Here is a 144,179-nt window from a genome sequence, read left to right on the forward strand (position 1 = left end):
TCTTCATCTTCTTCCTACACTTTTTTTCTTTCTTTACCATATGATTTACCAACATTTAAAATTCAAAATTTAAACTTTAAACTTATATACTATTCCACAGTATTATCATAATAATAAAAATATCAATTTTTGATGCAGTTTGAATATATGCAATATGTTTTTGAATTCATATTTCCCAATGTATTTTAAACGTTTGTACAAATGTATTTATGTCATTTTTAAAAGGAATATTTGTAAACTCATCGCAATTTGGCTATGCCGCGATGATGTTTTTCATTAATAAACCAGTTATCTATCTATCTATACTTAGAAAAACAACAAATTAAACAAATATGTTGCAACGAAATTATGAAGTTTTGGGGAAAAAATAAAAAATAAAAGAAAGGACAAAATGGAGGAAAATAGTAGAAAGCAAAAATAAAGAAAGATAGAAAAAGGAAAAGGAATGATTGCAAAATCTCTAGAAAAGGAGGCTCGATCAGCAGAATGAGGGGAAAAGGGATTGAGTCGATTTATTAATCAGCATGTCACGCATCCTATAGAATGTATCAATGGAAGTAATTTCGTCCAAGGCCTAAAGAACAATTACCCTTTTCGTCAAATCCAGCTCAACATTCTAATAAAATCAGTTAGAGGGAAGATTGAGTTCCGGTAAAAAAAAATTAAAAAAATCAATCAATTTTGTTTTGATAGTACATGATGCTATAGTACATGTTTGTTTCATAACACTTCACACTTTTATTAAATTTCAGTGAGGAGAAAATACAGCATTTCTATATACAATAACAATGTACTAACCCCTATTATAAGCGATTCTTCATCGTATAACATCTTGTGACTCGAGTTTGTAAATTACAATTATAAATTTGCATACATTTCATAATCGAAAACCCATACAAAGTTCAGAACATACAACACCCTCCAAATATATATATATATATTAAACTTGAAATACATTCAAGTTGACATACATACTATCCATCTCAACGAAAAATAGTAGTTTTCCATAACGTGACAGTTATTCTTTCATCATGTAATTAATCCTCTCCTTTTCTTTTTTTTTCTTTTTTTTTTTTTTTTTTTTTGGGGGGGGGGGGTTCTCGGATTTTTCGTTTTCGTTTTTTTTCGTTTTTCGTTTTTCGTGTTTTGTTGTTGTTGTGGGGGGGGGGGGGGTTAGTTGGTAATGAAATCGAGTAATCTTTGTCTGTATATAGACTACCACTTAACAGGCCTGTGCCCCTCTGGGTACCGAACGTGCATATCTTGAAATGTGTAAACGATATAACAATGCAAAGGTATTTAAATAATAGATCCTCTATTAATTATAATTATGTACGATTTTGAATAAGGCGAAATATATAATTGTATTGGCTTACATATAAGGTAAACAAAACGATTTATATGAGTGATTACAAAAAAAAAGTATTTAAAAAAAGATTGAATAAAAAAAAATAGGAAAGAAATATAATGTGAGGACAATAATTTATTTATTTATTTATTTATTTCTATTTAGACAGGGTGACTCATATCATCAATAATGGTGGTCGTCCATGATGCCCTGTTAAACATAATAAGAAACAAGAGTTTCAACAACAAAAAATAATAATAATAATAATGACAAAATATTGAACATAAACTCATAACAGCAACGAAGAATAAGTAAGTATATTATATATAAACATATATATAAAGTATTTGTTATCCTCGTAAAGAATGAAATATTTGGTATCCTCGTAAAGAATGAATGGTTTGTTTGTTTTGTTTTGCTTTGCTTTTTCGTTCAAGAAAATGTTGTTGCATATTTTATACTATCTCATTAACATTATAATATAGACGATAATTAGTTGCACTACTAATAAAGTAAAGTAATACATTATTCCATTTTGCACGTTGCAGAAAACAAGTTAACCTTGACTTGTAATTAATATGGAAAGTTTGTGGCGCAGATACTCTTAGAAGATTGAAGAGCGCCATCTAAAGCTCAACAATAACAACAACAAAAACGACATCAATTTTAGTACATAATGGTCTGTAGGGGTCTGTAAAAAACTCTGTATACTAATTCAATAATTTAGACTAACTCCCTTTCATTTATAAAACGTTTATGTTTAAACAAAATTAAAAAAAGGCCTTTAGGAAGAGTCGGGTTTATATTTTAGTAAAAGAAAGACCATTGTGTTTCTTTGCTCCGTTTAAATGTTCGTCTTAAAATATACCCGAAAATGTGACACCCCCGTCTTTTTCCTTTCAGTGACTTTTTAGATGCATTTTGACTAAAGAAATCCTGTATCATTCCTTACTGTATTGGTCAAATTCATATCACTTTTGTCAAAATTAAGCCATGCAAAAAAAAAACACTTTTAGCATGAATAATCCGTTTCCATCTTGGCAACATACTAAATTAAATTCCTTGAATGGGGCATTATAAATGAAAATAAAAATCGTTATCCGCCTCTTTCTCGCTGGTTTCCGACCGCCATCATATATCCGCTGTAACACGAACCGACAGAGAAAGAAGAAGGATTATTATTTCTGTTTACCGTTATATGCAAATGCGGATTAACCACTGATTCGCACGTTTCGAGGAAGTGTATAATATATTTATGGCTTCCGTGTACGCGATTGTTCTGTGGTTTTATTGGCCTTTAATCCGAACACCACATAAATCGCCTAATTTGATGTGGTTAGGAGGGGGGGGGGGGGGGGGGGTGATTGTGTAGAAACTAGCAAGCTTGTGTCACTTTAGTTCAAACGTGGATATACTATGTCGTAGATTATACACGTTTTTTGATAATTGTACAGATGGCGAAATGTTATGAAGGTTGAAGCTGTGTTGACAGCAGTGAAATACCCGATTAGATGCATTGTGATATTGTGGGTTTATGCAGCGCCCAATACGTATACGATCTCTTGAAGCGCTTTACAGAAATATTATTACCCTGGTCATCGGATTCATGCATGCTTTAGCTCACGCAATGCATGCACACTCACCACTCCCTGTGGAGCGTTCCAGCCAGGCGCCACTTATTACAGGCGCTCACAATGCTGAACAAACTGCAATGACTTTCGCATCCTTCAGGCACCTGGGTGGGGAGAAGCACTGTAAATTAAATACTTTGCTTAAGTGCCATGCCGGGTATCGAACCCCCGACCTTCGCATCTCCCGTCAAGTGTTTAATCAACTAGTCTACGACACATCTACGACCTTCGCCCTTTGACCTTAGTAGTGATGGAGTAGAACGATAATAGGCCTAACCTTGTGTCAGATATCAACCCAGAAATTCAGATAACCTAAATTTGAATACTAAACACTCGAGATGGAATATCATGGTTTCCAAATAAGTAGACCTTTCATGATAAAACGACAGGAGAATAACACTTTTTATAAAAAAATAAATGCCTTATAAATTATTCTTTTCCTGTGGCTATACCTCTACCCTTTGCCGTCAATGAATTCTGGATCCGCCACTAAATATTTAAGAATATGCCAACAATAATTGCCGTACCATTTTTCTCTCAGGTCTCGCGGGGCGGGGGGGGGGGGGGGGTGCCGGGGTCCTAAGTGTGGTAGACCTTACCTATCCCTGCCACCCCAACCCCGCCCGCTCCCACAGACCATCCAAGGTTCGCCAATGTAATATGGTACGCGATAAAGACATTTTGACATTTTGATTTGTTTTGCGCTGAGCAACCCCATAACATATTCGCTGGTTCTTAAATTCGCGTTGTACCAAATAGAAGTTCGATTTTATCATAAAGTTGATTATACAGACATTTTGAATCCTTGCCAGACTATGTTGACAAGTGTGGTAGACCTTACATATCCCACCACGCCCACCCTCCAGACCATCCAAGATATCTAATGTATACGGTATACGCGATATTTAATGTGGACAATTATTATTTATTTTTTCTTCTTCGAAAATAGGGTAATGATTCGAAACACACATCATTCGAGAAATGCGAGTTCCATTTTATCATAAAGTTGATTATATACATTTTGAATACTTGCCAGACTATGTTGAAAAGTTATGATACATTTATACTGAAAATACTACTATATCTGCTTAGCGCCATCTCCATGTTGTCAGTCTGTACTTAGCCATTGTATTAAACCTACATTTAAATCGCTAGGGCCTACAGGTGTATTCACGCTTCTCATCAGTGTAAAAAGTAGGCATATTTCAATTTTGGCAGGAGCTCTTTTATTTATGGTTACTTTATTATACTTATGGAAACCTCTCAACACAGGCTTAAAAAATAATTTGATTTTGATAGATTCAGAAGAAAAAAAAAGAGAAACAGAGCAAAACAAATGTTAGTAAAGTCGAATAACTAATAAGGATGAAAAACTATGGAGCTTGGAAAATCACTACACAAGTAGCCAATTTGGTTATCAGTTTGTGATTTCATTGCCTCACTATTTATCAATTGCTTTATAAATTTTTATCCCATTAATTTCCATTTTTCTGCATATTGTATATTCATATCCATTGATTTCTATATTATGTAGTTCTATCAGTTCCAAATTCTGTCGTCGTTTTAAGTTTGCCATCATGACGGGGTATAGGTCGGTGTCAACTTTCAATTCACTTCAAGTTTACGTTCACTTCTCCAGTATTTGTCCACAGGCTTGTCCCGACCGTTTTTAAAAGTGTAGACACTGGGTGTATTACTTAGATCTTCATATTAAATATTACAGGGGTTCCTCATTCTTATATAATTAGAAGAGCTTTAGGAAATAAGGGCCACAACTGTTTAGTATTTGTTGTCGTAACAGGGACGGATCCAGGGGGCACAGGCGGCCCCAAAAAAGTGTTAAAATCAGCCCTGAAATCGCCAAAAATGTACTGGCAAACAGGGACGTGCCCCCCGGCCTCCCCCAAAAAGTGTGCACTCCCCCTCCCCCCTCCCTGAGCGAATTTGCGGCCGGCGCGATTTTCATATATTCGGGACAAAAAAAACCCAAACAAAATGTGCCCCCCCCCTCCCCCCCCCCCCCCCCCCCCCCCCCCCCCCCCCCCCCCCGCTAATTCAGCGGCTGGCAGAGTCGTTGCGATTTTAGTGGGACAAAAAAAAAAAAAAAAGCAGAACTCAAGTTTATCTTTAATACACATGTTGATGGAAAGTGGATAATAATATTTATATTTATATTTTGATTCCAAAATTTTTTTTTGTTTGTAAGCAATATTTTTATAATGTTATCATTATACATCTATAGTTCCTTTCATTTGCATTTAATATTTATTTTTTAGAATATTGTGTATGATTCCTTTTAATTTTTATGATGTTTTTAATGTTTTGAATTTTGTAAATTCATTTGTAATTTAGCCTTTGGCTACAATGAGTGAATAAAATACCTTGAATTGAATTGAAATTGAATGTTCATTAATGGAGATTTTAAAAAAAAATTGAACTATCCGCGCACTTTGCATGCTTGTCTGTCGACTAGGCTAACCAACAACTAGCCGAGTCTGGAAACGAGGTTGACTGTGACGTCACAATGTTATTCGTCGCTGAAATGCGCCATTTTGAAATGAAACTACCCTATTTTTCATCTAAATAGTATCGGTTCAATATCAAATACATCTTTATCTTTGGAAACGCGCGTGGGTTGTAAATATTATCTTGGAAGGATACTGGATATCCTTTGGAGCTTTTTCGAACCCAGCGCCATGGCCGGTAAGTTAATTTTTGTGTCCCGATACTGGGTGCTCCGACATTTGAATTACCCACTCCCGCGGTGAAGTCACCGGTGTGTAGCGCTAGCTGAGCCGAGCGGACAGCTCTCGCTCTGCTAAGCCGCTGTAAGCCGTTGACATGACACCTTCCTATCCCATACTGTCAAAGAATATTAATGTTGATCCAACTCTAAATGACTATGAGTATGACAATAATCCGAAGAGCTAATCATGAAAAACCAACAAACTCTGGTCTCTGCTCTGCATTGTATTGATCTGTGTTTTTTGTTTATTTCTCTGTCTCAGAATCGGATAGCCTAGTCTAGACTAGACCTAGACCTAGATCTACAATTTTGAGTTGGAAAAAAGTGGAATTGGAATGGATTAGCCTAGAATTTGATTTCTAGATCCATCATCATCATCATCACCATCTAGATCTAGATTCTAATTCTTATGTAGTCAGAGACGTCAATTTCAAAGATCAGTTCTGTGCGTGATGCGTAAAGCGTAGGCTAGTCTAGGCATTTTTTTGAAATCGCGCGTGCGCGTCGTGCGTAAGACAGAGCATTTTCAGACCCTCAAAATGCATGACACTTGGAAGCTCTGTGTAGGCTAGAGTCTGATCTAGATCTAGATTTAAATTGAACATGTTGAAAGCAAGGTGTCTGTAGATCTAGTCGTAGACTAGAGTAGTGGCTCCGGTCTGCGGCCGATCGGCGGGAACTGCCGATTCTATTTTTATTGGAATACTCACAGAATACTTCAATACCCTCAATAAAGAGTCCATAGGTCTATACTTACTTATTAAATAGAAGTCACAAATAACTTAACTGACCCACAGCGTGGTCAGCATTGACCACGTTTCGAAATGCTTCGAGTTCCCCGGTTTGCGGGCACGCAGTACCGGTTTGCGGCACGCGTACGTCACAAAGCTTTATGCGCTACGTCACGATGAAAGCATGTACCAAATTACTACGGGTAACCCAAATTCTCATGTTTATCTGTTGCTACGGTAAATTTGTCAAGTTTAAAACAATTTCACCTTTTCCTCGAATGGATCATCCCATACGGGGGTACGTACTACTAGAAACTATCGGGTCATAGCGGGTACACACATCAGCACACATACCATCATACACGATCCCGCATGTTATGTGTGTATTAACACCCCCCGCCGCAAACCAGAAAAAACACGTAATTACGTGCCGGTTTGCGGCCACCCCATGCAACTGGCCATGCGGTGGCACAATCAAAATATCTGCGATAGGAGACAGACCACAGCCATCATACTTCCACAAAAACATCAAATTTCACCTCCAATCGGACAAATATCGGACAAATAGAGCTACTAGATCTAGTCATGCCTCGATCTCTTAACTTAAAAGTTAGCACCTGCTGGAATTTTCATCGGCGACTGGTGCCGTAGATTTCCGACATCGCTGACGGATACTCCGTACCGACAGGAGCACCTGCTACGGACGTTTTCGGCAAAGCAGAACTTACCGTGGAATCCACGGTAGGTTTCAACGATTATTATCGAGTCATATTCATTTTATTTTTAAAACAAATACCCCTGGCCGCAAACCGGGCGATGCCGCAAACCGGAGACTCTACTCTAGTCTAGACTAGTCGGACTCGATCAATTCAAAGTGAAGCTAGGGCGTCTGTTCGCGCACCCGATGTTGTGTGCTAAAATTTTTCCCATAGGCCTAGATCTAGAGATTGCACGCATCCCTATGCAGTCTACGTGCATTGCGCGACCATGCAAAAAAAGTCGAGGTTTTTTTTTTCAATTCAAGAGTTAGGGTCTAAACCTTTATCTGTTGTGATCCTGAAGCCAGGTTTTACTCAATAAATGAGGTGTCATAATATGAAAGAGCAAGTGAATTCCAATATTTCCAAAGGGGGGTCATATCGAAATTCTAAAAATATCTCGGACAAAACAGCAATTTAAACATCGTGTAGACCTACTGGCTAACTTTGAGGTTTGCCACTTTTGAGATATGACGCCCCGGTCCCAGTCCTAATTTAAGGAACAATTCTATGTGCTCATATTTTCGCTAGCTCCCAGGGATCACAAAGGATTACAGTTTAAAAATACCCTTCCCGCTATTTGGTGGATCAGCTAATTAGGGGGCGTGCGCTCCGCTCAGTCCAAACCATGGTTACATCGCGTAACATCTCCGCGTCGAACGAAACCCGAAATTCAATTACACATTATAGTGAATGAAAGTATGGCTACTCAATCGCGCAATTAACCCAAAAGTAAATACACGTTATAGTCAATGGCAATATCGCTGAGACAACGCGCACGTTGTCTCCGCGATATTGCCATTGACTATAACGTGTAGTTACTTCCTGGTTTTTTGGCGCGAACGGCTAGCCATACTAGTCAATGGCAGGCATCGCGGAGACAACGTGGCTCAAGCTGTAAGTTGCGCATTGGCTTAGCAACATGCGTACGATATGCATTCGCTTGCATATCGCGCGATACAGCTGTTTGGCTAAATTTAGCAAAACAACATCATTCTGCGTGGACGTCTTTTTCGTTGATTTTGACCAAAATGATATGAATATACCAGCGTTTTGGAGGGGCTGTATCTTTTGATAGAAACATCGGTGAAGCTTCAAATTTGAAATGTATTATTCTGATTACACTTTTCATTTAAATATCAAACAAAAATGGTGAAAAACGATCCCAAATTGAAAATTGAAAAATCGTTCAGACACCCTAGTGTAGCTTAACTTGTTTGATATTTGAAATAAAAACCGTGTGGAATCCTGACTAGAGTCTAGATCTAGACTGAGAATGTGAGATTGTGAAGCAAGGATGGTCAGTAGGGGCGCTAGTCCGAGAATAAGGATCGTCTTCATGAACTAGGATCATCTTCGTAAACGCGGAACGATGCGTCCTCAGAAATAAGTCCTGATCGTCCGCATTTTTACAGACATTTTTTTTCTTCGGTGCTCTGCCAGTGTAGGGTTCTCAATCCGCGTGATGGCAATGCTTAAAACGGATTCCTCGTAATAAATGCCCCCACTTCACTGTCATTAAGTGAAAGGTCTCTGCAAAGTGAATATGAAATGCATCAAGGAGCTAGAGTAAGGTGTCTTAATGATCGCCCACTTGATTTTATGTGCTAAAATCCTTCCCCATAGATGATAGAGATTGCACACATCCTCTATGCATGCATGCCCACATTATTATAATCCAAGATGGCGGCCCGCACGTTTTGCCTCTTCTCTTAGTCTTAGAGGCAAGTTGGCTCAGTCGGTAAAGCGTTCGCCTTTTGAACCAAAGATCCCAGGTTCGACTCCCACCCAGGCGGAAGACTGAAGCCTGCGTTGTGTGTTAATGTGCCCCTTCCCTTGTTCATAGACGCAGGTGATGTTAAGTGGAAAACACTATGTCCCTCGGATAGGACCTTAAATGGAGGCCCCGTGTAGAGAAGAGTCACTACCTTTGCACGTTAAGAACTGCACTATTCGTATAAGAGTAGGGGGAAACCCCGGTGTAGTGGTCCACCTGCACACACCCCCAGTATAGTATGATAATACTCTGTAAAGAGGTCTGTACTTCAAAAGGAAGAAGAATATTATTAATTTCAAAGTCATGAAAAGGCACTAAATATCAACACATATGGTCTACAACAACTCCAAATGACAAAATAATCCCAGCTATGCATTTTTTTTAAAGCAATTGATAGTAGGCTTGAGTCGGTACGGTCGATCTTCGTCCAAGTTACGTATCTGATTATGGTAATTACCTGTATGAGCAGTAGTTGTCTTTCCAATTGTGCTCTCGTAGTTTTTAATGATTTTTTTTTCATTACGATCACGTCTTTGTTTGGATTCGTTCTGGCACGCATTACAGCTAACGAGGAGCACTGCGCATTTTCCGAGACTAGTCTGAACTTGCTTTGCAACAGCTATCCGTATCAAAACTTCTTGTGATTACCTGATCGGCTCAAGATCGGCCCCCGATCCGATCATTGGTTACAGGCCTAGCTGTAAGGAATATATCCATGAACTTATTTTTTTTTGCTAGCCCCAGGAAATCACAAGCCATTACAGTTTGAAAATACCCTTCCCCCCATTTTTCGGGTCAGCTAAGTAGGGAGGCATGAGCTCTGCTCAGCCCAAGCCCATGGTGACGGCGCGTAGAATCTGCACATGCATGCATTCTGACCGTGTGTGTGTGTTTGTCAATTGGCGAAGGGACCTGCACACGGAAGACAACGGAGGTGAAGCTTGCGATCACTCTCTAGTGGCTCATGCAGCTAAGCAACACGCATACGCTTGCAAATCAAAATCGTTCAGAAACCCTACAAGGAGCATCATCGCAAAATCAAGAATTCTTTGGAACCAGCAACCTTAACAACTTGGCTAGCATACCCAGTAAGCATGTAACAACACTTACTGAAATAGTTTAGATTTGTATAAACCACCTACTTGATCATTCATTATAATGATGCTGCTTTTGGAGCGACATTTTCATGACAACGATGAAACTCATTGACTTTTCAAAATACGATTCCAGCTAAGATTTGGTGTTTTGTCTTATATTCAGTTTCAGGAAGCGGCGAGGTGCAATGGTGCTTTTCTCAAGTCAAAGGAACCGTAGATGATGATGTTACTGAAGGTAAGTTCTTCTAGAATTTGATTATTACCAAATAAGCCAGTTCACGGTTGCAGTCTGAGCATGAGCAGATAAAGGTCATTGCAGAACAGATTGTGAAATACACATTACACAGAGACGAAATACTGGATATGTGCTCATGAAAGTTACAGTATGTAATCATTATTCATGCACAAGCAGTGCACTCCCTGATACACAGGTGGAAGTATTCTTTGAAAGGGGAAAACAAAGGCTATTTATGAAGCACCTCTGTAGGAGTGATTATTTAAAAATGTACAAAGTGGGACCTCTTCATGTTTTGAAGATCTGTGGATATTTGGGGTCATTGCAGCCATGTGCTAACCGTGAACTGGTCTATTGTCATGCAGTCATGGTTGTAGGGTTCAACTCTCTGTGCTCTGTTTTAATCATATGAGAATGGCAATCCATTAGTGAAGAGGGGAATTTGGGGACAGTTTGCTAAGTAGAGCATCCGCCTCACAACCGGGAGCTCGTGGTTTCGAACCCCGTCCGCGTCATACCAAAAGACGTTAAAAGACGGGAGTTGCTGCTACCTTGTTTGGCGTTCAACAGTAAGGGATAGATCAACATCGATCTGGTGCTGCTCAGTGGCTGCCGGGCTCACAATCAATTGGGCAAAAAGAATTTCCATTTTCGGTTTAAATTAATAACATTTGGAGTGAACTTTAAAAGATTATTATTATTATTATTATTATTAGTAAAACTCTTTTCACAAAACTGCCATGTGCACCAAAATCATATGACGAGTACTGTAGACTGGCCATTCATTTGCACTTACTGTACCATGGTGTACTCTGAATCTCTGATACTGCAAATTTTTTCATGTGCGCGAAGCAGACCTGCCAACCAGTACGATTTTATCGTATTTCGTACCATTTTAAGAAGCAAATACAATAGTACGATTTTCCTCAATAAAATACAAATTTACAATTTTTAAATTCTTTTTAATTAATTTTATTTTTGGGTGTGTGCCATTTTCAATGGCAATTGCCTATTCTTTTAGGATTAAAGAATACAGTTTTTGAATTCCAAACACAAAGACAAAGATTTGCCATGCTTAGAAAGTTAAGAAGAAAAAGACGAAAGAGGAGAGGGAGGGGGAGGGGGACAAAGAAGAAATAAAAAGAAAAAGAGGAAGAAGAGAATAAATATAAGGACAAGGAGAAGGAGGGGGGAAGAATGAGGAGGAAGAGGTTTACGACATCATATGTGAACGAAGCTTCACTTGTGTGGGTGCATTCTCCCAATAAACCAAACCGGGATACTGTATACATGTATATGTACAAAACATTTGGATATCGCTCCAAGCCATTATAACTGAAATGTCAGTCCCTGCATTGTAAACTACATTACCTACGACTATGGGTAATCATTCAGGAACTAAGGGGGGTTTCCCGGAAGCTGTCCCTCAGATGATAACATTCACTAATTGCTGTTTTGAATCGATTAATTCAACACTTGAGGCATTGTCTTTTCTCTTACAATAAAACCTGAATTCTGATTTATTCAACTTGAATGTCGAATGAGGAAAATTATAGAAACATGATGTGGATGTATGTAAATGACTCTGTACTCCTTCCCTTACAGTCTAAATTTTGTCATAATTTTTTTTCTACTATTAAAAAAAAAAGAGAATCAGGTTTCAAAATATTTGTTTCCCTTTTATCCACAAGAGATCCTTTGTTGCTCCGAGTTCTAAGTATAACCCTAAATATACAATTTATGATAATTAGCATTTTGACTTGATCATGTAGAGAAATATTTAATCATTCACATCAACCTTTTTTAAAGTAAATTATATCTTAGATTTTCATGGTCGTACGTCCATGCATGATCAGTGAACTTACAAAGTCAAAGACTTTATTTTTATACAGGTTTTAAACTTGGACAAATCTTAGCATCCTCAAAAGTTGACCTTTAATGTCCTTTAAACAAAATAGTTTTCACATGGACTCATCATAATTCAGTACTTGATAAAATATGGGTAAGGTTTGAACTGAAGAAAAAAAACTTGAGATACTCATCCTGGAAATCAGGTGCTACAGGACACTGCATCATCCCCCACACATCTCTAAATGTCAAAGTAGCATAAATAGACTGGACCGACGACGACTTCTTGCACGGTGGCTTGTGTTGCGACCGGCGGCGGCGGCAGCGACCAACTGTCCTGCTTAACCAAGCAAATGCATGAATTGAAAATGGGTAGTTAAGAAGTAGGTCAAAGAGGCTAGATATTCTACTGCACAATATTTGCATTTGGCACTCTGTGCACTAAGGCATTAGCTCATACGTGTATGGGTACCAATTTGAAGAAATATGTCATTACACAGTTGATCGTTGGTGTCCGCGTACCTTCAATGTACAGTTGTTGTTTAATTGAATACTGTTTATTCTTAATGTTTGTTGTAAGAGCTCACATGTTTTCTAGTTGGAGAGCGATGTAATGAAGAAAGAAAAAAAAATCAATTTATTTATTTACAGAAACTAAAAATTGAATGAAACCAATGTAAATTCAAAGAGTTTATCCAAAAAAATGTGCATGTAGGTTTAGACATCAGAGCTTCATAAAAATATGTTGAGCCTTCAGAAAAAGGTGGTAAGAGAAATACCTGTGGTACAAGGTGTGTTTAAATGTAGACTAATGATTTATAAAGGATTCTAGGTTCTGCAATGAAGTACATGTGGACTAAAGGAATGGTGTCTTGGATTAAAGGACCTTCCCATCTCAAAAGGGATTGAATCATATTTTTTTTTTAAATGTGGGCCTTGCCTCACTCTGTGAACAGATTGCTGATTTGGTTTATACGGTACTCTAGTTGAATGAAAATCATAAGCAGTATGAAACTGCTCTTCATCATAACAAAATCGTAAATTAAATTGTTCTATTTATTTATTTATTTTTATTTATTCGGCAATTCACAAAAAATATAACAATGTAAATATGAGTAAACAAACATTAAGAGAATGTCAATTATAAATGCACAATCTTCCTGGAGGTAGATGGAGGTTCCCTTCAATTACACAATGCCTTTTGAGCAAGTGTCTTACATGTTACTTACATGTACTACTGCACACTACTCATTCATTACACACTTGGTGTCGTGCTGAGATATGATGACATTCCCTGCAGAAGACAGCAAATGTATGATTTCCCCAGGTCAGTGAGCTGCATGCCCACCCACCCACCCGCCCGTACACCCACGCAGGCAGGCAGCAAGCCTGCCAGCAGCAAACCACTTTCCTTCTCCATCAGAGTATATGATTATTATGCAGAGGATGGGAAAGAGAGAGACAGGGATGAGAAGGGTTCTTTTGAGAAGAGAAAAAAAAAATGTGTCTTTGCTCATTATGTGGTGGATTATTCGTCAATTCGAATTCAGAATGACTGTACACAAACAGCTGAATGAAACTTTAAACACAAGTGGAGGAGGTAGTTCTGGTAGAGTAGAGTACATTTGGGTTAATTAAGAAAATAAGAACTTGTTGCACAGAAATTCATCATTAACTACATTGCACATACATGAACATGTATTAAGATCATTAGACCTGTGACTGTGTATTCAGCAATATACTAAAGTGTGTAATGAAGTGAACGTACCTGTATGTAACATGTATGATTTGCAAATTGTTATTTTATTTGTAATGATCTATTGTATTTAATATTCAATTATTTTGGAAGAGAGAATTTATGACAGTGCCAGTAGAATTACATGTTGCCATCACTTGTATGAGCAAGTGAGCTTCATGTACATGTACATGAAGCTCACTTGCTCAAGGCAAAAAAAAAGCAGTGATACATGTAGCTAGGGGGAAAACAAAGCTTACATATTTGATGTTTGATGATTATTTTACCTGACCGCTATAAAGAAAGCATGTATTATGCTTATACGTAATCAACCCAAGTACCGGCAGTCTTAACTCCTCTCCGAGGGACATTGTAATCGAGAATCGACTGTGTTTTGACTTTCGAACCTTCCCAGTTATGAGACCACTGCTCTTCCACTGAGCCATCTGTTGTTACATGTACATGTACATGTACATGTACATGTACATGTAGATAGCCAAAGTACTTGTCATCTCGATGCCTTTCTGTTTGAAAACCAGGAAGATAAATTTAAAGATTGCTGTTATTCATTATATTGTAAAGATTTACAAGTGAGTCATGATTTCAAAGCACCTTGAATAATACATTGTGTAAAGGTCATTCAATTGATAAAATATAAGGAGTTGTATCCTGTGCACATCATATCCATGTACACAATGTACAGTATGAACATGTACATGTATAGAGCTAGCAAAGGAAGTGTTGCTGTAGTGGCCTTCCTCAGGAAGCGAGTTACTTGTGAACCCTTTTTTCACCTTGGTATTATTTTCTTAAATTGTCTACATGTACACAAGTTTATTATGATACATACATACATGTACTAAGGCTGTGCATAACCATGTAATGAGGTACTCAAGTACACTCCCAGGCTTACAGGCGAATACTTGGTGGCCATTTTTTAAATTAAAAAATACAACAAATATGTTGTCTGTTTGGAGCCACAAGGGCATTGTAACATGTAACTCAGAAAAGTGGTCTTTACTTATAGGCAGGTGTACATGTACATTACATGTACAGGTGCCTATAGTACATGTTTCAATGAGAAACCATTTTCGAGGGAAACAAAAAATATGGTCTTTGTAGACAGGTGGTCTTTCTATACAGGTGGTCACCAAAGCAGGTTTGACTGTACATGTACTAACTACTTTAATACAGAGTTACACGTGTAGTAAGTTAACACTCTTATGGCTCTCTAAATTGGTGATTTGTTTGTTTACTGGACAGTCAATGTCATTTCAACAAATCATAATTTCTCAATTTTGTTATTTTTACTCTGACAGCCGATATAATCTCAACATGTGAATTCAACCATGATGGCGAACTACTAGCAACAGGTGATAAAGGCGGGAGAGTAGTAATCTTTCAACGAGAAGACTCGGTAAGAATTGTTCAAACAACTGTGGAATACCCCATTATACAAGTACATGTAACCCTAACCCTAACACTAACCCTAACCCTTACCTTACCCTAACCCTTACCTTACCCTTAAGCCTAAACCCTAACCCTGACCAGAGCTGATCAACTGTTTGCAGGCATCTGGGACACGTGGCCGCCCAAAATCTAAATCTGGACCTCTAAATTTTAATATTTTGATATTGGGCTCATGCATGCAGACCTCAAAATTTCCAGTCTGGATGACCCTCGAAAAATGCCCCACCCAATTCTTGGTATATGATGATGTCATTAATTTTATATGTATTAATTTCCTGGTCATTTACATATACATGTATGTACATTTATAAATACATATATTTCATTCTGTAACACTTCCTGAAACTCTTACATTTGATCTATTGACCTAAATGTGCAGGTTGTTGGCAGATGTCTTTATGATAATCCCTGTATAATAATAATACGAAAAATTTATATAGCGCTTGTGACATAAAAGTTTCAAAGCGCTGTACAGAAATGAAAAATTACTTTAAGAAAAATCAATATTACTGATGGAATTAACACTACTCAAATTACCAAGAATACAATATATTACTAACATAACTTACAAATGTAACAAATTAACATTACTTATTGTCATGAAGAATTAAAGAAAAGAGCAAATCATCCCTAATGTGTTGAGTACAAATGAGTTTTACGTGGCTATCACTTGATACAAATTGAAAATGATGAGCTGTATTTTTCATAGACTATGCAAAATGCAAATGTGTTGTTAGGTAGGGCAAGCCATAATGTTTGCCCTACCCGGCAACAACTAATATGCAGTTCGCATTCTGACTACTGAAATACAAGTATTCGTAACAGATGAATGAAATAATATGTGATGTGACGGTATTGGTTACATTACGAAAATAGTCCACTGAATAAATGTGTCTTTGCTCTGTCCTTACGCATTATTATTAGAACATCTCAATCCCGTTCTGCACTGATGAGCAGTTTATCTATCTACATGTACATGTACATTACATGTACTTATACCTACTGTATACAGTGGTTTTAGTGTAAGATTTGGCTTGATTTGATTGTAATATCAAGCAGGGCTTGTGATTGTGTGTATGCAAGTACATGTACATGGACATATCGGTGTGTGTCTGAGGCCTGAGGCAAGGGATTTCCTTATTCGGATCCATCCTTTTTGCGCAAGGGGAAGAGAAGTGAAATGGATCAATGACATGCTAGATCTGTAAAGGAAATCACATACCACCGGCATGCAACTGTACATTATTGTACACAGTACTACATAATGTGTAGCCAATGGATGTACAGAAATGTACACTATATGAAGATTAATTATAATATTCACATTTTCTCTCTCTCTCTCTCTCTCTCTCTCTCTCTTTCTCGTTTTCTTCCTCCCCCTTTCTCTCTTTGTCTCTCTCTTGTCTAATTGCACTTCATTTTTAATAATTGTTAATTTGTGACTAAAGAATTATAAGTAACAATTTTTAAGAAGGCGATTTTTAAGCTTAACTGGATCTAATTATAAATAATAATATCTATCCCTTTAGTGTAATGTACTGATTTGTTCATGTTAAATTGTATCTCTTTTTTATGGTTGAAATTATTTGCTTGCAATAATTTTGTTAATGTATTTATTTATTAATCATTATTATTATTGTTATTGTTATTAATTCTAATTTGTTTGGTCTGTCTTCTACATTGCACCTCCTTATGTTTTTTTTTTGCCTTTGTGAAGTTGTAATTGGGCTTCTCCTTCCCATGTTAGGGATTGTCGGAGAGAGGAACAAGTGTAGAAATCCAACCAGGGCATCCACCATCAAATAATATAGTGTGTGTTTTGAGTCACAAGGGTATCATAAACTGTTTGAAAGTGTGTGAGTTAACATTGCTCCAACAGACCTGCCAACCAGTACGATTTAGTCATATTTCGTACAATTTTTAGAAGCAAATACAACAGTACAATTTTCCTCAATAAAATAGGATTTTTAAAAAAGTAAATAAATAAATGGCAAAATGCCCATTCTGTCCTGTAAAGTATCCTACAAGCATCTCACATCAGCAATTTGGGGATGTTCATTGATTCATCGAACTCACCAGTCGTGACGAAATCATGCATATTCAACCAATGATCCATAAAAAAAAAATCCTGTATGAGGAATTGTAAGAGGCATTGATCTGCGTAACAGTCCATGTTCATTTTTAAGAATACAACTTTTTGGACTAAAGAATACAGTTTTTAAACTCCAGAGGTTGGCAGGTCGGCTCCAATCCTAATCAAAACACATGATATTGCAGCATATTCTAGCATTTTTTTAAATCAAACTCCTCCTTTCATGACTTTATTACCACCTTTCTTTTTCTCATCCCTTTTATTTTTTGCAGTCAAGAAATTCAACACCACCGAGGGGTGAATACAATGTGTACAGCACCTTCCAAAGCCACGAGCCTGAATTTGACTATCTCAAAAGTTTAGAAATAGAAGAAAAAATTAACAAAATCAAATGGCTTCCCAGGCAAAATCACGCACATTTTCTTCTTTCAACAAATGGTGAGTATACTGATTGATCCTTGAACCTTGTACATTGAGATATTCTTTTGATGGCAAATGACACAGCAAGGTGAAATTATATTAAAAAATCATAACTACCGGTACACAACAGTAACAACAGTATGAATTCATAAGAAAAACAATAAAATACCTGTGCAGACGCTTGTAGGTTTTTGAAATAAAAAATATGCTTCCATCCTTTTTGCATGCCCATAAGGCCATAGTCAACATTTAAAAACATGAATATGTATAAGGTTCATTACACAAAACATTTAAAAGATTGATAAGTGACACCTATTAAAGGTATCGACCAGTTTTGGAAATGCCCCCCTCTCAAAAAATGAAATGGTAGCTCTTATTACCAATCATGTGAAAGAATATGTTTTGACTAATACGTGATGATACAAATTTTGCCGAGAAGCCGCCTACTTATTGATATATTTGGTAAATTAGTTTATCTATTTGGACGTGATAGATATTACGCACGTGTCGCGCACGTGTGCGTAGTCCTATATACATCTTTCTGTGTACAGTGCTTGTAACTTTATCAAGACTGGGCCAAATTTCTTATCATTTTGATGATTCCAGAACCTTGCAGTACACACCAATACTTATATGCTAGATGATCAACCTTTTCTGATCGATTTCACAACGTTTATTTCACAATGCAATCGCATGACCAGAACTCAACTTCATCTTTAATATTAGAGGAATGAAAATGTTGCCTTTGTTGCTGTGCTAACTAGCCTAATTCTATGCCTTGAACAGGATCCATTCTCATTGAGTGGTCAAGCTCCTAATTACATCACAGATTTACTTCAACTCAAAGTCCAGTCACACAGTCGTAGCCTGCGCAGTTCCACAGAGAAATTATTGTTTCAGATTTCCCATGGCAAAACTAAAGTAACTCTTGGGGACCGTGCTTTTGCTATTGCTGTCCCCAAACTATGGAATAGCTTGCCAATAGAAATACGAAGCACTCCATCTCTCAATGTTTTCAAATCCAATTTAAAAACTTATTTGTTCAACTGAGAGATCTTATTTTGTAGAATTTAGTAAAAAAGGAGCTCTTAACCAGCGCAGCTGAATATATTTTGTATAAAAGCTGCGCTATATAAAATTATTATTATTATTATTAATCTGTTTGTATACAGCTAATTTCGGACATCTCTCAATGTAATAGTTATTTTTACAGATGGCTCTTATCAAATTTCATTTTAAAACAAAATGCCCTAGATGAAGATAAAAAAAAGTACATTGGTCTTAAAAAAAGGGAAGAAAAAAAATCAGACATGTATAAGAAGCGCTGCAGGGGCTATTTCAATACATCAAAGCCTGATTCCCTCTCCTGTTTATTATGAGCACTGATTTTAAAAATCATTTAATTTAGGATCCCTGTCAAAGCAAAGTTACATTTAAAGGATACCAATGGCTTTCATCATTCTATCCATGCTGCACTCTCTCGTTTCCCTTTCCAGATAAAACTGTCAAATTATGGAAAGTCTCGGAGCGGGACAAGAAGTGGACCGGCTCCAACCTGCTGGGCGAGGACGGGGTTCTCCTGGACCCGACCAACGTCACCTCGGTCAGGTTACCCGTGGTGGAGCCCATGGAGCTGATGGTGGAGGCCAGCCCCAGGAGAGTGTTTGCCAACGCCCACACCTACCACATCAACTCAATATCCGTCAACAGCGATGGCGAGACATACATATCGGCCGACGACCTCCGGATCAACCTCTGGCATCTAGGCATCACTGATCAGAGCTTCAGTATCCTTTTCAGTCCTGAGGGGAAAAAAATTATTCATTATTATTATTAGGATAAAAAACTATTTTCTTATCATTATCACCATCACCATTATTATGATTGTGATGATAATATTATTCAGGCTTACAATGTAAAATGCATAGAGATTTAATTTGTAATTACTATGCCTTTTACAATTTTACACTATTCAGAGCTGCCAACCATTTCGTTTTTGCCGGAATTACTCTGTTTTTCCTCCAAATTATGGTATTACGTTTTTTCTTCATAAAATACGTTTTTTAAATAATTTTTAAAATTGTTTTTAATTGTTTTTTTTTTTTTTTTTTTTTTTTTTTTTTACATACCGCACGTCAAACAACTGCTCTAAAATGGTGATTTGATCACAAATTCAATAGAAAACTAATTTTAAAACATACTTGAAGAGAAAAATATTCTCATAAAAAATGAAATGCCGATAATACCAAAATAACCACCAAAAAAATGAAATTATTGTATGGAAAAAACAGCATGATTAATGAACATTTCTGTATTGGAAGTGTGTCGCACGTGGTTGTAAGTTTCGTTTTCATGAATTCCTTTTTTTTGCTTGAAATTCCTTTTTTTTGCCATCATGATTCCTTTTTTTGGTCGCACAAGGTTGGCAGCTCTGATTATTATTAGCATCATCATCATCGTCATTATTGTAAGTAGTAGTATGATTGTGTTTATCACCAACGTCATTGTGTATTTGGCCTCGCCTGTTACCTGTGCCTGGAAAGAGAACACAAGAGAACGTTATCACTGTGGCCGCTGGACTCTCTTCTCTGAGAGTTGGTTCTTAAAGGGAGTGTAGCCTGACGAGACTACATGTCTTTCTTTCCCGTGGCCTGATATTTTTCAGTTTTGAATGCTTTAATACATTTTTTCTTCTGAAAAACGATTAAGAAAAAAACCTTTTTTAAAAGCCGACCGTCAATTTCAAAATTTTGGGGTCAGTCGCAAAGGGCAATACAACAACCTTTTTTTTTAGGCCTAATGCAGTACTACTCGATATGTGGAAAACTGGAAATGATGTTGTTATGACCTTAACCCTAAGCCTCTCAGACATTGTAGATATCAAACCGGCCAACATGGAGGACCTAACAGAGGTCATCACGGCGGCCGAGTTCCATCCAAAGGATTGTAATTTATTTGTGTATAGCAGTAGCAAAGGAACTATTAGGTTATGTGACATGCGCCAGTCGGCACTCTGCGACCAGAGCGCAAAAAGTAAGTAGCACAACATCAAGACTGTCTCTAAATCATCATTTGATAATTGCTATGTAATCATAGTTTATTTTAAAACCACTTAGGATGATGTTTATTAACTCTAAAATGGAACTGTGTGTTTCTCAAGTTACATGGTACGTAAGTTCAGTGTTGGGAAGATAATGTGAAAGTAGATTGAAGCAAGGTTTGTAAGTTTTCAGCATTGCTCTATTGAAGATCGTGGCATCTCTTGAATATTTTATGGATTCTTTCCTTAGTGTTGCTATGGCAACAATATTTCATCTTCTTTTAACATCTTTGTTCCTTCACAGAGAAACAAAACAGCTCAGAATGATTCATTACATTTCTTTACAGACCTTCACCTTTCCAAATTTGTCAAATGTCTATCTGTAAGGTTCATTAAGTGTTTTCATAGAAAACTAAGAGCTGTGTAATTTGTCGATAAAGATGTTGGGTACATTTTGCCGCATTCATTCAAAAGGAACCATGAAAATACTTGCAATCAATTGTGTTCAACTTTATGAAGCTTTGAACCAAACATAACTACAAGTGCCTATGTGAACATTTGTTTGTTTGTTTGTTTGTTTGTTACTTCTGCGTTTTCAAAGTAGAACATATTAATCATTTACATAAAGTAACAATTTTTTCTTCATTTTACACAATTATAAATTTTTAAGTACACTAAATAAGATGCATACAAACACAAATATTTTTCAATGAAAAAAGATAAAAATACAGAAAATGCAGGAGACCGCCATCATGAGTGGTAAGCTTGAAATTGATGATGGCCTCGATTTAGCGAAAGCATGGTTGAATGATCCTCCTGTGGATCAATATGAAATATAACGCCAGTTTTGTTTTATCTAATTGTTCCTTTGTTTTGTTTTGCAGTCTTTGAAGAACCGGAGGATCCGAGCAATAGGTCATTCTTCTCAGAAATCATATCATCAATATCAGATGTCAGGTTTAGTCACAGCGGTAGATATCTTATATCAAGAGACTACCTTTCAGTTAAGGTAAGGCAATACTCTCTCATCTATTAGATATGTACATAGAGCGAGTTGCCAATTTGTCTTGTGATTTTCAAGTTTTTCATGCCATCAAAGATTCCTAACTTTCTTATTAGTTATAGATTTTGCTCGAACTTGTTTTGTCTGATTTTTCTGCTTCTATTGAAAGTATGTTTTAGTGGAGTGGACTTGCCCTTTAAAATAAAACTTCTTTCAAATCATCAAAGAATAAAAACTTCCCTTTTACTTGGAGAGCTCCTGTGCTCAGCATATATCAGTTTGCTCATCCCAGACTAAGTTAATTAGGCCATTTTTGTTATGTAATCACATTTGATGCATAGTTCCTCATGATGAATGATCTCATTCACTTGTTACGAATAATTGTATCTTAATAGTTAGAGTGGGAATTGCATCATTAGCCATTGCAGTGTAGGACAAGCATTATTACTTTCGCATCCTGACTGTAAACACAATTATTTGTAGCAGGTGAATGAAATCATTCGTAAAGAGGAACTCAATAAAGACGTATACATTAAATTTGATTACGGTACATTACACAAAATTCTTCCCTTCTTGGTTTGGTCGATTAGATTTGGAGTTCTTTAGATTAGATATAACATGTCAGATATTAAAGCAATGTAGTTAAACAATACCCTGGAATCCAAAACATCACTACATACTGAAAGTTCATGAGCTCATGAAGTGACACAAGTCAAATAAGTTTTTTTGACCAAACTACATGTATGCAAGAAATGTGTCATTTACTCTACCAAAATCAAATTTTACGTAAGTCAAATTATATTTTGTGGTCCCAACAGAGTTCACTGTATATTTGTCATGGTCTGTCATTGGGCCGTATGCATAAAAAGTAGCAATTGCTTGCAAGCAATTGCTTCAAGCACAAGCAATTGCTTGTCAAGCAAAAGATCAAGCTCAAGCAATTGCTTAAATCCGTATGCATAACATTTTGCTTGTGCTCAAACCTTTTGCTTGCCTCCAGCAAGCAATTGCTTACGATCTCAACAATAGCGACGTCACGCCGGTGCGAACATCATTCATGGGAGAACAAAGGCGGGTTTCGCATACTAGTAGTGTATTCAAATGTCATGCGTGTGGGGTAGCCTCCATGCTCTCCACCGTTGTCAGACATCCTCCCCGTTTTTCATCATGTTCAGGTATGAACCTGTGTGCTAACCACTCAACGTTCTCTTTGTCGAAACGGAATAGTTTCCGATAGGTCTCGGGAACAATTTTTTCTCGATTTATTCTACTCCTGTACAACTTTGGTTTTTCTCTAACGAGCATAAACATGATGCTTAACCGCGAACGTCCCGATTAAGCAAGAGCTCAAGCTGCTATGACGGAGCTTGAAAAAACGTAAGCAATTGCTTATAAGAACAAGCAAAAGGTTCGTTTTATGCATACGGTTTTAAGCAATTGCTTGATCTTTAAGCAATTGCTTGCGGACATCAAGCAATTGCTTGTGCTTGCTAGCAAAAGCATTTGCTTGCAAGCAATTGCTTATGTTTATGCATACGGATTCAAGTAAAAGGCTAGCACAAGCAATTGCTACTTTTTATGCATACGGCCCAGTGTATGTACGATTGAGGAGCCAACTAGTTACTGTTTCTGACTTTTTTCAATTTGGAATCATATCCTGAATAGCCAACTTGAAGCAATGCAGTAGGTTCTAAATCTAAAGCTTCTTTACAACAGGATTTCCTTTCCTGTACATTTTGCATATCTGTCAATTTCCTGCTTGCACCTCTAACTTGGGTCGATGAAATCAACCGTTGTTTTTAAGTGACCTTATTGCATGTACTGTATCACCAAACACCCACCCAGTGCATGTCATACAATATGCCCCCAGTTTATGGCTGTATTGTTCTAACCTTTCTGCCACCATGCTGTGTACATGGAGGTGTTGTGTGGTGGTAGCAATGGGAAGCCATCCATAACACTAGTGTTTCATACACGCATGCAGAGAAGACATTCAACTGTAACATGATGTGTTTCATACAGTCATAAGCCATCAAGTGTAGTCAACCATATGATACCATTCAACATTGTCTGCTGGAGGTGCAATTAATCTTCTATTTATGGATATTTTCTTCTTTCTTTTGATTGGGGGGGGGGGGGGAATAAAACCCTTTGTATACTGTTGTAATTTTTTTTGATTGACTACCCTGTATGTCTTTGTGTTTAATGTGATATAATTGTGTTTGTTTACATGTATGTATGATGTGAGGATTGGAGATGGGTAGAAGAGAAACTTTTTTGTTTGCAGGGTACATTTGAATGGTAATTTATTTACATTTTTTTATCAGACAAAAAATATAATGCACTGTAACTTGATTATGAAACATAAGAAATTGTCAATTTTTTTAATTTCATTTGTGGCACTTGTGGCACTTGTGGCAGTTTTATGTGAAATGAAATAATAATGATGTTTTCTTGCTTCTCCCTCTCCCTCTCCTCTCTCTATGTCTCTCCTCTTTCTCTCTCTATGTCTCTCCTCTTTCTCTCTCAATGTCTCTCCTCTTTCTCTCTCAATGTTTCTCCTCTTTCTCTGTTTCTCCTCTTTCTCTCTCTGTTTCTCTCGCTGTCTCTCTCTATGTCTCTCCTCTTTCTCTCTCTATGTCTCTCCTCTTTCTCTCTCAATGTCTCTCCTCTTTCTCTCTCTATGTCTCTCCTCTTTCTCTGTTTCTCCTCTTTCTCTCTCTGTTTCTCTCGCTGTTTCTCTCTCTATGTCTCTCCTCTTTCTCTCTCTCTGTTTCTCCTCTTTCTCAATGTCTCATGCTTTGTCTTTATCTTGCTTTTCATCTCTTTCCCTACGCTCCCTCTTTATTCCCATCTCTCTCTCTCTCTCTCTCTCTATCTTTCTCCCTCTCCCTTTCTTTCCCCCTCCCCCTTCCCTCTACCCCTCCCCTTTCCCTCTACCCCCTTCCCTCTACCTCCTTTCGCTCCCTCTCTCTCACCTTCTCTCTCTTTGTCTTTCTCTCCTACTCCCCCTCCTCCCTCCCTCTCTCTGTTTCTGCTATTCACGTCATAAGGTATGGGATCTTCTAATGGATACCAAGCCAGTAGAGACCTTTCCCGTCCATGAGTACCTACGAAGCAAGCTATGTTCTCTCTATGAGAATGACTGCATATTCGACAAGTTTGAGTGTGTATGGAATGGCTCAGACAGGTGAGTAGTTTATTCTGTTAAAAAACCTGAATGCCCATACTATAACTCATTCAGAGAACGTACATCAGTCTGTCCCCTGGTTGCTTATTTACAAGCATACACATGCTTTCTCACCAGTCTGGTGAAACAAACCATTGAACCAACCCCTGAGTTGAGAACATAGAGCATACACTTTGATATGGATAGGGAATGTGTTATTGTATTCCATAGTCCATATTCTTAGCCTGGGGAGCATTTTATTTCTCACCTCACCATCCTTTTTTTTAAAGAAGTAAATGAAATGAATTTTAATTTATTGTGATGTTACCCAATTAATTAAAAAAATTGGGATGACAGCGAAGAATAACCTCTTGAAGTGTGCACTTATAATACGGAAGGCCTCCAAGTATAATGGTGTATTGTCTGCTAAAGGAGCTACCCTCCTTAAATATGATGAAATATGATTTGATTATATTTTTATTCTAGTTCATTATCTTTTTTCAGTCAAGTATTTACGGATGCATTCCACTGACCATTAAATTATGATCATTCCTTTAGGCTACATTCTGAAAATATTCAGTGGTCATAGGCACTAAGGCACTATACCTGAAAGTTCGCCCAAAGCTTGCCTGACATGGCAACAAGTAATATATGCAGAATGGATTCTGAATATTGTAGTTCATTCATTAATAAAAGGTTAATGGAATAACTTGTCACTAGGTCCCCAGGAAAGACACATCCCAAAATTTGAATATGTTTGTAAACTGGTCCATTCATGATTATGAAAGAGGAATGTTTTTATTAGCGAAATTTCCTTGTCTAACTGCATATCTTTTCACCCTTCTCTGCCCTTCCTACAGTGCAATCATGACCGGCTCCTACAACAACTTCTTCAGGATATTCGACCGCAACACGAGCCGCGACGTCACGCTGGAGGCCTCCCGCGAGAACACGAAACCGCTGCAGGTCCTGAAGCCGCGGCGGGTCGGCACGGGGAGCAAGCGGAAAAAGGACGAGATCAGCGTGGACAGCCTCGACTTCAACCGCAAGATCCTCCACACGGCGTGGCACCCCCGGGAGAACATCCTGGCCGTAGCAGCTACTAATAACTTGTACCTCTTCCAAGAGAAGCCGCCCAGCTAAGCCAGGGCCTTATACTCTTGCACCACCTTTATGTAGTCTCTTTATATAGTATCGCTCTCTCTATATAGAGAAAGAGAGGGGCTAGTAGGTCATTGATTGGAGGAGGGAGTGGAGACAAAAAGATTTATGTTTCATGTGTTCTGGGGTCGGAAGGGCATTGAGTGACTCAAAGACAAACTACCAACTACATTGGAAGCCAAGTTTGTTGTCTGTTTATAAAGACTTAAGTATATTACCTGCCTCCTGGAGTTTCTTTCAGAGCCTCACAATTGCCTATTCAAACTTTTGGGTCAAGTGAAAGCAAATATTTCACTTACATTATTATGTGAACATAAATTATATTCTGTAGGGGAGATATGTAGAAGGAATACAGTGACAGTGTGTTTTATATGAAACGATTAAACTCAAATCCAATGCTATTTGAATTGCATTGATTGTGTTTGATTCAGTTGTCAGTCTGGATTCGTTTTCAACATGACCTGTTTGACACAATTTAGAATTGGTATTTACAAGGGCCATGTTATCATTCCCTGACCGAAAAGACATTGGTGTAGACATATCCTTTGAAAGACCAAAAGGTCATGTAACATTACTTTGACATAAGTTTTACCTATAGAAGGAATATGATTCTGATTTCAGCATAAAACTAGGTATGCAACTATATAATCTTAGAATTGTATGCCCATAAGAGATCCAACGTTTTTCTATCTGAGAAAAAATGAACGGACACCATGTCACATGCCTTAGCAAATTGATGGATTCATGAGTGTTAGAGTTCAAGAATAAGGTTACAATAAGGTAGTTTCTTTTTTTCACATTTTCCTCCACGATGGACAGAATTAGGTGGAACCTCGCTGTTTATCATGAGAGAACCTTTGCTGATCAACCCAAATGATAAGAAACACATCGAGGGTTCAGTGACTCAAAGACGTAACTCCATATTTTGCCAAAATGAGTATTTGATATGAAAATGTTCAGAAAAATGTGAGGTTTCACAAAGACTTAATTCCACCCAACACCCCATCGAAAGTCAATGGCTAGTAAAACATAGACTTGACTCCAAGTGCTCTTTGACACATTAACCACTTTTTCTCAAAATGGCCAAAATGGAGTTACGTCTCTGTGTCACTGACCCCTCGACACGTTACCTTTCAAAATGGCATAACCAAAGGGGGATAAAGCAAAACAAAACAACAAGACTCGCTCAAGGAAACTAGGTACGCATCCAAAGCACTGCACAATATTCGACTGAGAGCATTTCAGGACGGAAAAAAGAACTTGTTGCAGAGATGAAGTAATCTGTACAGCATCTTTTATGCTCGATAGCAAGTCTTTTAGAATGTCATCCTTGGGCGAGCCTTAGCGTTCAAGTGCGTAAATGCATACAATGCATCATTCATTCATGAAGTAGGCCAAGACTCTTCTCCAGTTATTTGTGAGCATGAATCACTTAGTTTCACCTTTTGGTTTTGCCATGTTCTTAAATATACACATTAAATGCATATAAAAAACTTGTTTTGAAAGTATGGGGATAGATAATGGATGTTAAAAAGTACCAGAAAAGTGAAATTACTCCACCATGACTCGCTCTTTAATCTTGATCTGATTAAAGTAGAATATCGTACACATACCTTTTGTGTGCAAATGAATTATGAGACATCTCTCGATTGTCTGTAATGATGAAGTGTTGTTGTCTATTTCCATGGGTGAGTAGACTTATTTTTCTTTTCTAGATATGACTGATGTAACTACTTATATGGAATGGTTACGATGATGAATGTTTTCCTTTTTTTTTTAGCCAAAGATAATTGTGGCTGATTTGTGGAACACATTTAAAGATATGTGATATTTATGTCTGTTTCAGTTATTGTAGTAAAAAATTATAAGATGAAAAAAAAAATGTGAGAGTTGACAGAAAATTACTGTAAAGCCTTGGTTAACACTTGGATATGTATATTTTTTAATTGAACCAAAGTGTACTGGCCTGTATATTGCAAGCAGAAGATTGTAAATTAATACTTGCGGAGAGAAAAAAAAAGAGAAAGTTACAAAAAAGATTATTATTAAGAGGCAGCTTCATAAATGTGTCTGAAGCTGAATGGAGAAAATTTATTTTGCAGGGATGGATTTGTTTCCTAGAAACAAATAGTTCTCTCTTTTTTGTGTATATAGCTGAAAAATGAATATAGTTTCATTATTCTGAATTGAGAACATGTGTTGAATTTCATCCCTATTTTCATCTGTTTTTGATCATGTTCATGTGTTGTTTCTTGCATGTGCCACAAGTTTATGACTATCTCTCTCCATGTGTTGCCTTTTTTGGTGAAAAGGTAAAATTTATGAGGAACAAAAATGGCTTTGGTTTCTGGTTTCTTGTATTAGTTGCAACATGGATGCATAAATGACCCCAAAATGTACTAAAATTTCAGGTCTAGTGAAGTATGTTATTGCATTATGCTCTATTTACCCTCCTTGTATGAATTAAGTCTCCTAGACATAATCTTGTAAAGAGTTGCTATTGCTATTGATCCCATTCAATTGCAAGGCCTTCAGTTACTCATATTTTTAACAAACGCCCTTCTCTATTGTGCAGAGATGTGAGTGATACAACCTCAAGTTAAATGGCGATTGATTTGAATGAAGTACAAGTCTTTTTTCAGACAGGACCCTGATGTACATGTACAAATCCGGTCTATTGTTGAGTTCAGAGCAGCATAACTGATCAATTTATCTGGGGTTTCCCCCTTTTATTACTCATACTAACTCCTCTTCAATGGATTAGTGACACACAACGCTGCATTTTCAAATAATGCTTCTGTTGATGATGTTCACCCAGCCGGCATGCTTGCCACTCTGGCATAAGGGGTTTTGTAATTCCTTTTTTTTTTCTGCCAAATTTATGGAAATTTAGTGTGTGACACTAATCATTTGTTTCATGCTGCTTCTAAAGCATCCATTCAAAACACTTGGAAATATGGGGGAAATATATCAAATATATTTTATTTCTTCAGTTTTAAAATGAGCTTCATGTACCTTCCCCCTCAAATTATTTGAATTCTTTTTGTCTGCAAAACTGTCTCTACTTAACCTATAAGGATTCTCCTCTTTGACGGACGATCGTTTACAAACGAATGTTATCCAGTTTTCAGGTAGAGTGTGATTAGAACTGTACTCTACACGTCACAATCTTGTGCTGTTGAAAAGATCTGCAATGAAATCAATTGTAATTTTTTTCTCGAATGAAGTAAAAATGAATTCCATTTATTCAAAGTAATTAATTAATCATAAAAATGCATGAAGAAGAGTATAAACTCAATGAAAGGATGGAGCTATGAAATAATGCTGCACAGTCTCTCTGTAAACTTTCTATTAGTTCTTTCTCTCATAAAACATTCTTCTTGGTTTAAGCTTGAGGTATATCCAAACAGTTAACAATTAAAGATAACCAATTAGTCATTGTAACTGATGTAACAAACATTTTTACTTGCTTTGTTTTCTCCTGTTTCTGTCGGCGCCAGGTGTCATTTGAGTTATCTTTGTTTTCTTCTAAAGGGTGCTTCATTTCTATTTTTTTTCTAAAAGATACGTTGATTGTATTTATATTTTTGTTTATCTATTTTGACATGTGATCAGATATATAATGAAATAAAAGACGATATTACATTTGTCTGAGGAGTATTGTCGAAACATATCATCTAAAAACGGGAAAATGTTGATATTCTCTACCATGAAGTTAAATCGTATATTGATGCGAGGTTCAGATTGATAGGTAATTTTTGTTCTTTCTTGAAGGTCATTTTCAACTGGTTTAGGTGTGTACATGTAAGTTGGAATCCAGGCTGTCAAATCCAGGTATTCATTTGCAAAAATACCATTCACATGTAAACAAAGGTAGATAGGTAGGCTGCAAAATAAATAGGCTTTATTGTCTTAGTACATGTAGGTGTATAATGAATGCATAATCTTCAGAAATGGTATCTCCCAAACCGAGTAGTTGTTGGTTGGAATCTGAAGGACTGGTCACACATTACCAGCATGATCTCTATTAAATCGGTCTATGTAAGAAAGGTAGGGGTGCTGTGTGATCTAGTAGGTATATCATCGGACTGTAGATCATACACTGCATACTTTGGCAAGTTATTAATCTGCATTTGCCACTCTCCACCCAGGCATAGTAAATGTGTACCTAGTTAGGAGCTTACTCCTTCGTTCTTTGAGTGCCGTAGGGCAGCTAGGCTAAAGCCAGTGTCATGATAGTACTTTGTTGGCGCTTTGAGCATCGCCTGGACATATACATGCGCAATATAGATTGAGCTATTAGTATTATTGGGATATTATTTAGATATCACACTCACCAGTTCATCCTAATGAGCCTTCGGCGACGATTTTTCTTGGATCCAGTTCCCTTTCTACCTAAGCTGATTAATCCCTTTAACTATCGTTATTGATATGTGGCCAGTCTTTCAGTTTCGAAGCTATTTGGCAGGAATAGCAAGTTCTGTTGATGTGCAAAACAGTACTGACACCCCTGTAGCCATATTATACGATGTAACATGTATGCAGGGCTGCCTTTACTTGTCTTTAAATTGTCATTATTTGTGCTTTCATGTGTTAAGAAGATGTATAGTCTTGAGGTGTAGAGGTGTTGTGGTATAGAGTGGTTCATTCACTTGACTCACAGTGCCAGGGTTGAGGGTTTGAATCCCAGCCCGGCTCCGGTATCCTTTGGATAGGCATTAATCCTCATTTGCCACTCTCCACCCAGGTGTGAATAGGTACCTGGCAATTGCTGGGGGTAATGCTAATCGCAGGACCCTCTTGAAGAACAGCATTTAATGTAGAACAGTGATGAGGCTAACCTGGATAAACAAAATTATCATTTGTAAACAAATGTTTACGCTGTGACAATGAGACAGAACTCAACGCCATGCGAAATGATCCTAGGTCAAATGACCACCCCCAAAAAATTGTTTTGAAACTGTTAAAGATGCTTGTGGCTTCACTCCAAATTTCTGATTTCCTTTAAGTGTTTCTTTGTTTTCCTTTGTAATGTATTTCATCATTTTGTTTATTTTTCCAAAGAGTTACTGGAATATTGTGATGTTACACAGAATAGTGGAAAGTTATTCATGTAGCAACCACAAGAATATACTGCATTTACAGACTTTGTTATCAAATACATTTTGAATTGAATACTTGTGAAATGTAAAGTTCTTGCATTACCGGTAATGTAAATGTTTCCACCAAAGTGTTTGATCTTTATTTGTATTTGTATTTGTATTTATAATTATTTTTTACTTTTACTTATACTGCCAATCAAGGGTGTTCATTATGCAGTTACCAGGATAGCTAGTTTTCCTCATCCATTTTAATTTGAGCAATGATCAAAATCAAATACTGTCAGCTACTCAGAAAATCACAAGTATGCACCATCACTTTGACACGGTTGAAATTCAGCTGCATCTGCAGGATATACACACTACGGGAAACATGAAGAATGAGTTTGTAAGATTGCTTATGGTAAGCTTTTCTCTGGTAGCGAAAGAACTGAAATGAAGTATTTTAACAATGATTGGGTTAAATAGAAGGTTGAGTTCTGGGAAGAGGTGAAAAATAATTAGTGAGCGTTATCATTGTTATTATGCAAGTGTGGAAGAACGTCGTATTAAAAATGTTCCCTGAAAAGCATGGCTCTTTTCAAATGCCTTGATGTTCTAAACATAGCATGTAACAGCATAAAAATCAGAACAGATTTTTTCGCCACATGTTTGTGTAGTCCCATATACATCTCTCTGTGTACAGTGCTTGTAACTTTACCAAGACTGGGCCAAATTTCCTATCATTTTGATGATTCCAGAACCTTGCAGTACACACCAATAATTATATGCTAGATGATCAACCTTTTCTGATTGATTCCACAATGTTTCTTTCAAAATGCAATTGCATGACCAGAACTCAACTTTATCTTTAACAAGCAAAAAACTATAGGATGCAAGGTAAATATATCTTCATGAATGAGGGTTACATCTGTCATATTGTTTGAGTGAAACGAGGGCAGAATTGAGAAGGAACCCTATGCATATGCTAACGCAATTTAAGGCTGTCTATTCAAATTAATTTTATACTGGTTCGTAAAGTGTGATTAACTCATTGTGTGTACATATATTATAAATGTATATGCATCGCTTCATGATTCTGGCATACTGGTAGAAGCAATCCCCCCAAAACATTGCTGTAGAATGATTTATGTCAAAAAAATGCACTTTTATGCAGGGGATGTGAAAAAAAATGACTGCAATTGTTGGATGTTATCTCAAATGTGCACACAAGTTTCAGTTTGTTGGAAAGAAAATCAATTTGAACTATCAGTACAAGAGTTATTTGGATATATCCATTGCCTTAGTGAATTGATATATATGGAGAGACATGAATTTATTATCTCAACTTTATACACCTTTTGATGTATATCATTATGACATTGAATCTCTCATACATGCAAATTATTAATCCGACTGTGGCATGTATGTGTTTTTTTTGTCTCGTTGCTTTTGAAAAAAAGAAGAAAAAAGTCATGTTGCAATGACGTTACATATGTTGTTGTCGGTGGAACTATGGCAACAAGTTAGTAAATATGTTTCATTTTGTGGTAAATATGTAAAATGGAAAGAACTTTCATACAGAAGTAAATGCAAAAATATCCATTCCAAGTGGAAGAATCTATATAAAAACATGTGTTTTGTTTTCTTGATTATCATTATTATTATGAGTTGTGTTGATGACGATGCCTGAGGAAGATTAGTTATGAACCTGTATCATAAAACTTGCTGTCAATAACATGGTAAAAAAGTGTTTTCAGCTAGTGAAATCCTCTTTTTTTTAAATTGGCTATGATGAGTAGACTCGTTATAGATCCATGGCAGTTGTTATTGACAACAAGTTTTATGAAAGAGGGCCCTGGCTTAAAGCCCCACTGTCCTACTTGTAGCTACTTGCTCCCTCTATATAGAAAACTTCCCCGATTGGTGCCTGTTGGTCCCCCGTGGTCCTCTTTTTCATATGTTAGTTGAGAGCTGAGTTAATGAGATGGCCACCTGTCAGTTACCTCGCTGTGTGGTCTAATCCCTTCTGGCCCAGTAGTATTGACGGTCTTTAAAATTTGGCTTTGGAGGAAAATGTCGATAGGGTTACAGAGGTGTAGTAGGGATGATGAAAGATGATGAAGGGGGGGGGGGAAGAGATGGCAAAGAGGCTTGGGTAAATGGTTGGGAGTAAGAAGAGTTGTGTGATTTGATGGCAGGGTTCGAGATGAGAAGGAAGTTTATATGAAAGCGGGTCCAGAAAGGGGATAAAAGAGATGAGACAAAGGTGTGTGTGTGAGTGAGAGAGAGGGGGGGGGGGGGGGGACAGGGGTAATACAAAATGGAGCAAAAAATGGTTGAGGTAGCTTGTGGGGCAATAGTGGTGTGTTGATCAAACAATGAAACTGGCCAAAAAACTTCAGTTTTTAGGCCCATATCCAGGCCCCCCCCCCCCCCACCCTACTCCGTGAACGGAGGGATACCATGCGTGTTCCCAAACTCTCTGGCTCGTAACAAAAGAAAAAGGTCTACCCAAATTGACTTAATTTACGCACCGGACTTTTGCTGAAAAAGGGGGGGGGGGGGGTGCTGGAAAAGGCTTGTATAACAAAAAAAAAAGGTTGACCCGTATTGACTTTACACACCGGACTTTTGCTGAAAAGGGGGGGGGGGGTCGCTGGGAAGACGCATATGCGTACCCTAAATAACACTGAGTTGGGGGGGGGGGGCCGGGGCCCATATTAAAGAAAGAAAGAAAAAAGAAGAAGCCAATGTCGGGCCCCACCAAGTTTTGGAGGGGATATGGTATGAGTAGAAAGCTTGATATGAATAATGAAAATGAATGTGAAGTGTTAGCAATAAGATAATATGTGATAAGAGAGGAAATCTTGGAATATAGGCCAGTAATTCCTGTTTTTACAGTAGATCTGCAATACATACTAAATCCCTGTGGTCCAAAACGAGCTGTGCGTTTGAATAACGAGCAATATTCTGGAGACGAGGTAGTTTTAAATGCCTACCCGGAAGCGTTATTTTTTTATGCGGCACAGATTGGGGCATGGCGCGTGTTAAACCTATGGGAAGTACGTTCTTTCCCTTCTGAATAGTGTCTGCACGTACGTGAGACTAGTCATGTTTAAGCTAGCGCATTAGCGCTGCGAAGAAGTTGTATATCCATCGCGAACTATGTGTTTAGATAACATTCCTCTTCGTTTAAATTAGTTAAGTTTTATTGACTAATTATTGTGATGTTCTCCTTATTGACGTGCTGCCTCCTCTTCAGATTTCCAATTTGATTTTAATTGTTGATGTAATGATTTTCCATGCGGTAGTGGATTAAATATAACACTATTAAAAACTGACCTCTACTACTTATACTGTCTAGTACGCACACGACCAGTATTAGTCTGTAAATCAAGACCCCTTTAAAAAAAAAGCCCCAATCTGTGCCGCATAAAAAAATAACGCTACCCGGAAGTAGATGTTCGCGCAATCGTCCTTTCATTTTAAATGTACAGCCAGCATGCTTTGCATTGCTCAATACGTGTTTTCCATGTGTACGCAACGTGTTGACATTCGTAGTCATATTCAACTCGCTTAGCCACACGTGGGTAACATCGAATCGAGCCGAACTGTCGCCTGTCACAATATCACCTGTTGAATTTCTTGCTCTAATTAGCCAAACAAGGTTTAATTGTAGTTAATTGAAACAGTTAACGAACGACAAATATATCTCACCATGGCTAAAGAATATTTCTGGGGTAAGTGTTATGAAGAAAATCCAAAGTTTTGAACAAAAGTTCAAACTAAAAAATGTCATTTTTATTTCATTCATTTTTCTATTTTTTATAGGTCTAGACCTAAGTTAGGCCCTAATTGTAGGCCTAGACTCTAAATTGAAATGATAGTCTGCATTGTCATTGAAACTAAACTATTCTGAACCTGTTCATGATAATGATGATGGTGATAATGATGTAGGTCTAGACCTATAATCAGTAATGAGAACGTTGATGATCGGATGATGAATGAGCATGATGAGTGACAACCTAACGATCCAGATCATGATTATGATTGTAACATAATTAATTACACGTAATGTGTACTAATATTATTAATAAAGGGTCTAGACCTAGTAATATAAATATTGCCTAGCTTTTCAGCAAATTATGGCATTGTCATTGTCGTTGTGAAATTGGGATATGGAAATGCTCAGTAGGCCTAGATCTAGTGCTTTGCCTTTATATAAACTTGTGAAACACATTGACATGATTGGTCACCAGTACTCAGTAGAGGGCGCTAGTCCGAGAGTGAAGATTGTCAGCATAAACAAGGATATCCTGGTAAACACGGACAAGTCGCTTTCTAAAAACTAATGATCGACTGCGAAATGCTTTTTTTTCTTCTTCGGTGCCCTGTAGGTGTAGGATTTCCGATCCGCACGCTGGCGATTAAAAAACAGATTCTGCATAATGAAATACCCTCCGTCTACTTTTGTGGGTTGTTCGTCTTCATAAGGATTTATCGTTTATAACGTGAAAGTCTCTGTACAAAGTCGATTTGAAATGCATCAAGGAGCATCATCGCGGAATCTGTTTTTCCCATTGCCAACGCGCGAATCAGAAATAAGATTCGTCCACATTTTCGCGGACGATCCTTAGTTTTTAGGACGCGTCTGTGTTTACGAAGACGATCCTCATTCATGTGGATGGTCCTTATTCTCGGACCAGCGCCCATACTGGTCACTTGGTCTTCTTTTCCCACTCTCAAGAATCGTTGGACTTTGTTGAAATTTGAGAGTTGAATATCAACTCTGAGCTGAGTCTAGACCTCTTCTTCGGGTAGGATCGGCTCTCACTTTAGAGACAAAAACTGATCATAGGGTCTGCTGTGAAAACTTTACTGGCACGATCATGCCAGTAAAGTTTGCACTAAAATTTAATTTTAGCGGATGCATATCTGATGCATTTATACTCTTAGAATTTCATAATCCCTTGTGCTCCTCTCTTGCTTTTCGAAACATGATCCAGAATAAAGTACCATTTATTTCCCACTCTTTTTATCTCTTCTCTTCCCTGAATTTAAGGTTAAAGGGTGAGTAAATTGCAAATTCAAATGTTGTCTTTTGTTAATCTGTAATATATACATCACATATCTTTTGACTTTTTGATGTACATTTATATCAAATTTTATATTACTTTTTCTATTACTTGTGTTCTACTTTCTAAGCTCCACCCCCCCCCCCAAAAAAAAAACCTTCAAAAGCAAATGGCCTTTGTGACATCATGCCAGTCATTCATCAGTCAGCTAGATGAACAAAAGACATTGGTATGTACCTTCCTATCAACTGACCACCTGTTCACAATAGCATTGCATGTTTTTATACAATGCCCACTCTCAAAATTCAATTACATTTTAAGCAGTTGCTATGTCAGAAATCCCCAAGCAACACCATGAAAAGAAGGGTTTCAAAGGGCTATTATATGAAAACATGCAATGCTGATACAATAAGGTCCTCAGTCGGTGCATATGAAGACATACCACTGTCTTTTGTTAACAGGTGGTCAGTTGATAGGAAGGGACTTACCTATGTCTTTTGTTCATCTAGTTGACTGATGAATGACTGGCATGATGATGTCACCAAATTTGTTTGCTTGTGGAGGTTTTGTTTTAGGGATGGAGCATAGCAGACGGAACAAAAGTAATAGAAAAAGTAATATAAAATATGACACAAATGTACATCAAAAATTCAAAAGATATGTGATGTATATATATACAACATTATTACAGATCAACAATAGTCAACATGAATTTGTAATTTAGTCTCATTTTAAGGTTATGGTTTGGTGCAGTTAAAGTTTGTAGAATTCAATCAGTTTCTAGTAGGAAACTAGGATCCATTGTCACCAGAGAATGTAATTCTCTCATAATCCTCTCGTGCCCCTCTCATGCTTTTCAAAACGTTATCCAGAATAACGTACCTTAAACAGCGTGTCCACACACAAAAAAAAGTAATATAAAATATGACACAAATGTACATCAAAAATTCAAAAGATATGTGATGTATATATATACAACATTATTACAGATCAACAATAGTCAACATGAATTTGTAATTTAGTCTCATTTTAAGGTTATGGTTTGGTGCAGTTAAAGTTTGTAGAATTCAATCAGTTTCTAGTAGGAAACTAGGATCCATTGTCACCAGAGAATGTAATTCTCTCATAATCCTCTCGTGCCCCTCTCATGCTTTTCAAAACGTTATCCAGAATAACGTACCTTAAACAGCGTGTCCACACACAAAATAATTTATCCCAAAACTCTATAGCGAAACGTCGTATAAAGAATCATCGTATAAATTTTAGAGTGTCCACACACAAGAAACGTCATATACCAATGTAAATAATCATCGTATAAATTCCAGGATGTCCACACACAGAAGAAAGTAATCCTGAAACTCTACAGCGAAATGTCGTATAGGTGCGCAGTTTGCTACTGCGGTCATGAAATGGAAGCAGAAATGAGAGGTCTGGTCTCCTTTCGCTCGAGGTCACATTAAGCCTGGCCCAGTTAGTTACACTAGTTACACTCCCCCTGTCCACACACAACATTTTCCGTGATTAGTTATTGAGTTTCAGTTCGAAACGATGCCCAAACCTGCGTTTAGTTAGACTAGTTTCATTATACGACGTATCGGTAGTGAGCGTCCACACACACAATTTTATCGTAAAACTATCGCGAAACAGTATAGCTAATCACTGAAAATGTTGTGTGTGGACAGGGGGTTATTCTCCACTCTTTCTTATCGTCTCTTCCCTGAATTAGGAGCAACTCTGTCCAAGGATAAGAAGATCTTCAAATGGGACCCAGAATCTGACTTCCTGGATGATGAAGACGATGATGAGGAAGATTCCATTTCCCATTTCCTCTTCCTGAAGCAGGTAAAGTATAGGGCTGTTAGGCCATTACAAAAAATATACATGTTTAGCGTCCCCGTCCGCTTCCTTTTTGGGGGCCGCCTCCTATTTTTTTTTTTTGAATTTTTTTGAATAATTTTTTTGAATAATTTTTTTTTAAAGAAAAAAAACATGAAAAACACTGCTAAAATGGATCTATTTCTGATTTAAAAAATAAAAAAAAAGTTGGCGGCCATCTTGAAAAATAGGCCGACTGTCAGGGAAAATGTACCGTGCGGCCATTTTGAAGAAAAAAGAAAAGGGCCTCCTCCTTCCTATTTTTCGAAAAAACAGGACGCTAAACATGTTTGTTTTTTATATTTGGCCTTATGGGCACCCATTTTTTCTGTCGACATTTTGGTATAAACTATTTCATTGAATATTCTTCTGTGTCAACACAACTCCAGCCACATAACCAGATTTTATTGATTGTCATAAAAGTTTGTGGTGTACATGGCAAAATCGCCCTTTAAAATGGCTCCATGCTCAGAATATGTGACTTATCTACTTTTTTTCAAAATTAAACATATCTTCAGAGTCAGAAGGAAACATGTATCACAAAAATGAAGGGGGGGGGGGAAGGAGGTTAATACATGTAGATTGATATAATGGTAGTAAGACATCATACTGTTTGAATTCTTAGAATTTGAGATCGGTGGATACCACTGTGAATGTGGTCTAGCGCCATCTTGTGTTTGATATTATGAAATTCCAATTGCACCTACAGTAAGTGTAGTCATGAAATACTTTATAGTTAATCTCTCTCTCTCCCTCCCTCCCTCCCCTCCCTCCATCTCTCGCTCTTTCTCCCTCCCCTCCTGTCTGTCTTCTCCCCTCTTTCCCTTCTTTCTCTTTCTCTCACTCGCTCCCTCTCACCCTCTCCCTCTCTCTATCTCTCTCTCATTCTCTCTCTTTCTCTCTTTTTCTCTCTCGTATCCCTTCTCTTTCTCTCTTTTTCTCTCTCGTATCCCTTCTCTTTCTCTCTCATATCCCTTGTCTTTCTCTCACGTATCCCTTCTTTTTCTTTCCTTTCCCACTCCTACCGTATTTTCTTTACAGGCTGTCCTTGGGGTAGAAGCTAAAGATGATGATAGGAATGTGATTGAAGTGGAGACGATCAACTTTGATGGAGATACAGTCATTCAGCCTCTTCTTTCTCTGAGACTCGGTCTTAATGAGAGCGTAAGTATCCCTTCTCCCAAAGAATTGCATTTAAAGGGCAAGTTCACCCTGATATTAAGTTGCAAAGTGAAAAGCAAACGGGAGGGCAGCTCGCAAGATGTGTCACATGGTTACCAATTTGTGATCAATTGCTGGCAACTTCAAACATTCATAACTTTCTTATTTTCAGTCTGTTATTAAACCAACTTAAAATCAGGGTGGACTTCCTTTTGAGATACTTGTGCTTGTTTACAAAGCTTTGTATCCAAGGTCAAGCTGAAAATTGTAATAAATTATTAAGATATGACGTTTGACACTTGGGATTTTTTGTTAATAGAAAATCAATCATTAAAATCCTAAAATTGGCAAGCGTTTGTACCAGTGAAGCACTATTGTTTGAATTGTTAAGTCCCATTCCATCTCGTATTGCATATTTTTCCACACATTAGATCTATATCTGCCAGAGAATCTGAACAGAGTTTGTATTCATTATTCAAGAAATGTTCACATTATGTTTCCGATGCCTTTCTAATGGTGTGAAAATAGGATCTCGTTTTGCAGCTTTCTGCAGAGGAATGTCTTGAATATCAATATTGAAATGGAATGGAAGGCTGTTAGCTGAAGGCACAATGAAACTAATACATTTGTGAAAACACAAATGAAACCATCATATTTTTCCTGTCGGCCCCATTCTCCAATCTCAGAATTATATGAGCTAGGGTTAGGGAGGATACTCTCGCACCCAATAGTCCCGTTCACACATGTCAGTTTAGTGCGAATTAGATCGCAATGCAAAGATTGATTATTGGGGGGCGACCATTTACACACAGAGAATCCTCGCTCGACGGCAAGCACGTCCGAACTGGGCATGCGATAATCTTGACGATTTATCCCTACAAGCAAGATACAATCGGGCATGCTCATGGAATGATTTGACATTGTAAGCTAGTCTTACTATCCTGTCCTTGAAACTACTCTCACACCACGTAGAAAGACCAAACGGAGCCGTATGTAGAGAGTTAATGCCCTTCTGGCTCTCGGCAGATGATATCTTAAGAACACAGCTCTCCTATATACAGAAACTCCTGGGGATTCACAAAGACTAAGATCGACTTTAAGTTGGATTTAACTAGGGCAGGCTGTTCATGCCACTGTTTGCTTTCACTATTATGATCTTTAGATAATATTTTTTCTTTCAATAATGAATTATCAAAAATGTAAGGTCTGTAGACATGTGACCGTGATTTGTACGTCCCTTGAGAGACCAATGCCATTAAATGGTGAGAGCAAACAGTGGCATGAACAGCCTGCCATAGTAAGTCCAACTTAAATTTGATCTTAGTCTTGGTGAAACACCCCCCTGATCTTTTTCTTCTAGTGGAAATGGGCTTGCGCAGAGATTAATGCGAACAAGCACTGTGTGTTGAAACCTGAAGCGGTTATTGTCCACACACATATTATGCAGCAGTGACTGCAAGAAAGGAAAAAAGGGGGAGGGGTGCGGAGAACCAAGGAAATGTCTTGGGGCTTTCCTTTACCCTCCTAATGAAGTTTTTATGCTCGGTGGAGTTCTTAAATAGTTGTCAGAATTAGGCATAATCCTCTTTGGGACGATGTTGAGATGTGAAGTCAACTCAAGTGGCCCCGGTGAGGACCAAATTCCGTCCATGAGCCAGGGCGCTCGTTGTGAATGTGGTCGGTGGCAGAGGGGGAAACTATGCCAGGAATTTAGCCTTGTGGTGGTGTATTAAGTAAGGGAGGTGTGCACTCGATAAAGAGCGGACAATGTTACAGACCTGTGCACTGTTCATGAATTATGGGTGCAGTTTGGAGCAAGCACATAGTGAGGTTCGAGAATAATTCTGTTTCCATCCTTGAAAGTGCCTTATCATTTTTATAAAGAAGTTGAATAATATGGTCACTTTCTCCATGATAATTATTTCTTGTAAAATTTGTCTATCAAAGTGGGTTTACTCTACAAAGATCAAACACATTTTTAGTTTGAAATAATGTTTCCTTTACTAGTTATGGAATTGAACTCTGCCCAACCCCTTGCGAATTTGAAGCAACAATTGTAGGTTTGGATCCCCCCCCCCTCCCAAGAGTGAGGTATGGGATTCCTTATATGAAGAAGAAAAAAGATCAACAACACTACCGTTAAAACTTATATGTAGTTACTTGTAGTATTAATTCTCACTGCTGTTTTTTTAATGATTAGTACCTCATGTACATTTGGGAAAATTGGGAATTTGTCATTCTTTCATTTTCACTGGCATTCCATCGTAAACCCGATACCTGGATGAATTTCAAAGCGACGCTGATATCTGTCCAGCCACCTGCCAATCAAGCTTTCACCATGAGCTCGATTTGGTGATGGATAGTGAATGAAAGCACTCAGTTTCGCAGGATCAGTGAATTTTAGGAAAAAAGGGAAATTCGGTTATCCCTAAATCAAACTTCCACCAAGAGCGCTCTGGTTACTAATGTCTCATAATGGGTCATTCAGTTCTAACCATGACCATAATCTTGTAAAGGATGAGTTCATTCTAGAAATATTCTGTTATCCCTAAAACATGCAGTAGCTTGCATGGAGAAGGATTCTGTTTGACTGTTTCCGACTGCTCGGTTGTTCAGTGCTACATTTATGAATGGGTCTTTGTGACTCTGGTCATGGAGGAAGTGAACAGATTTCCTCCCACAATGCCTTCCATTTTTTGATGGACACCTCTAATATCTTCGTACACAAACCCACAAGTCTTTAATTTCCACCGATCCATTGTTCACAAATCCATACTTTCTTCCCCCCTGATATGGGATCAATTATGCGAAAAGTAAAATGATATGCGATCCTTAAATCCAGAACAATCAAATAGGTAAGACCCAGCGTACCTGTATTTAGATTCAGTTGTTGTACCAAAACCACATTGGTCAGCCATGACTTTAAAAAGGTATGGTATGTGTCGATGTGCAAATGTAATAGCAAAGCTTCCCCTCTTTTTCTCTCTCATTTGTTAAAGATTTAAATGACTATTACTTTAGAAGGGGAGAGAGAGACATATTGCAGATGTATTATTTGTTGGTAATTTAATCAATTAGAGGGGTTTTATCGTGGCTTTTGGTTCTATTAAAAAAAAAAAAAAATTAAACTTGATTTTAGAGAACGTTGAGCTCTGGGGAGAGGTGAAAAAATAATTTCTGAGTGTTTTTGTTGTTATTAATAATAATATAATAATACATAAGATTTATAAGGCACCAAATCCACTTGACAGTCAAATGCTCAAGGGGCAAGTGTCGAAGAACATCAGTGAAAAAATGTTCCCTAAAAAAGCATGGCTCTTCAAATGCCTTCATATTCTAAATATTACCCCATTCACAGTGGTTTTGAAATTTGTAGCGGCGTTGTAGCGGAGCGGCGACACCGCCATAACACCGCTACAAATGCATTCACAGTAGAAAAGTTATCCCGCTGCAGCAGCGGGATAAATATCATGTACCTATTCACGCTGCAGCGGGTGATTTTTATTACCTCCGTAACAAACACGTGTATGCATGGCTCATGACCCGCGAGTGACCCCGATATGACCGGAAATACTTCAGCGCGGGGTTTTCGATTGCTTGAAATTGCGCGCGCTAGCTGTACTTTACACACTCTTCCTCATGTAGCTAGCTCGATTTAGCTATGGATCTATCTATACTTTTACGTATTGCTGTCGCTTTCATTCTAGCATTTTTATTGCTTCCAGTCAGAATATTTTAATTTTTTGAAGTGTGAAATATTTTTATTTGGATAATTATAATATCTACATAATAATAAAATCAATTTGAATCCACTGGTTACTTTATTTCTATTTCGCTTTATGTTCCCCATTGCTGGAGAAAAGAGGTCAGTGATAGGTAAGTAAACAAATCACACGTGTTTGTCGTGGTGTTATAGCGGAGAGCCTTCACACTGAGTAAACACCGCGACAGCAGCGGGACTGTCCCGCTGCTGTAGCTAGGCGAACCTAGCGATAGTTTGTCGCGGCGTTATCGCGAGGCGGTGTTATCCCGCGATAGTTTATAACGGGTCCGAGCCTTCACACTGAAGACAACACCGCGACAGCAGCGGGACAGTCCCGCTGCTGTCGCGGTGTTTGAGGCCACTGTGAATGGGGTATATGACAAGTAACAGCTTAAAAATGAGTCCTGATTTTTGTGCCACATGTTTGTGTAGTCCCTTATACATCTTTCTGTGTACAGTGCTTATTACTTTACCAAGACTGGGCCAAATTTCTTATCATTTAGATGACTCCGGGACCTTGCAGTACACACCAATTCTTATATGCTACATGATCAACATTTTCTGATCAATTCCTCACCGTTTCCTTCACAATGCAATTGAATGACCAGAACTCAACTTTATTTTCAAGTCCACAAGTAAAATAGGAACTGTAGTCCCACTTATACTTGGTGATGACTCTTTTTCTTGAATTTGCTTCTGTAACTTAATAAAACAATATTATTGCCCTTGGTCAATGTGTGACAAGCAGGAAATTGGTCATTGATCAAACTTTTCTTGTGGAATTAAACTAAATGGAGTAGGACTTCAAATTTCAACAATCTTTGGTTTTCGTGACATGTATCGGGCTACTTTTTTTATTGTCCATGCATGCATACAGTTTCCAGATTTTTGCTGTTGACCTTCTTACCTTAACATGAGTGAAATTTCGGTGACAGCTGTGGCAATCGACTCTGGTCCACTCCCTATCAAGAAATGTGTCTACTTTAACCCTTTAGCAACTAAACCACCTGAAACCGCCCCTCCTTTTACTCACTTGCCCACTTTCAACTCGCTATAGTGTCCGTTCTAGGGTCTACCTTGATAATGTTATACGTGCGTAATCCTTACAAAGTCTACAGTAGGATACTGCATAGAAAAAAAGTGCATGTTTCATATATTCATATATATTCCAGTGAGTAATAGGCCATTTTGACACAATATCTAGTTGCTAATGGTTTTAAAGTCTTTATGGCTCTGTCTTCATGGATCTCCAATATCTGTTTGTCTATCAATCTCTCTCTCTCTCTCCTTATCTGTGCTCATTGTCTATATTCTTTTCTTTTTCACTCCCCTTTTCTGCACATTTTTCATCACATTCCTACTTCTCTAACTTTTTCTTTGTCAATTTTTTTCTTTCTCTCTTCTTTTCTTTGCTAAGCAACTACCGGCAATCACGAAGAAAAAAAAATGAGAAAAAAAAATTAAAAGCCTGCAGCAATTTTACAGATTTTTTGCAGTGTAAATGCCTGCTCTCGAAACATCTGTGAATGATTCCGGTTTCTGGAAGAATGTAGAGCAGCGATAAGTGGCGCATGCGCGATACTCACCTCAACATATGAATGAGCAACATTTTTTTTTAATAGTGTAAATGGCGGTCAAAAAATTGATGATCTTTCAAAATGGTTTTGGGCTGTCTAAATAGGCCTTTTTGGGGGTGCCAACTCAGACAGTCATCCTCTTGTGAGTTTCAAGTACCCAAGAGCCATTACTGTCTACAAATCCTTTAATGACTAATGTTCCCTTAAAACCCACCCATGTTTAATACTAGTATACTAACGGCAACATTGTGAGCCGAGTCCCTAATACCTCTACTTTCACCATTACAGTCATACTTGTCAGTGAATAACCCTTTGTGTGCAAGAAGGAAAGCCTTAATCCGTAAATTGATATTTCGGGAGGAAGAAAGGGCGTTTCAAAGGGTGGCATTCTCAAGCCCATAATTGGGTGTCTTCTCGGGTTTGGGCTAATCTGACACGTCTTGACCACAGGCGAACTCACGCAGCTCAGCTCGCTCCTTTAGAGAGAGAAAGAGAGAGACAGAGACAGACAGAGAGAGTGAAAGAGATGGAGATAGAGAGAGAGAGAGAGTTAGTGAGAGAAAGATAAAGAGAAAGAGAGAGCGTGTTAGTGAGAGAATAATAGATAGAGAGACAGAGAAAGAGAGACAGAAGAGAGTGAAAGAGATGGAGATGGAGAGTTAGTGAGAGAAAGATAGAAAAAAAAGAGAGAGAGCGTGTTAGTGAGAGAGAGAGACAGAGAGACAGACAGAGAGAGAGAGAGACAGAGAGAGTGAAAGAGATGGAGATAGAGAGTTAGTGAGAGAAAGAAAGATAGAAGAAAAAGAGAGAGAGCGTGTTAGTGAGAGAATAATAGATAGAGAGAGAGAGAGCGTGCTAGTAAGAGAAAGATAGAGAGAGAAAAAGAAAATAAGAATGAGTTAGAGAGAGTGAGAGAGAGAGAGAGAGAAAGAGTGGTAATGGTTTTGAAAGTAGTATTAAGTACCCTAAGTCTTGAATTGAAAAGTGCCTAAAACTTGGTAGAGGAATGTCGACATGAGAGGTTTTAGGTACGGCATCATTATGTGTGAAAGAAAACTAAAAAATGCTGATGTACATTATGAGTTTATACTCACAGAGTAGGGGATTAACAGATTTAGGCAATCGAGTGTCATTGAGAAACATCAAATAAAACCAATATTGTGTGAGGATTAGGAGGCTGGTCAGTTTGACAGTCTGACGGCAAATCTCTTCAACAGTTGAGATCAAAGGTAAAGGCCAGTTTTGGAAATGCCCCCCTCTCAAAAAATGAAATGGAAGCTCTTATTACCAATCATGTGAAAGAATGTTATGACTAATACGTGATCATTCAAATTTTGCTGAAAAACCGCCTACTATTTGATATATTTGGTACAGTATTATATCTATCTGGACCTGATAGATATAACGCACGTGTCGCGTAGTCCCATATACATCTTTCCGTATACAGTGCTTGTAACTTTACCTAGACTGGGCCAAATTTCTTATCATTTTGATGATTCCAGAACCTTGTAGTACACACCAATACTTATATGCTAGATGATCAACCTTTTCTGATCGATTCCACAACGTTTCTTTCACAATGCAATTGCATGACCATAACTCAACTTTATCTTCAAGCTTGGTATTAATTTATTCAAATTAAATTAAATGGGTCTCGGTAGGGATGGTAAAATGTTATTCATCTACTTTCCTGAGATGACACTGCATAGAAGTGGGTTTCCCAAACCATTAGTGACTGTCGCAAAAATGTTATGAATTCTCCTGGTTCTTTTCTCTCTAATTATGCATAACATACATTACATATCAGAAATTAGATGAATTATAATATGAGTGCTATTCTGTATTATGTACATTATCCCTTTACATTTGTAGGTTGAAAGATTGGTTAAATATAGAATCCTCTTGGTTGAATGTGAATGTCTCTTTTAATTACCGGTAATGAAAATATCCCAATACATGTGTGTGTAGTGTGTGCATAGTAAAACTATACCGTACTATTCACATTCTTCCAAACAAAGTTTAATGTTTTTTTTCATTGAGAAGGGGGAAAATCACCTTCCATGGAACAAGGCAAAATTCTTGTTTACTTCACATTGAATCATAAAACTTAACTTATTTGTTATGTCTATTTTGCTGATCGTACAGATATATTGATAAGTTTTATTTCCATTTTCTGGATTTTACAGACAAATTTGGACATTGGTCTTCAGCCTCCCGTCACATTCAAACTAGCCCTCGGCTCGGGTCCCGTGTATCTCAGTGGACAGCATGCCTTAGGTAAGATCTTAGGGTTGCAGAACGTCTGGTAGGGCTCAATGCTATTAAAGCCCCACTGCACTACTTACAGCTACTTGCGCCCTCTATATAGCAAACAATGCCTAACAGGTGGCCATTGGTCCCCCATGGTCCCCTTTTTCTTATGTTAATTGAGATCTGATTTGATGAGATAACCACCTGTCAGTGACCACGCAGGGAGGTCTAATCCCTCCTGGCCAAACTAGTGCTGATAGGCTTTAAAGGGAAATCCAGCCTTGATAGTAAACTACTTTAGATGAAAGCGTTTATTGATGCATTGTTTGTCATTCTCACAAGAGATGATGACCATTTCCATCATTTCGCCATTCAGGTTTGTTGGTTCGGAAATGGCTATAGAGACCAATTTAAACCCAATGGAATTGATTAAAAAATTGTTGCATTTTATAATTTTTTGTTATTTTGTTATTTGTTTACATTTTTAATTTTAATTATTATTTTTTTTTATTATGGTTATATAAATAAATTAAAAAAAAAAAAAAATCTTTGGGGGGGGGGGGGGGGGGTCATTGCAGGTAAGACCACAATGCCAAGTCAATGTGTTTATTGTTGTCATACCACTTGTTTCAGCTTCAACAGTGCCCCCGAATGACTTATGTTTTATTCTTGTTTTCTTCCAGATTTACAAGAGGATGAAGAGTTTGGGAAAGACTTTGAAGGTGCAGAGGCATATGAGGTGGGAGATGAGGATCTAGAAGATGAAGACGAAGGAGAGGAGGACGAGGAAGAAGAGGAGACGCCGAAGAAGGGATCACCCAAAAGAATAGTCAAGAAGATAGCTGCAGTAAAGGTAACAAAATAATACATGTACAACACTTTGCTAAAGCATTTCCATGAATGTGGAGACGTTAAACAAATCAATTGCACTTGATGTTTGATGTAGACGAGCTAACAAATTATTCAAATTTTATGCAAGCCTCCGCGTTAATTGTTAGAGGTTGTTCACATATACATCGATGATAATGGAAGTGATAAAATCGGTCTTTGTAGAAAATGTTTGACGCTCATCAATTTCTGCTAATGCTATATGCTACTTGACCAAACACCATACATAACCCTAACCACAAAGGTAGAACATAAAACCCAGTTACTCCCTGATCCTGTATCTGTGATGAACCAAAGCCCCTAGCATATGTTGGGTCTTCTACATGTATGTTACTTGCAGGCCTGATAAAAACCCGATTTAAATTGGTTTCCCGATTTTTTGATTTTTTTTTTTTTTTTTTTTTTTACCAGATTTTTTTTACCAGATTTTTTTTCTTCCTGATTTCCCCCTTATTTTCTCTATTTTTCCCTATTTTGCCCTATTTTTTACCCAATTTTCCCAATATTTCCCAAATTTTCTTACACGAAAGGGGGGAATGTCGTTAGGTGCCATTTTTTCCCGGCAATCCTCTTCTTTTTTTTTCCTCAAGGGGAGCGTGGTTGAGGGGAAAACAAAAAACCTATTTTTGTTTAGTGCTCACTATCACCCCTGTACTTGAGGTGGCTTATTGCAATTGCATCTAACATCTGTTTCCTGTATCTGTTTCTTCTTGTTCCTTTTGTTTAAATGATGTAAAGGGTCGCATGAAAGGAAAAGGAGATGAACTAGATGAGGATGAAGATGAGGATGACGATGAGGAGGAGGAGGAAGAAGAAGAGATACAGACCGCAAAGGGAAAGAAAAGACCGGCTCCATCTGCTAAAGGTCCAGCAAAGAAGGTTAGTATAAGGGATGCAGAAAAGAACATGTAAAAGAACCGCCATTGAACAGTCAAAGAAGAATGTAAGATTGTATGCAATGATTAATTACTTTAAAGCCCCACTGCACTACTTATAGCTCCTTGCGCCCTCTATATAGCAAACAATGCCTAATCGGTGACCAATGATCTCCATGATCCCCTTTTTCTTATGTTAATTGAGAGCTTTTTTGAGGAGATAACCACCTGTCAGTGATCATGCAGGGAGGTCTAATTCCTCCTGGCCAAACTAGTGCAGTGGGGCTTCAAACGGTTTGTGTTCCTTGTGAAATTGCAGAATGTAAACAACAAAAATTTAATTTAAGGAACTGTGCCACCGTTGGTTTGAAGATTTTGCATGTGTTGTATATCAATCGGTGCATTGTTTCTGCTCGTGTGTAGTCGCAGTTTGAACTTTGATCATATTTCATCCGGTTTTATTCTGAATTCATTTATCGCATGTCCCATTTTGATTCACTAGCATGATGCAGGCTGTTTTTTGTCTTCATACGCTAATAATTTTTTTTTTTCCCTGCATAATTATATTGTTTGTGATCAAGCAACAATATATGAATTGAGTTAGACCGCTAAGTTTTGTTCAAATTTTGAAATGGTGTGGCATTTAATATGTTTTAATCATGTTGGTATTCAGTTGAGTTTTAATTTGCAAATGAATAGGTGTACACCAGTAGTTTAAGACACAGATAATGGTGATCGTTCATTGCTTTAGTGAAGATCTTTGCTTCCTAAATACAACTTAATTTGCTGGCTTGTATTCAGTGATGAGACCACATTTTTCTTCTCAGCTTCATTATCATGCCCGCAGCCACAGGAGAGACAATTCTTTTATACGCATTAACAACAATTTTTGCCTCGCACTCTTTTTTTTGTTTCAAGATGTCCAAAAAACCTGCTTTTGATGACGAGGACGATGATGATGAGGATGACGAAGACGACGAAGATGCTATAGATTGGAAGGTTTGTTTGAAGTAGTATAGACACCAACTTGCTTCCTCTTTAGTTCCCACTCCCATCCCACCCCACCCCACTCGGGCCCCATTCTTGCTCGCTGTGTTTGTCTATTGTTTGTTTGTCTATCGTTTTGTGTGGTGTTAGGAAGGTGGAGAAGACGAGATATGTGCTGATACGTGTAGCTCGGAAGGTAATGCGCAGTGCTTGTAAACATCAAGAAGTTTAATTATTGGTTGTCTTACATTATGTGTTTGAAGGTAGAGCATGAACCCTCAAATGTTTACTCACTCTGCATTTTTTTTACAGCACATTTTAAGAATCAAAATGCTGTAGATCCTATAGGACAATAAAGAAGTCGCCTTCTGTGGGGAAATAACAAGAAGGATCATGACACATCTTTCCAAGAGCTCTCTATGAAAGTATTTAATATGTATTCCTTGTCATAGCAGCATCTTCAGGAATGGTCCAACTTGGTAAAAATTTCTTATTATTGGTAGGCTCAAGAAGAAGTATTCTTTACTCTCACCAACTGCTGGTCTGAGGGTTTTGCCGAAGCAAGAATATTTTCATCTTTCCTCTTTTCAAAATAACCCTTCTTTCTTACCTCCAATTATCCTTACGGAACTTCAACAAATCAGGATAATCCAACATGTAAGACTATTATTGTGGTGGTGGTTATTTAACCTGACTGCTAAGAAAGCATAAATGCTTGTAAGTAAGCAACCAGACGGCCGACAGCTTTAAGTCCTCTCCGAGGGACCTGGTAATGAGGATTAATGCCTTACCAAAGGGCACTAGCGCATCGACTTGATTTCGAACCTGGGTCACCGGATCACAAGACCACTGCTTTACCGACTGAGCTATCGCGCCTCCATCCTTCCTGCTTTTTGTTGTTTTCCTTTCTTCTCCTAATCATTCTTTTCTATCCCCATCTTCTACTCTTCACTATCAACCTCTTCCTTCCACTAGTAATCTCCCCATGTTTTAATCCTATACTCATTTGGAGTATCAATTCTTATTCTTCAGGCTTGCTAAGGTTGACAATGCTAGGACAAGCTTGAGGAAAATCCCCAACAGTCCCATTGAGAACAATCACAGCAACCATGACGATGAAGTAGGTGACGATCACAATTAATTGCTGTACTTATTCTAATTTTTTTTTTTACTCATTTGGAGTATGAATTCATATTCTTTGAGCTTGCTAGGAACAGCAAGGACTGGACAAAAGGAAGTTTCCAAACGGTTCCATCAAGAACGACCACGAAGATGATTACAGAGCTGACGAAGGAGACGACGACATTACACTGCTATACTTGTTCTAACCTGGCAATTATTTTTAATGTGAATTCTTATCCTTTGAGCTTGCTAAGGTCGAGAGGGACGGAACAAGCAAGAAGAAAGTTCCGAACGGTTCCATCAAGAACGGTCATGCCATTGACGATGACGACGATGATGAAGGAGACGACGACATTACATTGCTATACTTGTTCGAACCTGGTAATTATTTATCCTTTGAGCTTGCTAAGGTCGAGAGGGACAGAACAAGCAAGAAGAAAGTTCTAAATGGTTTCATCGAGAATGGTCATGCCGACGATGACGACGATAATGAAGGAGATGACGACATTACATTGCTATACTTGTTCTAACCTGGTAATCATTTATCCTTTGAGCTTGCTAAGGTCGACAAGGATGGAACGAGCAAGAGGAAGGTTCCCAACGGTTCCGTCGAGAATGGTCATGCCATTGACGATGACGAGGATGATGAAGAAGATGAAGATTACAAGGTTGGAGATGAGGAGGAGGAGGAGGAAGCTACCAGTGGGGAAGAAGAAGAAGAAGAAGATGAAGAAGAGGAGGAAGAAGATGATGAAGAGGTTTATATTCCTCAGTTTTTATTTTGTGATGTGCTTGTATATTTAGTTGCAGTTGGTACTCGTCGACATACAAATTCACATTTGCATTATTGAATTTGTGATATTCTTTATTTTCATATCTGTGCTGTATCTGTCCATTTGGTTTTATTTGGTATCTTTTACTTTTTCACATTTTGTCCTTCCTAAATAATGTGATGAATAACTAACATGGTTCTCGTATTCTACCATACAGTACTATTTCTTGATGGTTTATATTTATTTTGTGAATTTGATGTCATTCAAGATAATCTTTCCTACTTTTTTTCTTCATCCATCCTTATAAGTTTTTACTAACTCATTAATGTGTTAAACTTCCTCAACCTCTCACTCTCTTTAGCCAAACAAAGAGTTATCCATCGGAGGCAGAAAGGAACATACAATGAGAAATCTTTATGAGCACGACATCCATTTCTTATTTCATCTTCATTGTGATCCTAAATTCCGACAGGCTCAAGCAGTTTAGGAGTGATTTGTGAATTTGTATTGTTTTAACCGTTAAATGAAGGCACATGAATTTTGTTCCTCCAATACCTCTCATCATGCTAAGTTGTGCCATCTGTGACATGCAGTCAAGTAAACAAAACAATTTTTGCCATGTTGTGCCTTAAAAGTAGTGTCTTAAAAGGACGTCGCACGTAGCAGTCCACTATGTCGACATGCAAATCTAAAAGTCCCTATTTATGATTGCAGCATGAACTAAATCAGGGATTTTTTTTCAGAATCTGAGGCAATGTTACAGAGTCACTTAATGTGTTGTACATGTATATGCACAATGGTAATAATCAAAGTATTAGGTGTTTGTTAAGGACGAAGTAATAACAGTGTCATGTGCAGTATTAATGAAAGTATCCTTCCCATCACTAAGTCAGTGTGCATAATTACTCATATCTGAAGATTTTTAGTCAAAAGTGTCTATTCCTGTTCACTTGTTTGTTGAAATTTTTAACCTTTCAATGCACCAATAACATCAAAAATAGCCATTACTAATTTTTGTTTGTTATGTTTTCATTTAGTCTCTGTCTCCGTCAAGATCTTTTGATCTTGTCAGTTGTCATAACCATTTGTATATTGCCACATTTGAGCAAAGCTCAGTAAAGTAGTCATATTACAGTATATTTTTATTCTACCATGTTTCCTTGTAGTGCGTTTATTGTTTTAGCAACATTTTGAATTTTATTTCTGAAAATATATGTTCATGAAAATTGATGCATATTTCCAATGATAAAGATATGTTCTCAAAATCAATGCATCTTCTGAAAACAAATCAAAATTCATGAGATTAAAGGTGAAGAAGCAACCTTCCCTACATTATCCTGATATGAATATGAACATGAACAGTTGGTAATTGTGTCCAGTGATGCTTCAGTATTGAATAAAATCAGTGTTTGTGGCGATTGTTCACACTTCTGAAAGCAAATAACTACCAGTGGTTAAACAGTGGTGCTTTTTAGAATATATTAAATATTATATGGAAGAATCTTTACATGGCTGTCTTTGATTAGCAGTTTATAGCATAATCCAGCCATATATTTATAGCTATTGTCTCATAATTGAATAAATAATGACCTTGTGCCAGATTAGCTGTCTTTTCAAAACAATTGTCTACAAATTTCTATCTGCAACCTGTTCATGTTTATATCTGATTACAAGTAAGTTATATGTCATTGGTTTTCTTGTTTTTCTTGTTTTCCAGATGGCTTTAGGAGATGATGATGACGAAGATGATGAGTAAGTATAGCTGTAGTAACTCATCAAATAATTGAAGGGGCGTCAGTAGAGGAAATCATAAACCTCCCCTTCCCCCTCCTTTCCGTTTTTTTTTTTTCTTCTTCAAAATCTCTGTCAGCCATTTGCAAATCTGGAGGCATATTAAATTAACATTGTCTGCTTGATTCAAAATTTTGAAGACCTTTTTTTTTTGGGGGGGGGGGGGTCGTTTGAAAGAAAAAGAAGACTTTCTGCACACTTGCCAGCTAACACATACAGCTGTACATGTAACATACCTGCCAACCCTCCCGAATAATCCGGAATATCCCGTTTTTCTGGATTTTTAGGACCCCCTAAAAAGTTTTTTTTTTTTTTTTTTTTTTTTTTTTTTTTTTTTTTTTTTTTTTTTTTTTTGTTGTTTGTGTTGCTTAAGCCAAATTAAGCTTGTTTTATCATATGCCTCGATGTGAGAGTTCACATATTGCATGCGTTGAAGGGCTGCATGATTGAGCAGTGAATTTGTATTCGCTTTTTTGCACAGATTAACTGCGTATTGCCAGTTACACTGCCGCTGCATGTGCGAACGCCTGTTAAGGGTACAGATTTCTTATTTTCGAAGACATACCGTGCTAAAAATTCTTAATTCTCATTTTCAAATGTTGGCAGGTATGCATGTAAGCTCCAGCATCCCCTACCCCGTTCAAAATATTCTGGTGATGCCCCTGCCCACAGTATGCCTGTAATTTGTACAGTAGTGGCAAGTGATATAAATAGACTCGCCCAAAATCTGGTTTGATTTTGGAACTGGTGCACATCATTTTGATGAAGATGTTATTTGGCAGTTGCTAGACGTAAATAATCTACAAATGTAAGATGATGGGTACATGTGTGGAGTACCTAACTAACAACATCCCCGGCTACTTCGCAACATACAGTGTACTTGGAAACAGACCTGTTTACAACTTCGCTGGTTAATGAAGGCTTCTGCACTGCCAATTTGGCGACTTTTAAAGCCCCACTACACTACTTATAGTTACTTGCGTCCTCTATATAGAAAACAATGCCTAATCGCTGACCATTGGTCCCCCATGATCCTCTTTTTCTTATGTTAATTGAGAACTGATTTGATGAGATAACCACCTGTTGGTCATAAATCTGAAGGCTAATCCTGGTGATTGTCAACACCTGTTATTGGGTAAACGCCCGAAAGGTGTCAAATTCCCGTGAGAGCCCACTCCCATGCATCTTTAATTTCATTCAGCCATTCATAACTATTGATCCTCCTGTTCTTAACCTTGATAAAATTTTTGGATGAAATAAAGTCCCTAAAGATTTATGAAATAGGGGATAGAATCACCCACGAACAAAAAAGGCACAAGCACAAAAAACCTACTTATTTTCTACACAATGTTTGCTTACATGTTATTTTGTTTTGATTAGGATTTATGATTTTGATATTGAAATTTTAAGAAGAAAAATCAACCCTTTTAAAATAATTTTTGTGAGTAGATGACACACTGGATAGAAATAAGTTATTGTTTTCCCATGCAGATTAAGAATATAGAATTTCAAAGAAACGTGTTGGCATAATTTCTGTCCAAATACCTTATGCCAGGTGTATTTTGGTATTTAAAAATCGTAGGACAGAGAAGAAAAAAAATCCCTGTTGCAACTTTGTATGAGAAAACTTATGTAAGATAGCCATCAGAAAGGAAATGAACCGATGTCGATGGATTATAGAAAAAGGGTTCATCCATCTTTCATCTCACACCAGAGCGTTGCCCTGTCCTGTAGATGCTGATGCCATGAATCATTGTTATCGGTTGAGAAGCCGATTTGACGCAGGAAATCATTCTTGTACGTCTGCCCCCTATCTCGTCTTTTATGAGACATTTCCTATCCTGCACTGATTGGGGTCTGTTTTCCATTCCGCACCAGATCCTGTCGATTAAAAGTGCACGGCCCCGGGCGCCTGGCACTGATTAAGGCCACCGTCTTATCTTCCTTGTTGTGCGAGGGGACATCAGGGGGGACCTGCCAGGAAAAGATGACACAAATTATGACATGGTCTTGATCCCCCGGTGTGCATCCTTGTCGCAACGGTTTTGAAACCGTTGGGGGAAGTTTGGCTTGCGAAGAGTGATGCTATCGTCCTGGAAGCGAGAGGGGAGATTCGTTTGGAAGCCGTCGAAATTGACGCCACATTCCTGGGGCTGTTGTGATACAAATCAAGGAGAATTGGTTTATGGTGGATGCTTGGCGGCGGGATGGGTCGGGGAGACGAGGACAGGGTCATCAAGAGTTTTGACCTTTTCATAGAAAGGGAAAGTGAGAATTGATTGTAATGAAGAGGATGGGATGATTTAGAGAGATATATTCACACGTTTTGAAGTTAAAGGTGTTTTGTCTGCTTCATGAATACGAGGATGGAGATTTCATAAATTGTCTATTGTTTGCCCTCCGAAGATAAAAAAGTTTAAAAAATCAACTCTTAAACATTTAGATTGTGAAGTAAAAATAAGATGAAGACTTTTTATGATGCAAAATTTCTTTTTCTAAAATAGGGGATGATTTTTCTTTCTGTTATCATCTTTGTTACATACTTCAAGCAATGTAGACCTTGCATTTTCACACTGATATTTTGAATTATAATGACATATTGACGATAATAATCTTTATGCATCCATTATGAAGTTTAGGGTCATGAGGTCAAAGGTCATGGGGCTCATTATGTATGCAAAAATAACTTGTGATCGTATTAACATTAGAACCGACGGATGGATTACTATCAAACTCAGAACATGTATGTATGTTGCAGAGCCAATGAACTGATTAGATGTTAGGGTCATGAGGTCAAATATCAAAGGGTCATACATGTATCTGAAAAATAGCTTGTAATCAACTTAATCAAGATATTCTGAGAACCTATTAATGGATTAAAATGAAACTTGAATTTTAAATAAAATCGCTCAATGGCAGAGGCATAATTTTCAAAGATCCATCTAGTTTGTTTTTGTTGTTGAGCCCAGCATTGTGGAATGTTTGAATAGTTGGCATCTATTTGATGTTGGGCATAAAACTCATGGTCTTTAATGGAAAAGGCCAGAGGATTTACTTCATTTCTTGTACCAGGATGGGGGAAGTGTGAATTTTCTTCCGCCCAAATTGTGTGTGAAAGATCATCATGCTCTTAATTCAATAAATGATCTTCAGACCACCCAACATCTTGTATCCATTTCAGAAATTGCATTCAAAGCATGTTTCTTTGTTTCTTCTCATCTTTATGTTGTATAATGATGATTATGAAGATGATGGCGATGAAGATGACAGTGATTTCTATTTTCTTCTAACAGCGAGGAGGATGATGAGGATGAGGAGGGCATGGATGACGAGGATGAGGAAGAAGAGGAGGAGGATTCATCGCCCGCGAAGCCAGCAAAGAAAGCAAAGGTAAGACGCTTTTTTTGTTATTTTTAGCAGATGTTACTACATTTATTGATAAATCAAATCCAAAACAATCAAATAACAATAAAAGTATAATAATATAATTGATTTACATAAAGAGTGACAACTGAAATACACACACATACAAATACATATACAGTCAAACCTGTCTATAGCGACTGCCCAAGGGAAACGCAAAAAGTGGTCTTTGTAGACTGGTTCCTTTAAAGCATGTTTCAATGAGAAACCATTTTCAAGGGAAACAAAAAGTCTGGTCCTTGTAGACAGGTGGTCACTAAAGCAGGTTTGACTGTATATATATATATATATAATTGAAAACTTGAAAGTATGGAGGCAAGTAGAAGAATCAAGATAAGTGCAGAGACCAACTATCGTAAGCATGAATGCTTGAGTCGATAGCAGCCGATGTTGATGATTACTAAATAAAACTTGAGTTTATATCTCTCTTGTCATGAGATAATTATCACTTTGTTTAGTATCATTAGATGGGATGTTTACTCCTCTTTCAGATGATACCATATTTGTTGTGATTTTGCAGCCATGGAATGAGCAGTTCATCAGAATAAGGGGCAGGGTCAAAAGTGAAGAGTTGCAAAATGCACCGGAAAGCACTGGTATTATTATTATGTAGTGCACTACACAGCAGCCCCTACACTCTTCAAAGAAAGAAGAATGCACAGCCGAAAAGAGCAGTGCATTTTGCAACTTTTAACTTTTGACCTTGCACCTTAATTTGATGAAATGCACATTCCGCGACTGTAACATCTTGAAAAGTATGATGTCATGAGGAATAAACACACTTTCTAATGATGCTAAACATAGCGATGATTGTGCCAGAACAAGAGAGAAGTTATTAATTAAACTTCTTTTTTGGGGTTTTAGTAATTAAACCTGTCTGTAAGGCCTCAAGGGGAAGAATGAAAGGTGCCCGCTATTAAGTTATAGGTCTGCATTTTACTAAACTTTAAACCTGATCCTGGTTAAAGCTTGGCCTAAAGTTAAGTTCAACAAAGGAAGAAAGACTCAAGGTCTACATATTTTCCCATTGCTAAACATGACTAATGGGGCTTTGCAAGAAAGTTGCAATCAATTGCAAATCCCCCAAACCAAGCGTAAGTCTTGCGATTAATTGCAAATTTGCAATTAATCGCAACTCAATTTTTTTGCATCATGCAATTAGTAAGAGGAGGGGGAGAATAAAAGCTAGATCTAGTTAACTTAATATAATTCTTAAAACTTTAATCTGAACAAACTCCTAGGAAATTTAGGAGACTAGTGGGGCGTTGCCAGAAAGTTGAGTTCCAATCGATTGCAAATATCATTTGCAAATTTTGCAACTTGCAATCGATTGCAACTTTCTTGCAACGCCCCATTAGTCCTGACATCAGGTTAAACTGAATTAGAATATGGTCACTTGCATTGCTAAAGGGCGTTCTAGATGGGTTCTTCAATATGCCGCTGAGAGACAAGAAATGGGATTGATGGAATCTAGACGAGTAATGACCAGTTCAAGTGTTTTTGTTATTTGTTTGTTTATTTTGGTTGAGATTAAAGGTACTCTGGTATTGGTAATGACAGAAAATGCAAAAGAATGAAGAATTCACACAGAATCAAAGGAAACTCACTGATTACCGTATTTGCCGGCGTATAGGCCGCAGTATTTTTGGAAGAGAAAATATCAAAAAGTCGGGGTGCGGCCTATGCGGCGAAAGAGTAAATTTTTTTTTTTTTTTTTTTTTTTTAAATTTTATTTATGGCGCTATGCCTGGCAATGTCTTCCAGCTCAGTAATCAGTGTGTTGACTCACCACTCGGAAACTACAACAACACTCAAATTTGTCTGTCATCTTTGTTTGAAAGTAATCTTTCTGACAGATCTCAATATGTAGTTTATAATAATAATTCCTCAATTTTTTTTCTATAACAAATGGTGTACCACAAGGTACACCATTGGTACCATAGGTACTCTATTGTGTTTAATTTACATTAATGATCTTACACATTCTTCTAAAAACGACATTGTTACTATTATTTGTGACAAGTTTACAAGCACAAATCAGCGCCTTTAACTGCACCTCGATGTTAAATGAAGGTCCTTCCCCGCGTGGGTTTTCGGCAACAAAACATCAACAACAACCAAAAAAAAAAAAAAAAAAAAAAAACTATTTTTTTTTTTTTTTTTTTTTTTAATTATTTTTTTTATTTTTTTATTTTTAATGTCAAAATCGGGGGTGCGGCCTATACGGCGGTGCGGCCTTTACGCCGGTAAATACGGTATTCAAGACCCCAAATGAATGACATCAGTTAAATAATTGCGGTAGAAAAGTTATAATATCCAAGTTATGAGCAAAAAACAAAAACAAAAACTAAGAAAATTGACCTGCAAATCCCTGCACTGTCTTAACTTTGTGGTCTTATAAAGTGCAAATGTGAGTTGCGATTCTAAGTGTATTTTCCTGCAACAATTCCAAATAACCAGTTTACTGCATGATATTCAATTTAGAATAAATGGTAACAATTTTTTCTTTGGAGTTGTAATTTAATTATTGGAAGCTCAAGAATAGCTTTAAGATGTAATCGAAACTGACATTGGTTATGTAGCCATTTTAAGAAACCATTATCTTTGTACTTTGAGTAAGCATCTACTGCAGACTTCAACATGCTTGAGGTTGATAACAGTTTGAAATGCTAAAATACTGTTTAAGTCATTTAAAGTGTATTTGTTTTAAAGGTATTTGGGTAATTTGGCAATATTATTATCATTATGATAACATGGATACTTGTTAATTTAAAAATAATAGTAACTTTGACAAAGACTGCATTTTATTACCCATTACGTTGTAATTTCTAACCATCTTTCTTCTAATCTGAATTCCAGTTTTAAGTTCAGTATTAGCTAGGAAAACGTGTGTATAATATATGGAGCCACATTTTTAGCATTGTCTTATTTCTGTGTATCACCAGTGGAATATTGATAATACTGCCATCTGTGGTGAACCTTATGTAGTGAAACAAAAACTGTGCACAGGTGAAATGCGTGTGTGCACTTATATTGTGCTGCACACTGAAGATGGTTTATTTCTTTTACAATTACAAGTCGAAGTCATTGGGGGATAAGTTTGCTACTTTTATTTTGTTCATGTAAGGGGGGGGGGGGTATAAAAGAGAAGGAAGAAGGGGGATGGGACTTTAATCTACAAAGGTATGCATTTGACTTTCACAATACCATGGGGACCCAAAATCAATTGATCTGTGACAAAGATAAAGTTGCAAAATCACCCCAAATAAGTACAATATTTGATTTGTTAAAAAGAGTTTTTGACAGGGTGCAATGTAAATAGGACCTGCATGCAACAATGCTAGGAAGTAAAAGAGAGAGAGGGAGAGGGATGGAGAGACGGAGACAGAGAGAGAAGGAGAGGGAGGAAGGGAGAGAAAGATAGAGAGAGAGAGAGAGATAAGGGGAAAGAGATGGGGAGAAAGAAGTGCACATGTAGGTTAATGTTGTAGGGTGATTGAGGAGCTGTGTGGGATAGGCTAACACTTTATTAGGCGTGGGCAGCACAAATGAAATAGATTTCTCTCTCGTACTGTGTATGTCAGTCTAAGAATCATCCATCATCGTCATAGACATCCTTTATGATTCTGTTTACCCCCTCTATTTAAAATTCCTTCACACTATGCTTTCATCGAGAGCAAAAGGAAGAGAGTTGTTCTATTGCAAGGGAGAAAGGAATATTTTTGATGATCTAAGAGATTGCAAGAACCAATATTCGCTTGCTGATGAAGTTCACCAACCAAATATTGATAGTGATATATTTTTCTGCGACGGGGTAAAAATATGAGTGACACCATATTGAACCTGACTTTTAAAAAAAAGTCCATCTTTAAAGGAATGTAAAAACAAACAGCCAAGATATTTTGATATCAGAATTTGATACAAAAAAATTGAAATATTTTTGAAGAAATTACCTTTTTTTTTAAAGCTGCTCATCAGTGTTCCTTCATATTTGAAAAAACTTTACAAAAAAATATTTGATCAATTTTTCTGGATTTTCTGTATAGCTTGTACAGTGAGTTCTATCTTGAATTTTTAGTTATAGCATATTAAAAAAACTTGAAGAGATATTTGGATTAAATGAGGTATCATTCTTTTCTGGTATTCAGGCCTTTAAGCTGGATTCGAGCATATAAGAATGGTATTTCCTCTCTTGCAGCTCTCTATTTTAAGAGACGGAGAGAAAAGAAGAGGGAGAGAGATAGAAAGAGAGAGAGTGAGAATACATCAGGAAGGCTGAGAAACGGGTCAATATGACAGCTTGTGTTTGAATAAACTGATTTTTGTTTTCTTCAAAAGTTTAAACCTTTATTTTTCTGGCTTGAGTTAGGTGAACGGAATTCATTTAAGGTCCGAAGTGGGAAATTATTTTGAATGCTATTTGAAATGTGATACACAACAACATCACATGCTTAACAAGAATATAAATAGCATGTTAAGTAGGCTTTTCTTCTTTTTTTTTCTCACTTTGTCAACATCAGTGAACATTCTTTGTATGCACCCCATCGTTGTTTAAGTTGATCATTGTTTATTACTTTGAGCTTTCGCTAACTTCAACTTTAAAACTTCAACTTTAAAACTTCAATGGTCTCATTTGAGCAGTGCATTAGTAAGTGTGATTTTAAAAAAGGTTGTTTTCTCAATGAAGGTTAAAATGGCTGACGAGCTCACTAGCAGACTCAATGCAAAAGAAATTAAGCATGCACAAACCTCAATTTTGAAGTCAACTTCCGTTTGAACCTTCAAATAAATTAATTTTCCCCTTTTAATGCTCTTTCATTGTTGATGTATCAAATACCTCTTCTAGTTTTTATGGATGGTTAAATGCCTTCTAAAGAATACATGTATATTTTTTCTATTTTCTATTTTCCCCTTTAAATACATTGCAGGGGCATTCACGTTTACTAAAAATTCTGTCTTAAATAGTACCCTTGAAAATCTACAGCAAAAGGATATTATAAATTGTAACAAAAGGATTTTTAAATATGGCCTTTACGTTAGCCATTCAAATTTTCAATGGATTATTGTGCTTTCTTGATTGAAATTGTCATTGGATTATGTTAATGTAATGTTCACGAAAGTTCAATAAGCAATGCAATCCTTTATACCTTATGGCTTGCCATTGGCAATTTTGGATTTGTATAAATTATGAAAAAGTGTAACATGTCTACAACTTATTCTCTCTTTGTATAAATGTATGAAAAAATGTAACATGTCTACAAATTATTCTCTCTTTATTAAGTATTTTAAATCTTTATTTCCAACACAAATTGGCAATGGCTTTTTCAAAGCATTATTTCATATTTTATGCAGCCAGTTTCATTTTAGAAGATGTGTTCTTGCCTTTGTAGTGGAAGTATTATTAGTCACAAAGTGATGTCTTTACCAATTTAAAGAAAGAAAACTGATCTCTTGTAAAAAAAAAACCTCTCTTGAAAATCCTGTAGCCTTTAAAAAGGTACAGCTTTTATTCTTCTAAGTTTTCATTCATCTAAGATTGTTTTAGTTATGATTGATTGAAAAATTCATCATCCAAAACAAGAATTATTGAATGCTCCATCGTAAGATATACTTTAAAATGAAAGCATGTTATCATTGCTATCGTTTCGATGGGGGTAAAGGGCATGAGTTTACAGCATCCATTCCAGTTTGACTAATTGCTTTTTAACAACATTAATCATTTAAGATTGATCAAGGGAATTTATCATTATCAGATAAAAGACATAATACATGCCACATGTTTGATGGTATTAATAATTCATTTAAATGAGTCATTTTATTTATGTTCGCAACAGAAAGCTATTTCACAGAATATATCTAACAAAATATCTTTGTCAGGAAAGACAAATATCCCACATTCTTTGGATGGTAAATAAATGAGTCAGGATCTTTCTTTTATATTTATGTATGAACTAGATTTCTATTTTAAGGAATATATATATACGAAATATCAAACTAAAGAATACCAGTATATACTTTTATAGTATGCCACATCTTCGGTGTGGAATTCAGGGACCCATTTCACAAAGCCTTTTTTCAATGACAAATGAAAAAAAAAATCAGTGACAAATCTGTTGATAACCAATCAGAAGCAAGGATTTCAGTAGCTTATAACAAAACTTGTCATTTGTCACTGATGACAAGTTTTGTGAAACACCCCCCTGATGAGTCATGAGCTGCATTTACAATGCAAGCAAAAAAATCTTCTATATTTCTCACATTCCGGCAAACACGACAAAAAAGTGAAATAAAAAAAATCTCAATCTTGAGTGTGGTTTTCTTAAATGCTAGCAGAAATCTTTACCCACTTGTGAGTCGAAGCTTTCACTCATTATTTTTAGAACCTGATATTATTACCATAATTACCTAGGATTTGTTAATTGGGACGTAGACTTTTAGTACCGTAATTCTCTGTGACACACTATTTTCCGCCGAAAAAAAATGGAAAGTCGGGGTGCGTCTTAAACACAGGAACAAGATTTTTTTTTTTTTTTTTTTTTTCTCGCCCCCCAAAAGTGGGGTGCGTCTCATACACGGAAATTTACGGTAATGATCAACTGTTCCTGTATTTCATCCTACATAACCAAAGATCCCGGTTATCATCCGTTCAAATTTGGTCCTATGAAACATGCATTTTCAGTACACCTGCTTCACGTTAGGTGTTCCTTTTACTTGGTGTATTTGTTCAGCATTCTTGAGGCAATATAGTAGAGTTGGAATATATACTAGCCTAATATATAAGTTTTGATAATGATTCAATCACAAAAGCCGCTCAAGTGTTTGTTTGAGATCACTATTTCTAGTGAAAAGGGGGTTTCTGCACCGTCTGTGATAATACAGTGTGTTTCAAATCTGTTTTTGTCCACTAGTTATTTGAAGAAGCATACATAAATTCATGTGTAAAAATCTTCCTTCTTATCCCATCCCATCCCACCCTACTTTATCATTGGAGCTGTATCTATCTGTCTTTCTGTCTGTCTCTCTGTCTCTCTCTCTCTGCCCCTCCCCCTCTCCCCCTCTCTCCACCTCTCTGCTCTTCATGCTTTGCTTAAATAAGTCATCTCTTGTCTTGTATTTTTCATGACTATTGTCTCTCAGTCTATCTTTCTCTCTATCCCTTCGCCCTGCCCTCCCCCGTTTCTCCCGCCCTGTCTTCTCTCTTTTCCCGCCCCCTCTCTCTTTTCACTCCCCTCTCTCTTTCACCTCCCCTCTCTCTCTTTCACCTCCCCTCTCTCTCTTTCACCTCCCCTCTCTCTCTTTCACCTCCCCTCTCTCTCTTTCACCTCCCCTCTCTCTCTTTCACCTCCCCTCTCTCTCTTTCACCTCCCCTCTCTCTTTCACCTCCCCTTCTTTCTTTTTCCTCCCCTTCTCTCTTTCCTCCGCCTCTCTCTTTCCTCCGCCTCTCTCTTTCCCTCCGCCTCTCTCTTTCCCTCCGCCTCTCTCTTTCCCTCCGCCTCTCTCTTTCACCTCCCCCTCATCTCCCTTTCCCTCCTTCTTGCTCCCTTCCTCTCTCCTATTCCCCCCCCCCCATCTCTCTTTCTATTTTTGTTGGCCATATTCTCTCTCTCTCTCTTCCTCCTCTCTTTCTCTCTCTTCCTCCTCTCTTTCTCTTTCATCTTCGCTATGTACCCATTCAAGCAAACTTAGTGACCCAGTGAACTCCAAAGCACACTAATCAAAAATTCTATGAAAAATCACCCTGAAAAGGGGGTGTTTGGTTTGGAGTGAGGCACGCGTAATGTTTTCAAGGACTTGAATTAGCATTGAAATCATGAAAGCGGATTCATTTTCAAAGATTGTTTGATTCAAAATTGAGAGAGGGAGAGAAGAAAAAAACTAATATTAGAAAAATCACCAGTATTGGAGTCATTGACCCTCTACATGATCTAAAGCTTGTTTTTCGATAACAAATCTTTTTTTAAATGTTAGATTTTTCAACCTCTTTTGTAGGAATATGCAAGTCTCGATTGCCTGGAAAATATGTTATTTTCATGTACATGTATGTTTGCTTGCTGTTCTTTTGTTTTCAAACTTTCTTTGTACATCTGTGAAGTGATAAATGTTGATATTAGGTACTTATTACTTCTTTATAAAGTTGCTTTAATTTGTGATTAATACCGCGTTTTCATCTCTGTTAGATATTATTCTATTGCAAATATTTAATTTATCTCGTTGTTTTTTGGAATGAATTTAATCTTTATGAACTTAACAATGTTTTTGCTTTTGTGGAAAATGATTTAAAATGTGATTGAATACTGGAAGATAAGCTACTAATCACTATTTCAATCTTTTGTTTTCTTTCCTAGGGCAAAGTGAACGGAACGGCTAAACCTAAGGGAACACCCAAGTCACAGGTAAGGATGTTCATTGTCTTTGCGGATCCAGAAAGGAGTTGACTCTTTGTTCTGGCTGTTAAAGTGGGTCTGCGCTACTTGTAGCTACATGTACTTGCGCCCTATATACAGCAAAGAATCCCTAAGCGGTACCCGTTGGTCCCCCATGATCCCCTTTTTCTTATGGTAACTGAGAGCTGATTTGATGAGATAACCACCTGCCATGCAGGGAGGTCTAATCCCTCCTGGTCAAACTAGTGCAGAAAGGCTTTAACAGACAAGTGAAATGATCTGAATCCTTATCCTTATGCATCGGTCTTGTGGTAATGACTTTCCACACACTGTCTGTTCAGAGCCGGAAGGGGGGTTAAAGAGAAGGTTGAGTTCTGGGAAGAGGTGAAAAATAATTTGTGAGCGTTATCATTGTTAATATGAAAGTGTGGAAGAACATCAGATAAAACATGTTCCCTGAAAAGCCTTTTCTGATCGATTCCACACCGTTTCCTTCACAATGCAATTGCATGACCAGAACTCAATTTCATCTTTAACCCTGTGTTAGACTATAATAGTTAACGCCATTCTGGCTCCATGATTGGTAAGCTAGATCTTTGTCATTATGTGGGTTGGCAGGCAGAGCATCCAACCTCATTCTGTTCCTCCTTCCCACCCATCTCAAACAGGAGGCAGTGTGATAGCTTAGTTGTACAGCAGTCGACTTAGAACCAGGAGGTCCTAGGTTCAAACCCACCCAAATTATTGCATCTTTAATTAATGTATTAATGGGGTAGGGGGTAAATCTTAAACCATGGCCCCTTTCCACCCTCCTTAAATAGGAAGAGGGGATTATGGCTCAGTGGTAGAGCAGTAATCTCATAACCAAAAGGTTCTGGGTTCAAAGCCCCCCAAGTTGTTGCACTAGTACTTGTAGCTTTTATGAGTGCATGAATGAAATTACAAGTTGTGCATCTAATGTCTTTGATGGTTTAGGGTCATAGAAATATTGAAGAGTTCAGATTATAAAAGGTGCTTTTCTATGAAGTGCTTCAATGCTTTGTGCTTGCTGTTAATGGAAGGCTTTGTTAACACCAATATTAGCTGATTTGTTATTGACAACCTTTTTTAATTAATGAAGAGTCACCCATATCTTGTGCTTGTGCCATTTCTCAATCCCCTTGTTGAGCAATTTTTTCAAAATTCAATATTTGTTATGCATGTTTAAAAGGCAGATGTGTGTATGTGATGCTTACAATATGTGTTGACTGATTGCTGGAATGTGGTAAATCAAATCAAATCAAAGTGTATGTTTCCCAAGTAATTTTTATGACTTTGTATTTTGCGTGTTTGAGGACATTTATAACATTAAATCCATTTCTTGCTTCTTACATTCCCTTTTGTTGCAAAAGCAACGTAGCAGTTATAAATTAATACGTGTAGGAGATCCTTCAGACATTTTAGTAAATAAACAGAGTGATTTAAGGTGAAACTTTTGACCCGAAAAGGGAACCGATTTGGAGGTAGATTAATGTTCCATATAACCCAGTGATGCTGAATATTCCATTTGGGTGAATTTACGAGGATGTTAAAAAAGTGTAAGTTTACTGTTTATTTGTGATATATGAAAGGACCCTCTGTATCCTTTTCTGGTCCATAAACATAAAACTTGATAAAAGATTTAGATCAGTAATCAGTGTCTGTAGCCACAAGTCAATTGAATCTGGGCTCCTTTTTATTCCCCAAACCAAGGTAATTCGTTCTAGTAAAATAGGGGAGGAAGGGAGAAATTTGTAAGAGAAGAACAGAGAAGTAATATCCATCAATTGAAGTTCAATCACTGTTTTGGTAGAAATGAGTGGTGATTTGGGGGATCTATAAAAGGTAACCCTTCCTGTACTTGAAGTTTGTGTGTGTACTTTCTTTGTGAGTAGATTTGTTTGTTAGATATCGCTTTATTGCGATTGCTACATAGGCTAACAATGGGAAGAGGAAGGGCTTAATCTCCGCCATATATCATCTCGATAGCGCCGCGTCACCCTCACAAAAAGCTGCCCATTTTAATCTTCGGTTTGATTGCTCTACGTTGGAACCACCTAGAGTTGAAAGGGGGGCCCGGCCATTTTTTTTCTCTCTCCCTTTTTAATGGGATGAGCCTCTCTTCTTGCACATCCTCTCCGATTGTAGCTGTCATATATCATCGCTAAATGAAGATGGGGGGCAAAAAATTGCTGCTTTGCCAAATATTTTCAGGTCCTTTGTGAGAGCGAAAAACCACAAGACTCAACTGCAAGTCACAATGGCCCGAAATGTATTTTTCTTTCTCCCCGTTTACTCGTAACCCTATTACAATTAAAGGTGATATTTGTGAAGCGACGTGCATCCGAGGGTTCCCGACTCGCATCAAGCTCATTTCTGATGGATTTACCGAGTATTGTGTGCGAGAGGTCAGAGTTCAAATGGCTCAATGCTCTGGGTTATTGTCTACTGTTAATGCTGCGGTTCCCTTTGAAGTGCAGCTCGGATGTTTGATTGTGGGTATTTCTGATTGTCGAAAGAGCTTTTTGATTTACTGCTCTCGCTCCTAGAAGTGACTCAGCTTTAGTAAATCTGAAACGCTCTCTCTCTCTCTCTTTTCCTTTCATCACCCGTACTGACCATTAGGTGTATATTGTACCACGATTCATCAACTGTTCAAGATTACTTTAGCCCTTTTATTAAGATCTTGTTCAATTAACGTCTTCCTAGGTCAAATTTTTGGAAAAGGCTGATCTTTCGAGGTGTTTGTAAAATACTTTCAACTTGCTTTATAGCAATTCATTTGAGATTTAGAGATTAAAACTGTGATTCTATTCACATGTTTAATCTTTATGCTTCTTGAATGGCAAAAGGAAACCTTGATCGTACACTGTGTTTTAAAAGTTTGGAACATAGAAAAAAGTACATTGTATATTTGGAATCTGATATTTTTTTACTTTTATCTTTGATTTATATATCTCTTAAAATCATTTAAAGTTAATAATTTGAAGACGGGTGAATTATTCAAAGGACATTCACTTTGATTTAAAATTTCCCTTGTTTAAATGAAATGATAAAGAATAGTCATATCTCTTGCAAGAGAGACACAGCAATTCCAGAATCAAAGTGGAGCTGAACTGCCCAACATTTTGCCAAGTATTTTTCCAAGATTATAGATACTAGGGATAAACATTAAAAAAATAAATATATAATGTATTATTTAAACATTATCATGACCGGCATTAAAGATCTATGCCAAGCAGACCCTTATTTTCTGATATGATCATTCGAGAGCCAGAAGGGCGCTAACTTTATATCGGTACATGACTCAATGGCCTTTCTGCTTTCAACAGACAATGTATCTGATCCATAACATGTAGTTGTGTTACAGTGTCTTGTCCAATTTGTTTGTGTTGTTCAAGAATAATTGCGACGAGACCGTCGAGAATCGCTTCAGATTTGGCTAACTTTTCAGAAGAGTTCCAAAGCCAAGACGATTTGGGGGAGCATCCTTGTTGCTAGGCAACCTGCCAGGGGTCCACTAGTCTCTGGTCAGACACCGTCGCGTTGTTGGGATGATAAGGCGTCGATGACCTTTGGACGAGACCCCCTTAAATTCCGCCGCTTTGCGTGATTGTCATCCATAAATAGCAACAGGATAGGGATGCTCTTTGGTGTAGCCTGTATGTTTACCTCTAGCCATTCGCAAGTGCTAATCTGGGCTTGGAGGATGCGAGCGAAAGCCACCTTGGAGTAGAGTATGAGGAAGAGAGGCACGGGGGGGGGGGGGTGGCGTTGTGAGGGACGGAGCATCGTGAGAAGCATGACATCACTCGCTCGGTCTCGTCGGTCGCGCACTTGGCAGTGTCGTCAAGGAAATCCACTCCATGACGTGTTAGTCTGCAGAGGGTTGCCAATGAGGGCATCGTCTGCCCCTCTCGAGTGCATCTTCATCGGCTCTTAGGCGAGGCTCGTCTGTCTCATGTCTTGCCAAATCATGGTCACTACATCTCTTACTTTTGCTCTCTGTCTCTCTCTCTCTCTCATTCTCTCCCCCTTTCTCTTCAAGCTTATCCTCTTGAATTTTCTTTTGCTTGCATCCTGCCCTTATCCTGTATCTGGAACAAAGCTTAGTACATCTTAATCTCTGCCTCTGTGTCTCTTTCTCCCCCTCTCTCTCTCTTTCTCTCTTTTCTCCCATCTCTTTCTACCTTCTTTTTGTCTCTTTCTGTCTCTCTTCCTTGTTCTCTCTCTCCTTTCCTTCCTTGTTCTCTCTCTCCTTTCCTCTCTAAGTTTTATCTTTCTTTATCCTCACAAATCCCATTGTGTCTCACTCCCCCCCCCCTCTCTCTCTCTCTCTCTCTCTCTCTCTCTCTCTCTCTCTCTCTCTTTCTCTCCCTTTACTTTTATATGCATATATTTGTTCCCCTCTCTTTCTCTCTCTCCCTCTTGTTATTCTCTGTCTGTCTTTCATATTTTCTATTATTCACTCTTGTTTTCTTGTGCCAACTCCACTCCAATCCATGCATTTTACCAGGGTAATTCCCCCATGACATAACAAGTGTACTTGCAGTCTTGCAGGGATCGTCATTCATTATAAATATATTTTGAAAAATATCTTGAAGCATACTTGACTAAAAATATTGGAAATTGACCATAGCGATAAGTGGCTTATTAAACTTTGTGTATGAAGTATACAGTATGTTCATATTATTTATAAAATAAAAGAAATTAGTCATCATCTCGCAGTGCTTAGTCATCACTTGTCAAACTTTTTGTTCTTCTTTTCTTTTTCTTTTTTTTGTATGTGTGTGCTGTTTCTGTTCAGACTATTCTCAATGGACAATTCCTTTCAATTAAGCATTATTCAACTAGCTTTACAATTTATCAGAGTTGTTTTCCCCTCTTTCTTTCCTAGAACAATTGCGTTCATTATCAACATCTTCAGTTTTTAGAAATTAACTAGCAAACAGTTTTTATGTTGATGTTGTGCTCATCAAAATTTTCAGCTTTCTGGCATACCTACATGTACATGTATAACAATACAAAATAAAATTTTTTTTTACATGAAAAGACTTTTATTTAAGCCAGTAATTACAATCTTAATCCCCAGACTGAATTGCTAATGCTATTCTGGGAATAGTCATCATACTAACCATGCATCTAGGGCGATGGTGTACCGGTATCTCCTATTTTGTTTTAGTTTCAAGTCGTTTCAAATCAATAACACTCTAGAAATGAAGATAAATTGCCTTTTGAGTACCTGGTAGAGCAATATTGCCAAAATAGTTTGATGAGTAAAAGAATGTTATTATTAAATAACAAAATTATGTTGTTTTGTCATATGGGGATTGACAAATAATCCGGAAATGGTCTGGGGCCAACCACAGACCTCTTTGTAGCCCTCTTTGGCAACTGGTTTCAGAGTAACCAAGTATTGTTGTAGCAAGAGAATCCTTGTGTCGTTCGTTCTGTGATTGATTTGTTTATTTCAACCATGATGCAAACTGAAAAACAACAAAGGATGGCCACCCGCTTCTGTGCAATATCGCTTCAGTAAACCAGACCCCTAAGCACTACAGGAACCTTTTTAAAGCGGGACTGCACTACTTGTAACTACTTTGGCCCTCTATAGAGCAAACAATGCATAATCAGTGACTGTTGGTCCCCCATGGTTCCCTTTTTCTTATGTTAATTGAGAGCTGATTTGATGAGATAACTACCTCTCAGTGACCATGCAGGGAGGTCAAATCCCTCCATGCCAAACTAGGGCAGACAGGCTTTAAAAGCTTGTTATCCTATCATAAATGCTCCTCTTACGGACACCCGAGGGGGGTATTTTATTCAAATGTCTTCACCTTCTGTTTTATTCGTCCACATGTCTTCAAGGTGATGTGGCCGTCTGTAATAACTTGCTTAATAATGCTTTTAAAGGCATCGTTTACTAATCTGAGAAGCATGACCCTACCTGTTATCAGTGTCTGTGATACGGTGTAATATTGAAGCCCTGGAAAAACTGCGCTTCACAATGCTCAGGAAGGGCTTCAAAAAATTAAAAAAACTTTGAGTGACAGGTTTTACCATACTCATTTTCCCCAATAGACTAAACTGTTCAAAACCGTTTGGCAAACAGTTTTTGATATTTCTAATTCCACTCACAAATATCTTGATGATCAGACAGGCGATCGGATGGGATTCCTGACTGACCTAAAGGTTTATAATTATGATTGCAGCATGAGCTAAATCCAGGATTTTATTTAGAATCTGAGGCAAAGATACCCAATCCCTTTATTACCATAATATGATATGCCCAGTATTCCCGTCCTGACAAATTAAAAATGATGGATTAATCCCTGGTTTAATAGAGGGTGTTCTAAGAACCTCAAGGGATTAGGATGAGACTTGTTGTTCCTTTTAATCTATTGAGGATGTAATTCATATCTTCCCCCATTCACACCATTACAGATTTATACCAAACTTGGAAAAAAAAGTCATTTAACTTTAAGGCAAAAGAGTTGTTTTAAAAAAAAAGCTAAGGTCAGTCTTGGTAAAGTTACAAGCACCTGTACACAAAAATATGTATATGGGGCTACGCGAACATTGTTGTTACATGCCATATTTAGAATATGAAAGCATTTGAAGAGCTATGCTTTTCAGGGAACATTTTGTATCTGATGTTCTTCCACACTTGCATAATAACAATGATAACGCTCACAAATTATTTTTCACCTCTTCCCAGAACTCGACCTCCTCTTAAGACCATCAACCTTGGATAATAATTACTAGCAATAACATGCTCTTTTCCTTGCATTCAATTTATAATGAAAGAAGATCTTGTTTTAATTGAATGCAGCCTTTCACAAAGCATGTTTATCTTCAACATTTGTGTGAAATTAGGAGATCTGTAAAAGATAACTACTATGATTGTGTATTTTTGGACTCTCTCTCTCTCTCTCTCATACACTCTTTTTGTGTCTCGCACTCGTTTATCATTATTTTTTCTCTTTTTTTCACCAACTTTTCTCTTTTGAATTTTAATTATGGTCATGCTTCTCTTGCAAAGGAAATCATATATAGTTAGGATTTTTAATATTTATTTTCTCAAAATGTCATACAAAAAGTACATGCAATCCGAGAATGTATATTTTTTTTGGGGGGGGGGGGGGGCTTTTTTGTCAGTGGTGTCCCCTCACTATGTTAGCGCAAAATTGCTTAGCATTTTCATTAGCATTTATCACGATTTTGCAAGTTTCTCTCTTTAGTCATCCCAAATATTACAATATGATGGAGTTTATTGCCCTGTTAACACTAGGGGGTACAGCTGATCAAATTTGACAAAGGAAAATTCTTCCATTTGTTAGGGTGCCCTTGGAGTTGTCAAGTCTTTGAGGGGGAGGTGGTATTTTTAAAAATTCTATTAATTGTATTTTAGAAGTCGAGACCCTTGTTTGCTTAGGTTATCGCAGTTGTAGAGCCCATCTAAAACATTCCTGATAACTGAAGATGACTAATTCAGTTAGTCATCCAAATGGGGTTGTTTGATTTGCGATTCTTGTCTTTCAAAAGATGGACAACTATTTCAGATCTTTATGTTTTATCCTTTCTTAGAGCCACGTGGGGGATAAAGTTCAGGGAAACTACTCTAGCTTTTTATAGTGCTTATTATTTTTCTCTTTGTTATTAGTATTCTTTCCTTTTTTCCTTTTTTTTTAAAGAGGGAATTCCTCGATGAGTCACCAAGTGTTAATAATAAGTTCAAACTGGGTCATACATGGTAATATATTAATTTCCAAAAAATGATCCCCAAGGAGGGTGAAGGGTAGGTCTACGCCAATTACAGTACTGGTTGCGATAGAACTGGATTGAAAAGGGGGAATGAAGCTTGGATTCATGAATTTTATGGAACATAATGGAATTATGGAATTTGTATCAAGAAGAGAGAAAAGAATAAAGAGTTGTAAAGAGAAAATGTTTAATTGACTGCAGGGAATGAGTGGGGAAAAATGAAAAGTGATCTAGAGAGATATAGACCCAAATAGAACGGGGATGCCAGTTTTCAGGCAATAGCCTGAATTCAAGCCCTGGCGAATTATTTTCAGACCATAGTTTGGGCTTTTTTGTGTACAAAATAGCTCATTCTAGGTGATTTTCAGGCCCTCTGATCAATTCTAACTGGCATCCCTGACAGAGAGAGAGAGAGAGAGAGAGAGAGAGAGAGAGAGAGAGAGAGAGAATGAAAATGAGAATGAGAATGAAGGGGCATTGGTGAAGGTGGGGGAGAGGAAGGGGGGAGGAGATGGGGAGAGGAGTAAGGGTGAAGGAGGAGATGGGGGGAGGAGATGGGGAGAGGAGTAAGGGTGAAGGAGGAGATGGGGGGAGGAGATGGGGAGAGGAGTAAGGGTGAAGGAGGAGATGGGGGAGGAGATGGGGAGAGGAGTAAGGGTGAAGGAGAGAGGAGGGGAAGTAGATAGATAGAGGGAGAGAGAGAGAGAGAGAGATAATTATTGTGTATAATGTGGCAGAACTAACATCAGTCATGAAGTACATGTACTGCAATTATACACCGATATCCAGTGTTCAGATGGAGGCGGGGCTTGTGAATAGATGCGCTGAGGTGTGGGTGTGGCCATTCATCATGAATATGCATGATTGTTGATTGGCACCTTGACAGAATGTCTCTTAGAGCACAATGCCCCCCCCCCCCCCTACAAACACACACAGACCTTTTATTATTATTTAGGGACATCCAAATAGCATGGAACTGTTAGAAAATACTTGATTAACTGTGCTACATAATCTCAGCCCATAAATGTGGGGGAAAATCAGCATTTACTTATTGTATCTGTGTGATAATCCAATATGTATCAATGACAGCATTTTGTTTCTTACCCAATATACCAGTACATGTGCGTACATCTGCTTTAACAAACTGGAAACAAATTGGTTTATCTTTATAACCACTATATTCAAGTTCATTTAAAACCCAATAAGCCTTCCCATACATTATTATATTGTTTCATGCCAATATATAACAAGTGTTCCTCTTCCAGTTTCTCCAGTGCAACTGTGTGATATAATAATGAAGTTTTCATCTTCATCTTTTCTTTTCCTTTCTCTCACACAGGCAAACAAAGGATCAAAGGAGAAGAAGACATATTCTTTGGAGGACATGAAGCAAGACTTGATCAAGGTAAGGGAATCTTAACCTGTTGACTCCTGAACTTTTTCATTCTCATAGACTTGATACAGCAACCATCTGCATCCCGAAGGCAATGGGTTAATTTTTAATGGGTATCTAAAGAGATTAAAGGTACTATGTCCCATTTGCAGGCCCAAAAAATGAAAAAGTTCAATTCCAACGGCATTTGAAGGATAATAAGTACTAATTTAGAACGTACCTTAAAAAAAGGGGGGCTTGAAAATGTCTTTAAGTGGGAAAATAATGACTATTAGTTGTCGAATTGACTTAAGAGCTATAGAGCCAATAAGTAATAGTCTTGATTTTCAGACCATTGTACCGAATGGTCGTACGTTTTATGCTGCGCAAATATTCAATCAGTTTAATTTTGGCCATTACAAGAAGTGGGTTATTGATGTAGACAAATGCTCATGTACCCTTTACAGCTCATTTTATGTATGTTATTACCAAAGAAGAAAAAAAAGCCAGTCAGTCACTCAATAGTGTCTGACAGTGAAGTCTAGCAGGTAAACGGGTTTCCTTGCATAATTTGAATATTAGGACACTGCTAACGTTTAACTTTCACAGATAGGACATACATGACATATTCATAATTTCTGCAAAGTTCTACAGAATTTGAGGTTGGCTGCAAAAGGGACATAGTATCTTTAAGGCCCTTCTGCTTAGCAATGTTTCCAGTTTTACAAATCTGAGATGCATGGCACTACGTGTTATCAGTGTCTGTGATATGGTGTAATATTGAAGCCCTAAAAAAAAGAATGGAGAGGGGGATTAATTAGTGATTGGTTAATAATTGATTCAAAGGTGATTCTTCAAGTACTCCCGATCAAATGCATTTTTTGAAATGCTGCCCAATTTGACGACCTTCAACCCTTGGTTGTGGTCTAACCAGAAGTCATTACCTACTGAAAGAAAGTCATATGAGGTCACCGATCGTTGCGACTCTTTTGATCTTTCCTGAAGACGTTTTGTTTGCAGAGCGGGAATAATAACGAAAGCATGAAGGAATGGGTAAAGAAAGACACTAGACATGGTACTAAAGGAGAGGAAATGTTTTTGCAATGATACATCATTTGCCCCCATTCCTCTGCCATTTTGAAAGTCACACCACACCAGGTCAATGACTCACTTTTCTCTCTTGGCCAGTGCACCACTTTTTGTTTAATTGTCTGTTAATGGCATGTAAGGGATGACTTTTGCTAGTGGAATTTGTAGAGCTTTTGCTACAATTGAAAAGAGTACTCCAGAATAATTCAAAGTTAAAATTTATTACTCATAGGAATTAGTTTGAAGAACTAGTTTTGGTCAAGATCATCGATTTGTAGAAATGTTTTCCTTTGAATGGTAGACAAAAGAATGATATGCTTTGCAAAATTACTGAAGGTGATTTAGAGAAGTTGGGGAGGGGGGGGGGGGTTCTACATGTATTTACATACAACACAAGGAAATAAGGCAAATCCATTTTCCTATTTTCTATTTTTCCCCATTTTTGTGCTTGAAATTCATTCTTTTCATGATAGTATCCATTACATGTATGTGTCTGTTATGTGCATAAGCAAATAAATTGCAGGTAGTGATATATCTATCAATTATATCAGGTGTTTTTATTGAGCATTTATGCTGAATGATTTGTAATAAAAGGGACTTGATACAAATTTATCTGTGGAAAAAAGGAAAATATGATTTGAAATACCCTACTTTTGCTTTGAAAGGTATGATTAAAAGCTGTTCATATGGGCAAGGTAATTCATTTGAAATATATATTTTTAGTACCTCATTGGTTTTCTTTAATAGATCCCCAAGGAATTTGATAATTGCTGTATGCATGCAACATATTGCTATTAAATCCCCTTAAAAAGACCATCAGGTAGTCATTATAATCTATCGATGAGTGGGCGAGGAATCGCTTGGGCGAGATGATGAGGAATAAATGACATTTTCAGGACTAATCAAGAAAAAGTAACGCTATTATCCAGGGGTTAACACGTTGTCATTACATGACCATCCTCCCCGCCCCCACACAATTTGTCATGAATGGGACTGTCATCATCGTCGACAATAAAACGCTGAGATTAGCTCCAGTCTAATAGACCTCTGTCACGAGTGGTCGACACCGTGGCGTAATTAGTTGTGCAGGGGAGGCCCGCAAATTTGTGATTGTTAAGACAAATGTCAGATGTTGCGACCCAAAATGTCAATTATTAACTGAGCAAAGAAACACGGAAATGGTAATTTATTGGGTCAATTCTCTGTAGCTTGTGTTTTCTAAGCTACCAGAATTGGTGGGTTGTATATCTTGTGTGCAGCATGAAATTTATTAATTTTTAAAAAGATATAGGCATCATTTTCTCTCTCTAACGAGGGGTTACTGACTTTCGCGCCACGATGACACTTCCTCCCTCCACTTCTTCTTGTTCTGAGCATCCTCATTAATAGACCAAACTCACTGTTTTTTTTTCTTCCTTCACCATATCTTTCTATGAATTACATGTAGTGTATTTAAGTTGGTTCCTGAAGTAAAGAAAAGTTAACAATCTTGTTGAGCAATGAAGAAGACAATTCTGAGTTCTCTATCTGTTAATCCCTACATAATCAGGATGCCCAACAGTAGTCCCCCATACTCTTCGATGATATTTGCTCTGTGCTTTGTTTCCTCACAGATTTACATTTAATAAGAACGAGGGTTAGCGTTAGGATTGCAACAGGGATTAAGATTAGATTTAGAGGTCGGGGTAGGGTTAGAAACATGAATTGTTTCGTTCAGAATAAATTGAAGTGAAGACTGATTTGTGCCTGAAAATTGACGAAGAAGCAGTCACCCGTGAAGCATGTGTTGTAGGGTATGGGTAGCTATCCTCTGCCCATTCAACTTGACTGGCCTGCACAAGTCTAATTAGGCCTGCAACACTGCTTGGGCTGGCAAAAAATTGGCGGAAAGGTTAATGCCCGTTTAATTGACTGACTGAACTAAGCCGATTTTATCAAGTACAAATTTGAGATGCCACTGTTACAAGGTGATCGCTCTGGAATTTCTTTGAATTCAATGGGCAGGAGAGAGAGAGAGAGATGGAGAGATAAAAAAAAAATAGGGGGGGGGGTGGTCAAACTTCATTATTCTCTGCCCCTTCTGCGGCTTCCTTTTTATTTTCACGATTCGAGTATGAAGTACCCATGTTATACAACATGTAACTATTGAAGGAATCGAGCATTCTGCCAATGAGCTATATTGACTCGTAGCACACTTCCACAAGAGCAAGACTTGAGAGAGATCGAGAGAGAGAGGGATGGTACGATTGTGCTTCATTAGTGCACTCGTGACCCTGTCCGCAATTTTCAGATTGGAATGAAAATTGGAGACAGAAATACCAGACACTAGTCCCAAAATACAGCCATAGATACAAAAAGTGATCATCGTTCCCTTTTAAGAATAGTTATTCTGCTTTAATAGCAGATATTGAAGGTAACCTCATTTCTTTCTCGTCCGTCCGAGAAGAGCCCGGTACTTCAAAGCATATCCTCGGGTTCTTTCCCATCGACATGACCTTGTGCCTTGATTTTTTTCTTCTTGCAAACTGCCCCAAGGTCCCGTTGGTTGTGCCGCATTCATATCGGTGACGACATCAAACCTCCACCAAAATGGGTTCTCCGTGTGAGCGACTGGCTACAAATTGGCAACGTTTGCTCACATTGTATTGTTATCTTCTAGTAATCAGTCATCATCGCCGTTACAGAGCGGGTGACTCGGGGACACTCGATTCAAAGTCAATTCTTGATCTGTCATTACCAGTGACCTCTTTAGCGCCAAAAAAAGCTTCTTTAGGAGCCCTTGACAATCGGCGTGACATTGCTGATGGCTATGTGTCTATAGGTTGTTGTGGTTTGTAGTAGCCAAGGGTAGGCTTTGTCCTATGAAAAAATTAATAAAATGTCAGAGGTATCGTAGGAAAATTTGTAAGCAGGCAGCCGATACTCGGCAAAAACAGCATGTTGGCATTCAGAATAAATATGTACATGTATCTTTCATCCAGTACAACCTTTAAAGAATGAAAATTCAGACCTTAACTTTTAGAGTTCAATTATAATTTAGTTTGAAAACTTGGTGGCATACTGTAGGAGTTAAAGCTGTAGTGGGGTATCTTTATTAAAACATCTTTATTTCTTCAGAGAATAACTGAAAAAGTCCCTTCAGACAGAGCATGTAATTTTTTTTAATGTTTTTTGTGGGGGGGGGGGGGTCCTTGTCAAGTTGGAATGTGCACACTTTGTTTGCAATTATTTCTCAGTTCTGCACTAATAGTTAGACATTGATATTCTACATTCAAGGACACCCTATTTTGAATCCGAATAAAATAATTGCCATTTCAAAGCGATGCACATTTACCTTTGAGTAGTTAAAATTGTTTTGATTTAATTGCGAAAAGTAAGGATCCGCGGCATTGTGCAACAACAATTTGTTTACATCTGGAGGTGCAATAACTCTACGATATGCATGCATCTGTCAGTTTGGGACAAAGACAAATATGTCACGTATCACTGTTATCTTCTCATCAGCGTATCGTCTAATCCAAGCGTGAAAATTACATTCATAATACGGCAGGTGTGCTGTCCATTTAGGCACATTTTCGCATGTCCACGATTGTAGTTTTTACTGGGGGTAATTTGTCGCCAGCTCAACATACCGCTCATTAATCCCTTTCCTGAAATGTTACTCTCTTTCCCTGCCGACTATGGAATGCGGCAGCCTCACAACACTTGTTTATCTGTAAAAAAAATACTACCGGTACTCTTTTTCTCAGCTGTTTTCCCCTTTTTTGTGCATTGGTGAAGTTTACAAGCTTTGTGGAATGTCAAACTTGGGAGGGACACATAATACAGGATTACTCTTACAATATTAGATATCCACCGTAGAATGCACAGGTGACAATTCGACGTCGCACTTGTGCGCTGTTATATTGAGCTTAGGAATTTCACAATTATGTCCAGGCACAGATGCACCAAATATGATACAATAGAGCACACAAACTGCTATAATTGATCATAGAATATTCACAAAGCTGAGAAAAAGATACAATAGCAACAGTAACGTGTTGGTACGTTTATTGTACTCTACAGTGTAAACTGCATGATCTTGTTGAATACTTTGGAAAATCTATGACTTTGCAAATTGGTACAGGAATGGAATCCTGTGATTTTGATCAGAAATTACCAAATTATTTGGCAATTTTTTAATCTCATATTTTGAAAAGAACAAACTTATGCTGCCTACCAACATCTTTAGGAGGCCAGAAGGTTTTAAACGGAACTTGGAACAAACTTATGCTGCCTACCAACATCTTTAGGAGGCCAGAAGGTTTTAAACGGAACTTGGTGCATTATACTCTTCTAGTCAGAATAAAAGCCACATCGTCTTTAAATTGTAGATAATCGCACTACTGGTATGACGTCACTACGATTCTGAGCTGATTTAGCTATTCCCCCTCCAAGGAAACGTGAAATCTGTTGAAATGTTATCAATTGTATGACTATTTAAAATCATCAATTATTAAGAATGTAGAAGTTTGAATGTCCATATCAAATGCGACTGCAAATTCTTCCAAAATCAGATCATGGTCAGATCGTATGGGTGCAGTGCACTACTTATAGCTACTTGTGCCCTCTATATAGCAAACAATGCCTAATTGGTGCGTGTTGGTCCCCCATGATCCTCTTTTTCTTATGTTAATTGAGAGCTGATTTGATGAGATAACCACCTGTCAGTGACCTAGCAGGGAGGTCGAATCCCCCTGGCCAAACTAGTGCAGACAGGCTTTAAGACCCTCAAAAAGATTATTTCACCAAATATCAAATTAAGGCTCTTCTGATTCTCAACCAATAATATGAGGTACAATGCCCTTCTGGCCCCAAACAAGGGATATGTTGTATTCACATGCTTAACTTTCAACAGTGACATCTAGGTATTGACATACACCTTTTGTATCGCCTAGTTTGTGATAAAGATCAGTAACGTCGAGATTTAATTTTTAATTAGGTCATCAAAGCTATACAAATCTGGAATTATTGTTGCAAGCATGGCATAGTATTATTAAAGACCATGAGTGTCATTTAAAAAAAAAAAAAAAAAATCAGTTGTAAGCATCTTTTAACTTGAAACTGAATCAGAGTGCCTGAGCTAGCTAAACTATTTACCCCGATCTTAATGTTAGGTGGAATTTTTGATTCTTTAAAATATGCAAGTTATAGAGTTAGGCAAATTGGGCTTTGAAAATGTGCCTAACCATACTAAGCAATGAGACCAGCTTTACCGTCATCAATTTTACATAGATATGAGTCTCTTCAAATTAAGGGCTGAGTAAAATTCAATAAAACATTCACCAGCTACATATTTAATGCATTTCAAATAACATACATTTGTTGGTGCTATGCCAGGAAATCTTTTAATTTTTTTTTCAGAGGGAGGGGGGTGTTAATGGCGGCATGTAAAAATTAGGAAAATTGGATAGATAAAATTTGCCTGAACTCTTGGAAGATCTAATTGGTTAGCCTGATGATTGGACATTGATGTGTTACAATATAATCAAGGAAAGATGTACAGCTTGACATATAATAGCGATAAGCAAGCTTATTTCTTCTTGAAAATTTGCTTTTGCGACCCTGTACCCGGCTAATTGACTTATCTTAGTGACACACGGAGGGTGCGTTTGCTACCTTAGTTTACAAAGGGAAAGCACCTCCCAAGTCCCGGGCCGGCAGCAGTCGCAAAGGTGCATATTCAGAGAAAGATAGGGGCAGGTGGAATTCCTGCCGATGGGTATCGGCCGGCGTTATCGATCCCAAGGAAGACAAAATGGAAATAATGAATGGGTCCACTTTTGATCATGTTTTATTCAACGTTTTGTTAGGAGGAGATGATCACACCCCTACAGTGATGATGTAGCAGTTTAGTTTACAAAAGGATATGGACCATGGTGGATAGGTAGGGATAGGGGCCACTGGGAGGGCATTGAAGTAATTTTTTTATTCAATAATGACTTGTATGTCATAAGCCCTTTTCAAAAGGTGAAATTGAATGTGCTTTAGAGGGGTAGGCCTACTCTTATCTTTGTGTTCACGACCTTTCCTTTCTCTCCTGTTGTGTTGATTAGAATATCAGATAGGTTCAAGAAACCTTTTGTTGTTGTTGTGTTTTTTTTTGGGGGGGGGGGTTAGAAATAATACAGATTTTAAAAATGTCCATCAAGGGCACAATGATCTTGTGGTGACATAACATTTTCTCCTTAGCTTTTGCTTCTGGCTTTTTTTTCCGTCAAAATGACATGGTTCAGGTTAGGCTAATTTTTGCAATAGGGTTAAGGTTTAGAATAGGTGTAGTACTGTATCTAGTCATGCCGCTTGGGGTCAAATAATTGGGTTAACGTACAAAATGTAGCTCGGCGACTTTTCGTCGTCGTCGTTAGGGCATGCGTTGTAAAACCTTCTTGCATTATTATTGTCTTTTGTTCTAATGCACTATAGTTGGAGTCAGATTTATTGCACAGTCATTTTCATGACAAAAGTTTGGTTTGGCAACTGTCTGCTTACTGAATCTTCATTCTTAATGGTCTTCATTTGAACTTGCTCTGTTTTTTTTTCTTTTGTTAATAATTTTTTGTTGGATTATATTTGATTCTTTTGGAATGCAGAAATGAATAATTTAATAATTGCATTTTGATTTTCATTAATATCACAATGCTTCATTCTAAAAGGTCTTCATTTAAACTTGCTCTGGGTTATTTTTGTAAATAATTTTTTGTTGAAGTCCCTTCATTGCCTTAAAATATTTGATTATTTTGGAATGCAGACATGAATAATTGCATCTTGGTTTTCATTAGGACCACAATGCTTCATTCTAAATGGTCTTCATTTGAACTTGCTCTGTTTTTTTTCTTTGGTAATAATTTTTATGGTGGAGACAAATTTTTTGCACAGTCATTTGAACAGTCATTTGAACAAAAAATATTTGGATTGCCAAGAATGCTTTCTGAACATGAATGTGATTTAATCATTGCCCCTTTCCTGACCATGTGTTTCATTTCCTGATGTTATCAGAGGCATTGCTTGGAGAGAGAGAGAAAGGCAGATAGAATGCTTATTTTTCTCATATTTTTGCACCCTTTTTTCACCCCATCTCTCCTTACCCAATCCCCTTCTCTCCCTTTTCCCTTGTTCCAACCCAACCCCAATACTCATTTACTTTCTCCCTCCCTATTCCCCCTGGTTGGCATTGCTGCAGTTCGACCCCTTCCCCCAAAAGGGTTAACTACATGCATGTATGCAAATTATGTTGAACAATTAACGTTTAGCATGGTTATGAAAAAATTACATTGTAGTGGGGAGGTAAATAGTAAAATCACTTATTGGTTTTGAAATTTTCAAAAACATAATGCTCATTTGATACCCATTATGCATTGCACATGCACATCGAGTGAAATAAATATTGATGCCGAAATGGTTCACCTATAGATGAGGTTGTTCAGATACACATAGAGTAGGTTGGCCTCGTCATAAAAGTAAATACGGTGACCATTAGGCCCGTCTTCACTATCTCGAGATTGCCAAATATCCAGCTATTTGAACTATCCCGATCGCAAACTATCCAGCTATTTGCGTCTTCATTAGAACGAAGTAGCAAATTAGCTGGATAGTTGGTCGGGATAATATCCCAAGATATCTCGGTCTAGTTTGCAAAATATCCCACTATTTCCGAACTAGCGGGATAGTTTGCGACCGTCTTCATTAGACCGAAGTCCGGAGTCAAATATCCCGATCCCATCATGCACAGCGATTTCCGGTTCGCACATGCGATCTATACCGCTCAGCGCGCTAGTACAACCTGACCTCGAGTAAGCACGGAAAACCGCAAACTAGACTGAGATATCTTGGGATATTATCCCGACCAACTATCCAGCTAATTTGCTACTTCGTTCTAATGAAGACGCAAATTAGCTGGATAGTTTGCGATTGGGATAGTTCAAATAGCTGGATATTTGGCAATCTCGAGATAGTGCAGACACGCCTATTTAAACTTCTGTTTGTCATTCCTCATCCAGTGAGCATACCCTGAGAAAGAGGGGAGGGGGGGGGGGGGTGTGAAAGTTTGAGTTTAATAGTAGATACAAAAATAAAGCGTTTTATATTTGTGGGAAAGAGAAACACAAAGAGAATGAGATTTGTAGATTATGTGGCCTGAGAGATAAAAAGAGATGAAAAAAAGAAAGAAAAAATAATGAATGAAAGAAAGAAAAATACAAAATGCACTGAGAAAGAGAAAGAGAAAGAGACGGAAGGGGGAGGGGGTGTAAGAGAGGAAAGGGAGAAGGATGATGTGAGGGAGAGAGAGGGGGGGGGGGGGGGAATATTTACAATATTTGTATAGAGAGAGAGAGAGGAGACCTACATGAAGGAATATGCCTACATCTAACGAGAGAGAGAGGGGGAGAGAGAGCGAGAGGAGAGAGAGAGGGAGAAAGATGGAGAGGAGAGGAGAGAGAGAGAGAGAAAGAGAAAGAGAGTTGAGTCCACAGTGCAGGATGTTATAAATAGAGCATGGCCTCAATCTCAGATCCTTCTCATCTCTCTCTCTCTTTGATTTAGCCAGTGGCATGGAGGAGCTCTTAATGTCATAGATACCAGACATTTCCTCCTTATTTCCTATCATCATTTTCTGACAAGTCCATTATGTTTTACAAGCCAATGAGGTACATGGATTAGACTGGCCTGAATTGTGGCACGGGGGCAGGGATGGGCTTTCGGACACGCATGCTTTAACCAATCTTTTGCAGATGAGCTGATCATAGAATATTGCAGGCCTGTCCAACTTTGTTCATGAATTGGAGCTTTTACTTGAAAGAAAATGATGGCTTTAAGAAGGCCAGAGCCCAGAGAACACTGTCATTCTTATCAGAAACATTAAAGCGTAAGAAATTTTCCCAGAGTGCAACTCTTGTATTATATGGGTTGAGTTTGCCTTAAGATTCCCTTGATAGAGCAATTTTTCCATGCTCACCCTCCTAAAATGCATCTTCCCTGCCCCCCAAAAAGCAATTAAAAATGTAGGGGAAAGTGTCCTATCTTTTACAGTTTTGTTGGGGGGGGGGTCAGGGTACATGGTCATATCTCAATGAGAATTTTAAAGCAAAGTATAAGCAGGGCCCCTTTATTTGATCGGGGTCCATATTGGAATTTTGAGGGTCTACATGCATGGACCCAGTCTATACTCCAAACTTTCGGGGAAGGGGGGGGGGGGTCCAGAATTAAAAAAATGAGGGGGGGGGGGTCCATGTTCACCAGATCCCTGATAATATCAAGCCGTTGGTAAGGGGTTCTCATACAGAGGAAGAGTTAAAGCTGTGTATTACAGAGAGACCTGTCTAACCTGACAGACTACCAGGTATTGGACTGATACCGTGCGTGCCAGCTCCGCATCGTCTCACCGTGAAAGGTAGTGGGAGCTCTGCGGCTGGAACCTTTCCTCTGTCGTCAGCCACAATTAACCAATTTCCCCCAGTGTCAAAAGCATTTTCCCATTGATTTATTATTAGTGGGTTTTCTTCCTCCAACCATTCAGTTGAGAGCAAGTTCTGTTGATCTCGAAGCAGTTGGTTGGTTAGTTGGAGACTGTTGGTTGGTTTGTTAGTCCATTTGCTGGTTGGTTAATTCCTTGCTCTTGTGCTTCAACTGCATCCACATAAATCTTCTATTACTAAATGGCTAGTCCAAATTGTGAAGATGTTGAACATATGTATCATAGATTACAATCAAACCTGTCTTACCGGCCACCTCTCTCTAAATGCCACCTTTCTGTAGTGGCCGTGTGTTTTACTTTCCTCAAGAAAGAAATATGCGTCGTAGAACCTGTGTAGAAAGTCACCTGTCTACAGTGGCCATGTTCTCTGTTTACCTAGGGTCGCATCAAAGACAGGTTTGACTGTATTTGGTCTATAGGATATCAAACCCCTGTTACTCTTGAAAGTCTGTCTGAGGCCCGCGTCAGGCCCAGTGCCAAAAGGTGGCCTTACAGGTTGTCTAATTTGAACCCTACTCGCAAACGTACGAGGATCAATGGGACTCTCCAGTTAGTCTATCCCTGTTTCCTGTTCTAAAAATGGTTGTGCTCGATCCAAAGATGGTTACATGGTTCTAGGCTCTAGTGTTAGTTTCTGACCCCATTAGCTTGCCAGTTTGCTCAAAGGCTAGCTAATTTGTCCACAGACAGAATCATTTGTCCACCTGCTTTTTAAACATGATCCATTGTTTGGATAGTTTGTCCAGGGTCCTGTTTCATGAAACTTGTTATCAATAACAAAATACGATAATTGTTAAAAGCTACTGAAATCCTTTCAGCTGATTGGCTGTGGGCAGATTTGTCATAGATCTGTGGCAGTTGTTATTGACAACAAGTTTTATGAATCAGGACCCAGGGGTTGGTTATTCATGTGTTTAGTCAATCCATCAGTTGGTTATCAAATTGATTAACAAGTCATTTAGTTAATCCATGGGTCATTTACCGACTTGGTTAGTTGATCCATGGGCTAGTTACTGTTCCATCGAATGGTTAATTAATCTGTGAGTTGTTTAATTGGTCCAGAGGTTGGTTGTTTATTCATTTTTTTATTTTTTTATTTTTTTTTGGGGGGGGGGTGCATTGGTTATTGTTGAGGGATTCTTAATTGTGTTTGATTTCAACTTTTGCTATCACTTGAATTGAATCTCTTGAATAATCCAGATTGTTATCATCTAAAAATATACAACTAAATAATATTTCCAGTTATCTACACCAAGTCCCCAGTTGAATCCTGTAGACCCGCATAAGGAAAAGATCAGAGTGACATCGGACAGACAAATAAAACTTGTTAGGAACTCTGATAGGAAGGATACATAATTAAGAAGATACAGGAAAGGTTCTCTTAATCACATCGGGACAACCATAACAAACTGACATTATCCAGACTTTATATCCAAGAGAATGAGCAGAAAATGGACTGACATTAGGATAGAAGGAGAGGCTAGGAGAGATCGACAAGAGGAAGAGTTTAAAAGAAAGAATGAGAGAGAGAGAGAGAGAGAGAGAGAGGGGAGAGAAAGGTGAAATCAGATTGAGGAAGCAAAAGTTTGTAAATGAAATTCATATTTGATGAATGATTACAATGGCTGCCTATCCCTTTTTATTTGTGTGTGTGTGTGTAAGAGAATGAGAGAGAGAGAGATAGAGAGAGAGAGAAAAGAGAGAGGGGAGGGAGAGAGAGAGAGGAGAAAAGAGAGGGGAGGGAGAGAGAGAGAGAGAGGAGAAAAGAGAGAGAGAAAGGAAGTAAAGGAAAAGGAAATTAAAAAAGAAAGAAAGGAAAATAAAAGAAAGAAAAAAAGATATAAACAACGGATAGAAAACAGCAATAGCAAGTCTTCATCCGGGAGTGATGGTGAGAGGAAATTGACAACTATATTTGATGAATTATTACTATACTTTTTTGTTTCTTTGTCATGAGCTAGAAAGATGGATAGATAGATGGAGACAGAGAGAGATAACAAAGTCCTCATGGCTTGTTTGTTTATTTATCACCAAGTACAAGTATCTCCCACTCGAACCAAACCCCATTACCATGTATCAACTCACACCCAAACCCCAATCCAATCATTTATCCACGACACCTTTCCCTTCCGACTCTTGTTTTTCTTTCAGCCCACTTTTCACCGCGTACTCGTCAGCTCCCTTTTCACGATGTCCTTCTCTGCATTGCTAATTTGTTTTGGACAGAGCGGAACATAAAAGTTGTTCGCTTTGTTTGTGCTTCTTTCAAAACTTTTGTCCTCTATTTCCTCTTCTTGTCTATATTGTGGCAATATGGGAAGTTTGTGTTTCTTTCAAACAGTTCAATTTTATGCGCTTTTTCAATTATCAATTGATGCTTCTGTCTTTTGTTGTAAAACAAATATGTTTTCAAATTGCTCCGTGTATCTTCAAACCCCCCCCCCCCCCTCTCTCTCTCTCTCTCATTCTCTCTCTTTTCCTCATTTCTTTTTGTATTCCCCAAATGATTTATGTTTGAGAGAAATTTGTGCCATAAGAGTTGGAAATTACCAAACTTTTCCTGCCACGATGGAGATGATGATAATCGATGTTATCGTTATATATGATTTGTTCATTGAAAAAAGACATGTTCGCCCTGTACTCTCCTTTTTTTTCTTCACAAATTAAATTTTAAATCGTATTTCTTGGTTGTAGCAGCATAAATTTTCACTTTGAAAAAAAAACCTGGTACAGATTAACAATACTTATTTCCTTGCACTGCTACAACTATTGAGGGAAATGTTATGATTGCTTTTTCATTTTCATTTTCTTTTGCTAATTTCTTTAATGAGATTTTTTAATTATTATCTTTCATGCAGTCACCCAGCAAGCCAAAGAAGGAAGAAAAGTTCAAGAACTTTGTGAAATCAAAGTTCCACCTCTCAGAAGGAAAGGTAAGTCTCTCTTTTTCTTTTCTTTGACGTATTTATTTTCCCCTTTTTTGTGTAAATTCTTCATTATTGGTTAGACAGGAGTGACCAAAAGTCTTGCGAATTCTCAATTCTCTTGAAAAGGTGACTTGCAGCATTTGTATATTCATGATGGAAGGCATGCATAGATAATGAATAATGTATTCTGTCTTGTGCCGAATGCTGTTTTTTCAGGAGTCTTGACTATAAAATGGCAAATATTTTTGTTTCATCTTTTTTTTGTTCAAAAATTTAATATGTTTACTATATACAGATGAAATGAACCAAGATCATTTATCAAGTGTGCACAAAATATTCTACTCTTCATTTTCTGCAAGCAATTTTCCAGTGCTTTATTATCAACATGAAGATATATTTTTTATACATCCATATACCTGTATACTTGTTGAAATTTGTTTCAAGTTTAGTTGTAAGGCCTCTTTCCATATGCGTAATCCTTACGATGTCTACAGTAGGATTCTGCATAGAAAACTAGCACATGTTTCATATTGTTCAGAACAATGTAAAAATGAGAGCAATATTGCAACATTTCCAGCGAGTAAAAGGCCATTTTTTAAACAAAATTTCTAGTTGCTAATGGGTTAACCTAATCACATGAAAAATCTGGAAAGATTAAAAAGAAAGAGAATGATGTGAATTCTGATGAAACTATTTTATTTTATCCCTTCTCTCCTTCTTCTCTTCTCTACCCTTTTCCAACACAGAAAATCCAAGAGCTTTGGGGATGGTATAAAAGTACTCAACTTACCCCTAAATGAAGAAAAGAAGAAGAAAAAAACAGAACTCTTTAAAAAAAAAAAGTCATCAAAAGGCAGTTTTTGAAACCGTCAACTCCATGTACCTCTGAATGAAAGATGACGAAGCTGCAACAAAACAATGTCCGTCATGATTTTTGTCAAGATTTTATAATGAACCATGGATTTCAGCAATTATTTGAAAGAAGCAGACGCACTGATTTGATTATAAAAGGGACCAATTGGAATTGGAATTGGTATTGGAATTTTTTATTTAATGTCATAATGTAATGGAATTTTTTTTCAATGATAGCACCATAATTGATTCTGATGTAGTAAGAAATCAAACTTAATTATATTATCAAATAATTTCACCATTGAAAGATGGCATTTTAATAGATTCAATAGCAGTTAAAAGACAATTAGAACTGTATGTGAACTTTCATAATTGGTCTTTTTTGACGACTGGCAAGATTTTCTATTGCCCTTCAAGTATCACTAAACTTTTGTTAAAATGGGAGTATCATGAAGTATTAATATTTGAAGTTACAAAGTCGGTGCTTTGTGATATTAGATGTTGTTTTTTTTGTCTTATGGCAAGAGCAGGGTGAAAAGATAGTTAAATGATGTAAGAGAGGCCAGTTTAAGAGGTGTTGAATGCACTTCGAACAAATTCATTGTAGTGTATTGTTTTTGTGCGAAGGTGAAGAATATGGAAAGGGCATTTTGAGGGGTGTAATTGCCCTCCACTTAATACTTTGTTTTGATAGAGACACACTTTTCTGTGAACTCCATGTATTAGGCCAATATCCTGCGAATATGTCTGGAGACACATAATTCTAAATTGTTTCCTGTTCTCTAACAGAGCATCATCGCCTCCACCTTGCTTTCAATTGTCACATTTCAAACACCAGATCGGGACGAATCCACCCCCCTTTATGTATCAGAGAGACGTTAAAAACCTTTAAAAAGATTGTTGTGTCTCTGTGGAGAGGGAGAAAGATTAAAAACCTTTCGTCTCCTAGCTGACATTCTTTTAATCTTTTCTGGGACTGATAGGTGATCTGTAAAGACTGTATCGATTACTTCAGCCCATACCACTGGAAGCTTCCTTTAAACACTCAAGGGTACATATATTTGTGTTGGGCATAATTAGAGAATAAGGCAATACCTAGGATTGCTTAGATGAAGAGTCGGTGGGAAATAATTGTTTCGAGAGTGACCTCAAAGATAAATTCCCACAGATGTACTTGTATTCTATTCATAAAGACCGCTCGAACATGTTGTCTGTTGAGGTGCAGCAATTAACTCTTTCTTGAAGCATACAAGCTAATGCCCTGTCGACTCTCAACAAATTGTTAAGTTTTATCAACCGACAAACCCATCATATATGTCGACGTACAGATTCGTCTGTTCATAATACTGACAAGAAAATGATATATGCATGCACTATGTGATTGTAATCATATACCTCAGTAACTAAAGCTCTTTCTCATACAGACATCCTGAGAGAGTTGAAAAGTTAAAAACTCTTGTACGATCAATGAAACGGTCACAATTTGATGCCTAACACCAACATTTACAATCTCTCCTTTGCTTATGTTTGTTTATAATACCCAATCATTTAGAAGAGTTGTTAGCAATGCCCTAATTCCAATGTGTGGTATAGATTGTCCCCCTTGTAATTTCTGTTACATACTTACTTCTGTTCATTGACCTTATTCAATCTTCTTACTTATTCTTTGCTCAAAAGTATATCTTTACATCTGTTTCCAATTCATTTTATTTGTTATATATTGTTTTCTTTGCCAAATGTTTGACATCATATCATTTTTTCTCCCATTTTATGTTCTTTAAGTTGTATTATGATTCTGAATGATGTTTTTTGATAGATTGATATCATCATGTAAACTTATGAAGTGCCACAGGAAGAAGCATCATTAAAACTTTCATTTTCTACAAAACTTCAGAAAATTGTCTGCATGATGTGATTGATTGGATCTACAGCGTTGTACAAATTTCTCCTTTTATTTATACAATTTCTGTACTGGTACTTTGAAATAACTGTGAACTGTGTTCTTATGTTCATGGTTTGTTTAGCTATTATTATTGCTTGAAACGGGAAACATTATCCATTAAATGGGGCTATGTGGGGAGAGAGTGAAGGGTTTTTGGGTGTCCTGTATGTGTTTGTGGGGGATGTGTATGATTAATAAAATGATCTGAGAAAAATGGATGCACGCCTCTGAAAATAAAAAAACTCACCAATTAACTAGATTAACAATTAATTTTCGAAATATCAACTCTGTGGAAATTTCAATACCCTATTTAGGAATCGTGTCGGATTTAAATAATACATGTAGGTCACGTACAAGGCTATTGCAATGGGGTTGGGTTGATTTTTTGACTAGGTCCATTCACACAACGTTATAATACCATGTTGCTTGGACTGTAATGTGAATGGGGCCAAAAAAAACTTTTCACAGATTCTCAGGTTGTGCGATCAGGGGGTGTTTCACAGAGATCCTTAGTCGAACTCAATTGGGGAGCCATTTGTAGCCTTAAAATAAAAATTATTCGAAAGCAAAAATTAAAGTATTTTGGACTTTTCATTAATTCCACATCGAGAACATGAAATCTCCTTGATAATAGAAAATATGAATGATTTGAATCAACATTTTATGCCTTTTTAAATAACTTTCAAAGATGCTGTATGGCTTTCCATAATTTTTAAGTCCAACTTAGGATCTTTGTAAAACACCCCCTGAAGTGTAACATTTTCTGTTACATTGCTGTGTTCTTGCAAGTTGACTTTAGTATTTACAAACATGTCTCTCCTGTGGCTTTTATTTAAAGGGGGGGGGGGTACGTCGTGACCTCAAAGATGCACTTACGTCGTCATCCCCTCTGTTTCTTACAAGGGATTTTAATAGCCTGAAAGATCCCACAAAAGGGCAAATGACTTGGAATGAGGGTCGTATAATGCCTCAACAGTTTGGCTTTTCGACTTGACAATGGCGGATATGTAGAAAACTGATTTCATATTCCAAAGGCCCACCTTTTCTCCTCCTTCCTTTTCTATTCCTCTTTTGTATTCAATTCTTCATGGGATACATTGTGCCAACAAGTTTCCATTAGTGGTTGGTCTAATAGTGTGTACTCGGGGCCATACAAAGTAGAAATAGACCGGTACTCAACAAACTTACAACACCACATTTCTTTGTTCGTGTGGGACTTCGCGACCTGTTAATGCACTTTGGGTCATACAGTCAATTTTTATTCTCTAATGCTCGAATAACGTCATTCTTTATTATGGTATTTTGCCTCATCCTCTTTTTATTATGAAAATCATCGTGATATGTGAATCACATCTAAGGTTATATTTAGTATTTCACACTTTTGTGACATGAATTATTTTGTTACATGATTCTATAGATTATTTTTGACAAACTGAGATCTGTTTACTTCATCTGACGATTTGGGATGTCCCCAAAATACTTGCTTTTGAGTTCTATGGAATACATTTCTGGTCAACCGGTATATTAATGAAAAGAGCTTTGATAGGAATAAATGTTATATTTTCTTTTCATAATTTTGATAAATAAGGGCGCTTTCTTTTATGGTTGACGTACAGTATGATACCGCACAAAGACCCCACCCCTCTCTTTCTCTTTCTCACCCCTCCTTCTCTCCCTTTCCACCCCATCCCCCCCCCCTCTCTCTCTCTCTCTCTCTCTCTCTCTCTCTCTCTCTCTCTCTCTCTTTCTCTCTCTCTCTCTCTCTTCCTCCTCTTTCCCTAATATAGTGTTCCAATTATAATCATTGCCCCTTTTCGTTACAATCATGATAAAACCCCATACCTTCACATCACGGTTGTTTTGTAAATAATTGCCTACAGTGGTCCGTGAAGAATGTCTTATTTGTAATGGTCTATTTCTAGCGACCCACATTTTTATATTTTGAATGGTTTTCTACCACCCCCCCCCCCCCCGTTGGCGTTGTTGTTGATAATAATGACGATATTAACGATGGTAGAGGTGGTGGTGGTGGTGGTCGTGGTGGCGGTGGTCGTGGTCGTGATGGCGGTGGAGGTGGTCGTGGTAGTTATGATCATTAAGTGTGTCTGATACTGTGATGGTGATGATTTCGGACTTAATTATATCTCTTTCCCACTTTTCTCCCCTCCCCATTTCTCTGTAGAATACTCTTTCTCTCCCCGTATATCTTCCCATATTTGCTACCCCCCCCCCCCCATTCTTTCTCACTACATCTCTCTCTCTCTCTCTCTCTCTCTCTCTCTCTCTCTCTCTCTCTCTCTCTCTCTCTCTCTCTCTTTCCCAGACATACCTATTTACACTGTACCCATCACAATATCAAAAATGTTAATAATCTTAGATATTTTGTCAACATTGGTCCACATTGGTCCACATTGGTCTGTGAGGTGGTCCTGTTTGGTCTAGACCTGGACCCCACACCTAGGATTCCGGCACGCATGCAGGGTCACTACCACCAAAAGTGCAATACTGTATAACACATGCAGTAGATCGTGTTTTTAAATTACTGGACTTCGCTTCCTCGAACCCCTATAACGAACTATTAATAATTACATCTGCAAACGTCTTCATGAAGTCTGTGTTGCTAGGTGGGACAATCCTTGTCCAAGTTTATATTATGTCTTCACGTTACAGAATGTTAAAGGAGTTCGAAAATACATGCATCATAGGAGTCTGATAAAGAATGTTTCAAAATGTTTTGTTTTGTACAGTTTTGGTCTATTGGCTTCAAAAGGACGTTATATTATAACCCTTGATTTTTGCTCTGGTAGTCATAGCAACGCAATAAATCAAACCCGGTTCCTAAAAACGACTCCTGTATGAAGAGTGGCAACATTCATTAATGTCTTGCTACAATGGCATCTGTGCCGCAATGGGACTCGAAACGGCAAGCTTCGCATATCCATGAATTAAGGTGTCTAAACCACACCTTTACATTTTGCATTCATTCCAACCATTCTAACGTCTCCCAATCAGGCTCAATTTATCTAAATACCAAATTATTACTGGTAACCTAAACCAATATTATCAAATTAATGTGTAATTGTGTATTCCCCCCCCCCCCCTCCATCCACCCCGCACCCCTATCATTTTCATACATCTCGTCTTCGCAGCCATCCTATGCGCTGCTCGTCAGTAAGTGGCATAGCGTGGACTCAACCATTGAGGGGGGCACTGGCGTCGGTTTTTTTTTTTTGGGGGGGGGGGGAGTGGCATGCTAGTGGAGTTTGCATAAATGTGTCCGTCGGTTAACAGAGAGATATTAACTCTCATCTTCTTTTCACTCCCCCTTCTCCTCCTACTATACCTACATTTCCTCTTTCTCTCCCTTTCCGCCTTTCGATAGGAGGGAGAGGGGGCACATACCCCCCCCCCCGCGCCCCTCTGTAGCAGCTATACCAATGCCAATAGTGATTTTTTTTTTCTTATTAAGTGTAAAGGCCTTTTGTTCGTAGCATTGTACTTTTACTCCTAGTTAACATCAATTTGTTTAGCAGCTAATGGTCCAGATTGCATCCAATTCCTCGCTCAAATTGAAAATTATGCCATCCAGCTGCGCGTTCAATTAGACGCAAATTTTCTCGTTCGTTACTTATCGTGCCCTGCCTTGCAGTGTCTCGAGGTTTACACCACAGCCATCGCGCATAAACTTGCATGTTTGCGAATCTCCTATCCAACTCTTGGAATAAATGGAAAGTGAGAAATTTAATAGAGTATACAATTCTGCTAAAATCAGGCCTCATGAAGTATTGATGATGTTATTGCAAATTTGCACAAGAAAAATTGTTGTATTGTGGAACATTAAAGGTAGTGGTGGTAGAAGTGGTAGGTTTTGTAGAAGTAGTAGTCCCGGTGGGGTCACTCAATGTGACTTCCGGACCGCATGACCGTTACCAAAATCGCGGAAAAAGGGGTCAATTTCAAGCAATGTCCGCGGACAAAATATTCCTCGAAATAAAGAAAATAGGGGGGCACAGGTGTCCCCGAAATTGATAAATAGGGGTCAGGAAAAGGAAAAAGAGAAAACCGGGAAGGGAAAAGAGAAAACCGGGAAGAAAAATTCTCGGAGCCGAGTCTTGTCCTTGAAATATGGTAAAATAGGGGTAAATTTGCGAAAGTGTCCTTACAATCTTATAAATAGGGGTATTCCAAAGTACGATTTTGTCCTTGTTTTGACGTAAAAAAGGGGTTAAATGTCACAAAATGTCCTTGAAATTGACCGCAAAAGGGGGTTACATGCATTGGTGGTAACGGTCATACGTGTCACTCTTTGCAGGGGAGTGACCCCACCGGGGTAGTAGTAGAAGTAGTAGTAGTAGTAGTAGTAGTAGTATTAGTAGTAGTAGTAGTAGTAGAGGTAGTAGTGTTAGTAATAGTAGGAGTAGTAGTAGTAGTAGTAGTAGTAGTAGTAGTAGTAGTAGTAGTAGTAGTAGTAGTAGTAGTAGGTCTGGTAGCGGTATTTATTATTTTATTAATTAATGTATTTGTTTTGTTCTTGTCGTTGTCATCATTGTAGTTGTTGTTGCTTTTGTTGTGTCTTGTTGTTGTTGTTGTCGTCCTCATCATCGTTATCGTCGTCATCGTCGTCGTCGAAATAACAGTAGTAATATTAGTAATGGTAGTAATAGACTATTATGCAAGTTGAATAGTCATATCGCCTACTCTTTTCATGAATTAAACGACAATCATCTGGATACATTAACCTAGATAATTATAATGATCACCTCGTTTATTCAACAGCAAATCTTAAATATATATATTATATATATATATATATATATATATATATATATATATATAGGCTGTCTACCTAAGCCCAGTTATACTCTAGCTTATTAAAGTAATGATGTAACTTTGTCCTTTTGACCCCGGGGCAATCATTTCCCCGCGTCACGGTCTTACCCCGAAGTTCATCGATCACGCCGGTGGGCTGCCGATAATCGGCATAAATTTGTAAGTGTTTAGTGGCGGGAAATATTGATGTCCAGCGGCGCGCTCCGACGAGGTCGCCTGACGAGAACAATCAAATTGCGGAGGACCAGTGGCGCGAAAATTAAGAAACAATTCGACGAATGTAAGAAATGTTTCGGCGTCGTTTGGCTCTCAGGCACAATCCTCACGCTCAAGATGTAAACGACTAGTGTTTTCTCATTTTAAGTCTGTTGACGTCGTCATCCATGTCAACATCGTTATATCGTTGTGAATGTACTTTGTAACATACTACACTATCTCGGTCACAAATACGTTTTAAAAAATCAGCCTAAGCCAATTTTAACGTAGCCTTAATAATTGTGCGTCACCTATTGATGTGTGTGAACATTACAGTGACAAAATAATGACATCTTCCGGGCATGATTTATGTAGGCAACACAATAGTGTATTGAAATTGCACTTGAGTTGATTTTTCAAAAGGCTTTGCGATCCTGTTAAAAGTTTAATTCTTTAGCTTATAATGTCAAAGGGATTAATACTGATCATGTTGATGGTTGGTATAAACGTTACAATGAAAATCACACTGGTTCACATGTATCCCATAATTTATTTAGGTGATTACGTCTCTGTCTCAATTAGACCTTTTTTCAACCTGTATGCTATGTATGATTTTTGTAATGATACCAATCAATAAAACCGTCAATAAAAAGGATGTCGTCGTTGAAAAGGGTCAAACATACTCTGATTTCAAACTCTATCGATCACGCGCCCCCTTGGCATCATTATTGCCCCCCCCCCCGCCCCTACCATCCACGCTTCCAAGCGTTATATTCTATCCCATCAATAAATGTACAGATACACATGCCAGCTTGGGATTGTTTGTTTCTAATATGACAAAGAATACAAAATTAAATAATAGACATGATCGAAACATGGTGACAAATTTAATGTTCTAGGTGATAGTCGTAATATCTTGTAAGGTGATGACGTTGACCCATTATACCGATTGGGATGGGGCATCGGTGCGGGGTACATACACAGCAAACAATATACCTATACTCTCTGGGTAATTGTTAGGATAATTACCCCCCCCCCCCCCCCCCCCCCATCCCCCTCACAACGACGTGACACCCCTAATAAGAAGCATCAATATGTCACTACTTTCCATCCCACTTTTCGCAGGTTATTTTCTTGGCGTTGACGCGGAGGGGCAACACACATTAATGCGAACTTTGGATTGCGGTTGCTCGATCACAGCCGCCTTGAATCACCCAACAGTCACAATCGAAACCTGTGCGTCGAGAAAACCGCGCGTCACACGAACGGAAATCAAGTTCTACATCCATAAAGAATGGCAAGCTTTGATCGAAATCCGGATTATGATATCAGACCGCTTGCGAATCAGGTGGAGCACTTTTTACGCTAATCCTCAATCATCTTTTGTAGACGACACTCCTGTTCTATTATGGCGTCAGGCAACAATTCGAAGGAATACTTCTGATCACGCAACGTAGAATAAGGAAAAAGACACAAAGGGAAATCCCCCTTAAATCCAAAATGACGCAGGATCGGATGGTCCATTCATCATAATAAAGAAAGCCTGTTGTACGCGATGCGTCATTACGGTTGCGTTAATACATGCGCTAATCGAACCACTGAAGGGAATTGGCCCATGCGCCAGTAACTAAACGAATCGTTGCACTATTCAATTACACTTACTTTTGTTTCATATAAATGAATATCGTATCCTCTTCGCAAGAACCTCTCCCCCTTGCTCCTGCCCCCTCTCCTTCTAGTTTCTGCTCTGCACCCTTCTCTATTTTATCTCCCTTCTCGTCCAAGCTCTCCCCCCCCCCCCGCCCATAACCTGCTTCTCTTTCCTCCTCCTATAAGTTCCACCCCCTCTACTCCCACCCTTCTCCTCCTCCTCATCTTCCTCTTCCCCATACTCCTTCTTCTTCTCCTCCTCCTCCTCCTCCTCCTCCTCCTCCTCTCCTCCTCCTCCTCCTCCTCCTCCTCCTCCTCCTCCTCCTCCTCCTCCTCCTCCTCCTCCTCCTCCTCCTCCTCCTTCTCCTCACCTTCACCCTTCTCTCTTCCATAACATAACGTGACGTTGATTCCCGGAAGTTATACTGAGTGGTTAGAAAAGAACACAATGTAACAAATCGTCACGACATCTGTTGTACAGTACACCTCTCTGTGGCGGGCATGAGAAAACTGCGGTCTAGACTTATTCAGGTTGTGTCAACTTGCTTTCACAAAAACCACATATGACAACTGATGGTTGACTCTATTACGCAAGTGCCCTACACTCTCAGCAGCGTATTGCAATCCATTTTGGGGGGTTGGGGGTTGGGAGGGGGTCTCAGGCCCCTCCAAAAATCTTCAAGCTCCCCCTCCCAAGAAAAAGAAAATCATCGACACATGTTTAAAAAAAATGCATGAACCTCCTATCACCCAGCGTAAAGACCGCTGCCCCCCCCCCCCCCCCCCCCCCTCCTAACAAAAAATGTCACTCGCGAAATAATCACGCTTGCATCACCTTCCTAGTTATCCATTCAAGGCGCTTGGAGGGGTGTAGTGGGGGCTTGGTGGTTGATTAGTGGAGGTGTGTCCCTTGTCGGCTAAGTATGCCCCCTCATTCCTCTCCTCCGCCTCGTCATTCGAAATGTGTTCTAGTGAAGCCCCTGCCTTACCCTGTCCAAATCCATTGTTGGAATATTGGGATATTTGTATGACTTAATTTTTATTTTTGTCGCAAATTCTATATGGTTTTGAAGTTTTTAACTGTCCTCAAATTTGCTGTTTAAGCAGACACACCCACCGACGACGTCCCCAATAGTGGCTGATTAATCATCTTGCATTTCCCTGTGTTACCCAATAGGATCAACATAAATACCCCCTCCCTCATTTCTGTGAATGTACACTAAGGCGAGCTAGGGGCATTGTTGAAAATCCATTAAGGTGACTCGGCTCTTGACATATTTTGAACATTTTGGTCCAATTTGTCGATCAATGAGTCATGTTCTTCCAAGATACCGTAGAGAAATCAAACATTCCCTTGTCCTGTTCAAAAATCTACCCCCAAAACACACTTCCGACTTAAAAATATTTTTAAAAATCGAGATCTATGAGGAAACACAAAAATTAGGTTGAGCCTACGCGTGCCCAATGACGGTCTTATGAGATTGGCATGACGACAATCGAATGGAAACCTGGGAAAACGTAGACGGGATAGGCCGGAGATGTTTTCTTAGCAGAAAATTATTCGAATTGATTGTTTTCTTCTAACTTTAGTTGAACGGTGACCCGCATCCCCGCTCATTAAAGTCAAGAGGGGATAAGGTGTATTGTTTTTATCTTGATGTGAGCAAGAGAGGGGGTTCAGTAAGGGGTCGTTGACACTTGGTGTTTTTACGAGTTGAGTAATAATTGCCATTCTTTTTGAGAAATGATGTCTGAGGAGTAATGAATGGCACAGACCACGACTTTCCTTTCTTTGACATTCAATATCCCTGGCAATCTGTTGTAGCAAGTCACAGTCATCTCCCAAGTGCATCCTCCCCCGACTGGTGAACCTCAACGCACCCAATCTCAACGGCATCAACAAGAAACGGGGTTGAGGATTGGGGTAAGGGAATACATTTTCCTGTTTACCCCCTCCACCCCCTCCTCTTCCATTAGATACCGAAATTAACTAAATACCCGCGGTTTCACCGCCAAGTAGAATAAGGAGGGGAGGGGAGGGGTGGGAATGGAAGATGTTATGCCTACTCATAATTATAAACTCGTCGACTACCAACTCCCCCCTCTTTTCACAAGATCCACTTAAGCCTGGTTAATGTAAATGCATCTGCATCAGTCTATGAGAAATATGCATGCGTAAGGAGGAGGGAGTAGAAGAGGAGGTGGAGAAGGAGAAGGAGGAGCAGGACTGGAGGGGGAACGAGGAGAACAATGGGGAGGGGGCTGGAGGAGGAGGAGGAGGAGGAGGAGGAGGAGGAGGAGGAGGAGGAGGAGGAGGAGGAGGATGAAGATGATGAGGAATAGGAGAAGAAAAAGGAGGTGGGAGGGAAGGTGGAGGAGGAGGAAGAAGAAAAAGAGGAAGAAGAGAGAGAGAGAGAGAGAGAGAGAGAGAGAGAGAGAGAGAGAGAGGGGGGTTCTTACCCTGGACAAACTTTTCGAATCCCCCTCCCCCTCCCTTCTTACCCCGGTAATCCTAAGCCCACTCAATTTCCCATCTGAAAAAGAAGAGGAGGGGTTACCCTACCTCCAACCAAGTACCCAACCCTCCTTTGTCAGAACACGCCAATGTCACGACTAACTTGACCGGTTAACCTAACCTCACCCAATCTAACCAGCTTCACCAAACGATCATGGTAAAAACGGGGGAAGGGCATCTATTACCCCTACAAACTCCCTGACTCCCTTCTCGTTCGAATAACACGTGATGATCATGACGTAATATTTATTTTGGTCACTTCTGATATTCTTTTTCATTGAGCTGATTTTTTTAATCATGTTTAATTTGTGAATGTAAGTGTTAATACTCAATGCTTTCCATTTACGTGTAGGTACTCATCATCTGTGTCGTCATCCTAGGTCATCTGAGTAAAAATCGATGGCAAATTCAGTTTGAGATAGATCAGATGCAAACAGTCGTCAAAGTATAGGAGACTTATTTGATAATGATAATATTTAGCTCAGGGCCGATCTGCCGTAAGACCCATTACATAATTATTCCAATTAGTCAAGGCAAATAAATATTGAAGACCTTCTTCTTACATCAAATTCCGTATGTTTAAAGCATTTTTTTAAAACTAAAAAAGTGGTTTAGTACATAATGTACAAAGTGTAACAAACAATGATTCAGAACTGATATTATGGTGAAAAGATTATATTCGTCTTTTCCGGCTTTCATAATAACATTATTTAATCATGTATAAGACTTTCATGTTACAAAATCTCGGCAAATAAAGCACTTTTTATCCCTTATCTCCGTTTCTCAATATATATATATTTTTTTTTTAAAGAATTCGACCCATTGTTGCTTATTAAAGCGCTCAGAAGGATTGTCAATGTTGACCTCATAAACACGAGTTGAAATCCATCACCATTACACTCTAAATACATGAATCACACGTCATCTGTTCCTCTCCAGTCTTCTGTTCTCCTTAAGTCTCGTGTTATTTTTCGTTCTACTATTTCCTGTTTTACCCTGACCCCCCCCCCCCCCCCCCCCCCCGCGAACAAAAGTGAAGTTGCGAGAAACCACCAGCGGCCAGCCAGCGCCTCGCGCGCGCCTTGCGACAGAACCATTCGAACCGCAAAGTTTGTGACGTGCCAAGTACGGTGTCCGCACGGCTACAGCGGTACCCTCAGACTGTCTGCAAACCTGGATGACTGTGTTAGCCACCTGGTGGTTTTATTTAGATCATTCGTCTACCCCCGGTATCAGTCGTCCAACATGTCTTCGCAAAATGACTTTGAAATCTGAAGGGGGATCATTCTCTTGTTTACTGGCTCGTCATTTTGTTGGCAGGCGCCACACTCTTGCTCAAGCGTGCTCAGAATTGTCTTTTAGATCATCTAGATTGACCTCTGTAAGGTCTCAACTTGTCATGTTTGCATAATATATTTGCGGACCGCCCCTCCCCCTCTCACACACACCCACTCTGGTCCAGTCACTGGTGCCAATTTAGTAGCGTCACGGCGGGGGGGGGGGGGGGGTCATCGAGGTGCTCTGTTCTTACTAGGTGAACACTGGTGGATGAAATGCGAATTCTAAAACATGACCACCGATTGGGGGTGCGAGGAGACCCTAGATCCTCTTTCTTTCACGATGACCTCCCTGTCCTGCCCTGCATGGTTCATCCCTCCTTCTCCTTCTTCTTCTCTAATCACATGTCGATTTTACTAATGACGAAACATATTAAAGATAAACTTGAGTTCTGGTAAAAAAAAGAAAATGAATTCTCACAGAATCTAACGAAACTTACACTGAATGTTCAAGATTACAAATAAATGTCATGTGCCAAACAATTTTGGAAGAAAATGTATACTGGCTGAGTAATGAGCATAGAAAGATAAGGAAATCAGGGTTGTACTAGCCCCGACACCATGTGTGTTGTCCCATATACATCTTTCTGTGTAAGTGATTCCTACTTTACCAAGACTCTGCCAAATTTATGATGACTTTGATGATTCCAGAACCTTGCATTACACACCATTACTTACATGCTATATGATCAACTTTTCTGATCCATTCCACAACTTTTCTTTCACAATGCAATCGCATTACCAGAACTCAAGTTTATCTTTAATCTTATACATAATCCTTTCCCATAATAATGTTGTGCGCACCTTTTGGAGTACGGTAGGTGGCCCTAGGCTTTTTGTCCCAGGGATGGTCGTCGATCCTTGCGATAGTTGTCCTTAAATTTGACATGTCTATTGGAAGCCTTTTCATGCGGTTTGAAGATTTTCCTCAACTGTATTTGAAATGTAAACTCCGAAAAAACGTCTCATGCTCGTTTCTCTGATCATCATTCTTTCGTTAAAAACGAACGACTGTTAATTTTTTAGTTATAGATAAAGTAACCTAGAAGATAATGCCACTCTGACACAGGAGTGTCTTATGAACAACATTCCCCCGCAATGAAATAATTGTATTTGACAGATATGATATGGAATATAAATTTCTGGTCTGGCAGAACGGGAAGACAACGCTTCCGCAGCTATGGACAGGTGGAAACCCAGTTTCAAACAATGGACAGCAAAGAATTGTTTCCCTTCGACGGGCCAGACCGCCGGCTAAGCTCTGGTGCTGCACCTGGTCTCGCGGTTATGACTATAGGATCTTGAAGTGGTATAGATGACGACATGTAAATCATTAATTATGTTCATGTATGATTGTGACTTTCATGTTTGATCTTAATCCCGATGAATGGAACAAGCGGAGATGACACAGGATAATGTTGGCACGGGTACTGCATGGGGAGGGTGAGTCGGGAGGGCGATGGGTCTTGACGAGTGCATTCCGTTATCTAACAGTAAACCGAATTCTGAACTCTTGGGTCTAGAGAAATTCAATTCAATTTTATTTCATTTAGTTAAAAATACAACATTTCATAAAACAATCAGCTATATAACACAAACTACGCATTAAGAACATATTTGACGAGGACATAAAATAAACTGCAACCTGAAAGGAAACATAATCCTATAAAGGTTGACCCTTTTTTGATAATAACAAATAAGAAATATATTCGTTACTAAACATACAACAATACACAAATCAAGACAACAAATATACATACAAACAAACATCATGAAACAATTGCAAGTGTATTAAAAAAATGACAACGAAGGAAACTCCTCTTCCCCTTCTCCGTGTTTTCCAAGGCCCAAACCTGTGCCACTCTACCACTCCCTTGAAGAAGAAAGTGTCCCTGTATCGAAGTGGAAAATGTCCCCGATAATTATCGTCTCCATCTCTACCCTTGCTTTTCCTTTCTCCTTTGTTTTTCTTTTCTTTCTTTTTTCCTTCTGTTTTTAATTCTTTTTCTTCTTTTGTCATATATTATTTCATTTTTTTAATCATAATCCTTTTTTCTCTCTGAAAGAATTTTGAAAAAATTATTGTGGAAAAGAAATAAATAATTGGAAATTTATATGCAAGCTGTGAAGATTATTTGTAATTTTGTATAAAATTGTATAAAATATGTAAAATTTTCTTTATGAGAGAAGAGAAAAAAACCTATGAAAAAACTAAAAACTTTATTTTGTTGTACCACAAACCGTTTTGCTTTGCCACTCCTTGCTTTTTTTTTCCCTCTTCACTCTCTCTATTTTTTGTTATTTCTTTCTCAGTTGCTTTCTCTTTCTCCCCTCTATCTTCATCTCCCTCTTTTTATTCCCCTGTATCCCGCCTCTGCTCTCTCTCTCTCTCTCTCTCTCTCTCTATCTTTCTCTCTCTCTCTCATTAATTGTTGTTCACTCATTCTACGTTTTCTCCCTCTTTATCTCTGATGACAATGATCGTTAGCCTTTTTGTGCTTCATAAAACATTGTGTACCGCGTATTCCATCATGAATAATAATTATGAAGGATTAGCCCTGCATTGTAATAAAAAAAAAACATGACCTGTGCTTTTTCTAACTTTTATATACTTTTTTTTAAACATCTATACAATCATAAATGATGTTACTTCATTAATAACCATGATTGTTAATATAGTTAAACATTTAAAAAAAATAATACCTAGATCCCGTCCTTCCAATTTAAAAAATAATTAAAAATTCAACCCAAATACTGACATTTCGGACATGACTTTATAGTAAGCAAGTATTGTTTACTTATTCTCTATTCTTGCTACTTTCCGTATCGAAATCAAGAAGTTGTTACAAAATATCCCATCTTTAAGTCATCCGGTCATCTGTCTTTTTGTTTCCAATCATACGACAAACGTTCATCGGTCATGTGACTTATCGCTGATGGGCATTTTTGTAAAGATTTCCTTTTATACAAAAGTTAAGTTAGTAAATATTTCGATCATAACGGAAACAACTCCCACCGACAACAGCTGATAGCCGTCGGCTGCCTAAGAATCATTCTCACACTATTTGACTGCCAAATCAATTCACACGCACCTACTTTTGCCGAAAATATGGATTTAGATATCTTAGACAAACTAATTGTTCCCAACTTTAAAATTCCTATAATTATTTGGAAACCAATATTATGAGAATATTTCTGCTATGGAAAGAGACCGTTACGAGACGAATGTACATTTTATCGTGTACATGTAAACCACTTCAATTAATGGATATTATGATGTTGAAAACTCATCTTAGCCTCTGTCTCCACAATCCATATAATTCTCTTGTTCGAATCTATACTTTCTCGTTTTGTATATGCATATGAATTCACTGAACAAAAATGCCTATGACATAATTCATGTTACGTCAGATATCATACAATAACAATTATTTATCCATTAACCCTATCAGACTTTCAGACGGACCTGATGTAGGCAGTGGTATAAAGGAAATTTATGTATTGATGACTGTAAGTTATTTTCCCCAAACAGAGTGCTATAAAAGATAAACTTGAGTTCTGGTTAAAAAAAAAAAAAAGAATTCTCACAGAATCAAACGAAACTTATACTGAATGCTTAAGATTACAAATAAATGTCATGTGCCAAACAATTTTGGTAGAAAATGTATACTGGCTGATAATGAGCAGAGAAAGATAAGGGAATCAAGGTAAGCTAGCCCCGACACCATTAATTTTGTGTAGTCCCATATACATCTTTCTGTGTACAGTGCTTTTTACTTTACCAAGACTGGGTCAATTTTATTATGATTTTTTTTTAGACTGAAAGCTTAAAGGTAATACAAAGTTTGGTATGGGGTCATGAATTCGGTTCAAATGAACACATTTGAAGCATTTGCTATCTTACACAACTCAATGATCGTTGTCGCGGTTGAAATCGAGTCTAAAGTAATGAAATTGTAAATAATACACTTTTTATGTTGTATAGCTCCCTCTCAAAGTCAGATATTAATTAAGCTATAAAACAATGTTTGTTAACTGAGATCGACCGATTAGCTTATCCCGTTTGGAAATTTTATATCACAACTACATATTCTGAGAGTTTCATGGCCGCAGCTACCATTGTACGGCCGTAGGCGCTATTTGAAATTTATCAAAATTTACCGGGAGTACCGGTAAATTTATATATTTAATTTTTCTCGAAAGCAGTGTTTTAGGGGCTAAATTTTCTACTGCTTGTAAAACATCCACAGGGGCATCCAAATATATCACAATTGTAAAGAATCATCCACCCAATTTTCAAAATTTCCCAAATTTTTGTATTACCTTTAAAGGACCGCGATTCGAATCAACTAAAGTCCCATGAACAGTTACACAATCTGAAAATCGTCCTGATGTTTAATAAAAGACAGTCCTTTAATAAAATTAATTCCTAGCATCTGAGTCTCGTCTGGAGTTTAGAAAGGAAACATTTTATGGGGCTGCTGCCACTAATGGACGGGTACATTAAATCCCTTCCCCTTCACTTTCAACTCATATTCCTCCTCATTTCCTTAACTTAATGTGGTAAATGTTAAGGCGACTTGTAGGAATAATGTTATCCGCTTTGGAAACATTAATCACTTTTCATCTTCGTCCATTCGATATGTGTGGTCATGCTGAGAATAAATAGGTTTTTTTTCTCCTCGGGAGTATCTGATTATAGGGAGTATTGGGGGCTGCTCTAAGACAAGTCGTGCGGATCGTGACAACTTCCTTTTAATTTACCCTTTTCAAAAAAACATTCCGAATGATTCCTTCTTCATGTGGCAGTCAATTGACTGTGAAATATCGATTCATTTCATTTTTAGTGTCTCCCATTAAAGCGAATAACTTCCGTAAAAGGAAATCTATTAATTACTTCCATCAGATGATCTTAATGATTCCAATTAGCGTCTTTTTTTTATACCAATTAAATATAGTCTCCAATGTCTTCGGGTTATGTTCGATATTACGAAGTTTCAGAACTCACAAATTAACTATAGCAATGAAGTTCATTAATCCGAATATAGGCCTATAGAGAAATAGTCTGTAGTCAAAAGTTTTTTCATCATATAAGTATGTTTTCATAAATCAAAATGATGATCGTCTTTGCTTTAAAACGCCAATTGTTATCAAATCAGTAATTTTTTGTGTGATATAGATTTATGCATAATTCTGGCATTTTTTTTAACACTTACTCCTAATATCAAACAAGCCCTTGTGCCTTGTATGCATTTTGTCTGTAAAAAAAAAATAGCCTGAAATCATAGACGCTAACAACGAAATACATTATGACAAATAGATATGATAGAAGTCGACTACAAATTTAGAGGAAAGATTAGACATGTCAGCGCTCGGTGCCAGTTAATAAATCTGAAGTTGTTAGCCCACAGCGCATCACAAAATTAATGTAAGAAATTGGACAGTTAATGATCGAATTGAGATTTGTCGAGTGTGCGACGAATACAAATAAACACTTAAACAAGACACTGTTCACAATATCAATAATTATAATTGTAACATTGACAGTTATCCAAATTGGAAACTTTCTCTATGTTATTTTTTTTCTTCTCCGAAATGTGTCTACCCTGTTTTCAGTGTGTCACACTCATACTGTACATTATAAACCATACAGAAAAAAAAGCGTGAGCGCATTATGTTCTCATTGTCAAGACAATGGAAATTATATTTATTTTCGATAATAATTTACCAAACATAATTCTCCTCATAACTTGATTCCACTAATAATGAATAATAATTTCACGACCGCGTACTTCGTTATATAAGTAGGGCTAGAGTCATGCTAGTTCGAGCGTCCTTTTATGATGTACTTCTATTTATACTTCGTATCCTTACTCCGTTCATTCCATTCTAGAGCTTAAATTGGATTCAATTTCACTCGAATGATGTCAATCGAAATGACTGTATGTAATTGCAAATATAATCCGTACGAGATTCACTCTTTCCGCGCAATTCAGGGAAAAGCATCATTTTTTACGAATATGATGTTGGTTAATTCATAACGATTTATAGCCTAGAGCCCTAACGAACGCATGCCGTACCAATTAGGAAATTCCAGCGGCGTATCCAGACTTTGGCCTTATTAGGAGGGGTATTTCCCCCCCCCCCAAAAAAAAAAAAAAAAAAAAAAAAAAAAAACGTTCGTCGTATTAGGTCCGACCGGCACCCCCATTACCCCCTTACAAATACACTGTTGCTCATAATGTTGGAATAATTCTTTATTAAGCCTACTTCTTTTCATAAACTGATTGTGACAATATTGTTTATTTTTTATGGTATAAGATTATAATCTTCACAGAACTTAGTTGATCAATTTATATTACTCGGTAGATTCATCAGTGAAATTGTGAAAACATAATTATTAATTTTATTTATCTAGAATAAATCATGTTGCCACAGCCAATTCATGAAAAGGGATAAGAAACAATTAGTGTAACCTTATGGGTAACAGTGGAGGTAAATGTCATTATTGCCAATACCGCCCGTCGTATACTTGGCATTTCTCTATTTTTACATTTTGTTTAGAATACTGTCCATATCATGCATTGGCAAGAGCAGTCTGACAATGTTTTTAGACCTACGCAATTATTTTCGAACTATATTTTTTTTAAATGGGCGTATCTTTCCAATTCCTTGTCAGGAGGGGCTCACTGCCCCCTCCCTCCTTCAAACAGGCGAGTGGGTACTTCCTTATACGAGCTCTTCGTTTCGTATCTTGTTATCTCGACGTTTCCTTGGCGCCCTCACACATTTCAACGTAACAATTTTTCAGACGACAGATTATCGTGATACACTGGACGTCGATCGACTGCATCGCACAAACTTTTGACGTTTCATTCTCTCAACAAAGAACCATAATATGCTCATCTCTGTCAATGGAAATATTATTCAGTTAAAAATGACCTTGATGATTATTGAGAATCATAATGGTGAAAAACTAGACGTTTTACTAGTTTGCAGGCACAAACCCTGGTCGGTCGTAAAAGAGAGTCTGCACTATAAGACTATCATAGGCCATGTACTATAGCTGCTCATATTATATTGACACAACCTTCTTCTTCTTCTTGATTTGATTTTGTTTGACAATCAGTCACAGTTAACTATTTTTGCCACCCACTATTTTATGAATTATTTATATAGACCTAGATCTATATACATATTAATGTACAGTTTCATGTCATAAATGACTATTTTTAGGATTCCTTCTCTTTCCATCCCCTTTCCTTCTGCTTATTTTCATTTTAGACCCTATATTTTTTTTCTTCTTTTTTTAGACAAAATTCAATAAATGAATAAATTAGGAAAGAGACGGCCTAGCCTAGCAAGTAGGTAGCTGGGTTAGGCTTCTCTCAAGGCACAATGATTTTTTGATAAAGTGTCAAATTAGGGTCTGTGCTTGCAGACTAACGTTTCACCGCACGAACAAATTTCAATATCATTTGATTATCGTTTTATTCTATTTTCCCTCTCTAATTTTTGGAGAAAATGATTGGAATCTGAGGAAAGGGAAAATGGTTGCTTTTCACGAAGAATATTGTAATTGATCCACTCATCATAATATTATAACCCAAAACTGAAGTTAATTTTGTTCACGCTGCACTGGCCGCTGGAGATCGAGGAGGGGGAAAATCTGATGAAAAGTGTGTTGATGTACATGTAACTAAAAAAAAAAAAAAAAGGGATATGTGAACTTTCTAAAATAATTGTTGGACAGTTCTTTTCAAAGTAAATCCAGTTCAATTCATCTTGACTTTGATAAAACCATGATTTGTCTTGTTCGCCAATCAAATTTACATGTATATAATTACATCACGTAGTGTGTGTCTATGCGTGCGATCGCACGTGTGTGTACTAACGTAACATGTATTGTATAGGCCAAAACCGTGCACGTTCCGTTCAAATCGATATAGTAGAGTTTTTCTGCCAGAGGAGCATGCGATGTCACTGTGGCGCAATGGATTAGCGCATTGGACTTCTAATTCAAAGGTTCCGGGTTCGAGTCCCGGCAGTGATTGAATTTTTCCTTCTTTTTATTTCGACGGATCTATATGTACTGTTAACATGCTAAAAACATACATATTTATTTTCAAAAACATTAATGTTGAATAATTTTGGTCTAATCCTGAAACATTCAATTTCAATGCTAGTTCTGTTCCAGCATGTAAATAGGCCTACACCATTATAGTAAATCTAAGATAGTGAAGTGTAAAGCCAAAGGGTAGAAGAAAAAAATCATCTAAAAAGGATCAGCATTGGAGATATTCCATTAATTACCGTCAAATTCAAGCATTCTACTTATTTGAAATGGGCTAAGTGGTCATTTTCTTACAACATACCTGAATTACTGTTTCGCATGTATTTTTTTTCTTTTTTTCTTTTTCTTTTTCCACCACAGTAGGGCGTTTTGTTAAATAATAATGCAGTTTACATTTGTCTTCATAACAACAGCTATTGAGTGCTAATAACATTGACTGGGTGCAACATTGGACATGTCATAATATGACACATACTGTGCACATGCCACTGACAGTAAAACTCACGTCATTAAAAAGAAATGAAAGAGCAGCTCAGGTGTTAGATGCCAATACTGTACATCAAAGTGCCATCCAGTATCCACCGACCACACTCCAAAGCCCAACAAGCCAGAACAATATAGATCCGGTCCAGTAACCCCGTTGTTCTGGCTCTCGGTAGCTCCACCGCTCTCGCCCGTCGAGCGCAGTGTAATAGGGACTTATAGATTTGCACGTCGACATAGTGGACTGCTACGTGCGACGTCCTTTTAAGGCATTCGCAGTGCCTTAAAAGGATGTAACAGTGCCGTTATAGGACGTCACACGTAGCAGTCCACTATGTCGACGTGCAAATCTAAAAGTACCTAATGATAACTTTAATCAACATCGTAAAGATTGATTAGGGAATGATACTTACATGTGTAATCCGAAACAACCAGCGAAAAAGAAGATTTGAGATTGTAGTATTTGCTCATTTCATCCTTCAATTTCAATTTATCAATTTCAATTTTATTTCTGCTTCCAAAAAAACATTACAAACCAATTATAATCATATATAACAAGTTAAGGAATACATATTGGAAACTGTTTGCTAGATACTGTTTCCTGCTTCAAATCTATTCCATTTCATTAAAATCATTCATTAAAAGCACAAGAAAATAAGGACAAAAGACAACAAAGCAAAAAGAAACATACAAACAAATCCCCACGGTACATTAATTGTACTGTCAAATATTTCTCTAATCTCATACTCAAACATTCGATTCATAATTCAAACTCAAGCAGAGGCTAGCATATTGCATTATTATAAGTCATCGAAACTCGATAATAACGATTTTAGAATAAAATATAGAAACTATAAATATATTTTAAAAAAGTGAGAAGTGATCAATTATTCAGTGTGGAATTTGTGACAGTCAGATATCTCTGCTTTTTAGTCGGTCCTCCTTCCCTTCCAATGTCATGCTTTTTTTTAATGTTATGTATTGTTCTAATTGATCTATATTTATATTGATAATGTGAATATGTAAAAATGTACCATCATGGTAAATATGAATAATTGAAAGAGGAAAAATAAATAAATTGAATTGAATTAAATTGCCGTAATCGCGGTTATCCCATCAAGGTCATACAACACTTGTCCCTGTGGCGCAATGGATTAGCGCGTTGGACTTCTAATTCAAAGGTTCCGGGTTCGAATCCCGGCAGGGATAGGTTAATTTTTTGTGATATAATGTAGAATAATACGAATAGTCATTGTCTGAAGTAATTTTATGTCCCGAACAGTGTATCTGAAGGTAAATAACCCTACTACCATGTAAAGCGTGCATTAGGATTTTTTTCACCCATTATAACTTATCAAAATATGGACTCGTCTATTCATTTGCCTGTACCCGAGTACGTCGCTTATACAAGTTTCACGACCAACGAATTATTTTGTTTGAAACATTAGCAACGAGGCCTTTGACGTAATACAAGCAGACAATTAACCACCAGATAGCTCTCTTCAATCACAACTTTAACAAATTCGAAGAGAATAATCATCTAATTTCGAAAAGACAACAATACAAGATTTTAAATAAGTTTTTAACTTCAAGCTGATTGATATTAAGGAAAATATAAATAAATATAATCGTAGAGATAGAAATGAATTAATATCTCTCCTTCATAAAGACGTATCACTATCAAAATAATTTTTAGCGGCATCGGTAATATTAACATGTCTCGTCTGCCAGTAATTCAATTTTAAGAAATTCTTCCTGGTAATTATCACGGAGAATTTCTGTTCATATGATGTTATCTATTTGTTAACGATTCGGCTGAGTGATGAAGTCGTGATGAATCTCAAATGTTCTTCGAACTATCTTATTTGGGAGGATAAAAATAAGTGAGTTTATTTCCCCGACGCCTCTTAAATTTTCAGCCCTGGCGTGTGCCCTTCCCCGCACTTGTCATCGGGACTGACACACTCAAATGTTACGCTTTATAATCTCATATATATTTTTGTTTTCCAAGGGCATTTTGAAGTCAAGAAACAGAATAATGTAGATCATTCGTGATGGTGTGTACATGGAAAGCAAAATACAAAATTAAATCAAAGGGAAGAAAAGAAAGGTTCTGTAGATGCCTTTTTATTTCAACTATATACGATACAGTTGGAAAAAACATGTTCCTATATACCTTTTTTATTATAAGGATAGTGACAATATATTGTTTTCGTATTGATAAATTATCTTCTCAGAAATTTACTGGTCAATCTCTACGGCGCTTTAGATTGCGCAATACAGTTCTGAGAAGATATTAATTTTATCCGTCAAGATAAACCATATTGTCACAGTCATTTCATGAAAAGAGGTGAGAAACAATTATTCCAAATCTATGGACAACATTATTGCTAAATAGCAAATACAATGCATATGTAGTTTGTAAGCATCAAGGGGACTTACGGCTCTGAGTCCTATTTGAGGGACTTGCTAAATGATGGTGAATGCTTTACGCCTGTCCCGCGCCCCCTGGAGCTACGCCACTGAATACCACATAATTCTGTCGCCGAAGTCTAATCCATACTCGCCACCGCCACGATAAGCATCAACGAGGGGAAATGTATGTTTGAAACTGATTTTAAATTTGGATTTTGGTGGAACTTTGTTTGAGATATCAGTGGGCTATCATAAATTCATCGACCGCCCCCCCCCCCCCCCCTCGACAGAGGATTAGCCAATGTCAGATGTAATTTATATCGAATATCATTGGGACGGACATGGGAGTGAGAGCGGAGTTTCTAGTGCTACACGACCTTTCAGACTCCACGACCCCCCCTCCCCCCAAACCCATTCATCCAGGGACGTCGCCATAATTTTTTAACCAAATTTTCTGGTGAATTTACCACAACATATACAACATCAAAACCCGTAGATAAAAACATAATGGACCTCACATTGCTTTGAAGACAAAAGATTATCAAAAATTAATTCTCATATTTTATTTTTTCCGACGGGGTTGACAAAATTAAAAAAATATGCATACATACGTACATTATTTTCTCATGATTTTGTTTTATTTAATCAGGCGACGTCAGATGACTTTCATCGTTAAACTAATGTGTTCGATTCATTAGCATTAACTAAACATTCTATTCATGTCAACATTTAAAAAGCACTAAAAGAATCTATCTGAATTAATTTGTTTCTTGTTTTATTTACCCTCCGCAAAGCTCTCTTGATATTGGCATTGCCAACAAAACTTCCAATCCAATGTATTATAACCACCTCGGGACTGCTAACACGATTCTGGTGTCATGTCCCGCAGCGCCAATCCAGTATTTAATACGGAATCTAACGAAATATGATTACATATATATTAGGAAATCCTGCTGGTTATCCAATTTTCACAATGTTCCAAGTATACAGTGAAACAGATTAGTTTGACGTGTTGATGTTGAAAGGGGAAAATCATATCTATGATCTCTTCCTTTTTTCCCTTCCTTCCTTTTCTTTCCGTTCTTAAATGTTGGAGGTTGCCGGAGGGGTTGTAACCCTTGGGGGGAACGGCCCATAATCTTCATGCACGCTTCGATTCTCAATGAACCGGGTCTGGGAGTGAAAATCAACGCGGTTCCTGTGAAGAGAGGGAGGCATCGCGAAAGATGGACTCATTCCAATTAAAGAGATAGTCCATGAATTGTAATAGGAAGAGTTTAATGATGTTTTTTTTATTTTTATAATTAGGTTGCTTTGGTTCGATATGAAATATATATTCTTTTTATCGTTCTCTTTCCCCTCCCTTATCTCCCCTCCCTTCTCTCATTAATTTTGACCCTCTCTCTCTCTCTCTCTCTCTCTCTCTCCCTCCCTCTCTCTCTCTCTCTCTCGCTCTCATTCTATCTCTCTTCTGTCCTTATATCCATCTCTTTCAAAGCGTATATATGGCTCCTTTTTATTTACTCCACTTGCAAAATAACTTACGTTTTGAGCATTACATTTGCTACCTGTTTGTAATACAACATCAGTTAAACATTTATCTGCAAACTCTTGTTCGTCGTCGATGTAATAAAATGGAAAAATGTAAGATTTTATCTCGACTTATCATGATTGACTGACAAAAGATGAGAGCCATTGCGTTGTATATGGCCAAGCGATGCCTCTCCAAACATTCCGAAGGACCTGTAGTTGTTCGTAAACAGTTGAATACATCATAACAGAATAACGAAATAAGTCTCCTCTTTCAAAACATTTCGTAAAACTAACTCAATTTCCTAACTTGCATCAGTTTTTATTGCATTAACCCATTTAGGCTATATCCCTTAACCAGTAAATTAATCATTTTATTAGCATTATCATAATATAAAAAAGTATCTGTATGCCAACTCCTCGAAAATGAGATAAACAGTTATGTTTTAGTGACTCTCGTTGGCTTTTAGAAAAACTTGGACACCAATATGGTTTGCTTACAATCAGGGGAGGAAAGTTTGACGGTGTATCATTATAATCGTACCACTAACTAAACGGTGAAGACTGGTATAACCATTTGAAAGCCGTTCAAATGATTTTCATCATTGCCACATGAGAGTTAAAAGGACGTTAACTCAATATACTTAAAGCTAATGCCTTTTTGGCTCTCAACCGATGTTATTCCAAAATGAGATAAACCCTTGAAAACGTTCATATGACCTTATGTATGGAACAATTTTAAAGGGTGACCCGTCATTTGCTCCTGTTTCAATGGCTCCAGGCTTTATTTATTCAAAGGTATAGGGTTATAAGTTAGGAAGAGGGTTGCAATTAGGTTTAAAGCCGGTTTAAAGATAACGTTGAGTTCTGGCCATGCGATTGCATTGTGAACGAAACGTTGTGGGACCGATCAGAAAAGTTTGATCATCTAGCATTTAAGACGAATAGTGTGTACTGCATGGTTCTGGAATCAGCAAAATGATAAGAAATTTGGCCCAGTCTTGGTAAAATTACAAGCACTGTACACAGAAAGATGTATATGGGACTACACGAACATGTGGCATAAAACTCAGTCCCGAATTTTATAATGTTACATGCCATATTTAGAATATTAAGGCATTTGAAGAGCCATGCTTTTCAGGGAACATTTTTTACCTGATGTTCTTCCATGCACACTTACATAATAACAATTATGAAGCTCACAAATTATTCCCAGAACTCAACCTTCTGGTTTGGTTCAGGGTAAGGATTATGGTTACGTATAATTTGGGGACTAGGGTTTGAGTTAAGAATTGGTTTAGTGTAGGTATTGACGTGGAGAAGTTGTCGCAAGGGCAAGTGTCGTGCAACCCTTTAAAGCTGATTTCCATCTTCAACTCCGCAAGAGTTTGCAGACTGTATTACGTGGAAAGTGAAGGACAGTCCATCGCGACCCGACGATGGCTTTCAAAATAAAATTATTATGATGAAATAGACTAATTTTCCACTTTGTGGACAGTGATTATCGAGAAAGACAAATAGCCCTAAGCATATTGGTTTGCTACAGACGACCTATAAATCATCGATGAACACTAAAATGACAATGTTTTCCCTCCAAGAGAGCCGCCAGACCACGAAACAACGACAACAATTTCAACCGGGTATATATCAAGCAAACAGTAATGTTTTTCTATATGCCATGCGATCCAGACAAAAATTAATTCACCATCATCATAAAAATTACGAATTCTTCCTCTTCATAACTCCATTCTCTATCTTACTCGAGTACCCCCCCCCCCCCTTGCCCGTCCAGACAAATATTAACTCAAATATCGTCATAAAAATGACAACAAATTGTTCTCTTTATTTGCTCCTTTCTCTGTCTGACTTTCGTATTGGTTCCTCCTCTTCTTCTTCTTCGCTTATATTGTGAGGAAGTTCAGTTTTGGACGCAGATAAATCTTGGGGAGATTAATTATAGGAAACATTTCAATCTTAAGTTTCCAGTCTGTACGGGAGTTTGATTTTAGATTGTTAATGACAGAAGGTAATGGAGTATGTAACCGACAATGCGCTTGATTTTCTTCTGTTTTTTGGAGGAGAGGTTTTGGAACGAAACATGAGGTAAACAGATTTAAAGTGAAGGTTGAGTTCTGGAAAAGGTGAAGTTTCTGCTTCGTTTCATGTTCGTGTGGAAGAAGATAATCGGAAAATGTCCTCTGAAAAGGATGGCTCTTCAAATGCTCTAATATTCGAAAACATGACAAGTAACAGCCAAAGGTTGCGGACCACAACTTTCATGTCAAATGTTAGTGTAGTCCCGTATACTTTTTCCTGTGTACAGCGCATGTGACTTTTAGCAAGACTGGGCCAATTTCTTATCAATTTCTTAACATTTGATGATTCCATTACCTCCCATGCAGTATACATCAATACTTACATGCTACGGGATCTGCCTTTTCCAATCGCTTCTACACAGTTTCTTTCACGATGCAATCGCATGACCAGAACTCAACTTTATCTTTAAGAAAATATGATAAAATAGTGGCGTAACATGGATCCAGACACTGAGAGGAAGGGGGTAAGGGAAGGGGCGGGGCTAAATTTCTCCTTGAATTAAATGCTGTTTTGTTTTATCATTGATGCAATGCAGTTTAGAAAATCGTTGCTTTCGCGATTAAAAAAAAAATCCTAATGCATTACAAAAATAAAAGTCATGGGTACTTTTCGCACCAGTCGAGCATTTTTTTTAAATTTATTTAGTTGTCTAACATGCGCAATAGATTAAAAGGTTTTTTTAAACATGCGATCAATTGTCTGATAATTTTGACCACTAAACAAACCTCCATTGGCTAACTGGGCCGGGCGCCATCGCATCCGGGTCTCGAAATTAGAGAAATTATGTAAATTGGCGATGTTATGAATATTACCTGGCGAAAGACTTGTCATAAGTTCAATTTCCTTCTACTAAATTATGAAATTTTCCCCTCTTCATCACTCACGATGGGCTTTTAATTCATCTATAAGATGTGCATATTATGTAGAAGATATGTTTTTCGACACAGTTGTGTGCTCCCATCGCAATAACAGTTTTGTCTCGTATCTCACTAACCACTATAAATACATGAACAGCAGCAGAACCAATGGGGAAGATAAAGACAAAAAAAATACAAAAGGCTTTTTAGGGAAAACTGTTGCCCCTCCTTAATCCCCGATGGAAAATACCAGGGCCAATGTAGAGCAGCGAGGGATTACGTCAGACATTTTAACGTTAGAAAAAAAAGAAAAAAAAAACACAGCAGAGGTGTCGTAGTCGAGTGGTATAAAGCCCGTCTGCACTAGTTTGATCAGGAGGATTATACCTCCCTGCAAGGTCACTGACAGGTGGTTATCTCATCAAATCAGCTCTCAATTAATATAAGAAAAGGGGATCATGGGGGACCAACAGGCACCGATTAGGCATTCGTTGCTATATAAAGGGCACAAGAAGCTATAAGTAGTGCAGTGGGGCTCTAAATTAACTGGAAAGGCAAAGGTCGGGTGTTCGAGCCTCGGTATGGCACTTGTGTCCTTGAGTAAGGCATTTAATTTACATGACTCCCCTTCACCCAGGATGCGAACGTCATTGTGGTTGAATTAGCCTTTGCGCTCCCGTAAAAAAGGCGACTGGAGAATGTGCACCATTATAATGTGCAGATTAATAATTGAATTCAATGACCGGGGTAATAATAGTATTTAGTGATAAAGCGCTTTATAAGAAACTGGTTTTATTATAGGTAGTATAATCATTGGGGGGAGGGCTCAAGCAGGAAGGGGCGGACCCTGGCTTAGCTGGATACGCCACTCAAAGCAGTGTTGGATGTTTTTAGATCAAATAATAGTTAAACACCATAGTTCATGACCCGAAAAGGGTATTGGCTATTGAATGAAGGAGCGTAGCTTGAACCCGTCCACTCATGGGGGTGGGGCCGTGGGGGCACTGGCGCGATTTGGGAGGGGCTCCCAATATTTATTCGGAAAATGAAATCGAGTTTACAAGGCTATTGATTAGGAGAGGGGGTGTGATGTGGTCCAAGTATATTCTATTCTCGTACTTTTTCTCTTCTCAATTTCCTTTTCTTCCTTCACGTTCGCTTCTTCCTTCCTTTTATTTTTTGTTAATAATAATAATAATAATAAAGACATTTTTATAGCGCGACATATCCACCCAGAGGGTGCTCAAGGCGCTTACCATTCAATTGAGCGCACGTGCCCTATATATGCCCCTGTGGTTTAGTACGCCAATGATTGAATACTTGCATGAAATAGAGAATTTGAACTATGAAAACGATTACGAGAATTAGCAATGACTATCTTCTCAAAGTGTTACGTGAAGTAATTCTGTTTCTGTGAATTTTTAGGGGTTTCCCCTCCCCGGGTACTCGTTAAAATAACCGCGGCTAGGTTTCGAAAGTGAATTCTAAGGCAATTTCCCTCTTTCCCGTCCGTCCTTAACCTTACAATCAATCTCTCTCTCTCTCTCTCTCTCTCTCTCTCTCTCTCTCTCTCTCTCTCTCTCTCTCCGTCCGTCCCTCCCACATCTTATTCGCAATCCGTCTCTCTTATTCTTTGTGTTTCTCTTTTCATAATATTTTCCTTTCATTTTTATGAGATCTACCGACTGGAGCATTGAGATAATAGGCTTTTCTTCCTTTTCAATTATCTTCAATTTATATAACATCTTTCAGTGAATTTCTCATCGTATCTCATTAGCTACTTAAAAAAAACACCTAAACGTCCCGTGTGTTACCTGTAAAGAGGAAATACTTCACACCATGTCAAATTTTGACATAATTTGTGACGGGTAAATTTGTCATGCACCTTGCCCCCAAGAAATCAAAATTGTTTTCTACAGTTTATACGATTTTTTTCTATCATCCTTATTATCATCATCCTTGTAAATGTTATATTCAAGCGTATTCAAGCACTTTAAATTTGATATATTAACAATTTTCTGCCTCTCGAACCTCAATTATTGTCGGTACTTCAACTGTTATCGTGGTTATTGCTTGCGAGTGTCAATGATTTTTCAGCATACTGAATGTTTTTGATGTTACCATTACATGCGAATTTGAGTAAGCTAGTATCATTCGGAAAAAAGGGATCTACAAATAATTTGTAGATCCAAATTATTGTAATTATAATCAGTGACAGTGGTGGATTTATATAAGGAGGGGTAAAAAAAAATGCCCCATTTTTATTTAAACCCATATATCTTGGGTACACATATTCGGACTCGTCCTCCCCCTTCCCACTCCATCCCCACTTTGTTTGTTGAATCTAGAAGCAATTGTACAAAGATAATGAACAATTAATGTGAGTTGCTAAACAGGATTAAAACTATTAGACTGCTTGTATTTTTAAACGAAATATAAAATAATAGCGCAAGTTTAATGTGGAAATTCTAATCGGTGATTTTAAAAAAATTGCTCAAAGTGAAAGGACCTCTCTCGTGGGTACTCATGACCACTTGTTGTTCCTTCGAGACAGGGCTATGTCGTTCAAGATGGGGGCTGAATAATTAGATGATAGTCTTGGGGGAAGGGCAGGAAGACTTGGGCTGTCATCATTAGCTCAGCTCTCCGTTGAATGATGGCTTCCGATTGGCTCGTTTTGTCCAGTATTTGCTTAATTATTAATCGCTGCGATGACAGGTGGCGATACGAAGGTCAATTTCAGGTAAGAAACAAGCCCCAAACTCGGTCAAATACGCACCAGTTAGTCTGTGTTTCAGACCGCACCATTACAGGTATTGTTGTAAGCTCACTTAGTTTCAATCGGGGATCTGCTTAAATTAACCCTGCATCACATTTAATCTGACTACTTTTAACTAAAAAGAAAACTGAATGAATTGCGCTTAAGGTAATATTGAAAAGCTTTTAAAAACGCTACATTAGAAATTCGATAAAAATGAAGGTGTCGAATGCTACTTTTCCCTTTTCCGCCCTCGTTTGGGGTTCCGCCCCCTCCCACCCCTTTTTTCTTTTACTTTTTGATTTCTATCAACAAATCGATATTGCATAATTATAGCCAAAATGTGGTATGTGGACATTTTCATGGTGTTAACAAAGTTCGGGTTTTATTAACATTCATTTATATCATCTGAAGTTAAACATAGTAGGGCTGTGAGCACAACTAACTTAAGCAGAATAAAACTCCTCTTCAAGTCAATCTTAATTATTTCATTTTGGCGAGAAAGTTTTAAAAGGCCGCTGTCTGGGGCATTGTTATTATCCATCCCCGTTCACAGGTAAACTAATTCTCTTCGCGTGCATGGAGTGTTTGCATGGATGTAAGCTGAAAATCAAAAGCTTCTCATACATTTGGACTTTTGCGCAAGTTACCTATGACCAATATACCCTTCGATATTATGTTGAATCAGTAATTTATGGAAGATATATACTTGCACACAAGATCCACGAACAGGAAGACGCTGAATAATATTTTGTAAAAACGAATTGTGATTTCAAATGTTAAAATATTTCATGAACTCTTATACCGTTCAGTCTATAGCTATGCTGTGATTATCTCTCTTTCTCCTTTTAATTTAAAGACCGTCAATACTACTGGGTTAGAAGGGATTAGACCACACAGCGAGGTCACTGACAGATGGCTATCTTATTAACTCAGCTCTCAACTAACATAAGAAAAAGAGGATCATGGGGGACCAACAGGTACCGATTGGGGAAGTTTTCTATATAGAGGGAGCAAGTAGCTACAATTAGGACAGTGGGGCTTTAAAACGTCTGGGATATCCAAATATATAAATACACGTATCCACACTTACTGGTATGGACAGATATGAATGTTAAAAATTGAATAGAACATCAATCATTGGGGAGGGGGCAACCTCCTCCTCTGTCCTGCTCTCTCTTCCCCTGTTTGATACTCCAATTGTGTTTGTAAATGAAGTTGACATTATGTCTAATTAGATAGCCGGTTTATCTGCTTGAGACAGAAGTATAAAAATAACAAAATGATTCTTTTAAAAGATAAGCGCTAATTTTGTTGATCTTGGCAAGCATACAGTTCGTGTGGAATCATTAAATGCACATAGATGGGGGAGGCTGTAGGTGGTGCCGGTTACGGGGGGGGGGGGTATCAAAAGTAAAAATAACGCTGTTTCAGGGGCGGATCCAGGATTTTGTTAAGGCGGGGGCACAATTATTATTACAAAATAAAAGGTATTCGGTGATATTTCTTTCTCTGTGTACTCAAGGTATGGGAGTTGGGTTTCGAGTTCAAAGGGGATGGGGAGGGGGGGGGGGCGTACTGGCTGGTTACGCCCTCAACCTGACTAATGTTCCCCCTTTTTTCACATCAGTCGTGGGGTTTTGGGTGATGGGGAAAGGATGAAAGCAAAGGATCCGATTGCATCATTGTATTCATTCTTTCATACACTTAACATATCAGAGAGGAGCAAAAGTGTGATAGATAAAAGCGGGCCAACTTGAGTTTTTAATCTGTGCATTTCGGGTGTTATCAACATACTGTATAGTTTTGAGAATTTTAATAAATTGCCCTTGTAATATGTTGCCTTTTCATTTTCCTTGATGTCAATTTTAAGAAAGGCATGTCATAGAGGTTTGGCGGAACATCGTTAAGGGGCTTGAATTTCCAATAAAACAATGTGCGTAAAATGGAATGAAAAGGGGTGGGAACTGGCGAATAAATTAACCACAGTATATTAATCTTGTCTATTTTCTTTTCTTTTCTAGAAAATATTAAGATAGTAAAAATATGGTAGATTTCTAACTAATCAACCTTGCAATTTCGGGTAAGAATTGAAAAGGAAAGACGGAAGGGGTGCGTTGAACCACAAACTGGTCATTTCTTAATAATAAAAACATAGATGAGATTAATTAAAGAGGACACATGGGTAAAAGGGGGTGAGGGACAGTACGGCAGAGGGGGGAAGAACGGAACATCCTTTAGCCCTTTGACTTGGCTCCAGCTCTGGCCATTTCTTGATAATAATGAGATGGGATGGGGAGGACAGAGGGGTGCACAGGGGAAATATGGGCAATTCATTTGGGGGGCGCACGTGCCGCGATGCCCCCCCCCCCCCGCCCACATACACACACGCAGTCGCTCTTGTCATTTTTTTAATAATAGGGGATGAGACTGAGAGGACAGGAGAGGTGGAAGGGGGAAGGAGGGGAGGGCAACGTTGGCCTGAAGACAACCACATCACCTTCCAAACTTGACACCCCAGTTAATTTTCCTCATCTCCTGTAAAGTGAACCGTCTGAGGCGGAATCACACAAATTTGTATCGGAAGGGAACCGCCGAGTGATTAATACACGGATCGTCCAGCCAAAATCGCATACGACTAGCCACTTGCAAGCTTTCTCTCTCTCTCTCTCTCTCTCTCTCTCTCTCTCTCTCTCTCTCTCTCCCCCTTCTCTCTCTCTTTCTCTCTCTCTCAAATGCATCTCACTGTTTCACTCCCTCTTTCTGTTCCTCTTTACATTTTTTTGGTCATTTCATTCCTACATTTATCCCCCGAGTCCCCGTATTCTTGAATTTGTCATGCTTTCCTTGTATCTGAAAACAGTCGCATTTAAAGGGGACAACATGTTTTACCTTTACTGACTTTCCAAACTGTTATCCAATAACTGGACCCCCTTTTCTTATAGCTCTTTGAAGCGACATCCCTCTAGTTAAAGTAAAATATCATACAGTCTGTAGAGTGTTTGACTAGGGGAAAATAGAATGAGGAGAAGGAGGGGATGAGAACCAAGAGAAGGTGGGAGGCGTGGAGGAGAAGGAGAAGTGAGGGAATAATGAGGAGGGAGAGGAGAAGGAGGAGAGGGAAAGGAGGTAGAGTATAATGACAAGAGAGAAGAGAAATAGGAGGGGAGGAGGAGGTTGTGGAGGAGGAGGAGGAGGAGGAGGAGGAGGAGGAGGAAGAGAAGGAGGGAGAGAAGTAAGGACGGAGGGAATAAAGGCGAGCGAGAGGAGAAAGGGAGGGGCAGAGTAGGAGCAGGAAGAGGGGCGTGAGCAAGAGGAGGTGTAGGAGGAGGAGGAGGAGACGGAAAAGAAAGAAGAGAGAGAGAGAGAGAGAGAGAGAAAGAGAAGGGAGGGGGTATACATATTTTAACAAAATGAAAGGAGATGGCGTATGGTGTATTTAACAGAGAACGAGAATAAAACGGAGATTACACAGCCCTTAATTGATGTCATTGTGCAATAAACAATTACTTGTCTGAGAGATTCCGGAGTTATGTACAACTCAATGATTAACCCTCATTAAAATTAGAAAAAGAGAAAGGAATAAACTTTGATTGACCTGTGCTACCCTGAAATACACCCTTGACCATGAAACAGAATAGGTAAGTGTTGTATGTTAAGACCCGCCCCCGGCTGGCTCTTAAATTTCCACAACCATCACTGCCCCCTAAAAACGAATGTGAGTCACAAAAGGAAAATAAGCCAGGCTGGAATTTTCCGGATTGTATTAAAAGGAGAGGGGGAAAGTGGTATAGAAAATCCATAAATCGAGGCTTTTATTGAAAGTCACGGAAGAAGTTGACTTATTAACCCACAGCCAGGACATATCTAGAAAAAAAACCTGAACAGAAAGCTCTTTTTGAGCAATTATGTATGACTTTGTCTCGGGGCGAAGATAAATCATAATGCTATTCTTAAACAAAAAGCTACACTGCATGACAAATCGTGTGACATAATATCTGCTGCACAGGGTACTTTCTGTGAACATGAATAGATGGCACGACGTTTGAAAGAATTGAATTGAAACGGACGATGTAATGAAAATGTCAAAATAGAAATGTGGAATAAGATAACAGCAAATACAGACAATATCTTCAAAGAATGCGATCTATTGAAGAGACAGCCAAAGGTTACTTGATTTAAAATTGAATATATAAATTGGAGGTAAAGCGACGATGAGAAATGACGATTAATTGAGATAAGGTTAGCAAAAGGGCAAAAAAGTGGAGTAGTCATAAATATATCAGGGCTCTTGGTATGGTATGGTATATTTTATTTATTCACGGTTAAAAACATAATACAATTGTGCCCGCATTCAGCAAAAGCTGTTTTTCAGCAGGGCCGTGATTACATATAACAGAAAATAAAACAATGAAAATACAATTTACAGACAAATATGCAAGAGTACGAGTAGACAGTGAAATGGCTCTGGTCTAGGTTTCCAGTTGAACTCCACCTAGGCGGATACAATGCGAGATAGCAAGACAACCGAGCGGGAGAGGCTTCATGCGAGTTGTATCGTTTCCCTCTTCCCCATCTCTCTCTGTTCCTCACAAATCCACAAGTTCGCCATTCAATTAAATGACCCATGCCCCTTACCCCCCCCCCGTAGCTAAACCGATAAGGGATGAGTAAACCTGAAAAAGGCATATAGCTATTCATGTTGGTTATAGATTGTGTTATTCTATTTTTTCCAAGGGGGGGGGGGGTTGACCCAGTGGCGGATCCAGGATTTTTCAAAAATCGCGCCGTTTTACTGTTTTACTTTTTTCGTCTTCTTTTTCCCCCCTTTATTTTCTCACTTGGCCGCCCAAGGGGGGGGGGGGGGTAGTTTAAACCGCCGAATCCCCCCTAGATCCGCCCCTGACATATATGTTTTGATACGAGGTAACAGCACAGAGTATCTTACTGCATGTGTAAGCACTGTGGTATATTGGTGAAGGTCCTTAACTCTCATACGAAAGGCCCTAGGTTCGATCCTCGCTCAATGCTCACGTCTTTGGATGCGGTGTTCTTCCCAAATTTTGTCTCTCTCTTTAAAAACAAATTGATACGGGGTAGCCCATTAATCATCAGTTGTTCTCGCATGGGGCCCTCTAAAAACATACACAAAATAATGCAATATAATATGTAAACAAATAAAAGCATTTAAAATACATATACAATAATGCGAAGTATATAGTTAAAAAGAGCATGTGAACAACATTGAAATGTTTTCAAGGTGAATGTTTGCGAATATAGAATACTCAATTATGTTAGAGTACAATAACGAGTAACAAAAAAATATCAAATGATCAAACAAAATATGGAACAGACTACCGGTGAGTGTATATGTGCCAAAGAATCCCTTAATATGTCCAATGACTTGAGATACTGTTTAAGATTACATTTGAAAGATACCAAAAGAGGGCAACTCCATTTTAATAACAGGCAAATTATTTCACAAATGCGGACATAATCGAGTAATAATAATTGCAGGTGCTGCAATTGATATTGGTGTGTCTACCCTGAGTGACCAATACAAAATTGATAGAATTAATGGTAGTATTAGTAAAAACCTATGAACACAACTTGACATAGTAATGCTTAATTGGGTTCCTCATTAAGAGGGAAACGAGTACAGCGACAGAAGGTCGAGATTCGTGTGGGTATAGCCAGGGATAAAGGCGCAGGGGTACTGTTGTATAGTCGTGATTGGCTTGGTAGATGTTGGGAGCTGGAGTGAGATGGGTGCGCGGAAAGGTCACCTCAGGACACACGGGGGTGTTGCTGAGGGTGAGGTGATGTTGGCAGGACCAGTGAACGGCGATGGGGAGAGGGGTGGTAGATGGGTGTGGCCACATGGGCGTGTCTCGATGTAGTGTACGGATAGGACTATAATCATGCTGATAGTTTACGGATCCAGATTGATCGTGCACATAGTCTATAGACTACCAGAACTGAGTTCTAGTGGCGTTTAATCGGTCTTTCTTCCATTTGGCGTAGAGAGCAAAACGTGTACCAGTTGAAATCGAGCCATGCCCTTAGAATATGTGATAGGACGGGAGGTTAATTGCACCCGAATATCATAGCCTTCTGCCAAAGGGACTGTTTTCAATCAATTACACTGCAATGTGTGTTTTCTTCACCGTCTCAATTCATTCCACACAATACGATTCTGTTTCGAGAGAGCTCCGATAGAAGGTATCAGCTTCAATAATCCTTCCAACGCCACTGGGAAAGGCACGTCTAAATCGACACTTGTTTACTTTGTGCAATTTCGGTATTTTATTAAGCTTATTAAGTCTGCTAATTCAGATTCCTGAAAAGTAAATCGCGGAGTGGAAGAATAATGAGGGGTATTCTTCCAGCGAGGCTGGGCCCTTGAGGGGTGCAGGACAGGGGTCTAGAGGGGTGAAATCAAGGATGGTAGAACAAAGAAGGGGTAAGCGAGCCTCACCCCTTCGCGTGATGAGCTCACTCCAAGTGACGCATGGATAAAGCCTCGCTGTAATGGATACAGGTTCGACTTGATGAAGGTATTCTCCAAGCCGAATATCAATTTTGGGGATTATTGGAGGGGGCAGCAGACAAGGTGCAGACCAAATAGTATTATTTACATTTCAAAAATTCGAGAATTTGTTTAGGATGAATGGAGGTGTCGAGATAGGTTGGGGCTGAGGGAAAACGATACCGGTATAGCTGACTTACTTTCAAGTGTGTTAACTAGGGTAGGAGCTTGATTCGTTTTCAAGACTTGCTTGTAATCGAAAATTCCGCCCTTTCTGTCAACCCTTTCATTCGAATAAAGTTAAAGAATGGATCCAAACTCCCTAAGACCATTGCTATGCAGATGTGATTAGATTATTGTGTTGGTATTGACCTGAAAAAAGAATGTTTCATACATAACTTAAGATAATGTCGGTTAATGTTGTATAACTTTCTAAACTATTGTGTTTTAGATTTTGGACAATTGTGGTTTACAAACTGTACACACTTTCATACTGTTTGTCTCGCCGTGCCCAAATATTAAAATCTCTTTTTAAGATACGAATATTAATAAGATTCGTAACAAAACCATGAGGATGGTTACTTTTGAAGGCAAAATGCAGGAAAATGTTTTGGTGATAATAAATTTATACATAAGAAGAAATACAAAACAAAATACGGGCAAAATAAATAAATTATAGAGAGCGGGGCCACACCATCTATTGGAATACGAAATTTAAATTTGAATTTTGAAGCTGTTTTGAAGTTAAATGGAGAATGGCGGAAATAGGGAGAGTGGAAAGGGAAAGAAGGGGGAGAACGATGGGGAGGGGGCTTATCTGATGTCTATCGGGGCAGGGAAGGGGAATAAATGGGACGTTTAAGAGTAAAAGAACAGAGGGGACCGAAAGTCTTGGAAATCTGAAAACCAGTCGCAAACATCCACTCGGTCATCGAACCCAGTCCAGGTCAAGAAGCGCTTTTCTGAAAATGACACTGGAAAAGGAAAAGAGAAAAGAATGAAAAATTCCCACGTAGTAAAGGGAGAGCGTGAAAAAAAAGGCAAGGAGGTCTCGAACAACAGAGTCTATCCATATCAATCAATCAATCTACCAACATCTGACACCTATATACGATAGGGAAACAATGCAAGAATGAAACTCGCAAATAAGAGCGTTTAACCCCGGACTCTGCTCGAGTGCGAATAAGAATGTTTGGTGCGCGGTGGTATGCGCGAAGAGAATGTTAATAGCGTAAGAATCAAACAGCTCCCTGAAGGGGTGTGGACTTACACCCCTCCGGCTCGACTAGAAGCCGCCCTCTCTGGAGAGAGACAACTCCGGCGCAACTTGACAAAGCATTTCCATCTAAAAATCACAAACGCTATACCTTTGAAACTGCCGATCATCCATTGTTTGATTAAGTGTGCTGATAATCTTGTGTTATTATTTAATTGTTATTATTTGTTTGTTGTTATTATCAATTGTTCGGCAATCGTCTCGTTTTTCTGGGAGGGGGAATGGCGAGGTCCCTCGCTCTATAAGCCCTCCAGCTCCCTCCTCTTTGTATACGCACGGACGGTTTTCTTTGGTTTGTGTGATATTAAAATTGGAGCCCTCAACTCGGCCGTTCACATAGATTGATGGTTCAATTGGGAAATTGTTCGTTAAATTTTATATTCATTCTAAGAGTTCAGATAATTAAATACAACACAAAATAGAGCACCAAGGAAAATACGCATTATAAGGCAAACACCACTTCTGATGCAACCTATGGAGCGAAATAAACTCCTCGTGTGCAAACTGAAAGGGAATTCAATTTGTCATAACTTACCCTGGCAAAGCAACAAATCGAATAATACAACCTAATTGATCTTTGCAATCGATTTACGAAATATTTTAAAGGTGAATGCAATTGATTTTTTAAAGAGGTGTTGAAAGAGAAAACATTATTGAATTCGAATGCATTTATTTTAGACTGGCCGTTTTGCTAAGGATTACGAAATAAAGTATCCATAAATTGAAATATACTGAAAAGCCATGGTCACAACCGGCCGTGCACCTGTCTGTGACGGATAGAGAATCCTTGCGTTGGACACACGGGTCTGCACGTGTTTTGAAGGCACTACTTGTGGTGGTCTACGGAGTCGTATTAGTACGACGTTTGCAATCAGTATATGCACCTACACAGGTTTGCGAGTTTACCTCGCAAAACTGAGATATTCAATTGAGATATTCAACCTTCGCGCTACCCTTAATATACCTGTTCATCAATTCTGTATCCTTCTAGAAAAAATGTTTCAATCGATAATTCAAATGCTTGCCAGACATAGCAACATCTAATGTATGCAGCGTTAATTTTAATTTATTAAATCCATAGAGATGAATTAGTTACGGTGGGAGAATTAAATCGTATCCCGGGGTTTTGGAGAGAAACATATACACGAATTTAACTCTAATATCATGCCAAAGGGCTAAGCCCCATTGTGCCAAGCCCCCCCCCCCCTCCCCGTGCCAGGTTGTTTTGGAGATAATCTGATTAACGCGATGGTTCTATGAATAGCGCGTGCGAAACAGGCGTTGTGGCGTGCGCCTGTAATCCAGCTAAAAAGTGGAAGTTACAAACTGATTCAGCCGAGGACGCAGGTTCGAAACTGAGTCACGTCTTTCGGATGGTGACGTTTAAAGGTCGGTCCCAGACGTAAATAATCATATCTGATTGATACACGTCTGTAAAAACCCAATACACACACACACACACACAGCACAGTCTAATAAGCATGAACAATAACTGATATTACGAATGCGTGCTTGCACGCACATGGCACCATAGCAATGGTTGGTCGCATGTACAAAGTATGGCAGGCTAAATTTAGTAATCGACACAGATTTCACCAAACTAATCTTCACTTTGATTCATACCCACTCACTTAGGCAGAGCGTTACCTCTCATACACAGGCATCCTGACATAGCACCACTACAGTAACACACACGGAAATACACTAAATGAACGGTGGCTTCTTTCACGAGATGGCCATCAGGGCATTGTGTCTCGAAACCGTCATAAGTACAAGTTCACCGATATCCCATTGAAACGCACGTTAAACTTAATCCACGTACTTCAATGGGATGTCTGTGACATGGGATGTTGTACTTATGATGGTTTCGTGAAACACTGCCCTGGTCATGCGTATACTAAATGGTCAAGCCTATGGAAGTAACAAGGTAGGCTACTTTCTCTTTTTTTAAAACTTTTTTTTTTAAACTTCATTGTTATAAAAGCATGCATAGGTCTATTCAGTTTATGTTTTATTGAATTTTTCATAATTTGTTCAACAGTTGAATTTCATTTCATTTCAACTGATTATATATTTTCGAGTAACTTTTCGTCCGATACGTCAAAATAAATCGACATGGTAACCTTCTGAAACACATATGCTAATAAATGTTTACAAGAAAAGCATGTCAAATAATGGTTGTATATATAAATCATATTGAGCTACCATGCAGGAGCGAGTAAAAGAGAAAGGATGGAATGAATCCGTCAAAACGGGGGGGGGGGGGGGGCAGCAATGTATCACAGTGCTTTATCATTGAATAGAATAGCGTTGAATGTACTTAGTTTTTTAATAATATTATATCTTATTAATTTTATCTTTGTCTGTATTCTCGTAAGCTTCATGTAATAGTTATTTAAATATTGCTATGTATTTCATGGGCTTTTATTGTAAACTGAATACAATTCAGCTCTCGGGCTGTTATTTTCAGTATTTTTAATAAACCATTAAATAAATAAATAAAAATAAATAAACGTACATGCGCAGCCTCGCATGCTTCAGGTACATTGTAGGATTTTTTTTTTTTTGGAGGGGGGGAGGGGGGGAGAAGGCCTTCAAGGAGAGGGGGTAGGCCGAATGTTTGTGGATAGGCCCCAAAAGAGGAAAATTTATTTCATTTTATTTCGTTTATTCATTTAAACACGGTAACTCTATAAGCCTTAACGGCTGTTTTTCAGGAAGTCCGCGTGAACTAAATAGAAATATACAAATTACAATGCAAACAAAAGCCAATAACAAAAGATAACACAACATAAACATATGTTAAATAAAAGAATTAAATAAAAACAAATAATAATTGGCATGAGTAACCATGAACATAATAAACCCATTATAGTTTATACGCCTATGTTTGCCTTATTAAAGTACAAGCAATCGCTTCATCATCTTCATTTTAAGATCAATATTTGTTATTATCTTTATATTATAATGTCAACTAAATTAACCCATTTACGTTTGATGTGATACTTAAGATTATTAGATAGGCAACATTAACTGACCCTTAGAGTACAAAGTATGAATAAATTCAATCATTCAAAATCATGATTGTTGACTTTTTCTATTCATAGACATACACATTATCAAGAGAGATCCGTCTAAAAATGAGTTTAATGACCCTATAATCTTTACAAGGAAGAAGTAGAGAAAGAAAAGACAAATAAACATTACTTTGTTTATCCTGTTGTTATGTGTTTTATTACGCCCCTCATTCATGTTTATGATAAACTAAAACGCAATATCTTCTGGGGCACTAGACCTTTGTTCCTTTGCTTTAATCATACGGACCTTTTAACATTTTCCTTTACAAGAAGCCACCGTTGATTAAGCCCCCGTCAACTTTCTTCATCCGAAAACCTCTTCATTCTTTAATTACGTTGTCAAATCGGCATTCTCTGTGCTCCTATTGACTCGCTTCGAATTAGCGTCTCTCCCGCTACAATTCGATTCGATTTGATAGCTCTAAACATTGTCTTCATTTAACATCCTAATCCCAACAAGAAAATGAGTCACAAAATGCAACAATGTAGCCATTTGTTAACGGTAACCGGTTGCATTATCCCTAATTGTGTCGTTTAGTATTTTATTCCAACCTGTCCAAATTCCAGAATCTAATGCTTTCAAAAAATATCGATTCCTTTACAAACTTCCCCGGTAAAATTGCAGGCATAGTACTTTACTTTCCAGAAGAGTAATGTTGTATGCATGTCAATTTTATTTTGTCGGTTAATCAAAATAAACTGACTTCGCACTAAGAAGTCATTATGATCACCCTCGCCAGTTCAAATCGATAAAACTCGAGTACCTTAAACTATTTATCGATTGGTACTTGAGTGGTATCGTGATAAGATGTCACCTCAATACAAAAATCTCGCCTGACAGAAAGGCAATATTTACCGAACAAATTGATCTACGTTTACTAATTGCGGCAAATATCAAAAACGGACATTTCATCAATTATTAAGCCTCCTTAATAAAGCATCCTCAAGTTGTGTTTTTGAAGACTGAAAGCTAAATAAATTGCATTCTTGGCCAAATTGATAAAGCTTTATAAAAAATAAAAAACGGTTGGTGTGTGTGACTGAATGGACCAATTGGCGCAGCCGATAAAGTTGGTATCGATTCATGGATGTTGATTTTTTTTTCTGGTAGAATAAAATGACGCCATTCCCCTTTGTACACTTTTAATTCAGAAAAAACAGTAGGTATTCGAAATCTGGGATCTTTTCCTGTGTAAGACATTTAGTCTGAAATCGATTGATTCAACTTTCAGATGGAATTATTCAAAAAGTCATTCTTCAAAGGAAAATAAGTCATACAGAGGTTAGAAAGCTCGTGCGAGATTTCCTAACTTCTGTCCATATTTAAGTAGTCCTTTGTCTGTAACTCTCTTGGGTAACTCTAAGTCACGAAACTCTTTATCAATCAAGAAATCAAGGGTTAAACAGAAAAAGAGGCGGGTCAAACCAACTGAGGATAAGAATTATGCACCTGACACTTTTTGACAGCGCCAAAGAATTCGGTGTGAACGGCAGGACTGTTCTAATCGTTAAGAGAATATACCGACATCTAGACCGTCCGACTGAAGATGCCGTCCAACTATGAGAAACATAGACACCTATTATATTGGACACGATATCACACCTTCATATCACAATGTTATGTTGCAGCCTGAAAGCCAAATTTATGATTTCATCATCAAAGGTGTCAGAAGCAAACCCCTTATGTGTAAAAAGCAGTGCAAACAAAGAATACAAGAAATACAATCGAAGTAAAAAAAAAAAAAAAAAAAAGGAAAGCGGGTTCATGATTACCGATTTTTCGTGGTCAAATGATTTAGAATATTTCAAGTTTGAGCGCTTGATATGCCGATTGTTTGATCGTTACGAAAAGGTGAAACTGCGGCCATTTGAGTGATTTTCTGTTTGATCTTAAGATCTCCAATATTCGCGGCTTAACCCAGATAAGAAGTGGATGAGAGCTAGCACAAAAGAGAACCCCACAATATTTGTTTTATAAATTTATATTGAAAAAGAAATCAATTGTCACTTGACATAGTTTTTACTCCCCATTCCAGGGTCTATTTACATGCCGTGTTTGAAAGACTTGTGCAATATAAACGAATGTCAATGAACTTTGCATGGAAAGGTTGTTAGGTTAACTCCATTTTTTGAATACCCACATCACAATCTGTTAGAGCATCTTTGCGTACGTTGAAGGGGCACGTGTTTTATCAAAAGTCGAGAAAAAAAATATTACATTGATACCGTAATTATTCTAGGTATTTATTATTAGAATTGGAAGTGGTGGTTATTTTACCTGACTGCTAAGAAAGCATAAATAAATGCTTGTTAGTTAGCAACCAGAGGACCGAGGGACCTGGTAATGAGGATTAATGCCTTACCAAAGGACAACTGAGCTATCGCGCCTCTTAACACTGACAAGGAACTGTTACCTTTCTCCCCAATCCACATACTAGTTTACTAAACATTTCCCCTTTTGTCAATAACTTGATGCTTTCAGTTTGTTTCCTTGTGTCTTCCTTTAATTTTGCATGTTTTTTTAAATACTGAAATATGAAAAATAAATATAGGAAGGGAAATGAAATAAACTTAATAGAGAGAGAGAGAGAGAGAGAGAGTTTATAAAGAGAGAGAGAGAGAGAGAGAGAGAGAAAGAGAGAGAGAAAGAGATGGCATATATATGATTATAATTATGTAAGAGGGAGAGTAGAAAGCGAGCATAGAAGTATATAGAAGCCCGTCCCATGCCAACCCCCTATTTGGTGACCTTGATTAATTCGCATTACAACTGGTGCCCCCTCAACGCTATGCCCCCTGGTTGTAGTATTGTACGCGAAGATTGAGGGAGAAGGTATCTATCCTAGCTCCACTGTAATTGTTATGCATAAGAAACGAACAGAGCTTTCCATTTTCAAAATGCATCTTTGAGGACCAAGGCGTTTCATGTGCAGAATAAACAGATAAATTAACGGAATTAGATACCAGAATATCAAGGGTAAACCCCTTGAAACTAAAGAGCAAATCGATGTAATTGAATGTATCGCATACATGGGAAAGAAAACAAGTCGTTCTATATAACAATCCACTCTCACTTAAAGCCTTAAAGCCCCACTGTACTACTTGTAGCTACTTGCTTCCTCTATATAGAAAACAATGCCTAATCGGTGACCATTGTTCCCCATGGTCCTCTTTTTCGTATGTTAATTGAGACCTGAGTCGATGAGATAGTCACCTGTCAGTGACCACCCTAGGTGGTCTAATCCCTCCTGGCCAAACTAGAACAGATGGGTTTTAAATGCTGTCTGCACTAGTTTGCTAGGAGGGGTTACACCTCCCTGCGTGGTCACTGACAGGTAGTTATCTCATCAAATCAGCTCTCAATTAACATAAGAAAAAAGGGAATCACGGGAGACCAACGGGCACCGCTTATAAATGCATTGGTTCCTATCTAGAGGGCGCAAGTAGCTACAAGTAGTGCAGTCGCGCTTTAAAACCACTCCTTAAAACACATCCATGTTAAGTAACACTTCCTCTTAATTATTCAGGCATTCTTACTCTTTAGATATAAACTAATATTTTTCTACCGCAATGAAATGAAACCGGCGGCATTTCGCTCTTTGCTAAAAATTTGTTTTAATGTTTACGTGGCCAAGTCGTTAGGGGGCCCTTACCGACCACCAATCCAAATATGATATCACCTTAAACACAAAACCACCTACAAAGCAGACACCGCTTCACCTAACTGTCTTGGGAGTTTATCGTTCGGCCTTTGGCGGCCTTTTTAAAAGCACATCAATGGAGACGGAATCAGTCCCTAGAAAATAAATTTTCTTTGAAAAAAAAGTTTTCCTATATACGATTGTTCAATAGCATTTAATTCACGTTTTTACGAAGAGAAAGAGAAGTTGACTAAAATAATATGTTTAAAAGCATCTTTTCTTTTCTCAGCTGAGTTTTGTTTTGTCCATGTCCTTTTGTAGGTTTCCGCTTTCGTTCCTGTTCTTTGTGCGGAATACAATGTTTACATACCGCTATACATTTTGACCATATTTTGAATTAAGTGATTGTACGAACCATAACCACATTTTCATTCATTTTAAGCAAATGTAGAATTTCTTCTGTGTGAATGGCGAATCATGATGACATATTTAACGAATTTATTTGGTACAGACATCTAAAAAATAATTGAATCAACATTTTTTTTCTTTTCTGTATTGTAATTTCAAAGAAAGTAATATGAGTGAAATATTTGAGCGTTTCGGAGAGGAAAAGACCAGCTACATTAATAGGTCCACACGAGGGACTTAATGTAATTTTCGTTAATGTTGCGGTATCTTCTTTTGTCGAGAAAGGAAGAATTGTGGTATATAGCAGCTTGCATTCATTACACCCCTCTTCTTACCTTTCTAAGTGAAAAGAGTGAAAGTGGTATACTGTTGTTACTTTGGAGACCGAATTATGTGACACTTGAAACATTTGAAATCGATATCCTAGGCCCGCTACTTTATGATGCAGTGATGGGGCGTTACGGTGTAACCAATCGAATATTTCATACTATGTATTACCGTATGATAAATATGAAAGACTTTCATAAAAGTTTGTCTAATTGCTGCTTTAAATTTGTATGTATGGTCAAACTTATCGACGAACGCATTATATTATTACATGTACCTGATATCATGTCAGTTGGATGCATTTCACCTTAACCGCCAGTGCGAGCCCAACGTCGGTGACGAAATAAAGCTGCATTTTTTAAAATCATATCCCACCGCTGCCACCATTTTAAAATTGGATTTCACTCATGAATTACATATTTGTCAAATAGGATTCTGTTTGGTTTCACTTAGGATTTACTTAAGATATACTTCGGAATCAGTTAGGGTTCACAATACTAGGCTAAGATTAATTTAAGATTCACTTAGGATTCACTTCGATTCACTTAGTATTCTCTTAGCATTCACTTAGGATTCTCTTCGATTCACTTAGTATTCTCTTCGATTCACTTAGTATTCTCTAAGCATTCACTTATAGGATTCATTTAGGTTTCACTAAGGATTCATTAAGGGTTATGTCATGACTTACTGACGACCCCCTCAAGAATCACTTAGGATTCAACCTTAGGATTTACTTAGGGAGCTTATTCATTGAGATTAATACAGCTGAGCTCTATCTTGATGTATGGTTAATAATTGTTTCAGATACTTTGGGTGTGATATAAAGTGTATTCCCTGTCTTAGTTTAACTTTTGAAAATATCACATGGCCCGATGCTTTAGTATCAGACACTGCACGGTAATCAGTAATCAGTCAATTATTTATTTCATTTATAGACAAAATCTCTCTCTCTCTCTCTCTCCCTCCCTCTCATTTGCTCTTACCATTCTTATCTCTAATTCTTGTTATCAATTTATATTTCTGTCTTTCTTTCTCTATAATGACCATGATAACAGATTACATGACCCTTTTTTGGAAGTGGGATTTTTTTCTTTCATATTTTTATGAAAGATTGAGAAAGAAAGGATTTTCTCAGGCTACAGCTGAGAAGCAAGTCCTGAATTTTTAATCAAATATTTACCGCAGTACCTGGTACTTTTTGAACGGGTTGTCGGAGGCACGTAACCGGGAATCCTCTGGGGCGGCGATGTCGACAGCTCGCCGTTACCAGGCGCTGCCATGACTACATTTAGAGCATGGGTGGCATACACAAAAAGTACATTTTTTACAAAAACACAATCTTCTTTTCTTCTTTTATCAACTCAGGAATATAAAAGAAACAAAAGGTGAGCTTTTCGGGTGGTCCTTTTCCACCTTTCGTTGTTATTCGCGGCCGTTGAAGGGCATATTATTGTGCACGGGAAATCATGACACTCATTAATAGTCATTTGCTCACGAGATGAAAAATAGCGGGTAGAATGGATTCCGGAGCGGCCAAAGAAACGGAGGATAGCATTTAGGGTGTCATTGGATGGGGGTGTAAGGGTATCATTGAATCTCTATTGGCGTGACAATAGCATAACCTTCGCCGGGACGAGAAGAAAACATCTATCCAACGAACGCCAGATCGACTGACAAGTGGCCGACAAGAAAAGACACTGTTTAATATGTCAGCGTGTAGGTAACATGTTTGCTTACGGTTTAGCGAAATTCAGTCAAATTATCTAGTGACATGTTGTGTGCTGTACAAACATTCTTCAAGCACTTCTGTGCTTCTGGTCTGGGGAAATTGGGGCATTTGTACGTTTTCTATACCGGCCCTTGCAAGGCCAAGAGGGGGTTAGTCACATGCTATTCAGACGTTTATTAGCCTTCCATTCAAGTATGTTTTTGCTTGAAGAGTCATTATGCCAATTACTGTCCCGATCGCCTTTTTTCCCGTCTTTTCTTCTTCTCTTGGAGTGCGATACTGATGTGGTAATGCGATTTGGGAGGGCCAAATACCACGAGGTTCTTAGCAATAAACAGAGATTTTGAATGTAACCTCAGTGTTTAAGAAAAGGTGAAATTTCACACTGGTCAAAGAAATTTCAACAGAGCTTTGTTCGAAAGCAGACTTGGTATAAAAGAATATTATCATTTGGTTACACACTTCTAAGCCTCAACACATATACATCCGTTAAAATAGTCCATTCAGTCTCTAAACTCTTTCACTCTCGTTGGTGGCATTTTCGCCACAAAAATGCTTATATCAGTTGTCAAACGCCATTTCTGACGCCTTGATCAAAGAATCGATATTTAACCCAATAAATCCGAATACAGCTGGAATTGTCATGAAATAAGGCAGGATGTATCATTCCGAATAATTGTTTGACATTGCATGATTTGAAATGATTATTATATAAATATCGTTTTGAAGGAAAAAAAAAAATTAAATCCACCCTGTCCCGACCGATACATATGTTAGGTGACCCCAACAATAAAGATATTTGGTGAAAGTAAATTCTCTTTCAGTTTCACATAATTCTTTTTTTCTTCACATAATTTGATTTGTTTTAAAGGAAACTTTCTAAACATTGATCAGTCCATACCCGATCTGTAAATTGTTTGGTGAGAGCCAGCAGGATGTTAAATAATGGCAAGTCTTATAATGCAATTCTTGCTCCCAGCAGCATACAACATCGACGATTGTCTCCCACGATTAATACATGTGTAATTGTATTTTATTCTATTGTAATTGTATTCTCAAAATTGTCCACTTTCATTTGATTTGATTTGATTTGATTAATTTTTCCACCCAAATGTCCCAAAATTTAAATAACATATATGAGCCATACAGTATTCCAATATATAATAGAACAAATTAATTATTCAAGTATAGCGAATACAGATAATAGAACAAATGAATTATACAAGTATTGAATACAGATAAGTTTCTACAAAACAAAATAATTTTACAGAGCACATTTAAGTTTGAGAATATTAAAGATAGAATATTGTATATTGCTTGATTTAACTGAGAGGGCAAATAAACGAACATGTGTAAACCCTATTATGTGTGCATTTCTGTAGGGTTAACACGTTTTCTAACGGGGTAAATTTCCAGCAAATGATAATTCTATTTAAATGTTTTGGAGACCAAATATTCTAAACATCTTCCGATTTGATTTACAAATGAAAATGTATCAACTTTATGTTGTGTGAGCGTAGTGTAGCTGTAACACTTTAACGAAAATCTATGTTTCTAGGGGTACATTTCCAGCAAATGATAATTCTATTTGAAAGTTTTGGAGACAAAATATTCTAAACATTTTCCGCTTTCATAAAAAAAAGAAATGTGTCAACTTTATATTGTGTGAACATTTCTGTAGCTTTAACACATAACAAACAATCTATGTTTCTAGTGGGTAAATTTCCAGCAAATGATAATTCTATTTGAATGTTTGGGAGACAAATATTCTTTAACAAATTACGTTTTCATTAATGAATGAAAAGGTGTCAACTTTATATTGTGTGAGCATTTTTGTAGCTTAACACGTTAACAAAAATCTTTGTTTCTAGGGGTACATTTCCAGCAAATGATAATTCTGTTTGAATGTTTTGGAGACAAAATATTCTTAACATTTTCCGCTGTCATTAATGAGTGAAAATGTGAAGAAACCCTATTGTGTGTGCATTTTTATAGCTTTAACACGCTAACGAACCGTGTATGTTTTTAAGGTGAGTGTACGCCACAGGGGTAGAAAGGCCCAGGAGCCATAGCGAACTCAATGGTAGCAAAACATACGATGGAAAATCCCTTCGCAAATAACGCTGATGAGGGAGGCGGGAAAAAAACTGGACACAAATAACATGAATCCAACATCATCTCTCAAGGCGTGTTAAACACGTGACGAATATCACATGGATGGATTAAGGTGGGATTAAGGGATGAAAGGGACGATAATTGGGAATTAATTACACGATTTAATTTTTAAATGGATTCTCACACCCGTCACATTAATGTGACAAATTTTGTGTACAAAACGAACATGCATGTGTACATGAATCGGTATGTGGCGTGTTTGCATGTTGAGGTGAAGGAGCTTATATTGCAGCCTGTCTGCAAACAAGGCGTTAGACCTATAATTACAAAGAGTGCGCAATAAGTAGATCACTTCTTTATAACGATGGACATGCATGATGCATATGCCACATTTGAATATTGGTGATGATATATTATACTGAAAACATTATTTTGATGTACCCTTTCTCTAAGTATGAATGACATCAAATCCTCATTTAATTTTGGGTCGTATTTATTTATTTCGTGACGACGAGATGTAGACTCGAAACGATACCATGGATTTGTAGGGCAAGACAATTTTTTTGGTTCATTTTGTGTCTCATACGTCGCCAAAACTAATGGAAAAATACACATTTATTTAAAAAACATTCGTCTCATCCAAGCAAAGCATTATGTAGTTAGAATATTTGAGAACATATGCGACACATACCTTAAACCTGCTCTTGGAGCTTTTCTATTAGCAATTCTTGTTTAAGTATCAGAAATATAATAGAGCAAATTTGTAGAGTGGTAGGCCAGCAACATTATCCAATGAAAGCATAAACATGTTGATACAGCTATGATTTTTATTATTATAATACTAATATTAATCAAAAGTATTTTGATATTCGTAACTTCAATTAAATTGTGTCTACTTTCGTTTTCATTCTTTATGTTTTAGATACTAATTTTCTGTTCCCTAGTGATGTAATGTTCAGAACTGATTGTATTATATCTATGTCATCTATGTCACCCGGCGGCATCAAGATCTATTACACGTTTGTGACCCATCAATTTTGATTCATTTCGCATCTATAGAGATCGATGAGTATTGATCGCTCGCCGTCGGCTGTCGGAATTGGGATTAATTCATTATTTGTTCGAGACGTCTGGCAGCGTTGAAAGTCAGCAACAATTGTAAAGTTGGAGATGAAAGTACTGAAATAAAGGTATTGTGGTACGTAGAAATATTGTGGTACGTAGAAATACCATTGAAAGAAACAAGAAATCTAAACTATTTAGAATGTCTTGCTTAAGCATCGATGATGTCCAGGAATGAGGGTCAGGTTTCGTGGTTCATTTACTTGACTCTAAATCCAAGGGTTTGGGGTTCGAATCCCAGCCCTGCACTAACGTCCCCTGGAAAGCCATTAATCCATCCAGGTGGAAATGGGTACCTGGCATTTTGCCGAGGTAATAATAATTGCGAAGAAGTTTGTTTAAATTTAAAGAAAAATTTAAGGTAGAAGGTGAGAACAAAACGAAAAAACAGTACAGGAATACGATAGAGAAAGGAAAACAACTGAAAGGGAAACTAAAGAGAACGGGACGTTATTTCTTCGAGATAACCATGGCTAAGAAGATTGATTTGCTCTCAGAAATTCCTTTACCCTGAATATCAACGTGCATGCAAAACGACGCCTTTTAAATTATAGATAAGACTAGGCATGGCAAGGGTTTAGTATGCAAGAAAGACAAATAACTGAGCATGATTTGTATTCAAATTTAAAAAAAACGAATCTCTCGTTCTTCACCATCTGAAAACGCGTTTATTATGTTGGCTTATTAAACTTGATGAAATTCTTATCCACAATTACAATTTTTCAAAGAAAGAAAATAATGGTGATAAAATGACCAATTTGCTTTTGTAGAGCTGTTCGTTTTTACCTGACTGCTAAGAAAGCATGTGTATGCTTGTAAGCAAGTCCTTTCTTAGGAACTTTGTAATGAGGATTAATGCCTTACCAAAGGGCACTACCGCATCGATCTTGTTTCGAACCCGGGATCTCCCAGTTTCGAGACCACTTTTCTACCACTAAGCCAGGTATCGCGATCACATGTATTTGTTATGACGCAGAAAAGTGTTCTTCGAGTGTTCAAAAGATGACTTCCGATTGTTGTGTTGAGAGATAACTGTGGTTTAAGAATATTCACAAAGAGGAAAACGGAACAATATGATGACCAATGAAACTGTGTCATGCGGTGACTAGGTCTACACCATACTCTGAACATTCAATGCAGTGACTCGCTTTCTCACTCTTTTACAAGAAATCCAACAAGAAGTCAGGAAATAACGGACAATAAGTGTTTACCACTAATTATATCACACCTTTTGTCACTAGAGGTGGCATATCTGTGGTATCTTCAGTCTGTATTTCCATGATCAAAGGATTTCCAACGCGTATTCTACTCAGGAAAAGGAGAAGCATTGAACAAGACTTAGGTAGAATTAATCACCAATCTTAAGAGGTGTATTAATAAGTGTGTATAATCATTTAACGCCCAACATTGCCACTGCAGACATAGAGCTCAGGTAAAGGGTTACCTTGATGGTTGCACCCGAAGCGTCATTTCGACAAACTTATGGCGCCACTACAGTCATCGTTCGCTTTTCCTCGATTACCTAAGCATTTTTTTCATCGGCGCTTCGAACCCTGATGGTACCAAACGGGCCATAACCACACAACCTCCAACTTTAATTATAGGAAAAAATAAGGATGATTGATGTGCCGAAATGTATGACCTTGGTTACCAAAGTGTATCTGTAAATTGTGAGAAGAAAAATACAAAAGATGCAAAAGGAAGCTTTAAAAGTCGTTAACGCAACCTCTTTATCATGTTGATCTAGGAAACTTTGTACAAATAATAAGCGCGCTGCAGCTGGTAAAACGTTGAAGTTACATGTGAAATTTGTTCCATGTTTATTATTCTTTGAAATGCGTCTGACACATCTGAACCGTGACTAAATAAAGCGAGATGAATGAGAATAACGAACACCCGAAAAAGTTACCTTTTTTCTCAGGTGAGTCTTCTGCAAAGTTTTGTTCCTGACACCCCGGTATTGCGTTAACCTTGGGTTAAGTGTAAAGGCAGTACAGTCACTTCAATAGCACCAACCTCTCTACCAGAAAAAAGACAACAACGGGGGAAAAAGAGAAAAACCACGAAATAATGACAGGACAGGACAATTGAGGAGCATTTCAAGCATGGCTTATTAGCTTCTGAAGACAAACATAAGGGGGAGAGAAAAGAGAAGAAGTTTCAACAGAAAAATATCTTGCTGGAGATTACAACTTCAAAGTTGGTCGCATTTCGCCTTCCTGTTTTTCGGTTGTGAGGTGGCGAATTTGGCACGCCGCTGAACGACTCTTGTTGATCCTGCGTGCGGCATGGCCAAGGTGAAAAATATGGGGAGAAAGAAAAACGAACAGGAGTGTCGCGGTGGAAGCTTTTGAAGTTTTGCCGACATGTCCCTGGGATTTCAGTCCTAGTGTAGAATAAGTTCCCCGTTTAATGATATATTGGTATGGAAAGATGTCCGTGGTATCGTGATGTCATGGGTATATCGATGGACTGTAGATCAAGTTGTTCGCCGTTCGAGTACCGCATTTATGTCCTTCGGCAAGGCATTAATCTACATCTGCCCCTCTCTATCCAGGGGAGTGTTTCACAAAGATCCTAAGTAGAACTTAACACTAAGTTGGACTTAAAAAGTATGGACAGCCATTGGAGCCTTAAAATGAAATATATTCAAAAGCAAAAATTGGAGTATTTTAGACTTTTCATCAATTCCACATCAAGAACATGAAATCTCCCATGATAATAGAAAATATGAATGATTTGAATCAACATTTTATGCCTTCTAAAAAAAAAATTACAAAATGTTTTCAAGGATGCTAATGGCTTCCCATAAATTTTAAGTCCAACTTAGAGATAAGTTCAACTTAGGATCTTTGTGAAACACCCCCCAGGTGTGGATGGGTACCTGGACAATGATCCCGGAGGCAGTAACCCAGGATGATTAAGGTCGGACAACAAACCCCAAGAATAAGTACCCCAACCTTCAATTCCCCATAGGACATTTGCCAAGGACCACTACACTTAAAAAGTACGAAATTTATTTCTCGGAAAACTTCCTATAGTTGTTCATTGTGTTGGAGTAGATGTCCCGTGGTATATAATCGTAAGCGTATATTATCCAGGGGGTATTGTCCTAGAGTACGTATCCGGGGTAGTTGTCTGGGGGGATAGTCCAGGGGTAGTTTCTGAATGAAGGTGATATAAATATACCATTCGAATACAAGATCTATACAACGTCATATGGGTCTATACCCCGGACAATTTCTTTTAGAGGCGGCTCTGTATGTCATTCGACAATGTCTTCGCATCTGAGAGTTTGTTTAAGAAAGCTGAAGAATATCTTGGAAGGAGAAACAAGGGGAGGGCCAGTAACCATTTCTCTATCTATTTCCTGTTCTCTTCCACCTCTCTCTGTCCCTGTCTCTCCATGTCTCTCCCTGTCTCCCCTTCTTCACTTCTCTTTATTTCTCCCTTTCAATGTCTCCTTCTCCTACCTGTGGCTATACGTCCATGCCGTCTATCTTTTTCTTCTTCTTCTTCTTCTTCTTCTTCTTCTTCTTCTTCTTCGTCTTCTTCTTCTCCTTCTTCTTCTTCTTCTTCTTCTTCTTTTTCTTCTTCTTCTGCTTCTTATTCCCCCTCTCTCTCTCCTTCTCTCCCTCTTCTTTTTCTTCTTCTATTTCTTCTTCTTCTTCTTCTTCTTCTTCTTCTTCTTCTTCTTCTTCTTATCCACCCTCACTCTCTTTCTCTCTCTCTCTCTCTCTCTCTCTCTCTTCCACTCTCCCACTCTCTCTCCCACCTCTCTCTGTTTTTCTTTCTTTCTTTCTTTTTCGGCCCCCGTCTCTACTTTTATCTCTTCCCCTCTTTTATTCATATCGGCCGTCCAACATCAAATCATGTTTCTGTTATAATCAGTTCCTCACAAGAAACCTTACTATTGCAAGCAATTAATCTCTACTTTCGGAAAAGTTGGATATACAGTGTATGGGGGGTTTCAAATCCTGAACGATGTGCGACGTATGTCACCGGTTTAGCCTTTCATGTGGTTGTTTTCGACATGAAATACTGTCGTTTATTTTAAATCTCGTTTGTCATAAATAAATCTGAAAGATATCAGAGTAGAATAGTGCGATAGACACCCTTGGAAAGGCACTTTTAGTATCACATGTTTTTCTTGATACATAGTGGTCAGCTTTTGTTTAATGCGTTATATCATACATTGTAAGTATTCTTTATTTACTTCCCCTTTATTGTCTTTATTATTCACGAATCTGAAAATACATAATGTTCCTTCAACGTTTCATTACTTTGACAATTTCAGATCAATAATATTCCGTTTACATGTGTAGCGAAGTAGAGATATCTCCCTTTAAACCAGGCAACCCCCACACCCCTCTCTCTCTCTCTCTCCCTCTCTCTCTCTTTTATTGCATCTCTCTCTCTTTTATTGCATCATCCTCTCTACTGGAGGTCA

The 144,179-nt window shown here is 37.9% G+C and overlaps 2 protein-coding genes, 1 long non-coding RNA gene and 2 other non-coding genes across 10 annotated transcripts; all 5 read left to right on the top strand.

Moving 5' to 3' along the window:
- The first annotated feature begins 5,496 nt into the window (after positions 1-5,496).
- LOC100888421 (serine/threonine-protein phosphatase 2A 55 kDa regulatory subunit B alpha isoform) lies at positions 5,497-31,443 on the top strand. Its single transcript, XM_030985459.1, has 9 exons — positions 5,497-5,682; positions 10,252-10,323; positions 15,226-15,323; positions 17,741-17,906; positions 19,385-19,675; positions 20,757-20,921; positions 21,813-21,937; positions 24,985-25,121; positions 25,961-31,443. Exons 1-9 carry the CDS (start codon positions 5,676-5,678, stop codon positions 26,241-26,243), a joined length of 1,344 nt encoding a protein of 447 aa, XP_030841319.1. The 5' UTR covers positions 5,497-5,675; the 3' UTR covers positions 26,244-31,443.
- A 3,392-nt stretch (positions 31,444-34,835) lies between these two features.
- LOC105443132 (mitotic apparatus protein p62) lies at positions 34,836-90,715 on the top strand. 6 transcript variants are annotated; one of them, XM_030985460.1, is made up of 13 exons: positions 34,841-35,082; positions 38,144-38,259; positions 39,334-39,456; positions 46,980-47,070; positions 47,727-47,896; positions 48,670-48,810; positions 49,725-49,805; positions 53,406-53,440; positions 56,773-56,869; positions 65,248-65,295; positions 74,408-74,473; positions 87,902-87,976; positions 88,717-90,715. In XM_030985460.1, exons 1-13 carry the CDS (start codon positions 35,061-35,063, stop codon positions 88,768-88,770), a joined length of 1,119 nt encoding a protein of 372 aa, XP_030841320.1. In that variant the 5' UTR covers positions 34,841-35,060; the 3' UTR covers positions 88,771-90,715. The 6 variants fall into 6 exon arrangements, with proteins under 6 accessions (XP_030841321.1, XP_030841323.1, XP_030841325.1 ...); XM_030985462.1 differs by lacking the exon at positions 49,725-49,805 and having other exon boundaries at positions 34,842-35,082; XM_030985461.1 differs by lacking the exons at positions 53,406-53,440; positions 56,773-56,869; positions 65,248-65,295; ... (1 more) ...; positions 87,902-87,976; positions 88,717-90,715 and adding an exon at positions 51,470-51,781 and having other exon boundaries at positions 34,836-35,082.
- Positions 90,716-106,378: 15,663 nt separating this feature from the next.
- Positions 106,379-114,959, top strand: LOC115924266. The gene is made up of 3 exons (XR_004064247.1): positions 106,379-106,389; positions 108,010-108,012; positions 114,742-114,959. It is a non-coding gene; the product is annotated as an uncharacterized LOC115924266 (long non-coding RNA).
- Positions 109,271-109,344, top strand: TRNAR-UCU. Its single transcript has one exon. It is a non-coding gene; the product is annotated as a tRNA-Arg (tRNA).
- On the top strand, positions 110,984-111,057 carry TRNAR-UCU. The gene has a single exon. It is a non-coding gene; the product is annotated as a tRNA-Arg (tRNA).
- Positions 114,960-144,179: the final 29,220 nt, after the last annotated feature.

This window comes from Strongylocentrotus purpuratus, unplaced genomic scaffold (genome assembly GCF_000002235.5).
Source record: "Strongylocentrotus purpuratus isolate Spur 01 unplaced genomic scaffold, Spur_5.0 spur5_scaffold_15, whole genome shotgun sequence".
Lineage (NCBI taxonomy): Eukaryota > Metazoa > Echinodermata > Echinoidea > Camarodonta > Strongylocentrotidae > Strongylocentrotus > Strongylocentrotus purpuratus.

Bases quoted from the DNA above. Each gene is read 5' to 3' on its own strand.
- LOC100888421 (XM_030985459.1), top strand. The intron at 19,676-20,756 runs GTATCCTTTTCA...TAAGCCTCTCAG, and splicing joins CATCACTGATCAGAGCTTCA to ACATTGTAGATATCAAACCG. The intron at 25,122-25,960 runs GTGAGTAGTTTA...CCCTTCCTACAG, and splicing joins GTATGGAATGGCTCAGACAG to TGCAATCATGACCGGCTCCT.
- LOC105443132 (XM_030985460.1), top strand. From the start codon at position 35,061: ATGGCTAAAGAATATTTCTGGG. The intron at 49,806-53,405 runs GTTTGTTTGAAG...CTTGTTTTCCAG, and splicing joins AAGATGCTATAGATTGGAAG to ATGGCTTTAGGAGATGATGA. The intron at 87,977-88,716 runs GTAAGTCTCTCT...TTTCCAACACAG, and splicing joins TCCACCTCTCAGAAGGAAAG to AAAATCCAAGAGCTTTGGGG.